Source organism: Eschrichtius robustus, chromosome 16 (assembly GCF_028021215.1).
Source record: "Eschrichtius robustus isolate mEscRob2 chromosome 16, mEscRob2.pri, whole genome shotgun sequence".
In the NCBI taxonomy this organism is placed as follows: Eukaryota; Metazoa; Chordata; class Mammalia; order Artiodactyla; family Eschrichtiidae; genus Eschrichtius; species Eschrichtius robustus.
The window spans coordinates 69,417,417-69,561,595 of NC_090839.1; the positions used below are offsets into that span (position 1 = coordinate 69,417,417).

General features: G+C 44.2%; 4 protein-coding genes and 1 pseudogene across 10 annotated transcripts; 2 read left to right on the plus strand and 3 right to left on the minus strand.

The window, feature by feature from the left end:
- Positions 1 to 2,087: 2,087 nt before the first annotated feature.
- On the minus strand, positions 2,088 to 8,886 carry ITPRIPL2 (ITPRIP like 2). The gene has a single exon (XM_068524203.1). The coding sequence runs from the start codon at positions 8,332 to 8,334 to the stop codon at positions 6,736 to 6,738; it is 1,599 nt and encodes a 532-aa protein (XP_068380304.1). The 5' UTR covers positions 8,335 to 8,886; the 3' UTR covers positions 2,088 to 6,735.
- A 16,596-nt stretch (positions 8,887 to 25,482) lies between these two features.
- Positions 25,483 to 46,536, minus strand: COQ7 (coenzyme Q7, hydroxylase). Of its 7 annotated transcripts, none has more exons than XR_011070246.1 (8): positions 46,419 to 46,536; positions 41,045 to 41,223; positions 39,757 to 39,871; positions 38,749 to 38,885; positions 38,004 to 38,072; positions 37,507 to 37,585; positions 33,289 to 33,373; positions 25,483 to 27,408 (listed from the first exon to the last, which is right to left on the minus strand). XR_011070246.1 is itself a non-coding variant. In XM_068523839.1 (7 exons), exons 1-6 carry the CDS (start codon positions 46,489 to 46,491, stop codon positions 37,508 to 37,510), a joined length of 651 nt encoding a protein of 216 aa, XP_068379940.1. In that variant the 5' UTR covers positions 46,492 to 46,536; the 3' UTR covers positions 33,184 to 33,373; position 37,507. The 7 variants fall into 7 exon arrangements, 5 of the variants coding, with proteins under 5 accessions (XP_068379940.1, XP_068379939.1, XP_068379943.1 ...); XR_011070245.1 differs by lacking the exon at positions 25,483 to 27,408 and adding an exon at positions 31,504 to 33,029; XM_068523839.1 differs by lacking the exon at positions 25,483 to 27,408 and having other exon boundaries at positions 33,184 to 33,373.
- A 5,253-nt stretch (positions 46,537 to 51,789) lies between these two features.
- On the minus strand, positions 51,790 to 105,468 carry TMC7 (transmembrane channel like 7). The gene is made up of 16 exons (XM_068524513.1): positions 105,319 to 105,468; positions 90,755 to 90,998; positions 89,732 to 89,880; positions 85,911 to 86,078; positions 82,229 to 82,311; positions 75,891 to 76,036; positions 72,091 to 72,238; positions 70,877 to 71,050; positions 69,474 to 69,631; positions 65,051 to 65,168; positions 64,649 to 64,746; positions 62,805 to 62,991; positions 60,665 to 60,795; positions 57,250 to 57,405; positions 54,627 to 54,705; positions 51,790 to 53,766 (listed from the first exon to the last, which is right to left on the minus strand). The coding sequence occupies exons 1-16, from the start codon at positions 105,383 to 105,385 to the stop codon at positions 53,692 to 53,694; spliced, it is 2,181 nt and encodes a 726-aa protein (XP_068380614.1). The 5' UTR covers positions 105,386 to 105,468; the 3' UTR covers positions 51,790 to 53,691.
- Positions 67,537 to 68,095, plus strand: LOC137749912 (mitochondrial fission factor pseudogene; annotated as a pseudogene).
- Positions 105,469 to 110,698: 5,230 nt separating the features above from the next.
- Positions 110,699 to 111,096, plus strand: LOC137749732 (translation machinery-associated protein 7). Its single transcript, XM_068523940.1, has one exon. The coding sequence runs from the start codon at positions 110,733 to 110,735 to the stop codon at positions 110,925 to 110,927; it is 195 nt and encodes a 64-aa protein (XP_068380041.1). The 5' UTR covers positions 110,699 to 110,732; the 3' UTR covers positions 110,928 to 111,096.
- Positions 111,097 to 144,179: the final 33,083 nt, after the last annotated feature.

The window sequence follows — 144,179 nt, forward strand, 5'->3', positions numbered from 1 at the left end:
GACTGCAAAGTCACTTCGCCAGGGGCAGAGGTATAGGAAGCTTTGGAGAACAGGGGCTACTTTTGTCATCAGGCTACATGGTACTCAGAGTGAGAGCTTTTCCTAGAGGGGAACACCATGGGCATCAAGGAGCAAGATAAACAAAATCTGGGTAGCAGAGAGATGGTTGGGTGGACAAAAGGGAAACGCACCCTGCAGAGGAGGAAGAATGAACCCAAAGGGAGCAGAGGAAGAGGTTGGAGACACTGACTAAATGAAAATTCCACCCCAATAATTGCTTCCACACTGACGCACACTGCGTGCCTAATGTGCGGGAAGTCCTTTGCAGGCACAATCAACTTAATCTCACTCACTCCTATGAGGGAGGTCCTATTACTAATCCCATTTTATAGATGAGGGAATTGAGGTCCAGACAGGATTGGGTAACTTGCAGAGAGACACACAGATGAGAAGAGCAGGAAGCAAGACTTGAAGACAGGCCTCTTGGTGTTAAAGTGCTGGCCCTACCATGACACTGGTCTGTCTTCAGAGTGACTTGTGTCTCTGTCCCCACTCCCCTGCCCGGGCCTGGACCGCTGCAGCATCTGATGACTTCCAGTCTGATTAAGTCCAGCCAACTTTTCCGTAAAAGGCCAGATAGTAATTCTTTTCAGTGTTGTGTTGCAATTACTCAACCCTGCTGATGGAGAGAGAAAGCAGCCAGAGCAGTATGTAAATGAATGTGTGTGGCTGTGTTCCCATAAAACTTTATTTACAAAAATAGATGAATTGCCACCCCCTGCTTAATCCATTCTCCACCTTGCAGCCAGAGTGGGCCAAACTCAAATGTGACCTTGTCACTCCTTCCTAAGGTAGACTGCCAGTATCTTGGGGACCAGTCCAGACTTTCAGTGTGGTTTACAAACATGTGATCAAAGAGCGGCCCCTGCATCAGTGGCATTGCCATCATCTATTAGGAAGGCAGGCTCTCAGGTCACATCCAGACCTGCGGAATCAGAACTTGCATTCGGACGAGACGCCCAAGCGGTTTGCACATTCCAGTTTGAGAGGCTCTGGCTTCCAGAACCCCTGTGCCCTGGTGCCTTCCTACCTCTCCCACCTCATCCTTTGCCCCCGGAGCCTCCCTGCTCCCGCCCACCCCCGCTTTCCAGCCAAACTGACTGCTCCTGTCACCTCTGTGCCCGACGCATTCCTCTCCAGCCCAGCTCCCTTCACTCAGCAAACTCCTATCTATCTCTGGATCTCAACTGCGACGTCCCTTCTTCCGAGCAGCCCACCCTGAAACCCCCGACTGCATGAGGTGCCCCTCTTCTGCGCTTCCAGACCCTTCCCCCCGCTAGCACCCACCACACTGCACAGAAATGACTTCTTTAACTGCCTGCCCTCTCACAGCAGTTTGTGAGCTCACGAGAGAGGCCGTATCTGTCTCGGTTGCCTCTGTGTGTCCTCAGCGCCTGGGGACAGCAGCCACTCAAGAACTAATTGTTGAAAACGAAACAAAACACAGCCCGCCACACCTTTCCCCTGGGAGAGTGTCCTCCACAAGCAGTTCAACCAGCCAGTGGCTGCAGGTTTCCCCAAACTTCCACCTGGCTCCAAGGCTTGAAGAGTCCTACGTGGCCTCCAAGATTCCATCTCTCAGGAAGCCTGGTGGGTTTTCGTATTAGCAAATGTTTACCATTTGGAGAGGACCTGGGGGCCTAAGAGATTTCTGGGCAAAATTCGTGAGCTATAAATTAGCCACAGGCCAAGACTTGAGTTGTGTTTGGGCTGGTGTGTGAGAGCCGAGGGTGGAGGGGGTGGAGATGGGTGACAGAGGAGGGGCAGGGCCAGAAGGTTCTCGGTCAGAAAAAGCCTTGAAGGCAGGCCCCCAGGATGCCTACAGAGCCATGAACTGGCATCCTTTCCCACCTGTGTACAGTGCCAATTCTGTACAATGGTCCCAGCTTCGCTGTGTGGAAAAAAGTCCCATACACCCACTCACTGAAAGCAGGTGGGCCTGTGTAAGGAATCACAAGCCAGTGTAGCCACAGGCTGCCCTCCAGGAAGACGACAACCCTCCCCAAATCTGATGTTCAGTCCACAGGTTTCTACAAGTTCCTTTATTAATAAAGCAAAGTATGAAAGAACAAGGTCCCCAAATGACCCATATGATTAAAAGTGCAAATTTACTCCAACCTGAAATAGAAAACAAATGGCCGGCCTCGACTATTTGGGCCATGGAAATCTGGTGTGATTAGAACGTCTTTTAATCACACAACTGTAGCAGCTGAACCATATTTGATCACCTCTTTGGTCTCTGTTATTGGAACAAAACATACGCTATGACCGTAGCCGATAGACTGCATCATAATACACGGTTTGGGGTCAAGATCCACACTAAAAATAACAGTAAAATAAGAGGAATGTTTTAAAGTCAAGTGACTGAATCAAGGCACTTTTTTTTTTTTTTTAAGCAAAGGGTGCTAAAAATGCTCCTGAATATCTGATACTTCAAAAACCAGATTACATATAATTTAGCTGCATGTTTTAGTCTGTTCTCTCTGTATGCATGATCACATACATCTTCGTCCTCTCCCAGCTTGTACTTGCTTCATCCCCACCAAATCACGTGCTATGTAGGTACAGAAAAAAATAAACAGTAGTGTCTAAGAAACAGACATGCAATTTTTTATAAAAACTAACAAATGCCACAATGATAACACTGAACTTTTTTCCCTCCCAAGGAATACTGGGAATGTTCACCAGGTTCATTTTTCCCACCACTGGGGAGGGAGGTAATAACCTTCCTCCACGTGGATACGATAAGTCATCGTCACGGTCAAAAGCCACATTTTACAGAAAAGGTGACTTACTTACTCCATGAGATTAAAGGAGACACTTTGGAAGGCTATTAGTTTCATTCCTTCAGAAGGCTAGGATGTCAGTTTTGGTGGGAGCCACGGAGTCAGAAAGGGATAGAAACATATGATCAGAACAGTGCTCTTGGCACTGGGGCTGGTAACAAGCCTAAGAAGCTTGGCTGGGAGACCCAGCACTGCTTTGCTGGTGTTCACGGCCACCAATCATCATTGCAAAGGCTAGGAACCTACTAAAAAAAAAATAATTAATTTAAAAATAAGAATAAAATACAAATAAAGAAGAAAACAAGTTATTCTGCAATCCTTCCTGATTACTCACCTGCAGACTCTGACAGAGCCAAGGAGTTTGGCCCCAACTCACCAGGAAGGAAATGCCAAGAGCTGACCCCTAGTGGTCTGATGTCCCATCTGACTCCTACGGGTCCAGGGTGGAGAATCCTTCCGGGAATTGTGAGTTAAGTGTTATCTGTGGCCGTGTTAATTTGGGGGGTTTGTTTCTACAATAAAGCTTAGCTCTGAGCGATAAAGACTTGAAATATCATGCCCCGCCCACCATGTATAACAACATCATATCCATAACAATAACCTTATACATACTTGAGGGGTTACCTTCTAAGGCAGGGGTCGCAAACTGGTGGCCCCCAGGCTCAACCAAATGTGTTTTTGGGCCCACTTGTGTTTTGGATATTTTTAAATTATGTTGTTTAAAAATCAGAAAGTTTCATTTTTTTTTTTTTTCTATTTCCAGCCCCACCCTACCCTTTTCCCAGCATGGAGCTGAGCAATGTGGCCCTTGAAGAGGGCAGAGCCCCCATCACCACCCACCCCTTCTCTTATTTACCTCCCTACCTTGCTTCTGCAGGCTGCTGAGTTTGCGACCCCTGGTTTGAAGTAGCACATATCTAGAAAATGTGTTTCCTAACCCAGACCTCTCTCGCACCCTCATAAGATTTCCACCCCATCTCCCCTTCTGCCCAGCTCTTCGTTTACACGTCCATCTTAAGTCCTCCTTCCTGAAGTCTTCGGATTTCTCTTGGTTTGCTCACATCGTCCCTTCTTTTAGCTTCAGTTTCATTTTGCAAAAAAACAGTCTCCTTCTCTCAGCCCACGAGCATTCCGGGATGACTCCCAAGACTGGTCAGTGGGAGTTGCTGAAGGGTGTCTTAAGGCAAAATGGCTGAGTCATCTCCCCAAAACACTTTCTTCGGACACTGGCTAGACAGTTAATCTTTTTTTAAAAGCACAAATAATTCTGAGCTTTCTTGTATGAGAATATTTGCATATATGAATCTCCAGTACCAAGTATACACCAAAAATGTATATATTTCAGATCAAGGACATGATGGAGCCCTAACAAAATACAGAATTGAGCTTAATTTAAGTGCCTTGGGCAACCATCACACCTGACTAATATGCCATATTATTTTATTTGTACACAGTACATGTTTTGGATTACTAAACATTGATCAAAATTGATCGAAATCTCTAAGTTTTTGGTTACCATGTACAGAGAACAATTGCTCAGCATGGCATTTAAATAAAACATTAATATTTTAAAAATTCACAAACACAATGCCCCATTAATTAAAAAAAATAAAATTTAAAAATCTTGAGGATGGATGAGGCTTTGGATAATTAACCTGAAAAAAAAAAAAAAACAAAACCCACAAAGAAACTACAAGAACTGTATGTTACCAGATTCAAACTTCAAAATGCTATTCAGATAAGAGGAACCTATCAACTCAGCTAGAAATATTTGGAAAATTCAGCTTTTAAAGCTTTATAATCCCTCTAATAGCCTCGCTTTCCCCCACTCCAACTACAGGGGAAATTGTAGCTGAGTATGGAAACATTATAAATATATATTTATATAAAGATCTACCTACTCTTGGAATTTATTTTAAAAATAATTTTAAAAAACACTGTGCAGTTTATATCTTTGCAGGAAGTTGGTAGACTGATTCCTGTGCTAAATGCAGTACCTTATGACCTAACACTGACCTCAAAAACTAGGAATGACTTTGTGGTATCAAGGGGAAATGTCCCCAAACAACCTCAAAGAGACAGCACAACATTTGCAACTGTTTCTCTTACAGCCCAGGGTTGCAAAGGACATAAGAAATCTCTGCAGCTCTGATGAGAAGGATTCCCTATAAATCATTTATTCACAACGATTTCCCCACAGTGGCCAAGTAGGTCCCCTAAAGAAAGAAAGTTTAAAGAGTTCCCTCAAAATAGCTCAGAAATTAAACAATGGCCCAATTCATGTGGCTACTTCTGTCTTCCAAGTTTTACCTTTAAGAGTCTCTGTTAAAAAAAAAAAATCCCAAAGTATATCACTGGGACTGGCTGCATTTTCTATTCAGCAGATGATGGACCATTCTAAACTTCAACTGAGTCTTAGGTCGACTGATGCAACTGAGAGCTGTTAGAAATTTGGGAGGACAGGGAGGGATTTCAGAATGCGCTAGCTGCAAAATACACCCAGCCTGGTGATATTTATGCCCAAAGAGAAGAAAGAACAGACAGCTGACAAAGGCTGTCTCCCTCCATCTCCCCCTAACTTGCCCTCTTCTGCTGTCTTTCTCCTCTGTCAGCTGATTGGGAAATAACTGATCTTCAAGCACAGAGCCCAAGATACAGAACTCTAAGTGAAATGCATTGCAAGACCTGTGCTGAATCAACCACTCCTCAAAGGTGGGCTTCGGGCCACTTAAAGGCTGCTTGGGCAATGAGAGCAAAACTTCCCAACCACGGAGGATCACTGAGCGTTGGCTGAAAGCAGGCATTGCCTCTTCATTATCTCATTAAACTCAGAAAGAAATCTCCATGCAAAGGAGTTTGCTAAAAAGACTTAAAACAAAAAAAAAAAGGTTTCTGTCTCCAGCCAGCAGCAAGCCCTGGCGAGACATCTTGCTAGGCAAAGAGTGAAATATCAATACATCTTTTTCGAGACCCAACATGTTTTATGCCCTCACCAGTGTTGTCTGAAGCACGTATCCTGTTGCCATTCTGCACCGTGCCTGGCTCACAGCAGGCGCTCAATGAAGCGCTGACTGGTGTACATCCCAGCGCGTGCCTGGAGGGCTGTTGAGCAAGCCTGTTCCTCAAGACTGCACATTTCTTAATAGTCAATGTAACTGGCCTCCCTTTCAGATGCCACACTTGGCACTAGCAATTACCACAAAATGAAAGAAATGATCAAAATACAGTGCTACATGCTCTGGAAGTTTCACTAACCAACTCTTGACTGCCTTTCAACGCCTGTGACTTAATTCTTCACAATCCTGTCAAACACCCGTGATGGGACCCTTTAAAAAATACATTAATATCAATTTGAACAGTGGAAACTATGTTCTTCAGAACATGAGCCTCTAGAACTACAATTCCAGTTGTAGATAAAGATTCAGATTTTTACAAAGACAATCAGGAACCCAGGACCTACCGAGTAGTTGTGTCAAAAAACATTAGCTTCTTTAAATTTGGGGGCCAGAGAGATCTGTCTAAACAACCGACAGAGGGAACTTTCCCTGCAGCTAGTTCTTGCTTCCTTTACTGAACCTCCCTAAAAGCTGGATCCGTCTACAGAATCATTCCACACAAACGGACATTTGGACCAACTCTTAGCTGCTGACGTTGAACGTCTTTCCGTAACTTGCCCAGGACACTCTGGTGGGTGTGAAAAAGATGCCACAGCTATCTGGATTGTGGAGCCAGGGGGTGATGCTGAAGCCACCAAATGTCATCCTCTGAACGTTCCAACACCTTCCGCAGGTCATCTTCCTTGCCTTAAACTGGCTTCACTGCCATCCCCACCCCCACCTGGTGGGTGAGGCTTCAGGAGCACCAGGCCAGGTCGGGGCTCTGGCAGGGTTTATGGTTCATCTTCAGGGAACACCTGGGGGCGCTGATTCCGGGGCGGGGGACACCTGGCAAGGTAGCGGGGACCCCCATAGGCCCGGAGGAGCTGGGGCAGCCTTCGCCACGTGGACAGCAGCCGCGCCGCCGCGAGTTCCCGGGCCTGCCTGTCGAAAGTGGCCAGGAGGTCAACCGGGGTGGCTTCACGCAGTACCTTGGGCAGTGGGCCCACCTCGGCGGCCGCCCCTCCAGGGCCCAGGACGCAGTGGAAGAGTGTACGGCGTCGCAGCAGGCAATCCCTGAGGAACTGTACTAGCTCTTCCAAGCGCTCGCCCAGGTGCGCCTCGTCCCAGCCTTGTGCGGGAGCCCCCTGGCGTAGCAGCGCCGCCAGCAGCACTGTCTTGAGCACGTATGAGGATAGGATGCGTCCCCACTGGGTGGCGGCCGTCGGGTCCAGCCCGCGGGCGCCCAGGTCTCGCAGAGCTTTAAGCAACTGCAGGCACTTGAGGTAGCAGGCACCTGGAGGGGCCCTTTCCTGCAGCCAGCTCAGCAGCTTCTGCTCCTGGCGCGCTGTGTTCACACCCCACAGTGCATCGGCGCGCAGGCCTCCCGGGAGCTCCGACAGGGGCCCGACGGGTGAGGGTGGCGGTGGTGGGGCCACCAGGAAGACGCTGTCACCCAAGTGGACAGCAGGGATGAGACGCACGGCCATGGAAAGGCGGCAGCAGCCGTAATCGGTGCGGCAGGGCAGGACGTGTAGGGTGGGGGGCTGCTCCAGGCCGCCTGGGGTCAGGCTGACCCGACAACGCCCCTCCAGGCTGTAGCGCACGGTGGCCAGGGAGCGCTGCAGGTGCGACTGAAACCAGCGCAGTACCAGCGGAGCCGAGAGATGGCGCCGCCCGCGCACATCCACGCAGAAGCCGTCGGCGAAGGCTTTGCAGTCCCGGAGCCAGTGGCCCCCGGAAGCCCCTGGCGGCGCCTTGAGCGCGCACACGAAGCAGCCGTGGAAGGCTGGGGCCAGCGCGGGCTCCGCGCCCAGGCTCCGCGGCTCCAGCGCCACCAGGGGAGGGAGGCGCAGCGGCACCAGCACGTCGAAGCCGTCGGGCCGGCGGATTTTATGCTGCTCGTAGGCGCTGCCTACCTGGATGAAATCTCCGCGGAAAGCCAAGGCCAGCGCTCCCCCGGGGATGGGGCCTGGGGACCCTCGGGCGCGGCCAGCCCGCACCAGCTCGCCCACGATCCGGCTCACGTGTGCTTTGCTGTGGCCCAGCACGTGCGGCGACAGGCGCACCTCGTGCTCGTAGTAACTCTCCAGCAAGATGTCGAGGCTGGGCTCTCGTAAGTGTCTAGGAGAGAAGGCGGAGTGGCCCCCCAGGCGGGGAGACCCCGGCAGGAAGCGCTGCCGGACAGCGTGGCGACAGCGCAGGAGGATGTAGCCGAGGAGCAGCAGGACGGCCACCTTGAGCAGCGGGAAGCCGCCGTCCGCGCCTTCGGGGGGCTCGGTCCGGGCGCCCCCGCTTCCCCGCAGGACATGGTAGAGGCACACGAGGGCGGTGCACAGGCCAGTCACCAGGGGCCAGAAGACGCGCAGATTCAGGGTGTAGTGCACCGACATGCCGGGCGCCCGGGGCAGTGGCGGCCGAGCAGCCCAGGGCGCGAGCCCCGGCGGCGTCCCAGGCCCAGCATGCGCGCAGCGCCCGGGCAGCCCCGCTGTCCCGGTTTCCTTCGCCTCCGCGGCGGCGACCCCGTCGCAGGGCCGGGGAAAGCAGCCCTCCAGCTCGGCCTCCTCTCCCAGCTCAAGCGCTCCTTCCAGCAGCGGCCCGCCCTGCACGCTCCGGCTCCCGGCCGCGCCCCGTGCCGACTGCGCGCTGCGTCCGGCCCGGCGGCCCTCCCCGCCCCGCTCCCCGGCGCGCCGCCTTCGGCCAGCTTCTGGTCCCGCTGCGCTCGCCTCCTACCCCGGGCCGCCCTCCCGGCGCCGTGGGTCCCCGGAGTCCCCCGCTGCTCCCCTCCGCTCTTGTTCCCGTTACTCGGCCACGGGAGTTTCCTCTTCCGAGGGGAGGCGAGGCCGCGCCAGCTAGCGGGGAGGAAATGCCGAAGTCTGGAGCCGCGAGGCGAGCGGGCGGGCGGGGTCGGCCCCCTCCCGGGCCTCCGCCTTAAAGCGACGCGAGGCGGCGGGAGGGACTTCAGGACGCGCTGGCAACTGGCCTCCCGCGGGCCACCCCTATCCTCCCTCCCCGAAGGCAGAACCAGGAAGGCTCTGATTGCGGGGCGGTAGCCGTGTCCAGGGAGCTTCTGCAGTTGTATTCACACAAAGTTACACTGGGAAATTGAAAGGAGGGGAAAAGAGCGCACGACGAAACCGTCCATCCCCCGCCCCCCCCAGCAAGTCGTGGTGGCGTGGTGGTGGTGGCGTGGCAGGCCCTGGAACGGAAGCTGCCCTTGCCAGTGTGCCGCTGTCCTTCATTCAAACCAGTATCTACTGAGCACCTACTATGTGCCAGGCAGGAGACCAGGGGCTGGCGAAATAGCAGTTGACAAAATAGACAAGGCTTCTGCCCTCCATAAAGCTTACGGCCTTTTGAAAACAGGAAACCGAAAGAGAAGGGATCCACAGCAGAAAATGCTCTGAAAGAAGCAAAACTGTGTGAGGGAGTGTGAAGGTAGGGTCTGCCCTGTGGAAGCCTGAGGCTCTCTGTGGGGTGACAGTTGGCCTGAGACCTGGATGAGGAGGATCCAGCCTTGAAGTAATAATCACAGCCTTTACAGAGGTCATACTGTGTGCCAGTACTGTGCTAATCACCTTACACATTCGCTCCTCAGTTCATCCTATGAAAGGGACACTATTATTTTCCCCATTTTTCAGATGAGGAAACTGAGGTGCAGGCAGGTTCACCCCTTGCCCAAAGTCACACAGCTTTTAGCAGAGCTGTGCCTTGAACACCTGTCTCCAGAGAAGCTGGGAGGCGGGATTCAGGGAAGGGGACCGGGGAGTCCCTTCCTCAACTGCTGAGAAGTGTCCTTTGTCAGGACCTACCCTGGGACCTCAGTCCAGGAAGCTTTGTTTTGTTTCATAACAGGGAGCACTCCCTGAAATGATTGGCATTTATTTAATTATCCGAATTTATTTAAACAATTAACTGTACTTATTTACACTTGTTGCACCTTCCTTGCTCCCGGAGAGCAAGGGTAAATAGATGAAAAATGTCAGAACCCACAGGCCATCTGGGAATCGGGACTCAGAGGATACTCCTGGCTTAAGCACCAAGCTAACTCCCAGGAAAGCCTCTCAGAGCTGAGCAGAAATGCGCTCAGATCCCCATCCCCACTACTATTAGCTGTGAGATCACAGTCTATTAGTCAGGATTCTTTGGGTTGCAGGTGACAGAAACACAGCTTAGAAAGCATTTTATTGTCATATTAACTGAGACGTCCATGGGGCTCCTGCTTCAGTATGGCTGGATCTAGGTACGCTCAATCCACTTCTTAGCTCTGCTTTCTTCTCAGTGAGCTGCACTCTCTGCGAGGCTCTATCCACAGGCCCCTGGCTGCTCTAGCCTCGTGTTTTCCTCAATGAAGAGGAAAAGAGAGCTTCGGTTGCCTGAGAATTGCAGCAAATGTGATGCCTAGGGATAACGTTGGGTCCTACTCTAAAAGTGACCAAGTAAGAGAATGCACTGATTAGCCTGGCCTAGGGTGGTGTATAGACTGAAATGTGTCCCCTCAAAATTCATATGTTGAAGCCCTTTTTTTCCCCAAATTAAGTTCATATTCACAGGTTTCAGGGGTTAGGATGTGGGCAAATCTTTTTGGGGAGCCACCCTCAGTAAATGATGTACTGTATTACCGTTGCTATCTTTTCTGCCTGTAATCAGTTTCCGTAGCTCATTTCCTCCAGAGAGTTCAAGGTACAGGCCTCAGAACTTTGCTCTTGGAAAAATCTACTGTATGTTTCAGAGCAAGTACAAATTCATTTATTCATAAATTTATTACCCAACATACCATGTGCCAGGCAAAGGGCGATGTGACGGAAAAGAGGGGGCTCCACACTTATGGACTAAAACGCCACACAGTGTGGGTGTAGTCAGAAAACTGCCACTGTTTCATTGACTTTTGATCATTATTTCATTAAAAATCTCCTTTAATGTTTAATATTTGACAAAGGCCACTCCTGGGTTTTTTTTAACAGCTCAGCAAATGTCTACACACACCCCTCCCAACATTTCTGATATCCCGGAGGTGTGTCCTGTGGAGGAAGAATGGCAACATTGATGAGGGGAAAAGGGAAAGAGGTGGTGACTTTCCCATGGGAGGCCCAGGGAAGGCTCCTGGGAGGGAACATCTGATCAGGATTTGAAGGATGGGATTTGCTGTAAAAGATAAAATAATGAAAACCAAAAGAGGGGCATTAAAAAGGACATAATGAAACATGAGAAATGAACAACAAAATTAAAAAAGACTTTATTGCAAAATACAAAAACATTGAGTACATTTAAAATGTGTGTCGATTTACGGCAATACTGCACAGATAATTGATTTTATTTTGTAAGTTGTACCTAAGCACTTGTCTTTCAAGTCTTTTGTTTATAGTATTTTAGAGATATTTTGCTTTTGACTCATCTCCCCATTCAGCTTTGCACTTTTTCTTTTTCTCTAAAATTTCTTCCATCCTTAAGTGGGGCATCAGCTTCCAAATACCAGGATGCATATTTGCACCTGAGCTTTGTATCGCGTTGGGAAAACTGTTTGTTTTTGGCAGGTTGTCACATGTCTACTGATTGATAGACGTTCCAAAGTTCTATGAAAGGTGTAGGTTCAACTCTGTGCCTTCAAATCACTGAAGGATTTGCAAACTGATATGTTATCATTTTCTGGTACAGTATGTGCTCTGGCATACTGTCTTACTTCACACTTCCAGTAACTTTTATCGCCATATTTTCTATCCAGTTCACATACGTAGTTGTTATCATTCTCTACTTTAAGACCGCCACGTCTACTCTTCACTGTACAAACCATCATGAGGGCTGAGATTGATGGAATATAAAAATGAGAGTCCTATGTCAGTGGAGAAATGAAACCAAACTGTCAACCAATTGAAAGCAAACTGTCAAACCAGACTGTCATCCAATTATTTTATCTTTTACAGCAAAATTGCCTCATGACCAATTAGGTACGCAGTGAAAATGCTTGTGGAAATGTTGTCTATGCAAAGATGCTTGAGGCGTGAGTCCCAGGAGCCCTTTGATAAATACCGTGTGCCTCCTGGACGCGGCTCTTCCCCTGTGGTGTCTCCTGAAATGCTCAGAACCAGCCCAGTGAGGGAGGTGCTGCTATCCATGCCATTCTACATACGGGCAAAGTGAGGCAGAGAGAGGGCAAGAAACTTACTCAGAGTCACACAGCTGGCAAGGCTGACGCCAGGGCTGGACTCTGAACCCCTCTGCTTCACTCCCTTTCACACTGTAAAGGGTTTTACAGGCGCATCTCGTTTTATGGCACTTCGCTTTACTGTGCTTCATGGATATTGCGTTTTTTAACAAACTGAAGGTTTGTGGTCACCCTGTGAGCAAGTCTGTCGGCACCATTTTTTCCAACAGCATTTGCTCACTTCGTGTCTCTGTCACATTTTGGTAATTATCACAATATTTCAAGTTTTTTAAAGTTTATTTATTTATTTATTTTTGGCTGCGTTGGGTCTTCATTGCTGCGCGCGGGCTTTCTCTAGTGGTGGTGAGCAGGGGCCACTCTTTGTTGCCGTGCACGGGCTTCTCATTGCGGTGGCTTCTCTTGTTGTGGAGCACGGGCTCTAGGCGCGCGGGCTTCAGTAGTTGTGGCTCGTGGGCTCAGCAATTGTGGCTCGTGGGCTCTAGAGCGCAGGCTCAGTAGTTGTGGCACACGGGCTTAGTTTCTCCGCAGCATGTGAGATCTTCCTGGACTAGGGCTTGAACCCATGTTCCCCTGCGTTGGCAGGCGGATTCTTAACCACTGCGCCACCAGGGAAGTCCCCAAACCTTTATTATTATTATATTTGTTATGGTGATCTGTGATCCACGATCTTTGATGTTACTACTTTGACTCACTGAAGGCTCAGATGATGATTAGCATTACTTAGCAATAAAATATTTTAAAATTAAGGTATGTACATTGTTTTTTTAGACATAATGCCATTGCATACTTAATAGACTACAGTATCGTGTAAACATAATGTCTATATGCACTGGGAAATCAAAAAAAAAAATTCGTGTAACTCACTTTATTGCGATATTCGCTTTATTGCAGTGGTCTGGAACTGAACCTGCGGTCTCTCCAGGGTGTGCCCGTATAGGACAGAAAGAGCGCATTCTGGGAAGGCAGGTTAATTTATGTTTGTCTCTAGCTCCCTAACCAAGTGATGAGATTCTTGGGGGCCGGGACATATTCATCTTGGTATCCCCATCAGCCAACATCATGCCTGCTACTTCATAGAGCTTTATGGGAGGAAGGAAGGAAGGGAGGGAGGGAGGGAGGAAGGGAGGAGATTTTGACCAGCAGAAATTCAGGGAGGCCTTTCCAGGTAATGGAAACACAATGTGCAAATGCTCGAGGAGCATGTGACAGCTGGGTGAACAGGACGTCAGTGTTGTTATGAAGTCTGGAGTTTGTGAATGGACACTGTGGCATTCACTGGCCAGCCATTCCAGCCTTCTTCCAACAAGCCTTCCACAGGCAGAAGTGGGGCCAGAGGCAGCAGCTCCCTTGGTGACCTGGTTCTGCTGTGTGGCTTAGGAATCTTTTCTGGAAGTTGGGCTCAGAGCCCTTTCCTGCAGCTTTCCCAGTGGTTCTCAAAGTATCTGTGATAAATGATCTGTTGCCGTTTTTTTAAACTTTCCTGTGTGTTCTACTGTGCTTGACTATTACACAGCTGATGTCATGCAACTCAGAATACCCACACGGGTCTATCCTCTCTTCAGAGAGATGTGTCCATCAATCACTTTGGTGAATGTCAAGGCAAGGCCAAGTTGATGCAGATGTGCCTGAACACTTACTATCAAGTGACTGGACCAGGGCGGCCAGTAACAAGGGGGCCTGACACCCAGCTTTGCCAACAGTGCCATCCAGTACTTGATGGTGACCAAGTGACTCAAACCTATCTTCTGTCTTGGAGAGTCTGAATGGGACACAGAAGCCGTGAGGAAGCAGAGTTCAGAATTAAGCTGAAGCCATATATAAGCAGAAGGATGGAATAGGCAGAGGCCTTGAGGAAACAGAAACCATTGCAGATCAGGGGAGGGTAGGAAGAAACCAGGAGACTAAGCAGCCGCCCTGAGAATGGTGAGTGTCAGAGTTGATACTGGGGCACTACAGCTGCCGGTGCCCAGAGAAAATTCCAGGCCCCCTCCTGTTTGATGAGCAGCTGCCTCAGTTCCTGTGCAGCCTGATAATAATCCCCACTGGGCTCTGAGATCATATGAATGTGTCTCTTCCCTGCAACCCAGACTCAGGGGTGGGGAGGATTTTTAGCCTGGTTCCCTGGAAAACAGAATCTAAGAGTACACCTTGCATATGAATGTGTTATTGGGGGTGCAAGCCCAAGGCAGCAAGAGTGAGGGCAGAGGGGGAGTGAAGCAGGGAAGGAAGGGGAACACATACAACATGTTGCATACAGAGCTGGCCACGCATTGCTGCAAACACAACTGGTTCCCCAGTCACCAAAGAGGCTGCACAGAGCCTCTTTATCTCTAAATAGTTAGGGAGGAAAAGGGCAGACAATTGAAGGGATGTCTCCTTCCCACCTCTTGTCCCTCATCTGTCAAAGTATGCCCATGGAGCACTAACTGACCACACCTCCCCACTGTGTCATGGGGCTGCTAGATCAGCCAGGGTCTCTGTGGGTCTAGCCCAGCCTGAGCACCTGCGGGCAGTGTCTCCTTCTCAGTCGGCACCATGCAAAGGAAGTCCTTGGTCAGTGGCTGTGACAGGAACCGGCTCTTTCCAACTGTGAGAATGGAGTGAGTCGTGGCTACGGCTGCTCTGGGCAAGAAGCAAGGCCGAGGCCCGCATATGCAGATGGGGCTGAATGGATCTGGGGAAACTGGGTCTGGTAAGAAGGTTCCCTGGGGGAAGTGTCTGCTAAGCTGATTTTGGAGGATGAATTGATTATTGCCTGATAAAGGGATTGAGAAAGCCGACTGTGCAGAAGTCCCTTCATGTATGGAATCCTGAAGAAATGAAAGCATGGTTTCGATTCCAGTAAGTCTGAAGTTTGGGGCTTAGGAGAAAAATGTTGAGAGATGAGACTGGGGAGCTGGTCACAGCCTCGTGTACCAGGCTGTCTGGTTAAAATGCTCTTGGTTATGGGTCACAGAAGACCCCCAGTTCAGCTGATTGAATTGACAAGGACATGTTACAACCTCACAAACTGAAAGGCTGGAGGTGGAGTGGCTCCAGGCTTGCTTAATTTAATGACTCAACCATGCCATCAGATTCCTTCCATCTTTCTGCTCTACCATGTACAGACTAGCTCTCCTCCTGGTTACAGAATGACTGCCACAGTTCCAAACATCACATTCAGACTCAGTAACATCCATCAGAAGATGGACCTAACACCCTGCCTGGTACTTTATAGAGGTGGTTATCTCCCTGGGATCTCTATTTTAGAACAAGGAAATATTTCACAGAAATTCCCCAGCAGAACTTTTGACAATTTTCATGGCCTAGAATTGCATCTTGTCCAGGCCCAAACCAGTCACTGGCAAGAGAAATGGATTGCCCTGATTGGTTTATACTAATGAGGATTTACCTCTGAGCTAGGGGTACAGTCACCTTTGTTAAGAGTTGATACTTGAATAAATCTGGGGTTCTTTTAATAAGGAAGAAGGAGACTAGGTGATGGGTAGATGTGTTAATTAGGATAGCAGTCCTGCTGTTGTTACAGAAACCTGAAATTACAGCGCCTGAAACAAAATAGCAGTTTGTGTCTCATGAAACAGTCACAGAGTCAGGAGCCCAGGCTCCCTCCAACTCGATCCACTACGCCTAGGTCGTGCCCTGACGTTGATACTGCAAGATGGTGCACCAGCCCCTGCATTCCAGCCCACGGGAAGGAGTAAAAGCACAAAGAAAGGGCGTTCTCTTCCTTTTAAGAGCATGACATAAAATTGCACATTCTGCTTCTGCACATTACATTGGCCAGGACTTAGTCACATGTGTGATATTTTGACTTATAATAAAAAAGATATATTTGGTCTTCATCCCTGTTCCTGGCACAGAGCTCCTAAAACCCTTGGAATTTCCGAAGTGATGAGAGCAGCAAAGGTGTCTTGTTTTGTTAGGGAGGTGACTTTTGGAAGCACCTGAGGGTGGGAGCTTGTTGCTAGAACCAACCTCATGATTAGAGGGTTGGAACTTTCAGTCCCACCCCCCCGACCTCCAGGGAGAGGAGACAGGCTGGGGATTGAGTTCAACCACCAATGGCCAATGATTTAATCAATCGTGTCTATGTAATGAGGTCTCTATAAAAACCCAAAATGATGGGGTTCGGAGAATTTCCAGTTGATGAACACATGAAGGTGCAGAGAGCGTGGAGCTCTTGGAGAGGGCATGGAAGCTCCGTGCTCTGTCCCACACGCATTGCCCTGTGCATCCCTTCCATCTGGCTGTCCCTGAGTTATAGCCTTTTATAGTAAACTGATTCTAGTGAGTAAAATGTTTCTCTGAGTTCTGTGAGTCGCTCTAGCAAATTAATTGAACCCAAGGTGGGGATGGGGGTTGTTGGAACCTCTGATCTATAGCTGGTTAGTCAGAAGCACAGGTGACAACCTGGACTTGCAATTGGCATCTGAATGGGGGGCGTGGTGAGGAAACTGAGTCCTTAACCTGTGGGATACCCGCACTATCTCCAGGCAGATAATGTCAGAATTGAGTTGAATTGTAGGACACCCAGCTGGTGCCTGAAAATTGCTTGGAGGTATGGGAAAAAAACGCTCCACACATTGAAATTGGTCCCAGCATTGTACATGGCCACATATAACAGCAAAGGAGGCTGGGAAATGTAGTCATTATCCTAGATAGCAAGCATCCTGCTAAAAATAAGTGTTTTATTACTATGGAAAAGAAAGAGAATAAATGTTAGGAGGCAGTCATCAGCCTTTGCCATAGCAGGCAAGCAACAGTATCTGCTCTATGGGCTCCACCCTAATTGTGATTCATTATTTGTGTGATTACTAATTACATGTTTGTATTTCTAAATATATCCTGAGTTTTTTTTTTTGTGAGCAGGTGCTACATCTGTCCAGCGCATGCTCAGTGCTAATTGTTAAATGACTGACTGAATAAAAAAACTGAATCTATTTCAGGAGTCCAGCATAGTAGTCCCATACTGATAAAGAGGGTTTCACTAGAAAATGTTCTTTCCTGATCTCCATTTTCAAAGCCACTGTTTATAAAAGAGCCATGAATAATGCAACCGGCATCCGTCAAAGGTAAGCTTCCGTCTGGCAGAGATGAAGGGCCAGGAGAGAGCTAACGAGTCTGTAATGCAATTTGGTGCCAATAAAATGGTGTGATATTAAATTCAAGGCCGTGGGATTTACATTATAAATCCAACACAATTAGAGAGTAAGAACCCAATCTCCCACCTGCTCAGTTCCTCTAGTTTGAGTCATTTTATGGACACAGACTTCCCACAGACATTGCCTGGTGACGTCATGGTGAGAATTCTGACAGTCATTACATTTCTGGCTGGAGGGCCAGCGGGGCCAAAGAGACTCAGAAGTGAGTGGAACGTAAAATCACCGGGTTAAGAAGGCACAAAGTTAATGTGCCCCTCATCCCTGCCTCCTGCTGTTAGAGCTGGTGATAAGGGTCAGCCTCTCCTGAGTGTTCAGCAGGCAATGTTCTAATCAGGCACTTTACATGACTTAACCCATTCAGCCCTCACCACACAGAACAACCTTATGAGGGAGGTCTATCTTTACCCATTGTGTAGCTGGGGAAACTGAGGCCTAGACGCAGGATACATACTTTGCATGAGGTCAGAGTGCCAGAAAGTGGCAGAGCTGGGATTCAAACCCACACTTCCCGTACTGATATTTTTTAACCACCCCACAAACTGCCTCTAGTCAGTTCTTTCCAAATGGGCATCTGGTGATGTTTTCCAGGGTCTGGGGCAACAGAGCAAAATAAGACATGTGAAAGGCATTTTTCATAAAGCTCAATTCACAGTGGGAGTCTCGTCTCGCAGGGTAGGGACATTTCAAAGTCAGCACATAGCAAAAAAAAATCTAATTTAGTTCAAATTACCCATGATAGATCGGCATAGGGGTTCAGATCACACATTTGTCAAAACTCATTGAGTGGTGCACTCCAAACTTAGGCATTTCACTGTATCTAAATTTTACCTCAAAAAAATCACAAACACATATTGGATTCTAATGAGTGATATGCATGCTGAAGTGTACGGCCTCAGCAATTGCCTTTGAAATGTATCAGAAAATAAGATGGACTGATTGATGGGTGGAGAGAGGGATGGATGAACAGACAGACAAGAGAGAAAGCAGTCAAGTTAAACATTAATGGTAGAATTTAAGAGGTGGGTATATCGATGTTCTCTGTACAATTCTTTCGATTTCTCTGTATATTTGAAAAACGTTTTTAATATAATATTGAGAGAAAAAAATACATTTGAAAATCTTTCAGGAAGTTGCTATTGTGGAAACTGATATTCTGTCTCCCATTGGCCATCACAGTCAAAGTTTTCTCCAGCATTGAAACCAAAGTTTCAGCAGTTGAGCCCCTGATGAAGGAGTTGGTTTGAGTTCATGGGCCAAATTGTAGGAATAATGCGTATCTTTAGCCACCCAGCTTGAAGTAAAGTGATGAACGAGATTGTCCGTGCTATTTAAAGAACTCTCTCCCACACCCCAAAGCATGTTTATGTAGCTGTGAACTAAAATTCATATTTTATGGCAAGACAAGAAAAATTTAAACATAAAAATTTTTCTCTGCCCTTCTGGCCTCCTCTCTCCCCTCTGCTGTGCGTTGTTTATCTGCGTTAGGCATCAACCAAACCTCCCCATTGGTAGAAATACCTGTTCAGCCATAAAGAGCAGCATTCTCCCAGCATCAACAAGCCAGTTCCTTAGGAGATAACATTCCTTCTTAATCGTGTAAGAGGTCATGATGACCCAAGACCCACTACTCTGCTACTGCTAAATTGTGAAACTGTCAATAATACGCCGTTTAATGTACAGCTCTCTGTCTCAAAAACTTATATAATTGTGCTTTGACCTCTAACCAAGGGAACAGTTCTCAGAGCTTTTTGAGAGGCTGTTCCCGGGTTATAATCCTCAATTTGGTTCAAATAAAATTTTCCGTTTCTTTCTTAGAACGACTGATTAAATTTTTTCATCAACAACTTAAACTTACATATGATATGGTTCTAATACAGTCATTCTAAGAGTTTGTCCTGTAAGAGTACGTCCTTCCACTCTGTTGCATGTTAAAGTAACCATTGTCTTCTAAGGAGAAATTGATAGTAATGATATTCATGGGAAGGTGGTTTCTTTCTTTCTTTTTTTTTTTTTTTATAAATTTATTTATTTTATTTATTTATTTTTGGGTCTTCGTTGCTGCACACGGGCTTTCTCTGGTTGCAGTTAGCGGGGGCTACTCTTTGTCGTGGTGCACGGACTTCTCACTGCAGTGGCTTCTTTTGTTGTGGAGCACGGGATTCAGTAGTTGTGGCATGCGGGCTCAGTAGTTGTGGCGCACGGGCTTAGTTGCTCCACGGCATGTGGGATCTTCCCGGACCAGGGCTCGAACCCGTGTCCCCTGCATTGGCAGGACGGATCCTTAACCACTGCGCCACCAGGGAAGCCCATGGTTTCTTTCTTTAAGTGCTAACAGAAAAATGAAAAGTTGGCAATCCTAGGCCGCTCGAATGTGGGCAGGGCTTTTATCTGCTTCATGCCCCATTATTTCCCCAATGCCTGGCACTAGAGTCACTCACTAAATAAATATTTGTTGAATTCATTTTACAGGCTTGTGACATCTGAAGGGTTGGGGAGAAGAAAAGCCTGCACCAAGATGCAAGTAGTCATTACTGAACCCATGGGCTGCTCTGTGGTCGGCCCCGTACAGACGTCCTGTGATCATCTGTCTGAGGACATAGTCATCAAGGCATTCCAACCGGCAAGAGCAGAATGGCAGCCTGGCCAGGATGCCCCAGTGTAACACACACTCCGTACATTTCACTTGGGATGTCTTTCCCACAAGGAGAGAAAGCATTGCTCTGTGACGCGCCTCAAAAGCCAAGAGGACCCTGTGTGTTTTGACACACAAAGGAGGGTCACTGGGGATTTGCATCTCTGTTAGATGAGGAGGAAAAGAGACTCCGAAAAGAAACACAGCAGAGAGGAGCCCGGGACGGCCAAGACGGCAGGGATTTTCAGAAAAGATGCTGAGTGTTGTAACATACTAACGTAATGATGAGCGGATCTGGTGGAAACATGTGACCTGGAAAAGGTGCCTGGTTTTGAACATTGGTCACTTTTTTGGCGATATCTTAATCTCTTCATGGGGATCCAAATCTCTACCATTGACAGTTTTCCTATGAGTCGAACAGAGAAGCCCCATCCCTAAACCGAACCCCACAATGTTTAAAATTTGGCCATTTGTACCTCTAAGGTGGTTCAAAAGAAAGTATTGGGTTGGCCCAAAAGTTTGTTCGGGTTTTTCTGTTGACGTCTTACGGAAAACCCCAAATGAACTTTTTTGGCCAGCCCAATCCTTAAAAACGAAGTTAGACTATATGGAAATGGATGGAACCTGTTAAGGTCTGGAATACAGTCGGAGCACTTTTAATTTATGTGACTTTTGCAGGGGACCCGCCCATCTACCCTTGAGTCTGGAGCACATGCCTCCTTCTCGGTGAGTGTTAAGACAGAAGCTGGAAATCTGCTGTCCCCTCACCCTATCCCATTCCCACCTGCTGGGGGCAACTTATATTTAAAGCTTGCTATTTCCCTTCGACCTGGTCCCAAGAAACAACTCCTTGCAGTGTTCAACCAGAGAAATACAGTGACGGGTTCCAGCCTTGGAAAAAATGAGCTAGGTGTATGGAGGCAGAACCATGCTGTATATTCCAGGAATTCAAGAAACGATTTCAAGGGTATCTTTGCCCATCCGTGCGTTTCACCGCCTCTGCTGGCGTTGGGCCCTCCCCCACTGCATCCCCGCGCTGTAGAGGACGGGGAGCCTGCTGCTGACTTTCTCTGAAACTGTAATAACTCTCAGCCTTTCGGGCATTCTGGTCAATTGCAACTTGGAATGCTCTCGCTCCAGGGTCTGACTCTCTTCATCTGACCCGTGTGAACCCATCGCAGATGTAGATGTGATTTCTCAGTCTCTGAGAGCCGCTATCGCCAATGCTCTCCGGAGCAGCCTGCTGAACCCATCGCAGATGTAGATGTGATTCCTGAGTCTCTGAGAGCCGCTATCGCCAATGATCTCCGGAGCAGCCTGCCCAAACCTCCTCCCCGGCTCAGCCTGACGGTGCTGGGGCTGGTGTGAAAGGATGCCCCCCCGCTGTCGGGCCCTTACCTGCCACACTGGGCTGCCCCGGGCCTGGGCAGCACCTGGCTTGTGGCAGGGCGCTCTGGCTGCCTGCTTCACAAAATGCTGAGTTGCTTTCACGCGCTTTCACAGAAGCAGAGGCCCTTCACTTTTCCTCCTTTGTTAAAGGCGCATCGTGAGGAAAGAAGGAGTGAATTCCGCTGTCTTCTTATAGCCTCGCCAAAGGTCAGGCTTTCTTCTGCAGCTGGAGGTGGCCCATGACACACTGCAGGCATGAGAGGGGTAGATTATCAGCTTGGCCTTCACGTCAGGGCTGTGCTCAGCACACAACCTGCCTCTCTTTTCTTCAGCAAAGCCACCCGGGGCTCAATTTGACATGTTTCATTTCTGTCCCCGCGTGAGGCACGCCACTAACACCCCCCCCACCCCGACCCATAGGAGGCCTTGAACAAAACTCATCTCCTTCCTCTGGGGCGCCCCATCTGGACCATACCAGGTGTGAAGCGGGTGCTTCGTTTGCATGAATGAAAGTCCCAAACTCAAACGAGGCCCAGCTTGTCACAAGCGCAGGGAGACAGAGGCATCTGTGCATGTCCAAAGTCATTTTACAGGACGGTCCTCGAGCCACCGTGTGGCGTTGGTTCACCTGCAAGTACCTGTGGGGATTACCGATGATTCACTCAACATCCATTGACCCAACACACACTTTTGGCCACCTACTAGGTGCCATACTCTGCTCTAGGTGCCTAGAATACACTCGGTGGACAAAACAAAGATCTCAGCCATCCCTGAGCTGACCTTATAGTGAAGAGTCTAGAACTTATTGAACAAATTCAGATATTCTTGAGAGGGAAAATGGTTCCCACGGATAAGTAAGCTGGACAACAGGTACTGACGAGGACCGCCCCGGCAAACCGCAGGGGACGTGTGCAGTGGTCCAAGATCCTGCTTGTAGTGGACACAGCCCGGAAGTCAGGCATCTCTATAGTGGGAAGAGCACGTGCTTTGGAGGTAAGCTGTGCTGGGTTTGAGTCTAAGCTCATCGACTTACTCACTGGGTCTCATCAACTATGCATCTCTTCTTTCTGGTCTTCAAGTTCCCTGGGTAGTAGGATTAAGTGAAGAAACACATGGAAGGGATCTATCCTACACTTGGTACATGGTCGCGCTTAACAACTATTGGTACCCCATCGCTCAATTCAATGCCGCCACCCTCTGCAAAACACACACGACACAACACACAGGCACACACGCACACAGGTTTATAAATCTAATAAGTTACTCTTGAATATCTAAAGCAGTTTACTCGGATTTGCATGAAACTTTGTTTCTTCTGGAGGAAAAGGAGAATAAGTGAGAAAATCATAAGAATTACTACATTTATTGAAGGTTTACGATAAATGCTAAGTCGTTTTTATGTTCATTGTGTTCCGTAATCCTTACAATCTCTATGAAGCAAGTCACGTTTTTGTTGGCCCATTTGAAAGATAAGGAGAGTTAGGCTTACACCAGGGGTCGGCAAATGTTTTCTGTAAAGGGCCAGAGAGTAAATATCTTAGGTTTTGCGGATCCAACTCTTCACTTTGCCGTGGTACCAAGAAAGCAGCCACAGACATGTAAGCAAAGGGTGTGGCTGTGTTCCAATAAAACTTTATTTATAAAAACAGCTGGATTTGGCTTCCGGGCCACAGTTTGTGAACCCCTGACCTAAAGATGTGAACTCCAGCACAAGTTCATGAGGCTGGTGAAGGGTGAGCTACACTTATACACACTGCTCTGCATCTTGGTTTTGCTCTACTACTGTGTTTCTTTGGAGGTGTTTCCATGTTACAACAAAGAGCCACCTCATTCTTCTTAATGGCAACAGAGCAATCCCTGGCAGCAAAATCGTGGTTTGTTTAACTGATCCCCTCCTGGCGGGTGCAGAGGTTGTTACAGTCTTTTGCTGTCACAGATATGCTGACACAAATCTCCTTCTACACAAGTCATTGTGCTCCTGGCGAACTGTATCTTCAGAATAGATTTCGAGGAGGGGAATTGGGGCGTCTAGCATCTAAGGCATGTTGCAGAAAACTAGACTCTTCTGAAGAGGCCGTGTGAAGATGGGTGAGCCAAGAACTGCAGAACCTTCCTTCATCCTGCGCTTAGCGTGCTGGCCACCCATGCAGGCAAGCACTGAACACCGTGGTTGGCCTCCAGATAAAGGTAACTCTTGGAGTTAATGAATGACTGAATTGCTGTATTGGGACAGGTGAACTTTTTTTTTTCACATCTTTATTGGAGTATAACTGCTTTACAATGTTGTGTTAGTTTCTGCTATACAACAAAGTGAATCAGCTATACATAAACATATATCCCCATATCCCCTCCCTCTTGCATCTCCCTCCCACCCTCCCTATCCCACCCCTCTAGGTGGTCACAAAGCACCAAGCTGATTTCCCTGTGCTATGTGGCTGCTTCCCATGAGCTATCTACTTTACATTTGGTAGTGTAAATATGTCCATGCCACTCTCTCACTTCGTCCCAGCTTCCCCTTCCCCGCCGTGTCCTCAAGTCTGTTCTCTACATCTGTGTCTTTATTCCTGCCCTGTCAGTAGGTTCATCAGTACCGTTTTTTTTTAGATTCCATATATGTGCGTTAGCATACGGTGTTTGTTTTTCTCTTTCTGACTTACTTCACTCTGTATGACAGACTCTAGGTCCATCCACCTCACTACAAATAACTCAATTTCATTTCTTTTTATGGCTGAGTAGTAGTCCATTGTATACATGTGCCACATCTTCTTTATCCATTCATCTGTCAATGGACATTTAGGTTGCTTCCATGTCCCGGCTATTGTAAATAGTGCTGCAGTGAACATTGTGGTACATGATTCTTTTGAATTATGGTTTCCTCAGGGTATGTGCCCAGTAGTGGGATTGCTGGGTCACATGGTAGTTCTATTTTTAGTTTTTTAAGGAACCTCCATACTGTTCTCCATAGTGACTGTATCAACTTACATTCCCACCAACAGTGCAGGAGGGTTCCCTTTTCTCCACACCCTCTCCAGCATTTATTATTTCTAGATTTTTTGATGGTGGCCATTCTGACTGGTGTGAAGTGATACCTCATTTGATTTGCATTTCTCTAATGATTAGTGATGTTGAGCATCTTTTCATGTGTTTGCCTTCTTGATCTTGGATTAATTTCTTCACATCTATCCCATTTAAAGCAGAAATCTAAACTGTGAACTTCCGGGGGGCAGAGATTGTCTTAGTCAACATTGATTGACTGATTCATTCATTCATTCACAGATATGTACCTAGCACCACAATGGATCATATGCTGTGCTAATGCTAGGACTACAGTAATAACAGGAGAGACAAGGCCCATTGTCTTGGGTAGGCTAAAGGGTGGTGGGGCTTGGAGACAAGCAAACAGGTAATTACTGTGCAATGTGTAAGGGCTTTGGTATAGGACACATGGGGCATACAAGAACCCATAGAAGGGAATTCAGATAGAGGTTGGGAGATCAGAGAAGGTCTCCTAGAGAAAATGGAGTCTGCCTAAGACTTGAAGCCATTCACTAAAAGCATCAATTAAGGTTGATACCTTTTGGCTGCTATTAAGATACACCAAAAATAACAATGGCTTAAACACGATAAGAGTTTCAGGTCAGAAGGTGGGCAGTCCAGAAATGGTGTGGCAGTATCATGGTCACCAGGGATCTGGAACTTTTCTATCTTTCTGGGTTGCCATCCTTAGCATAGGGCTTTCATCCTCAATAATGCCTCATGGTCCAGAACAGCTGCTGGAGTTCCAGCCATCACGTCCACATCCCAGGCGGGAAGCAAGAGTTAGGGACAGGCAAAAAGAGCCAGTTGCAGCTGTCTGCTCCATTCCTAAGGGGCTTTCCTGGAAGTCCACCTAAGAACTTCTTTTTATATTTCACTGACCTGAACATAGTCCCTTGGGCACATCCAGTTGCATTGTAGAGGGAGACAACATCCTCTGCATTGTGTCCAACATGGAGACGGTGGCATCAGGTAAGTGATGATGGTGGCCACTACTTGAGAGGTGGTGATGGCAATGCAGAGAAAATGGAATGGTTTTGAGTTTGTGAAAACCTGATAAAACTTCCAAATAATCTCCAGCTTTGCTCAAGGCTACTTAGAAATCAATACCAAACGCAGAGTCTCTTTTACAAAGTGATTTATTCCTTGCCTCATCTCTGTTCAGCCAGAACACAAAGAATGAAATGGGGAAGAGGAAGAAAAGTCTTCTTGCCATTGGGTGCTTGCCGTGGAGAACGGACAACCCCCCACCCCCTCACCCAAGATGACTTAACAGTCTGAGCGCCTCCCCTGGGCTTCCAGGGGTGGATTAGCATGATGCTGTACGGAACTCCAAGGAGGTGAGGGTGGTCCACACTGTCCCTTCTTCGTGTGGCTTTCTTTCTTTTTTTTTAAAAATAAATTTATTGTATTTATTTATTTTTGGCTGAGTTGGGTCTTCGTTGCTGCGCGTGGCCTTTCTCTAGTTGTGGCAAGCGGGGGCTACTCTTCGTTGCAACGCGTGGGCTTCTCATTGTGGTGGCTCCTTCTGTCGTGGAGCTCGGGCTCTAGGCGCGTGGGCTTCAGTAGTTGTGGCACACGGGCTTCAGTAGTTGTGGCTCGCGGGCTCTAGAACACAGGCTCAGTAGTTGTGGCGCACGGGCTTAGCTGCTCCGCAGCGTGTGGGATCTTCCCAGACCAGGGCTTGAACCCGTGTCCCCTTCGTTGGCAGGCGGATTCTTAACCACTGCGCCACCAGGGAAGCCCCTTTGTGTGGCTTTCTTAAGGTCGCCTTCCCTCAGATGGGAATAAAGTATGAGGTATGAAGTGACTCTCAGGAGAATGGACTCTCAGCCTTAGCTGCCACCCAGGACGGGTGTCTTTTTCTCCCTGTCTGAAGAGGTCCTCTCTCCCCCTCCCGTCTTTCCTATACTTTAGGCCGGTCTTTAATTAATGGCATTAAATTGAAAAATTGCAGATAATTTTCCTTTGGACAATATCTCGTCCCCCCAACAAACACTTAACACTGTTAGTAACATCCTTATCACCTTAAGTAGCTTGGAATTGCAAAATATGCTTTATGTCCCTTTACTTTGATCAATACCAATAACTTTCTATTTCTTAATTTCACATACGGTAACTCTTCAAATACCTCAAATATTTCCATGGTCCTCCTGAACCTTAAGTGAAATCATTACTAAATGTTGTGGCTCTTAAAGGGTGGGGGATGGTGATTTCACTGAGAGCCCTTTCTACCTGCCAAGGAAATGGAGTTGAGAGAAATTCGAGGAGATGAAATTATAGATCTTAAGAATTATTCCATGTTGAGGCTGAAGACAGAGGCAAGGATGGATTTGGCCTCTAGTTTAGGCAACTGGTGGATCTTTTAATCTCCCACAACTGGCACTTTATCTGGCACAGGGCAGATGTTAAATAAGTATTTGTGAAGGAAAAAGACTCCCCAAACCAGTCACTTCCTTGATTTGATTCCCTTATTTCTGTCCTACATTCTGATCGTTTTCCTAGTCATTCAGCCTGAAACTCACCATTGACTCATCTTTCTTTTAGGTTCTGTATTAGTCAGGGTTCTCCAGAGAAGCAGAACCAAGAGGAAGTGTAGAGAGAAAGGAAGGGACTCATGTGATGAGGGAGGCAGACAAGGGCCGGGATCTGCGGTCAGCAAGTCAGACACCTGCGAGAGCCGATGGTGTGGTTCCCGTGTAGAAGTTGGTGGCTTCAGACCCAAGAAGGTCCAGTGTTTCCATTCGAGTCCAAAGGCAGGAAAAGGTTGTCGTCCCAGCTCAGCAGCCAGGAAGGAGGAGTTTTCATTCAGGAGAGTTGGCCTTTCGCTCTATTCAGGCCTTCAGCTGATTGGATGAGGCTCACCCACCTTGGGGAGGGCACCTGCTTCGCTCAGTCCACGGATTCAAATGTTAATCTCAACAAAAAACACCCTCACAGAAACACCCAGAATCATGTTTGATCAAATGTCTGGGCATCCTGAGACCCAATCAAGTGGACACATAAAATTGACCAGCAGGAGTCCTTTCCGATTAGCCAACAAGTCCAGCTTTTCTGGAGAGGAGCTTTCTATGCAGTCAGTATCCTGGCAGGAGAGAGAAGGACATGCAGTAGAGGGTAACGGAAGGGAGGTGAATGATGGGATTATTCAGAACTCAAGATGGTGAAGCTCCAGGGACCTGGGAAAGTCAGAAGTGCCGGGCACTGCTCAAAGCACTTGACACATACTACCTGTAAAAACCTCCATGGTTTAATTCACATACCATAGAATTCACAGACATAAAGTGTACAATTCAATGGCTGTTGGTATATTCACAGTTGTGCAACTATCACCATGGTCAGTTTTAGAACATTTTCATTATCCCCCAACTCCTCCCAGCCCCAGGCAATCACTAATCTACCCTCTGTCTCTATAGATGTGCCTATTCTGGACATTTCACGTAAGTGGGTCATACGTTATGTGGACTTTGCGATTGGCTCCTTCCACCTGGCTTATTGTTTTAGGGTTCATCCATGACACCCCTGGTGCCATCTTTTTACAAGTGGGGAAATTAAGGCACAGAGAGGTTAGGTAACACCCGGTAAGTGGCAGAGCAAGAATTCAGACCCAGGTGGTGTAGACCATCTTGTTAGGCTGCCTGTTATCCCAGAGTCCCCACCCAGGTCGTCATCCAACATCAGGGGAGGCTACAGTAATGTCCCCCCTGGTCTCAGCCTTCCAGCCCATCTGGAACCCACTGCCCCACTTGCATCCACTCAAGTCTTGTCCCGTCACGACTTCCTGGGCTCAGGGGATATCAGGCCTTTTTATCTGCCCAGCATCTGCTCTCCCTTCTGGTAAGAGGACTCTGGCTTCCTTTGGGGGAACCACCTTACCCCACTCTTGACCCATGTGGCTTGGGTGGAGCTGTCCCCACTCCACCCACTTCAGGAGCAACCATGTAACCAGGCCTGGCCAATGAGATTAGTCTCAATCCTCCAGGCCAGGTTGAGGGCCAGGAATGTGATCTGATTGGAGGAAAATGAAGCTAGAGGTGGGGGAGGGCTGTATTTTGGATTCTGGGAAAACAAAATTTTCTCTTTCTTCTGCAGAAGCTAGAGGAAAAGACCCTCATCCTTCTTTTGGATGGAGGAATGTTAGGAGGTGATGTATGGAAATGCTGCATAACAATAATTATGTGGCCATACTTGAAGAGGGCCTTGGGGGCCACCATGAGCCTAATATCAACCCTGTGGAAAGCAAAGAGAGGAGAGAGAGAAGCCAAGTGTTTGGTTTGAGCTCCTGGATCAAACCATACCTGAAGAACACCCTATGGATTTTTCATTTAGCAGAACTAACAACTTCCTATTAAAGCAAAGGTGAGATGTTGTGTTGTGTCTCTTCTAAATAATATAAAAGAGGAGTGTGAATTTCATATCCTAAAATTCCTTTATTCCACAGTACTTAGAATAATATGCTACCTTAAAGCATCCAGATAACTGAGATAATTATTCTTTTTAATGCCCATGTTGTCTTATTTAAGGACACATACAGGAAGTAAGTGCAACAGGTGGCATCTCCATGCAATTATTTTTTTGTTTGTTTCAATAAAGCCAGTTGGAAGTTAGGCATGGAAAATACCGCACAAAGGCTGCTCGCCCAGCAGTACAGAGAGCACTGCTGTTCGACATTGTTCCCACCTGATGAAGACAACTTGGTCTGGAATATGTTTCCAGCTGTCATGGCACTGAATGGGCTGGAGAAAACTGGAACTACAAGTCACATCTTAGCAGAAGGCAGTGCAGGAGAAGTGGTACAGCGTGGAAATCTTAAATCAGCCCAGAAAAATAGGATGTAAAGCAGGGGAAAAGCGTCCATTTGGAGGCAGGTTTAAAATAAAGTCCTTGTGGAATTATACCGTTGATTCTTAACCACGGCTGCACATCAGAGCCCCTGTATGAGCTTTTAAATTATATTCATACCTTAGGCCTAGCCCAGAAGCTTCTGCTTCACTAGGACTGGGTGAAGCAGGAGAATCTGTAGATTTGTTTTTTAAATCTCAAGAGTTTATTCCGACGTGCATGCCCAGTTAAGAACTCCAGGATTAACAAGTAGGAAATTCTGTATAACCTTGGAAATGCTGAGGTTAACAACAACAACAACAACAAAACGGAAGAAAGCATCATGAAAAGAAATTCTCAAAAACCAAAACACAGCAGCAATGAATAAAAAGCATTTCAAAGGACAAGAGTAGAGACATGGTCATGTGTTACATGTTTGCCAGGCTTTGGGGTGCAGATGGACAAGAGGGCTGAAGGGCACTCACAAGGTTGACCCTCCCTCCCCACTTCATACTTACGTCCAGAAGTTTTTAGGTGTGTTCATATTGAGATCAGGAGGATCGTTTGTTACTACTTGTAATTACTTTTGTTCCATTCTCTGAGTGCACGTGATTTTTTAGCTTAGATTAGTTTATCAAACATCTGCTGAGGGCCTGCTAAGCTCCAGGTGTGGGGACAGCCCTTGACTTTGAGAAGCTCGATGCCAGCTTGGAGAGATGGTAGGAAAGCAGGTAATGACGGGATGCAATACAAATGCAAGAAGCTGAGGGATGGGGGATGGGAGATGCGGTGTGGGATGACTTCACCCATGAGCTGGGGGTTTAGAAGGGCAAATAGCCTTCATCAGGCAAAGCGCTGAGCACGTGGATGGGAGGAAGGCGCGTGTCCGGGGAGCAGCACGACCTAATGAATAAACATTCAGTGAGACCCCTTGGACACTGCTTGACGCTTGAAGCCGGTTTCATCGTGTGGTACCCCTAGAGGGAGACTAATCGACCTCCCCTGTGTTTTCCTCTCCCTTTTCTGAAAAAGAAATTGCATCCTCCCAGTTAAGGACGCTAAAGTCAGTGGGCCGGCGCAGACAGCAGTAGCCAGGTGAGCCCGCCGCATCTCGCAGTGTGTGAACGAGCCATTCCACTCCCGCCCTACAGCGGCGATCAGGAGACCGGATTATCAGCACTCCTAGCAATGACCTGGCCTCGCCCGCCGGGCGTGTCCCCGTGACGTCTGGCAGAGCCTGGAGGGTCGGCAGCCGGCCGCGGACTCGGAACGCCGGCGCGAGGATGCCCCCTGGTGATGGCGGCGGGCGGGCGCCGGGAAGCCCGAGACCTTCCTCGCCCTTGGCGCGCCCGAGGGCAGATCTACCTACACGATCCGGATCAGAGGCCCGTGGGATTCAGTCACAGCCTGCCGGGCTGCCATTTCGGGAGCGGGAGTGGGAGGAAGCACGTCCCCGAAGGCAAAAGGAGCCTTTTAAACCTTTGAAAACATATTCAGTAGAATAGTGCTTTGTGCTCCTGCAGAGCCAGAGAGAGCGATTTTGAGGGAAGGTTTCTTTTGTTCCTCGCGGTTGGGAAAGGTCACGTTTTCTTCTCTTCAAATCACCCGGATCAAGAGACCTTAAGGAGGCCCAGGGGTGACGGTCCAGAGCTTTTATTATATGGTCAAAGAAGTCTGGGATCTCCAGAAAGGTTAACGACCCCAAGGGGTCCCTCCTCTGGAAATTACATAGAGACTGTATTCAGAGGTGGTCCCTGAAGCATTAGAGGTCCCCCAATTCTGTGTTAATAACCCCAAATGCCCACCGCTGGGGGTCGAGAGTACATAAGAGGCGGAGGGGCTTCGTGGTTAAGTTAGAGCCTGTCCAGCACCTAGCGTTTCCTCCTCTGCGGCGCGGGGGTCGGGAGAGCAGTGCTGGGTGGGGCGGTGTGAGAGCCGCCGGGTGCAGCTGTAGGACAGTGCAGGTGGGCCTGTGGGTAGCGCTGGCGCAGGGCCGCGTGGTGGAGGTGGCCCTGCGGCAAGGCAGCAGCCAGCCGGCGGGGCGAGGTGGATCCGCAGGGACTGACTTGGAAAGGTGGCCAATATCGGTCACGAAGTGGACAACGCACGTGTCAGAGCAAGATGCCCAGTATTACTCCATTTGGGGAACAATACAAACCCCAAACTGTATACGTATGGATAGATTTTTTGAGTCTGGAAATGAACACAGTGACTATTAATAGTAGTTACTTTTAGGGAATAAGTTTGAAAGCGGTGCTTTTTTTTTTTTCCTTTTTCTTTTTAATGTACAGGCAGTTTATATTGTTGGGTTTTTGGGGTTTTGTTTGTTTTTTTAGTTTATATTGTTTTTGAGGCAAGCGTTAGTTTTGGAAGTGAGGGGGAAAAGGGAATGTGGCAGATTGCTAATACAGTTAATCACAAGGTAAGGCAAGTGGTCACAGTTTCCTGGTAATCAACAAACAGGGAGATTTGCTTGTCACTGTAAATACCCTTTAACTCTTGGAATATTTCACCATGTGCATACATCCACTATTTATTACAAAAAGAGTTTTAATTTTTTTAAAAACAGGGCAATTTAACCTTGTATTTAGCCCAACAAAAATTCACTGAGTGTCAGGCACTGTACTAAGCCCTGAAGATAAGGAAACGCCTAAGTGGTCTCCACCTTCCTGGAGTTCATGGTCTAGTTCAGTGCTTCTCAAACTGTAATGTGCTTCCAAATCACCTGGAAGTGTTGTGTATTGGTTATTTCTGTATAACAAATCACCTCAAAACCCAGCCGCTGAAAACAACGAACATTTATCATCTAACATAGTTGCTGAGAGTCAGGAGCTCAGGAGTGACTCAGCTGGGTGGGTCTGGCTCTGGGGCTCTCATGAGGTTGCAGGCTGGATGTTGGCTGCAGTTATGTCATCTGAAGCCTTGACCAAGGCTGAGGATTCACTTCCGAGATGTTGCGCAACATGATTGTTGGCAGGGGGCCTCAGTTCTTGGCCATGTGACCCTCTCCACAGATTAACTGCTTGAGTGTTCTCACCACATGGCAACGCTGGCTTCCCCAAGAGGGAGAGATCCTAGAGAGAAAGGCCTTTTATGACTTAGCAGCCTTGGAGGTCACACTCCACCATCTCTGCCACATGGTGTGTTGTAAACAGGTCACTAAGGACAGCCCACACTCAAGGGGAATTAGGCTCCACCAAACAGAGGAATATCAAGGAATCTGTGGACATACTTTAAAACCACCACATCTTGTTAAAATGCAGATTCTGATTAGGTAGGTCTGGGGAGGAGCCCCAAATTCTGCATTTCTAACATGCTCCCAGGTGATACCACTGCTATTGGTCTGTGGGCCACTTCTTTTTTTAAAATTTAATTTAATTTATTTTTGGCTGCGTTGGGCCTTCGTTGCTGCGCGTGGGCTTTCTCTAGTTGCGGCGAGCCGGGGCTACTCTTCGTTGCGGTGCGCGGGCTTCTCACTGCGGTAGATTCTCTTGTTGCGGAGCACAGGCTCTAGGCGCGTGGGCTTCCCTAGTTGTGGCTCACGGGCTTCAGTAGTTGTGGCTCACGGGCTTCAGTAGTTGTGGCTCCTGGGCTCTACAGCGCAGGCTCAGTAGCTGTGGCACACGGGCTTTGTTGCTCCACGGCACGTGGGATCTTCCTGAACCAGGGCTCGAACCCGTGTCCCCTGCATTGGCAGGTGGATTCTTAACCACTACACCACCAGGGAAGCCCTGTGGACCACTTCTGAGTAGAGAGGGAATCAAAAACATGCAAAGAACTATAGCTCAGATCCCATCTTTGGAATTGCACTGCTTGCATGAATAATATCCTTTGTCATCCTGGCATGATCTTTGGATGGTGCCCAATTTTAAAATCACATTTCCTCTGAAAGGTCAGAGCAGTAAAGTAAGAGAAAGACAAGATTACCTTGTTAATACACGAGGACAAGCTGTAATGGAATTAAAAACAATCAAAGGGGGATTCAGAAAATCTCTCTGGCCTTGTTCTAGAAGGTTTCAGAAGCATAAAATATCAGCCATCAATTCTGAAGGGGATGCCAAGCAAACAGCAGCAAATCTGGGCTTTTAATAAGGGTTGTACAAAGTCCCTTCATAGGACTAAGACTCCTGACTGCAATACTTACAAAATGAGCTTTGACACAGGAAGGCAAGAAACAGCACCAGCACCTCAGAAGGTCAAGGCTTCCACGTGCTCTGCTGGCTTGAAGGCTGTATGTTAAAGAAATTGTTTCCCATTCAACAGACTGGACTGAATTTCCTTTCAAATATAGCATAAAACTACAAATCCTGTATTTTTTTTTATTGCTGTGATTCATACCATTCATACCATAAAATTCACCATTTAAAAGCCTACGTTTCAGTGGTTTTTAGTATATTCACAGGTCCATCACCACCATCTAATTCTAGAACATTCATCACCCCAAAAAGAAACCCGATATCCGTTAGCAGTTCCTCCCCATTCCCCCCATCTCTTGCAGTCCTAGGCCACCACTAGTTTATTTTCTGTCTCTGGATTTGCCTGTTGTGGACATTTCATATAAATGGACTCATACAATATATGGCCTTTTGTGTCCAGATCCCTTCACTTAGCATGTTTTTAAAAAATTATTACTGTAAAATACACATAACATTTACCGTCTTACCATTTTCATGTGTAGAGTTCAGTGGCATTAAGCACACATTGTTGCATAACTATGGCCACCATGCATCTCCAAAACTATTTTCATCTTCCATACTTAAACTTTGTAACCAAACATCATGTTTTTAAGGTTCCTCAGTGTTACAGCACGTATCAGTACTTCCTTCCTTCTTATGGATGAATAATATTCCATTGTATGAATATACCACATTTAGTTTATTGATTCATCAGCTAATGGACATTTGGGTTGTTTCTACTTTCTGGCTATTATGAACAATGTTACTGTGAATATTCATGTACCATTACCTATTTGAACACGTTTTCATTTCTTTTGAGTTTATACCTAGGAGACGAGTTAACTGTACCATGGTAATTCTATATATAACTGTCTGAGGAAATGCCGAACTATTTTCCAAAGGGGCTGCACCATTTTACATTCCCATCAGCAGTGTATGAGAGCTCCAATTTGTCCACATCCTCACCAACACTTGTTACTTTCCATCTTTTTGACTGTAGCCATCCTAGTGGGTGTAAAGTGGTATCTCATTGTGGTTTTCTGTAATGATGTTGAGCATTTTTTTCAAAGGCTTATTGGCCATTTGTGTATCTTCTTTGGAGACATATCCATCTGCCTATTTTTAATTAGGCTATCTGTCTTATTGTTGACTTGCAAGAGTTCTTTATATATTCTAGATACAAATCCCTTATCAGATATATGATTTGCAAATATCTTCTCCTGTTCTGTTGGTGGTCTTCTCACTTTCATGATAGTGTTCTTCCAAAAACAAAAGTTTTTATTTTGATGAAGTCCAGTTTATTTTTTTCTTTCATTGCCTGTGCTTTTGGTGTCATATCTAGAGAACTGTTGCTTAATCCAAGGTCACAAAGATTTACCCTATGTTTTCTTCTAAGAGCTTTAGAGATTTAGTGGTCCATTTTGAGTTAATTTTTCTATATGCTGTGAAGTACAGCTCTAAATTCATCTTTTGCATATGGATTCACATGCAAAAATCCAGCCTCTAATTTTTAAATTAGCAGCAAGAAACGTAGAGAATGGCCTTCCTTTGGTTTCCTGGTAGCATTTCCCCCCAACGCCTGGCCCCACCACCTAGCTGAAAGATTTTGTTTTACAGCAAAACAATTTGTACAGACCAGGGGGCCAGGGGCCCAGCTCAGCATCTTCTCAATAAATCTCCACTGAATTTTGCTGACATGCACACAGGAGTAGTTCTGAATTACTAGTTATCTAAAAATGACTTCTAGTAAGGGAGAGCAATTTCTTCATTCAATCCCATCAACAACTAGTTATCGAGTGCCCGTTATGTGTCAGTGATTAAAACAGAGATTTCTGCCCTACAGAGCTTACATTCTTGCAGGGAGAAACAGACAAGAAACATAGCAAGTACATTATATAACATGCTAGAAGGCAGTAAGTGCTGTGACGGAAAAGTGCAGAGCAGAGCAGAGCAAGGGGGATGAGGCATGTGCGGGGTGGGGTTTGCAATTTTGAAAAAGGGGTCCTTTCAAAAGTGACATTTGAACAAAATCTTAGGAGTTGGTGAGGGATTTGACCATGCAGATATCTGGGGGAAAGGATTCCAGGCAGAGGGAACAGCCATTGCAAAGGCCACAAGGCAGAAGCATGCCTTGGCATTTCAAGGAATAGGAAGGGGGCCGGCGTGACTAGAGCAGACTGAGGAAGGGGAGGTGGTCAGAGAAGGCCAGATCACGTAGGTCTTGTAAACCACTTTAGGGACTGTGACTTTTGTTCTGTGGTAACTGGGGAAAGCCACGGGGAGGTTCTAAGCAGAGCCGTATTGTGATCTGACTTACGGTTCAAAGGGTCATTCTGGCTGCTGGGTTGAGAATGGACTGTGGGAGGACAAGGGTAAGGCAGGAAGAACAGTTTGAATGCTTCTAAAATAATCTAGGTAAGAGATGGAGTGGGGGGACCTGAGTGGCAGCAGCCGAGACAGTGAAGAGGATTTGGTAGAGCCTGAAGAATGTCCTGGTTGATGGGACTGTAATAGAGGCAGGTGTCAAAGGTGACTGTAGAGCTTTTGGCCTGAGGACCAGAAGGATGGAGTTGCCATTCCCTGTGATGGGGAGGCCACTGGGGAAGCAGGACTGGGGGAGGGGAGGCAGGGAGCTCAGCTTGGGGTGTGTGGAGCTTGGGACTCTCTTGACTTCCAAGTGGAGGGATCTTGTAGGCAGATGGATATTTGAAAATGAGAAACCTGGACTGGAGATACAACTGTGAAGGAGTCAGCCACAGGCAGGATGAGATACCAAGAGAAAGATGATGGACAGAACAGGGCCGCGGACCGCACTCTGGGAACCTCTGGCACTGACATCCAGAGGAGAAGAGGAACAGCCATGGAGGCCATTTTCCTACCAGTTTGGTAGCTACTTAAGTACGTTTTGTCCCTCCCTCCCCTTAAATGGGTACCTACTATGTACCAGGAACCGGAAAAGATGTTTAGCCCTCAATAAACTCATAGTCTTTATAGGAAAGACATAAAATGCACATTTATAAAATAATGGAGATATAGGCAATAACTGAGTAGGAAACTTGGCTTTTCAGTTGTTAACCAACTACACTAACTATACTACAGACATCTGTTTGTAACCTAGCACAAGAGTTGGGAATTCAGTTGTCTTCAACCCTTCTCTCCCATGTTTAATTATTATCAGAAGACTGATTCACTTGATCACATAAGATTAAATTCATGCTCGGTTTAGGAAAAAAGAGAGGCTGTAGAGGACTAATCCACGCTATCCCGGTGTCACAGTCCTTCAAAACAGGACCCACTGCGGCGAGTCGGCCCATCACGAGGTACTGATTAAACACAGGGCGTGGGGTGGGAGGCAAAGACCCAGTGGCGTGATTCTTCGCCACGAGAAGCTGACAATCTAGTCCAGGGGTCCCCAGCCCCGACCCACCCCAGAATCGCCTGGGAGCTTTCAAAACCATTCTGATCCTGGGCCCCACCCTAATTCAGTCAGAATTTTTTCTTCACAACCTGAAAAATTCTAAAATGCTCTTCAGGACATTCTAATGTGCAGCCAGAGAAAAGAATACCACTGACCTAGGTTTTTAAAATAAATTATTTAACAATTTGAAAATCATAAAAGATTTCAACAAAGTATGAAAATTATAGCCTGTTTTGGTCCATTCTTTTGGGAACAGACCTAAAGGAAATGATTATAATTCAACTTCACAAATAATCCACAATTTAGTATATTCTCTGATGGAAGTAACCTGCCCTAAACCCACAATTCACAATAAAAACAATGTCAGTCAGTCTTCCGCTTACCTGATGGGCTCAGCAGTCTTGCTTGGTCAAGCTTAAACATCACTGTGTTTTAAATTACTTTGTGTTACCAGTAAACTCACTTTTTTTCTCTTGAAGATTTCTGTTACTTTCTTAATGATTCATTCTTAATGCTTTAGGAAAAAATTAACTACAGACCAAACAAGGACCAGCTTCATTTGCTGTAATCTGAACACACCTGGTGAACTGTCAGCCTTATGGCCATAAAGCAGCACAGAGAAAAATCAACACTGGAGAATTTCATTAACAAAAAAACCTCTCGCAGTTTATTAACAAATTCACAGAACAGTAACTGTACGTTTCCTTTTCTGCCACTGTCACTTGTTAAATTACTATCATCGTTTATACACAAGGAAAAGTGGACATACTTTACAGTCTTTCTGATAAATATATTGCCACGCTGCATCCAGCCTGGATAACGCTCTTCAGAACTGCGTACGCTGGAGCCTGTTAAAAACAACAACAATAAGCAAACCAAAGAAACCTGTTCTACGTTCACCTTCAGTTGTAAGGTACAGGCCTGGCATGGCAGGGTTGGGACTTCTCTGGATAAGTAATAAGATCTAAGAAACAATTTATTTTAATTGGGGAAAAAAAAAAACCTATTCAAAAGATTGGAATGCCTCTGCTGCAGCCAAAACATTTGAAAGGGAGAAAGTGCTGGGTAAAAGGATAAGGAAGAGAAGCAAGAAATAAGATTCCCAGCTGGGAGCAAGGCATTTGCTGGCTTTCTGTCAAGCAATGTATTAGTTCTCTTTGTCTGACAGCCACTTTGTATCTTTCTGGGAACAGAAACCTTCCCATCCCTCATCCTTCCAAATAAGGTGCCACCACAAGCAAACAGTAAATAAACGGGGGTCCCCACCAGTTCTGCGTCGTGTTCGAGGCCTATGTCATGGTGCTCAAGCTCTTCATCCCGAAATTTCCTTATCACCTGATTAAGGAAAAAGAAATGGAAGCAAGTCAGCCTACCAGCTCCCTGATGTTCTGACTTATTTTGGAGGCTAAAGCCTCATATTATCATCTAAGACACAGGTAGGCAAACTTTTCCTACAAAGGGCCAGAGTCAGTACTTCAAGCTTTTTGGGCTGTAAGGTTCCTGTCACAACAACTCAACTCTTCCTTCCATCGTAGAGGGGACAGCAGCCATGGACATGTAGACAGATGGGTGCAGCTGTGTTCCAACAAAACTTTATTTACAGAAACAGGTGGTTGGCAACTGACTTAGCTTCAAAAAAAATTAAACAGTTCCCTTATTTGCTGTAGAAAATTTCTGAGGATATTTATTTATTTATTTATTATTCTGAGGATATTCATTTATTTAATCTGAAGGGTTTGTACTCATGGCGTTTGCTCAGAATCTATCAATGATCCGGAAACAGAGAGAATACAGGTCTGGGCTCAGGAAACACGGGTTTCAGTCCCAGCTCTGCCCAAGCACGTGACAGGGCACACGGCTTCAGCTGCCTCAGTTTGCTTGCTTTTAAAATGAGGTGCTGCCCTAGGTTTCTGAGGCATCGCTATTCCCTAACACTCTACTTTGTTCCTCTTACCAAACTGCATATCTGCCCTTCTCCCCCAGCAGCCCCTTCCAGAGCACAGTCAAATACCTGAAGAAGCTGTTCATATTTTTCAGGCTCCTCCATCAGCATCCGGATCTGGTTGTTGTAGTGGTGTGCTATGGACTCTTCCACAGCAACTGTGCAGGCCATTGCGCCCTCCTTCCCAAGCAGGGCAGTTCCCGCACCTGGAATTGTCAGATCCAGAAGGCAAAGGATGGGGCTGATACCACTGGGGATGGAGATCAGCTGCGGTCAGGGTTTGTCACCTTGGCGCCCTGGACTCTGGGGCTGGATAATTCCTTGTCGTGGGGGAATGTCCTGAACACTGTGGGCTGCTTAGCAGCATCCCTGGCCTTTACCCACTAGGTGCCAGTGGCATCCCCAGTTGTGACAACCAAAAATGTCTTTAGATGTTGCCAAGCATCCTCAGGAGCAATTTGCCACCCTTGAACACCATGGTTTTCGGTGGTACCAGATCACAGTGTTAAACCCTGAATCACATAGTAAGAATGTCCTTTTTTCAATGCTTTTTCTAACCTTCCAATTATGGCAGGACGAGTCTTCACTGAGGGTGAGTGTGTTTTGGGTTCCTCTATACCACATTCCCCCCGCCACCCTTCTCTTTTTGGCCATGCCTCGTGGCTTGTGGGATCTTAGTTCCCCGACCAGGGATTGAACCCAGGCTCTCGGCAGTGAAAGCACCAAGTCCTAACCACTGGACCCCCAGGGAATTCCCTGACTCCCTTTTTAGGAGTGAGCAGATCTCAGGTTTAGAACGTTCATCAGGGAACATCATCTGGCTACAACTGAATTGCTCTAGCTTTTTTCCTCTCTATTGTATTTATTTTCACTGTACCTTCTATTTATAAAAGTACTGATTTTAAGATTCTATCTTAAATAAGTGTAAGCAAAAAAAAGTCAATTTAACTTCAGAAAAATATTAAGTAAATTAAAAGGTTGTAAGAGGACACAGCAAGAATTGTAGAAGTGGTTATTTAATGATTCAATCATCCCAAATCCCTAAGCTCACATAGGCTCTTCTGGACAGACACATACCCAGTGCAAAGCCCACCACATTCCAAAAGGGCATCAGAATGGTTGGCCGCACCCTGAATGCAACCATCAACTCATTGAACTTTTTCAAGTGGTCCTTTTCTTGATCCCACATTTTCTGTAAGAAACATAAAAACAAAGACATGCAAGCATTCCACAGAGACCGCCTGCTATACACCAAGGAAACTAATGCCCTGCCCATGTGGGGTAAAGGAAGCAAAATGGGGAAAATGATGAGAACTGCTATTTCTCCCAGTCCCCCTGAATCATCGAAGAAAACCCCTAAACATCAGACTACGGAGAAGAGAGTGACAGCAAACCAAGAGAAGCATCTGTTATCTTAATTCCAGACAAGCGGATCCCGAACCATGGTGCCAGAAGAAGCTCCTCAGACCCACAATGCGCCTATTCAAGGACAAGAGTGCACACCCAAAAGAAATGAGATGTTTAGCCCATTTCAAAATTAGAAGGGCAGAATATTACCTTTTATATAAGTTCCTTTCAGACAGCCAGAAATGTAAGTATCATTTACATCAAAGAAAAAAGGGAGAATGATTATAAGAGCTAACACTTTAAGAGTATGTCCTACAGCCAAGCGCTGTCAAATAGCTTTACATACGTAATTAACTTAATCTGCACAACTGCTTTGTGAAGGACAAACTATTATTATCCTCATTTTACAGATGAAGAAAGTGAGGTACAGAGAGGTTAAGTAACTTGCCCAAGGGCTCAGAGCAGGCAATTTAACATGTGCTAAGTGTCTTATTACATGCCAGGCATGGTATCAGCCGCTCTACACCAGCTCATTTATTCTTCACCAAAACCTAATGAGGTGTTTGTTATCAGCTCATTTTGCAGATACGGAAATGGAGAGGTCACGTGACTTCCCCCAGGTCACACTGGGAGAGAGCTGGAATGTGAACCTTGGTCTGTGTGACTATAAAGCCCAGGCCCGTCCGTCTGCCTCTCAGTATAAAATATAAAATATCTCCACTGGCCGCCACTACGGGCGGGACCACAACGTCTCACAACTGGCGCTTTTACTTAACGCTATGACTCTCAGCCCTTTTTTATTGCCCGCACCGCCCCCCACAAGACATTTTAACACTACAGATATACTATACGTGTTTATGTACTAAATGTATGTGCTTGATAAAAAAAGAATAATATGCTTTTTACTCCTCCACCCCCACCCGCACAACCAATTCTTGCTTGCCTGGGGACAACAGTATCTCCCTTGAGAAGGCATGACCCAATGCGGTTCATTACTCAGAGATAAAGAGGCGCCCACCTGAATGACTGGCCCGACGCTCGTCCGACCCAGGACGGCCATCTGCCCTGCGTAGATGCGGTTCGCTCCATATTCACCTGCATGATCCACCCGGATTATTCGATCCACAGCTGCCCGACTGATACTGTCTAAGGTCATTCCCGAACTGCAAAATCTGACACTGATTCTTCTTCCATAAGCTGCAACGCAAGTGTTTATTCTCCATTACTCTCGGGTAAAACTGAGACGTTTCCTTCATAGACAGAAGAAAGAGGCACCTTAGAGCGAAGGTCACAAATAAGCTCCCCAGAGGTTGGGTACGCCCACAGGTGTATTCTGTTTAACCTGCAATGGTTTTTGTTTTTTAAAGTAAATTAGTTACCAACATTTAAAACATGGAAGATTTTAACTAAAGATCTGGACTCTGGCTTCAATCCAAGTGTATGATGATCTAGAAATACTGATCCTGTCTTCTCACCAGGCAGTTAACACGGTAGCCGCCTCTAGATGGGCACGGTTCTCCAGTTCACCCACACATCCCGGCTTGCTCCTTCCCAACCCTGGCTGCACAGACCCCCTAGGGAGCTCTCCAAAGCATGGACGCTCCTCCCCAGTTGATCTCTGGGAGGGGGCCACTGATGGTTTTGAAAACTTCTGTGCACAAATCCTCTCAGCAGCCAAGGTGACGGAACTGTAGATTTAATTTCTCTTAAAAATATCCGCACCCGTGGGCATCTGACTTTGAGAATTTAGCCTTAGAGCTTAGGTTTCATCTCATTACTGTACTTAATTCAACTGAACTCTTCTTGCTTTCAAAATGTAAATTCTTCAGGATAGGTTAGATTTTGTCTTTTAAAAAAACCTCCAAACAGTAACACCTTGACTGTAATCTCTGAGGCTTACATTAGGGCATTCCCAAAGTTCTCTCCCCTCAGAGAAGAGTTTTGTAACATGTTTAGATGTATAAGGTGTTATCAACCCATTTTGCAGATGTGGAAATACAGACTCAGAGAGACCATTTAGTTTGTAATGTGAACTTTGACCTGTATTGATATCATCTTGAGATGTGTTTCAAGGCTCTTATGTATGACTACTGTGTGTTTAATAGATACTTCTTTTCATTTAGGCTAACTTGAACACCCACACAATGTGCAGAAAGTTTCATTTTGGATACATCTATAGTTTTGGTTTTTTTTCCCATTAAAAAAGGCTTGAGTGCTTTGGACACAGTGATGGGGTAGGCCTGATGAAATTTGAGGGGGTTCTGCATTTGAACTTTTCAGGCAGGGGATTTTAAATGACTAACTCTAAACAAAGGAGCAGGGGATATTAGGGGTCCGAAGCATGGTGACCCAGCTTTAATCCAGTCTTCCATATAACCTGCTCCATCTCACCGAGCATATTTGACTCAAGAAACTGGATGGAGTCCAAGTTCTGCCAGGTGTAAGGTACCACTCAGATCTGTGCCATCAGACAGTGGGTCACTGTGGTCCGTGGCCACGTTCTTATGTGGAGAACAATTTGAGACATTTGACAAAGTCAAGGTAACTTGTCTCAAGTTTTTGCCTCCAAGTCCAAGGACTGGTGCTTCCATCGGTCTGGCCTCCTTATAGAAAGATGGGGCCCCAAAATTAAAATTGAAAACGATGAGATGACTCTATTTTTTAAAGTAATCTTGTTTGCTTGTTCTTTCATTTTGTTACTCCCACCCAGAAATGTGTTAATGGGAAAGAACTTTAAAGACTACTCAATACTCTTTTTTTTTTGGCCTCTCCCCATGGCTTGCGGGATCTTAGTTCCCCGACCAGGGATTGAACCCAGGCCCTCGGCAGTGAAAGCGCCAAGTCCTAACCATTGGACCACTGGGAAATCCCTCAATACTCATTTTTAAGAAACCATTTACTGAGAAATAGCAAGGGGCTGAGTGCATAGGATGAGCGTGAGTTCAAACGCACAGCTGACTTCTGATGGGTAGAATTATATTTCTATTAAAAACATACTTGAATTTTCCCTAGCACTGCAACACTCATCCAGATTCAGGCACCTAATCAATGCTTTTTGGGAGTATGTGTGGAGGGTGGGGTATTGTAATATTTGCTATTTCTATCTTTTCATAATCTCTGCAAGGTGTCTTTAAAAAGTATGGGATAGATACTCTTGGATTGGAAAAATTAATATTATTTAAATGGCCAAACTACCCAGAACAATCTACAGACTTAATGTGATCCCTATCAAATTACCCACGACAATTTTCACAGATCTAGAACGAATAATCCTAAAATTTATATGGAACCATAAACGACCCAGAATTGCCAAAGCAATCCTGAGGAAAAAGAACAAAGCTGGTGGCATAACCCTCCCAGACTTCAGACAATATTACAAGGCTACAGTAATCAAAACAGTGTTGTATTGGCACAAAAACAGACATATGGATCAATGGAATAGAATAGAGAGCCCAGAAATAAACCCACACATCTACGGCCAATTAATCTTTGCCAATTAATATACAATGGAGAAAAGACAGTCTCTTCAGCAAGTGGTGTTGGGAAAGCTGGACAGCCAAATGTATATCAATGCAGTTAGAACACACCCTCACACCATACACAAAAACCAACTCAAACTGGCTTAAAAACTTAAATATTAAGACATGACACCATAAAACTCCTAGAAGAGAACATAGGCAAAACATTCTCAGACATAAATCACACCAATGTTTTCGTAGGTCAGTCTCCCAAGGCAATAGAAATAAAAGCAAAAATAAACAATGGGACCTAATCAAACTTATAAGCTTTTGCACAGCAAAGGAAACCACAAACAAAGTGAAAAGACAACCTGCGGACTGGGAGAAAATATTTGCAAACGATGCAACCAACAAGGGCTTAATTTCCAAAATATACAAACAGCTCATACAACTCAGTAACAAAAAAACAAACAACCCAATCAAAAAATGGGCAGAAGACTTAAACAGACATTTCTCCAAAGAAGACAAACAGATGGCCAACAGACACATGAAAAGATGCTCAACATTGCTTATTAGAAAAATGCAAATCAAAACTACAATGAGGTACCACCTCACACCCGTCAGAATGGCCATTAAAAAGTCTACAAATAACAAATGCTGGAGAGGGTGTGGAGAAAAGGGAACCCTCCTACACTGTTGGTAGGAATGTAAACTGGTGTGGCCACTAGGGAGAACAATACGGAGGTTCCTCAAAAAACTAAAAACAGAGTTGCCATATGATCCAGCAATCCCACTCCTGGGCATATATCTGGACAAAACTCTAATTCGAAAAGATACATGCACCCCAATGGTCACAGAAGCACTATTTACAATTGCCAAGACATGGAAGCAACCTAAATGCCCATCGACAGATGAATGGATAAAGAAGATGTGGTCTACCTACCTACACACACACACACACACACACACACACACACACACACACAATGGAATACTCTTCAGCCATAAAAAAGAGTGAAATAATGCCATTTGTAGCAACATGGATGGACCTAGAGATTATCATACTAAGTGATGTAAGACAGAGAAAGACAAATACCATATGATATCACTTATATGTGGAATCTAAAATGTGAACTTATTAAGAAATTAACAAATGAACTTATTTAAGAAACAGACTCACAGACATAGAAAACAAACTTATGGTGACCAAAGGGGAAAGGGGGTGGTGGAGGGATAAATTAGGAGTTTTGGATTAGCATATACAAACTACTATATATAAAATAAACAACAAGGTCCTACTATATAGCACAAGGAACTATATTCAATATCCTGTAATAAACCATAATGGAAAAGGGAAAAAAAAGTACAGTATGGATCACAGATGGGGCACAGAGCTAGAGCCAGAAAATACGTACTCTGTCTCTAACAGAGACCTTAGACAATTCAGAATTGCCATTTCTTACATATAAAATTGGGAATGATCAGGTTATTTCCTTTTTAAGGGAAAACACGCAATAATAAAACCTTTCTTACTGAGTTATCATGAAGGTAAAATGAGATACAGGAAGCAAAGTAACTCTTTAAGTCTAAAAGAATGATTCTTATTCTGGTATTGGCTCAACTAAGGAGCATTAAAAATCATGTTCAACAGTCCTCTGAGTTTTGCCTGCATTGTCACACACTTTAAAATAAAATTGAGAAATAATAAAATTGAGGCCCAGTGTTAGAAGCTCTCAAATGCATCATTTTATATTCATGTTTTCCCAAAATGTGAAACACATACCTATGATGGTACCTAGGAGATTTCATGTGGTTTATGGGAAGACCTTAAGTGGCTATGAACATGCATTAAATAACACCCATGGGGTTTTTAGCAAGAGTTATTCTCTTCCAACTCTTTTGTCTTCATCAAGGAGATTGTCTCAGTTTACAGCTGACGCATCTTAAACATCTTCCTAACACTTGCTAACCTCCCTTTCTTACCAGAAAGAAAGACGATCTTGGGTTCAAGCCTTGGTAGGCAACAGTATCTAATACAATAACTTCTTGTTTTCAGCGTATTTACCTTTTATGATTACTTTTCTTGGGACAGGCGATACTGGTTTTCCGTTTACCATAAGGATCTAGTTTCCGTGAAATTACTTAATTTAAAAATGGGACACGGTTTAGGAAAAAAAGAAAACCTTTAGTAATCAAAATACAAGTGGTATTGCTATAAGGCAAAAGTCGTGAAGGTGGTACACGAATGATTTAACTTTGAGAAAATGACCTCACAATTTTCTGAGGCAGCTCGGATGAAATGAGGAAAGGAGGAGCCAGGATCCAAGCCCAAGTCTCCCTACTCCCAATTCGATGCTCCTTCCAATACCCTGGTGCCTCTCAAACTTGCAAATGCACACGAATCATTCGAAGGTCTTGTTAAAATACAGACGTAGCGATCCAGTAGGTCAGGGGAGGGACCTGAGAATCCGCGTTTCTAACAAGCTCCGGGGTGAGGGGTGGGTGTGTCGGGGGCAAGCGGACGCTGCTGGTCGTAGGACTACCTACGAGGCCCTGAGCAAAGGCTACAAGGAGGACACCCCCCCCACCCCCCCGAGACACTAAACTTTTAAGGTCGCCAACTGTCCTCAGTCCGGAACGCCGACCACACCTGCAGTGACGTCACATAACAGGTGCGCAATCAGGTCATCCCCAATGCGCCGACCCGGAACCGGCGCTCCAGACGGTTACTGCGGAAAACCACCCCACTTCCCGCCCGGCGGACCCGCGGCGCACTACTGGCCTAGCCCCGCTTTTCCAGCCGCTCAGTCGCGCTCCGTCGCAGCCCTGTGACGTAGTGAACGTCTCCCCCGTGACCTCTCCGACCCAAGCCTCAGGAGAAAATTCCCTGGCTCGCCGGCACGGGTCGGGGCCACGATCATGCTCCCCCTTTACCTGAGAGGGACCTCGGGGCGCCCGTGCGCAGCTGCCACAGGCAACAAGCCGCCGCCGCCCGGGCACAACTCATTGCTGCGCCAACAGGGGAACCACTCCCTGAACGGAGCAAACGTGCCCTTCGCGCAGACTGATGACGCACGGCCGACGTAAGGCAGATACGACATGCTCTTGCCTCGGTGGAAACGCCCTGGGCCACCTGCTTCCACTCGATTGGTTGGAAACGTCAAATGAAAAGATTCTATTGGATGCGATCACTATCAATCACTCAGGAGACCGACCGGGTAAAGGGTTGCCATGGAGATGAGAATGCTAAATTGTTCTTTCAAAGATCCCGACGGGGTAAAGATTACTCACCTCAGTTCCCGGGAAAGAGGACCATGAAGGAATTGTTTACTGGCATAGCCATTGTATTTTATGCTTTACCAATATAGGAGATTCTTCTCTATTTGTAACCACTTTAAAATAGTAGAAATTACATTCTGAAATTCACCACATGGTCATTAGTGTTATCTCTAGGTATTGGGGTTGACATACTAAATTTCTTCCTACTCCTTTTCTCTATTTTTAGGTTTTCTACAGAGAACATGGATTATTGCTATTATTATTTCCACTTTACTGTTAGTGAGAACGTACATTGGCGCAAATTGGTTTCTTAAGGGGAGGGTTGGGAAGGGAAGATTTAGCAACATGTTTCTTACGTTTAAGTCTATATCCAATCTGTCAATGTAGACTCATCAATTGTAACAAATGTATCACTCTGGTGGGGGAGTCGGTGCATGTGTGGAGGCAGGGGGTATATGGGAAATCTCTGTACCTTCCTCAATTTTGCTGTGAACCTAAAACTACTGTAAAAAAAATAAAGTCTTAAGAAAAAAAAATTTGGACACTTTAAAAAATGCATATCCACTGATACAACAATCCTACTTCTAGGGATCTATGGAACAGAAATAATTTTTCGAATGTGTAATGTATATGAGGGCAAAAAATCAAAGGTGCCTACCTGAAAGGATGTACAGTAAAACGTTTAATAATGGTAACTTCAAGGGGTTGGGATAGTGAGAAGGGGGCTTTCATTTTTTACTTTACACCCTTGGATTATACATCTTTTTTTAAATATATACACCTCTTTATTGCAGTATAATTGCTTCACAATGCTGTGTTAATTTCTGTTGTACAACAAAGTGAATCAGCCATATGCATACATATATCCCCATATCCCCTCCCTCCCACCCTCCCTATTCCACCCCTCTAGGTCGTCGCAAAGCACTGAGCTGATCTCCCTGTGCTATGCGGCTGCTTCCCACTAGCTATCTTACGTTTGGAAGTGTATATGTGTCGACGCTACTCTCACTTCACCCCAGCTTCCCCCTCCCCCAGCCCCCCGTCCTCAAGTCCATTCTCTATGTCTGTGTCTTTATTCCTGCCCTGCCACTAGGTTCATCACTACCATTTTTTTTTTAATTCCATACATATGCGTTAGCATACGGTATTTGTTTTTCTTTCTAACTTACTTCACTCTGTATGACAGACTCTAGGTCCATCTACCTCACTACAAATAACTCAATTTTGTTTCTTTTTATGGCTGAGTAATATATGTGCCACATCTTTATCCATTCATCTGTTGATGGACATTTAGATTACTTCCATGTCCTGGCTATTGTAAATAGTGCTGCAATGAACATTGTGGTACATGTCTCTTTTGGATTTATGGTTTTCTCAGGGTACATGCTCAATAGTGGGATTGCTGGGTCATATGGTAGTTCTATTTTTAGTTTTTTTAAGGAACCTCCATACTGTTCTCCATAGTGGTTGTATCAACTTACATCCCCACCAACAGTGCAGGAAGGTTCCCTTTTCACCACACCCTCTCTAGTATTTATTATTTCTAGATTTTTTGATAATGGCCATTCTGACTGGTGTGAGGTGATACCTCATTGTAGTTTTGATTTGCATTTCTCTAATGATTAGTGATGTTGAGCATCTTTTCATGTGCCTTTTGGCCATCTGTATGTCTTTTTTGGTGAAATGTCTTTTTAGGTCTTCTGCCCATTTTTTTTTTTAATTTTATTTATTTATTTTTGGCTGTGTTGGGTCTTCATTTCTGTGCGAGGGCTTTCTCTAGTTGCGGCAAGCGGGGGCCACTCTTCATCGCGGTGCGCGGGCCTTTCACTGTCGCGACCTCTCTTGTTGCGGGGCACAGGCTCCAGACGCACAGGCTCAGTAGTTGTAGCTCACGGGCCTAGTTGCTCCGTGGCATGTGGGATCTTCCCAGACCAGGGCTCGAACCCGTGTCCCCTGCATTGGCAGGCAGATTCTCAACCACTGCGCCACCAGGGAAGCCCTGCCCATTTTTTAATTGGATTGTTTGTTTTGATATTGAGCTCCATGAGCTGTTTGTATATTTTGGAGATTAATCCTTTGTCCGTTATTCCATTTGCAAATATTTTCTCCCATCCTGAGGGTTGTCTTTTCATCTTGTTTATGGTTTCCTTTGCTGTGCAAAAGCTTTTAAGTTTTATTAGGTCCCATTTGTTTATTTTTGTTTTTATTTTCATTACTCGAGGAGGTGGGTCAAAAAAGATCTTGCTGTGGTTTATGTAAAAGAGTGTTTTTCCTATGTTTTCCTCTCAGAGTTTTAGAGTGTCCTGTCTTACATTTAGGTCTTTAATCCATTTTGAGTTTATTTTTGTGTATGCTGTTAGGGAGTGTTCTAATTTCATTCTTTTACATGTAGCTGTCCTATTTTCCCAGCACCACTTACTGAAGACGCTATCTTTTCTCCATTGTATGTTCTTGCCTCCTTTGTCATAAATTAGGTGACCACATGTGTGTGGGTTTATCTCTGGGCTTTCTATCCTGTACCATTGATCTATATTTCTGTATTTGTGCCAGCACCATACTGTCTTGATTACTGTAGCTATGTAGTATAATTTGAAGTCAGGGAGCCTGATTCCTCCAGCTCCGTTTTTCTTTCTCAAGATTGCTTTGGCTATGGGCTTCCCTGGTGGTGCAGTGGTTAAGAATCCGCCTGCCAATGCAGGGGACACGGGTTCGAGCCCTGGTCTGGGAAGATCCCACATGCCGCGGAGCAACTAAGCCCATGCGCCACAACTACTGAGCCTGCGCCCTAGAGCCTGCGAGCCACAACTACTGAGCCCACGCGCTGCAACTACTGAAGCCCACACGCCTAGAGCCTGTGCTCCGCAACGAGAAGCCACCGCAATGAGAAGCCCGTGCACTGCAGCAAAGAGTAGCCCCCACTCACCACAACTAGAGAAAGCCTGCGCACAGCAATGAAGACCCAATTCAGCCAAAAAAAAAAAAAAAAAAAAGATTGCTTTGGCTATTTGGGGTCTTTTGTGTTTCATTTACCCGTTACTATAAAATATTTAAGATACACTGCTATTGTAAAATAATGTTGCTAATTGTTTTCAAATTAACACACTGCAATAATTTAAAATTATGATTGACTATTATATACCTTTTTAAATCCAAATAGTTGGTGAAAGTGAGGGTGTTGTAACATTCTCATGTAAAGCTCCTGAGTGTAAATCTAGCTCTCAAAAGCCTTAAAATCTTGGCTGTAATCCCATTTCCAGGTCTCTGTCTCAAAAAAAAAAAAAAAAAAAGGAAAAAATATTGACAAAGATTTGTGTGTCTCATTTATTATCAGGGACATTTGAAAACAAAATGTTAAGCAGCAAGGGAATGTTCAAAAAAATTGTGGGGACTTCCCCGGCGGTCCAGTGGTAAGACTCTGCCTTCCAATGCAGGAGGTGTGGGTTCGATCCCTGGTCGGGGAACTAAGATCCCACATGCCGTGGGGTGCAGCCAAAAACTTAAAAAAAAAAAAAAATTGTGAACCATCTGTATGATGTTATGTAACCTACTGAAATGCTTATAAAGAACTTCGGATAAAATGAGAAAACACTTACGAAAAAGAAATGAGAATACCAATTTTTTTTCTCTCTTCTTTTCATCCTCCCTCCCTCACTCTGTTCTTTGTACCTTAAAGGGAATTTGCCAAGATTAACAGTGGATGTCCACAAGTATTGCTCATATATGATTTTTACTTTTTTTCTCTGTAGCTTTCAATGTTCCCTTTATTTTCTACATTAAACAAGTATTTTTGTAATGAGAATACAAAATTTCATAAAGAAAAGGCTTATTATTCCCTAATTCAATCCTCAAAAATAGAAGTGAATGTCTGTATTATTTTTGCATTTTAAAGATCAGGGATCTTTATCTCACAGTGGTAAAGACACCTGTACAAAATTACACAATTAAGCAAGTACAAAGCCATTCTATGTCCCAGGCACATCCCATGCATTGGAAAGACAATACACCAAATGGAATTTACTAATAAAGCAACACCCTATATAAAGAAGACACATTCAGAAGTTCTATCTTCCTAGGGATCAGACCTAGCAGTGCCATGCCAGGAAATTAATTCCTTTCTTCTCCAGTACTTACTCAAGTGGGTGTCTACAATCAGATATGTAGCTGCAGGAATTTACTTTGCTAACTTAAGAGTTAATGCAAACTAAAGACTTGCCAAACTGGATTCTTCCCTTTGCTGTAACTAGAATATTTTGTGATTGCAAGAAAGTGCAAGGCCATCTTGATAAAGAACAAGAACCTGAAGCCAATGGGGTAGAACAGAGAAAAGAGAAATGTTTGCATGGACTTTCAAAATTCCAGCTCCCAGTACTTGTAATGAGGTGTGTGTGGGGTCCGGGGCAGGGGGATGGGAAGGGGGAGTGACTGAAAACTAAGTATCCAGCATTGGTGAATGATTATGAAAGTATAAACTGACACAGTGGAAGAATACCATGTAGTCATTAAAAAGAATGAGTAACTATTCTCCATATAAAGATCTTCAAGATGTTATTAAGGAGAAAAAATGGAAAAGCTCATAAATAAATAAATATCACACATACAACTACAGATACATATCTGTTTGAATATATAATTTTCTGGGAGAATAAAATAAGCATCATTAGCAGTGTTTCCCTCTGGGAGGTGGGATGGGGAGTCTTGAAATAACTTTATGTCTTTTAAGTTTAAAACACACACACACACACACATCCCTCCTTGGCTTAAAAGCAAATCTTAAAAGCACTCATTTGATGATTTTCTATAGTTAAACACTTCTTTCTTCTCTCTGATTCTAGGAAAAGGTAAAGAGCAACTTTACAAACTGTTACAGCTTTCATGATCACTTGACTGCTAACAAGACGCCTCCAAGAATTCAAACACACACAATCACATTTTAAAACCTTCAAGACATAGTTTAATCAGTAGTTGTAATGCACATTTGTTAGCGAGAGCTGCACTTTAACAATTATACAGACATCACCTGCAGTTATTAAAGTTATCAAAATATATAAAAACATTCAAGTAAGAAGTATGCAAATTAGCAGCATTTAACTAAAATGAATATATTAGCATATTTCAGTATAATAATAAGGAAAGAAAACAGAGCTTCCATCACACACACACACACACACACACCCCACAGAAAACTTGACTGTTCTCAGAAGCATGGTGAAGGCAAGAATGTTATACATATAAATTCTCTAGGCAAAAATGCCAACAATTTATAATTTTTTAAAAGTGAGGATGGAATGAACTTTTGTTTGTTCAAAATTCCATGATGCTAGTTATTAGACTTAAAAATTCATAAACCTTAACAAGATAAGAAAAGCTTGAAAAGCTCATCGGTTTTATAGGTATAAAAATATCCTGTGTTAATACTACCTGTAGAAGAGCAGAAAAAAAAAATTGTTTGGCAAAGGGACAAGTATACAGAAATATGTTAACTATGGTGAGCTTCTCAGAGCAAGGAGTCAATCATTTTTGAGTAATGGGGGGAGGGGGTGAGGGTGGGAAATATTCTTCACAGCAGCAGCTTTCTAAAACCTGCACCCACCTTTAAATTCCAGGCTACCCCCAGGAAAGGTTTAGAGGCAGTGAAAGGAAGGAAAACAATAGAAGGAGGGCACAAACGGTCCGTTACAAAACTACAGTACTTTGAAAAAGATTCTGAAGGTATTAGAATGAAAACTGCTTACATTAAACCATAATCTAGGCTTATATTGAAAGGTTTAAAGCTATCAATTTCAGGTAAGCTTATGATGAGGTATTTATTGCATACGGTTTTTATGGTAACGGAAATTTGAGGAGATACTCTGCATGTTTTGTAAAATAAAATTTTTAAGCACAAGAGAAACAACAGCCCTTAAAAATATGAATATGTATATTTAAGACGCCAGCATTCAGTCGAGTTCGGTACACCGGCATAGGTTGGCCTGATGCTGCAACCCACATGCCAAACACTCAAAGACTCAACGGTCCTTTCCAGCCTGGCTCCCAATCGTGAAGTGTCATTCAGAGACCTCAGTGCAGGAAGGGAAACGGCCTTTGGAAGACTGAGAGACAAACTTTGCCTCTTAATCTTGATGGCACTCTGCCAAGTCCCCAAACCCAGGACTAGAGGGACGGAAGGTTTGTGGATATCCAGGCCCTTAAAGGCAGTTTGCTCTGAGTAACAAAGCTGTAGCAAAATGCCCAGGAAGCTACGAAATCCAGGCTGCCATCCTGCCGCTGTTCCCCTCCTCATAGGGCTCAATCCAGGGCACTCAGGGCCTTGCTTATTCACACAGCAGGAAGGGCTTTTCTCTCCTATAATATTATTCTCATATTACATATTATCATGTAGCTGAAATTACATAACCATCCTCTTCATGCTCCCACCACCTGTTCCAAACACCACCATTCAAGGGTTTCTCCATTTAAAAAAAATCGAGTCTCCATTTTAAGTCTACAGAACCATCCTAGAGAGTCACTACTTCTTAAGGAACATTTCTCAGCCTAAACCCCCAGAACCTGGCTCAAAAGAACTAACCCAGGCTCATGGATAGATGACCTCTACGGTTACCTTTAAAAGACAATACAAATAGGCTTGTGAAACTGTAAATGGTCTCGCCTCAATTTTTGTTGACAAGCTTCAACGGCTTCAGTGTTTTTTGGTTGAGCCTGAGCTGCTGGGCCTCAGGCAAATCTACTTTTCTAAGTCCCTAAAGCATTAGACAGGGGCTGGGTTATGGAAACACAGGCACTGGGGCTGCGCGAATGGAGCCCCACTTTCAGGAAAGGCCCAAACTCCAGAAAAATATATTTAAAAATTTCTGCTAAGGTCTCAGGTGGATGGTGTCGGCTGGCAGGTCACCAGGCCAGCCTGCAAACCCCATGCTGCAGCATCTCCCGGTCAGTCTAGCCGGTTCCTCATATCCCTCTGGGCTTCTGCTAGTTTCCGGATTAGATAACGCTTGTCACGACTTTCCTAAAAACAAAGACAGGTTCAAGAGCACATTCAGTATATTTGGAAACAAATATCATTATTTCGACCTAAGAAATTACCTATCAGACTTGGTAGGTGATAACCACTGGCCCATGGCAATGGCCTCCAAATTCCCTCTTCCACTCTTCCTCCCTCCCCAAGCCCTGGTCCACAAAGCGGCCTTGTGAAAATGTTCGTTTAAAAATGAACATCAGACTTTTACTTACCGCCCTCCAATGGCTTGCCATCACACTCAGAATTAAACCCAAACTTCCCACCAGAGCCCTCAGGTGATGCTGGGACCCCAGCTACGCTGTGACTCTGCCATCGCCTTGCCTCTCCCCATCGTCCTGCACCCTCCGGCCACACCGCCCTTCCCCCTGGGCCCGGGAGTGCCCGGCTCACTCCTCGACGTACCCTCTGCCTGTTACTCTCATGCCCAAGACCTCCCATAATTGGCTCCTTCTCATCATTCGGGTCTCAGCTCCACCGTCGCTGCCTCCAAAGAGGCCTTCCGTGGCCACCATCTCAGCAGCAGACGGTCCACCCGCCACTCTAACTACCTCTCTGTATCATCTTCATACCAGTTATCACAATTGGAATTTATTTTTTTTCTTTAACTACTCAGCAGCCTTGTCTCTCTTCTTCACCTGTGTATCCCAGCACAGTATGAGGATACAAATGTTGAGGGAATGGATGAGTCAGGGAATGAGTGCAGCTGGAGGGGGCCGAGCCTGAAGGCAGGGTTCTGGGGGACTGGTGATGGGAACATCCCACCCTCTCCCTGGGAAAAGCTCCCCATTCCTTTCAGTGTCCTGGGTAAACGTCCCACAGCCTTGCCCCTGGGACTGGTGCTTCCTTACCAGGGACAGCTGCTCTCGGAGCTGGACGACCACCCGCTGGTGCGCTCCTGCTAGGGCGATGAAGTAGAACATAACGAGACTGCAACGAAAGGCAAGAGGTCACTAGGGAGTCTGTACCAACTGAAGGCCACTGGAAAACAAACCCGACACACTTTGCCTGGAACAGTTTTACTTTTGTTAGAAAAAAAGAAAGAAAACCCTCATGTCTCCCAAGCGGAGGGCATCAGAAACAACCAGAGGTATACACCTGAAACTAACACAACATTGTAAATCAACTATACTCCAATAAAAAGAAAAGAAAAAAAAAAAAAAAAGAAACAGCCAGAGGGGTTTTATTTGGCAGTGGCAGCAGAGACTGATCGCTGCCTTGCTTTCTAGAGTTAATATGAAAAGCTGCTGATGCTCCCCTGGCACACACACGAGAGGGGAGAGAGGAGGAGACGGGCCAGAAGGTCAGCTCAGCACAGAGAGAACTGGCTGTGGATGATCATTGTGGAACCTCCCTGGCCTCAGTTTCCTCATCTGTAAAATGGGGATAATAGAGGAAAATCCAGTGATAACAAGCCTAAGGTAATACAACTTGGAATAAAAGCAACTGGCAATTGGTTCCTGTTTTCTGTGCAGGGGAGGTGGTTGCCTGTCCAGTCTCCCCAGAGAGGGCTGAGGGCCACTGGAATCGGTGATGTCAGTCTTCTCTTCTGGAAGTCCTCATGGCCAAGGACAAGAATGACCCCCAAAGATGTGGAAGCCAGATCAGGTAACCACCACCAGATGGTGCCAGCCAAACCACAGCTGGGGTGAATCGATTAGGATGGAACCGCTGGACTCTGGGATCCTTGCAATTCCAGGCTAACTGGCTGCAACCCCACATCATTTTATTAATATCAAAGGTATCCTGCCTTTAACAAATGAATTTTTCAACCCCTTTCTTGCATTATGGTGGGGTTTTCCTCTAATAATATCTATATCGTAGGATAATTGTGATGACTGCATGAGTTAATACATGTAAGCTACAATCAATTCCAGTGATTTGTGGTAGTTCTCTTCTGTTCTATAGTCTCCAGGAACACTGAACCAGTGCCCTGAGGGGAAATACAGAATAGGTTCCTTTATGCCCCTGATCACAACGTTTTTGTCAACTGATCAATACTATGTTTTATGTTTCTTGAGAGAGAAGGTTATTAATACATAACCCTGTTTCTGTTTCAAGACACCTTATTTAATATCACTGAACTCACAGCCAAGAGCACCATGACATGTGCCTGAATGAAGCTTATCTAACACACATATTTTCTTCATAAAACCCATCCCAGCCTTCTTGCACTGAGGAACCCTGGACGGCACTTCAGCTCTACGCGTGAACAGTGAAATCACCAACCAAAAGCACAAAATGCAAGAAACATCGCACTAAATGGATCACAAAAAGGACACTTAAGTTACAGTCTGAGCTATGGTTTGAATATTTGTGTCCCCCTAAAATTCATATCTTGCAAAATCCTAATCCCAAGGTGATGGTATTAGAAGGTGGGGCCTTTGGGAGGTGATTAGGTCATGAAGAGCCCTCACAAATGGGATTAGTGCCCTTAAAAAAGGGACTCCAGAGAGCACCCTAGTCCCTTCTGCCATATGAGAATACAAGAAGTCTGTAAGCCGGAAGAGGATCTTCACCCGACAATGCTGGCACTTTGATCTTGGACTTCCAGCCTCCAGAACCGTAAGAAATAAATTTCTGTTGTTTAGCCACCCAGTCTATGATATTTCACTATAGCAGCCCAAATGCACTGAGACATTGTGCATCAGGCAACTCAAATTTTTTGCTACTCTACGCATGTCTACAAATAATCACCAAAAAAACCACCATTAGTACTGATTTTTGGGTTACAAAAATATTTTAGCTAGTAAGCACATTTGCAATACAGAAGAAAAATATGCAATTTATGAATAATGAGAATGGGCTATAATTAGAACAATGCCTAGAACAAAGTAAGCCCTCAACAGATACTTGTGATTAGAATTACACTCAAAATGAATCACTGCACAAAAACCCTCGTCGCCCCTGCACCCAACACGTGTCATTTACCGAGCCTTCATTAAAGGCCAGGTCCTCTGCTAAGCACTTCACCATGTGTCCTTCTTCTCACAGCCCTACAAGGTATGTGCCATTCTTATTCCCATTTTCCAGGTGAGGAAATCGAGGCTCAGAGAGGGTATGTGATGACCTGAGGCCACACAGCTTGTAAGTGGTAGAGCCAGGGTTCAAGTGCATGCTTCTAGTCTGGTGCTCTTCTCTCAGCCTAGTTATCAGTTCCTTTTCCAAAGAGCAACTAATTTTGTGAATAATCAGTAATATAATAATAGGCAACATTTATTGGGTTATATTTTATAAGTCAGGCTTCTGGCTAAGTACAGATCCCCATTACAAGTGGGATCTCCCTGAACCTGCTCAGTGACCCTCTGAAAGAATTACTATTGGTATTATTTTGACATCTTAGAGATGGGAAAGTGCGGCTCAGAGAGGTTTGGTACCATATCAAGAGTCGCGGGTGAGCTCCATTTTCCAGCGGAGAGGAGCCCACCAGCCACAGTGGAAAATACCCGCAGAATCCAGGTGGTTCTCACTCACCAGATGATCATGAAGAAAGGCACTGCGAAGGCTTCCGACGTGATGCCATGGACCAGAGACTGCAGCGAGCTGGGGAAGGTGCTCACCATCTTGGGGACCACCTCCCAGGTGGTGTTGAAGTTGGTGAAGGGCCCACAGGCTTTGGAGGAAGGGATGCTACCAGGACACAGAGCACGGGGCTCAGGGCCAGGCCTGCAGCACAGGCTGAGCGTCCCTCCTCTGCGTACCCACAAAGCTTTGTTAACAGTGGCCCACAAGGATCCGCCTGACCTCATGGGCCTTCTGGAATATTCCGGTCAAAAACGCTTACCCTGAAATCTCATCAAGTCTCTAGACCTGACTTCCAATTTATAGGAAATTCAGGACAGAAGGTCAAGTTTAAAAATAAGAGTTACCACATGATCCTGCAATCTCACTCCTGGGCATATACCTGGAGAAAACTCTAATTCAAAAAGATACATGCACACCCATGTTCACAGCAGTACTATTTACAGTAGCCAGGACATGGAAGCAATCTAAGTATACATCAACAGATGAATGGATAGGAAGATACGTGCGTGCGCGCGCGCGCACACACACACACACACACACACACACACACACACACACACACACACACACACACACACACACTGGAATATTACTCAGCCATAAAAAAGAATGAAATAATGCCATTTGCAGCAACATGGATGGACCTAGAGATTATCATACTAAGTGAAGTAAGCCAGACAGAGAAAGACATATATCACATGATATTGCTTATATGTGGAATCTAAAAAAAAGATACAAATGAACTTATTTATAAAACAGAAATAGACCCACAGACATAGAAAACTAACTTATGGTTACCAAAGGGGAAGGCCGGGGGATAGGGATAAATTAGGAGTTTGGGATACACACTATTAGATGTAAAACAGGTAACCAACAAGGACCTACTGTATAGCACAGGGAACTATACTCAATATTTTGTAATAACCTAAAAGGGAAAAGAATGTGAAAAAGAAAAAGCCATATATATACGGCTGAATCACTTTGCTGTACACCTGAAACTAACACAACATTGTAAATCAACTATATTTCAAAAAGAAAAAAGAACCTGTTACTTGAAGATAGCTACTCTGGTGATATTTTAGAACAACAATAAATTGAGCACCAGAAATTAAAAAAAGAAGAAGGTCAAGTTAAATGACACTGTGAGAAAGCAATCAGACAACTCCAGAATGTGGGGACTCTGCCCTTCAGTCTCTTAATTTAGTGGTGAGGAAACTGTTTGAAGAATCAAAGACTAAGGGGACATCACAACCGAAAGTAATGAGTAAAACTTGAAAGATCTTCATTTAAAAAAATAAAGCTATAAAAGACTATCTTGGGACTGGAGAAATTTGAAAATGGCAGGAATATGATATTGGCATTAATTTTCTTAGGTGTGATAATGTTACTGCAGATATACAGAAGGGAGAATGTCCTTATTTTTAGGAACTGCACGTTCAAGTATTTAGGAATGAAATGTCATGATGCCTACAACTTAATTTCAAATGGTTCATCATTACGCACACAAAAAAACGTATGTATAGAGAGAAAACAAACGTAGCAGAATGTTAAGAGTTGGGACAGCCAGGTAAAGGGTATATAAGTTTTCGTTGTTGCTTTTTTCAACTTTTCTATAGATTTAAAATTTTTCAAAATAAAAAGTAGGGAAAAATAAAATTACAATGGAAAAAACTAAATTAAGGCTTACATGAATTGCCTACCTTCTTATCATAAAGTTCTGTGTAGGAAATTTTCCACTGCAGCTCTATTTTAGGGATAAAAATAGATTCTTGGAAACAACCTAAATGTTGTTTAAGGAAATGGATGAACAATTTATGATCCATTCATACAACAGAATAAAGAACCACTGGGAGAGAGACAAACACATATAGATATGACTGTCTTAGACAGAAACTAAGTAGTTAGGAAATAGAATTGGAGAATGAACTTCCACCATATACTCTTTTATACTTTTTGAGTTCTGTTCCATGTGAATGTATTTCTTATTAAAAAAATCAAAGCTAAAAATTACTTTAAAAGAATGAGAGCTCTCTATGTGCTGGCCTGGAAAAGGGCACAGTATAAAGTGAAAAAAAAAAAATTAAGCTGCCAAACAGTATTATTCCATATGCATTAAAAATACATTTTTCCTAATAAATTTCTGGAAGGGTTCATAAATGTTAACAGTGGTTACCTCTTAGAGTAGGACTAAGAGCTGAGAACGAGGAGCAATATTTTCTCTTTAATTTATACCCTTTTCTGTACTGCTTGAATTTTTCAGTATATGTAACATATACTACTATTACAATAAAAATATATAGACTCAATTTAGTTTAAAAAATAATAAAACCTGAGAGAGGAATTCAAAGTTCTAGACTTTTCATTTAAAGGTTAAGAAATGGAAAAAAATAATATAAAATAAAATAAAGATGAAGAAATGGAATTCCATGAGACTGTAAGTCCAGGGTTGGCAAACTATATAGCCCACAGGCCAAATCTGGCCCACAGCCTTTTTTTTTTTTTTTTTAATATTCATTTAGTGGCACCCCGTCTTTGTTGCCACACGTGGGCTCCTTAGCTGAGGCATGCATGTGGGATCTAGTTCCCTGACCGGGGATTGCACCTGGGCCCCCTGCATTGGGAGCGCAGAGTCTTATCCACTGCGCCACCAGGGAAGTCCCGAGCCTAATTTTTATAAATGAAGTTTTACTGGAACACAGTCATGCCTGTTAGTTTGTATATCATCTATGGCTGCAACATAGATGATATATAAACAGTTGAGTTGAATAGTTGCTATAGAAACCATATGGCCCACAAAACCTAAATCATTTACTCTCTTTCCAGCCTCTGGTATAAATGGTTAGAACACTAGGGAGTGGCATCGCTGGGATTTGAACCCTCAACTTCCCGTCCTCAGGACTGAGCATTTCTGCTCTCTCCAAATTCCACACTAGACACTACATTCCTTGTGCCATGTCTGAATTGTCTTTATACCCCTAGCAGCTAGCACAGTGCTTGGCAATAGAAGACACTCCAAGTCTTCTCAATGACCATGTCTTATCTTCATAATCAGAAACAAAGAAACAATCCCAAAGGGGACTAGAAGAGAGATACTAGGAAAAGGGATCTGGGTAGAATAGAGCCAACCGACACTCTCAAACACAGTGAGAACCCTGCAAACCCAAGTTCAGAAGTGACCCAAGATATTCCAGCATCCAGAGGGAGATTCCAAAACAAAGGTGGGCCTGGCGGAGCCAGGAGTGACTTACTGACCTCTGCGGGTGGAGCACTGTGAGGAAAGCCAATAAAGAATGCAAAGAAGCCTTGAACATAAAAGACAGACATGTCAAGGTGGGAATGTTCTAGAAGACAAAGTCATATTTACCGTGTCATGCTGATTGTCAGAGGTATTATTGCCAAGCACAGCCCAATCAGCAACACCAACAGGAAGAAGAAATTAGAATTAGATGCTCTGAACTGCCTTGGAGAGGGTCTGCAGGTGTAAAGAAGACTTATCTAAGGGGAGAGGAAGAAAGAGGAAAAATTAAGAGCACAGCTTCCTTGAGGATAAATGAGCACAGTCATGTATGACAGAATGTAAATCGGTATAATCTTTCTAGAGTAGTCAGCAGTATAGACCAAAATTTTAAAAATGGGTCAAAAAATAAGTATATGGATATTTACTGCTACAGTTGTTAATAACAGGGAATAACTGAAAGCAACCTAAGTAGCTACCTAAGGGGTTCCTTAAAGGTTAAAGTGCATCGACACAATGGAAAACCACATAGCCCTTAGAAAAGCTTTATATCCTACACGGCACTGTGAAATTTTGAAAAGGGTAGATTCCAAAACTCTGTACTGTATGATCTTGTTTAAGTTTTGTTTTTAGTATTTTTTAAACATTTTACTGTAAATTTCTTTCTTTTTTTAGCTTTATTGAGGTATAATTGACAAATAAAATGGTAAGATACTTAAGAGCGTACAATGTGATGATCTGGAAGAATTCGAAAAGTATTTATTCTCTACAGGGGCTTAAATATGTACTAAATATATACACACCAAAACAGGAGATATTTGCTTGAATTTTACAAGCATATGTATTTTTCCTATATATTAAAAATAAATATTTCCATTGAGGGAAAAAAGACTTGAAGGAGAAATCAGGTGGGGACGGGGAGAGGGGTACAGTAACAGCACCCAATTCCTCCTTAATATTCTAGAAAGCTACAGCCTCGGGAAGGGGCATCAAGCTCCTGTGACTGCAGCAGCTGGAACATCTTGTGAGCCGAGGGCACTGAGCACCAGGGACACTTGGTGTCCTGTTAGGGTGTCTGGGGGAGGGGGCCAGTCAGACTGGGGTGTCAGAACTCAGTCCAGTGCCTGTGACCCAGTCCATTACCCCTACGCTGTCTTTACTGGGCTACACACTAGGAAACCACTGCCTAACATATTTTCTGGAAGAAGAACAAGTTCCTCTGAGTTTTCTCACATCCATGTCTCCTTTGGTGACTTCAGCCAATTTAAGTTTCCAAATGAAAGCATCAGAACATTCTTCAAAGGCCAGAACACCCAGGTAGAAAGTATGACCCAATTCAAGGCCCTGCCTACTGGATTAAGAGCTTAGGCTCTGGAGTGAGGTAAACCTGGGTTCAAATCCCAGGAGTCGTTTATAAGCTGTGTGAGCTTGGACCAGTTACTTAACCTCTCTAAACTTCAGCTTCCTAATTTATAAAATATGGTTACTAGCAGTGCCTACTTCAAAGGGTGTGTGTAAGCGTTACATGATAATCTATGTAAAGTGTTCAGCAGAGCGGAGATACACAGTATTGTTATCATCTGTTATTATCGTTGTCGTTATTATTACTACTATTATAACTTCCATTTATGAATCCTCAGGGCTTGGCATAATAGGTGATCAATAATGTCGGGGGTTATTAACAGAGGCTACCTCTGGAAGAAGGGATGGAATACATATCTGTATTGTTTAAATGTTTAACAGTGAGCATATATTGCCTCTACAATAAAGAAAAAGTTTGGTTAACAAGCCCAGATAAGTTAGTCCTCTATAGAGCTACTTCACCCATTAAGCACTTAGTTCAGGTACAATGCCTGGGGCCTGTGAGCTGTTTGAGCAGCTACACAAATAATTGAGAACTGAAAATAAATGCACCAGCTCCAAAATCCAAACAGGAAACTACAAAACTTTAGTTAATAAACCTTTTGTTAAACATCACCAAAATGAACCACTGTCAACTGACAGATCAATTGCAATGCAACTCTTAGTTACATACAAAAAACATTTAAATCACAGGAGCAAAACCATTCTTAACAAAACTCTCAAAATGATAAAGATGTGAAAATCCATTCAAAGTCTTTTTTCCAGAATAAAAATATGTATGAAATAAGGGATGCAATTTTGATACATCTGATGGGATGTGGGTGGGCTCCAAGCATATGTGTGCCGAATGTCTTGCAAGGTCAAGGATGGTTTTGGTTACTGACCCCTCAACCCCACCTCTCCTTACCTCCTTCACGTAAAAGATGATAATGAACTTCAACGTTGCAACTGCAGGAAGAAGGGGTGAGAAGAAGGCTCCCATCCAGCAAATGGTTTGCCCATAAACGATCCCTAGAACATTATCAGGGATAGCAAACTCCTGCTGTCCCCAGCACCGAAACAGCTTCCAAGAGGAACAGTAGGTCACCAGGAACCTGGAAACAAACAGGACCATTTACCACCAGGACTACAGTGTCTGCCAAGGCCACAGAACCACATCCACAAAATTAGGGCTGTTTCCACACATAACTTCTCATGGAAACTGGTTAGTCATATGTCTAGAAGATGCAGAATATAGTGAACTCTGGAATCATTAACACCAGGGTCCAAGTCTCAGATCTACACTTTATCAGCCAAATCACGTTAGATAAGGCTCATTTTTCTCATCTGGAATGTGAGGGGATTATAGTACAGCCTACCTCACTGCGTTGTAGTTGACAGTAAATGACACGGGCAGTCTCTGTGCTCTAGTTTGCCACTCAATCCAAAAAGTATTGAGCTATTGTGCATCCACACACAAAATGGCTTATGAGGACCCTACCACCTTGCATGCTACTCCCTGGAATCCTAGAAGCTTTCTACAAAAACCCTAGGACCAGGGGCCTGAGATAAACACACATAGTTGTTCACTGTAGCACTACCACATATTAGCAAAAATACTGGAAACAACCAAATGCCCATCAGTAGGGGCTGCATCGACAAATCAGAAGCCATGGGTACAGTGGAATAGCATACAGTCCTTAAAACGAGAGAGGAAAATCCACGTGCCTTGACAGGGAAAGTTGTTCATGGTAGTTTGTTCGTATGGGGGAGAAAAAGCAAGCTGCGGACCCATGTGGATGTACCATGATCCCACTTGCGGGGTAAAAAAGAACACTTCAAGCAAGACTGTGAGTTTACTTACACATGTATTTATGCAAATGTGTGTTTTTATTGTTAAGAACTGCTGGATCTACCCCAAAGTGTTAACAATGGTCACCTCCATGGAGTGGGGTGGGATTGGGAAGTAGGGGTAAGGTAACAAAAGACAACTCTCACTATTCTCCGGATTTCTGTATTTATTTAAGTTTAAATATTAAAAAACTTTAATACGCACATATTCACATCATATTTGTGTAATTTTTTAAAAGGACAGTTTCTTTTTTAATGTTTACTTTTAAGGGCTTACTGGACTTCTGGCATGTACCAGGAGAATTTGTACATGTGGGTAAAAAAGTGATTAAGTGAACAGGGTTTCACTTAAGGCTCAAGGAGATGCTGAGAATAATTTTTTTTTTTTAATGACAGCAAAGTAATGATAATCCTGATGGTGACAGTTAATGTTTTGTTGAGTTCTGTGGCATGGAGTGTTCTTAGTACTTTTATCTGCATTTTGTCATTTAATCCTCACAACAGTGCTATGAGGTGGGCACTGCTACTATTCCCATTTCACAGGTAGGAAAACAGGCACAGAGCTTAAATAACTTGCCCTCAGTCACATGACTAGGAAGCGGCAGTGCTGGGTCTTGAACCCAGACTAGGAAATGTGGTATCCACTGCAGCCCAGAGGGGCTGGCAAGATGTCACCCCACGGCAGCCCCGCGGAAAGCAGCACCATTTCTGCTTCGTGCTGCCTTTCAGTGGGGCACACCATGGACCAGGGGGAGGTGATGGCCTGGAGCTTTTTCAAAGTCACCAATGGCTGTCAGTGGTTCCCAGGATGCGGAATCATCCAGCACTTTGTGAAGAGCAGCTGTGATGGGAACCTGTGGTGGGGATGAGGGAAAGGGTGAGGGGGTAGGGGGAGATAAGAGGGGTACCCCACACACTTACTTTCTAGGAAAATCCACAAAGAGTGTCACAGCCAAGATGATGATGAGGTCAAAGATCATCAGCTTGTACATTTCCTGCCCAACTTGGGTCTCCCAGCACTGAAACCCAGAGAGAAATGAGCCTGACTTGGAGCAGAAAAAGCCAGGTTCTCCCAATGCCATTTCCAGCCCCCAATCCTGCTGCCTCTGGAAGGCATCAGCCGATGCTCCTCTGAGCTCCAGCACAGACTGTGGTTTTCAAGCCCTTAGAATCAGAAGTGCCTGGTGTGCCAGACTCTGCTACACAGCAAGAATGAGGATCAACTGGGATTCAAACCCTTGGCTTCACGGGCTGTTCTCTCGACCCCAATGCTACTACCCCCAAGAGACCCGCCGAGCAGGATGCCCATCCCCGCAGCCTCACCGGGTAGAGTTTCTGGTTGTAGCCGCAGAGCTCACACGAGTAGTTATCGCAGGACGTAATCTCGGAGCCCAGAGTGAACACCAACACACAGATGGTGGCCAGCCACACAAAGACACACCTGCAGGGAAGAGGGTAGGAGGGAGGATGGGTAGAGGAGGGCTCAGGGCAGGCGGGCCCCTTGGAACAGGGCTGGGGTGCAGAGAAGCTGCCTTTCTTAACAGCAAACCCACAAATGGGCACAGAGTTTCTGTTTGGGATGATGAGCAAGTTCCGGAACCAAACAGTGGCAATGGTGGCACAACACGGAGCACGTACTTAACGCCAATGAATTGTACACTTAAAAGTGACTAAGATGGTAGATTTCATGTTATATGTATTTTACCACAATATTTTTTAAATGGCAGAGGAAAAAAAAACAGATCAGAAAGCTGGGAACTCCTGACTCCATGATGACGTAGCCACGCTGAGAACAATTCCTGGAAAGAACTAATTGAATCTTCTAAGTATCAGCTTTGAGAGATGGCTGATATATTGAGAAGTGAAAAAAATACACTGCAGAGTTTCACGTAGATACAATCCTATTTTTAAAAGAAAACAAAACATGTAAAGTTTGGCAGGAACAACAGGAACCGTGCAGATGAGGGCTGCTGGGGGAAAATGGATTCAAGAGAGGAGTGCAGAGGGCTCATGTTTTTTTTAACTGATGAGGATGATTATAATTTTTGTGACTTTCTGTTTGAATTAAAAAAAAAAAATTCCACAAGGACTCAGAGGCAAAGAATATACAAATCAATTTTCACTGCAAAGTAAAGGAGCTGTTACAGTGGAGGATTACTGGACTGAATGTCAATATTATGACATAGTATGAGTGTGTTTCGTGTTTGGTAATTGCAATCATTGTTGCTTTTGTTGTGGTCATCCATTTACAATGCTTGGTGTCAGTCTATTTCTCTCTTGTGAAAATAAAATACAGTGTGTGTGTGTGAAAAAAAAAACAAAGAACAAAAAAAAACTTCATGGCCCCTGGGGATAATTTAACAGAGAACGGAAGGAGCCTAAATCCTGAGACAGTGGGATTCCAGTACCAGCTCTGTAATGACTACTTCTGAACATCTCTTAAGAATGATTAAAAATAACCAACTTTGTTTAAAAAAAAAAAAGATGCTTCATCTATTGTTTGGTTTGTAATAAAAAAAATAAATGATATAGAAACATTAAAAAGTGTGTGGGTAGGGGAGCAAACCCACACCATCCACCTGACATGCTGTGCCTCCCTCGGGGCGGACGTGAGTACCTAGCACCACCGAAGAGGTTTCCATAACTAAAAACTGAAACGGAATCTAATAAAAAGTCTGAATCTACATTTGCGGAGGGATACAGGAAAACAAAAGACACCATGAGGAAACAATGGACTAAATCCAAAGTAGAGAACATTCTATAGGACAAACACCTCAGCTTCTCCCACAAATCAATAGCATAATACAATGGGGGAATTCTTGAAAGAATAAAGGGGACTTAAGAGGCATAACAACCCAACACAGCATGCGGCCTTTCTTTGGATCTTGGTTTGAATAAACCAACCATAGAAAGCCCTCTGCAACTCCATCAGGGGACTGACTTAATTCTGTGAGGTGTGATGACGATTTTGTTTAAAAAGAAAAGTTCTTGTCACTTAGAGATATACTGAGCTGTTTACAGGTGAAATGACATGTTGCCTGAGATGTGCTGAAAATAATCCAGCAGAGTTGGGGGGACCGCGTGAAACAAGACTAGCGAAACGTTGGTAAATAGTTGAAACTAAGTGATGGGCACACATGGGGGTTCATTATAGTGTCCTGTTTGAAAATTTCCAAAATAAAAAGATTTGTTTAAGCAAAGATGCAAATGCCATCTGAGGCTTTTGAGATGCAGACAGAAAACATTCCAGGGTCACAAAGTCCCCACCTGGTCCTCCTTAACTCATGTGTGTTAACTCCCTGGGCCCAGCTTTACACCTGCCATTTCTTTATTTTTTATTTTATTTTTTTAGGAAACTGAATATTTGTTTAGTATGAGAAGAGACATTACAACAAATTATAAAGAGTCAGTGGTAGCCCGCTGCGGGCCTCTCAGGCCGGTGATTTGCCCGCGCGCCTCCATGAGCTTGGCCCATGGCCTCTGACGGCGCCCACCCGAGCGCCCCGGGGGCCGGCGGGCAGCGGTCCTTGCCGGGGACCCTCCAGCGGGCCCAGGGGGGCAAACGTGGCTCTAAATCCAGCACGTGCATATTGAAGCAAGTGAAAGGGTTTAATACGAAGCACAGAAGCAGGTAATGCCAAAAAGCAAGCAGTAGTCGGTACACATTTAGTGAGTGGGGTAGCATTTCCTTCTCCCACTGCTGCTGAGACGGCGGAAATCAGTCGAGCTCAGTATGAAATGGAACACACCGAAGGTATTATTAGTCAGAGAATGAGGGTCTCGGAAAAATTAAAGGTAGCGCCACCAAATGCTGACCTGGAACAAGGATTCCAAGAAGGAGTTTCAAATGTTAGTGTGATTATGCAGGTTCCAGAGAGAATTGTTGTAGCAGGAAATAATGAAGACATTCCATTTTCAAGTCCAGCAGATCTTGACCTTATACAGTCAACTCCCTTCAAACCTCTGGCACTAAAAACACCACCTCGTGTGCTTACGCTAAGTCAAAGACCACTAGATTTTCTGGATTTAGAAAGACCTCCTCCAACCCTTCAAAATGAAGAAATCCATGCAGTTGGCAGGCTAAAATGAGAGCGCTCTATGAGTGAAAATGCTGTTTGCCAAAATGGACAGCTGGTCAGGACTGACTCCATGTATGGAATTTCAAATACAGATACAACGATTGAAGGAACCTCAGATGACATGACGGTTGTAGATGCAGCTTCATTAAGATGAAAGATAATCAAACTAAATAGACGTCTACAACTTCTGGAAGAGGCGAACAAAGAACGTGCTAAAAGAGAAATGGTCACGTATTCAATTTCTGTAGCATTCTGGCTGCCTAACAGCTGGCTCTGGTTTCGCCGCTAGAGGTAACCTCAACTCTCAAAAATACTGTCTCAACAGCTGGAAATATAAAGAATTTGCAAACGTCTTTGTTTCTGTCTTTGCGTTGTATGCCGTTTTACAGTCCATGCCCTGAAAATGTATTTCTCCCAGAAAGGAGGTGGGGAAAGGCTTATATTTGCAGAAGTAAAGGTATATTCTGTCACTTGACTGTATATAGTTTTAACCAGTTTTGCCATAACACCTACTTAAAATTCTCCCTTTGCATGTTTTGTAAATAGGATCTAGTTTGTTTTGGTTTTTTTTTTAAGGAAATTTTTTGCCTCATCAATCTGCACAGCTAATTCTATGAACGGGAGAGAAAAAAGTCTACAGAAAATGGATTTAGAGAAGTGTCTGTAAAGGAAAAATAATACTTTATTTTGTCTGTTTCTCAAACACTGTTAGATTAAACCGTTTAGTTAATAGACATTTTTGCATCCACATTTCAACATTAACACTACAGAAGTCATGGTCTGGTGTCAGATTTAATAAACTCAAGCCACCTCATGTTTCATGATCACCTTCAATAAAATAATGCCTAACATTTTCAGCAGTTTGTCTAAGATGTGGGCAAAATGTGCATTTTTATTTTTATTTTAGTTTTGCAGATGGTTTTCTATAAAGTACATTTTTACTAAGTCCATGTGTGAATGATTTAAAAAACTACAGGATAAGGTACAAATGTAGTGTATTTAATAAACTGTCAACCAAAAAAAAAAAGAGTCAATGGTAGCACACACAGTCGGTGACTGGGCCACATTTTTCTCAGCACTCACTCCAGCAACAGTCTCAGGTTCCTACTGCAAGTTCCTACTGTAACTCTCCTCCCAAGGCCATACATGGGCCTAGTGGGGTAGAAGTGTGAGGGAGTTAATGCCCCTGGGAGCCAGCCACCCTTAGGCAGGGGAGGACAAATACTTGTTGGAGGACAAACACTCCTGCATAGGAAAAGTCTAAGATATTTTCCACGCAAACTCCCAGAGTTGTCCCATAGGACTGAGCCCCAGTTGCAACTTGCCAAATAACATACCCTTTATAAGGTGCCTTCCCTTCTCTCTCTCACTTCCTCACTCTCCTGCTTGTATACACTTGTCTTCCTAACATCTTCAGAGCAACATTTCTTCCAAGGGCCCCACCCTATGCCCTCAGCTGTCGATGTGCTAATACATGAAAAAAATATAGACACTCAAGTCAAAAAGATTTCCCTGCATGTGCAAACTCTGATTCATTCATGGGGGCTGTCTGAAGGCTGAAGAGGATTCTTGGCTCAGCAGGGAAAAGTACCACAATGGATTAGCGATGTCTGCCGTGGGCAGGGGAGGGGACAAGTGGTGACTTGCTTGGCACGTCTAGGCATTACCTAAGGATTGTCAGCCGGATCTCAAAGCCTGGGGAATAATCCTCATAGTGGATGATCTTGGCAAAGATTATTGGGGTGATAAAATTGGCCAGCGTGATCACAATAGAAGGCAGGTACAATATCAAGAGGTTCTCTCCAAAAACCATCTTGTCAATTTCCTATGAAGATAACAAAACTGGTCAGGAGTAGAATAATTTGCATCACAAATGAACTGACCTTAAAAGAACTCAACTATATGTATGTCAAGTCATATGCTGAACACCTTAAACTTATACAGTGTTGTATGTCAATTATATTTCATTAAAACTGTAAGGGAGAAAAAAACCCAAACATGTTTAGCAAACAAAACAAAACATTTGTTTCGTTCAACATGGCACCTAAAACTAAGCCATCTCCTTCCTTGGGTGTTCAAACAGAGGAACCATGATCTAGTACCATACTAGAAGAAAACTGAGCTCTACTGGATTTATTAAGGTGAAATATAAAAAATCCATGTATTCTGTATCAATGGGCAATTTAAAGCATTTTCAAGGCTGAACTAATTGACTTGGAACAGCCATTCTCTCCTTCTTTCATAATAATAGACTATTTAGTCACATATATGGCTATCTGAGATAAAACTAAATTTCCTAGGTAATTTGACTGTCTTCCTAGGTAAATGGCTCTCTGACTAAATTCTGGCCAAAGGATATAAGAGGAAGTGTTAAGTGCAACCTCCAGGTCCTGCCCTTGAAGGGAAGGGGTATGCTCTCCTCATCTCCTTCACTTCCTTCCCATTGGCTAGAATGTGAATGTGGTGAGCTACCCGGTGCCATACAGAAGAAGACCACATTCTAAGGATGGCAGAGCTACAAGATGGAAGGAACTTGGGCCCCTGATGATTGATTTCATGAAGCAGAGCCACTAGACCAACCTGGATTTTTCTTTCTTTCTTTTTTTTTTAATTTGTCTTGGCTGTGCTGTGGGATGCGGGATCTTAATTCCCCAACCAGGGATTGAATCCGTGCCCTCTGCAATGGAAGCATGGAATCTCAACCACTGGACTGCCAGGGAAGTCCCCAACTTGGATTTTTAAAACCACTGTTATTTTAGGTAAACTGAGGCCCCTGCTAGTAAGCTGTGCAGTTGGGGATTAAATCCAGGCAGCAAAGCCTGGATTTGAACATTGTAAACTCCAGGAGGAGGAGGTACCCCAAACACTCTATTTTGGATGCTTTTTTTTTTTCTATTGAAAGTGGAAACTAGTCACTCTGATTTTAGGTTCTCTGTAATATCAGCCAAACTTATATCCCCATATGTAAAACAGAATGATGATAGTATCTACCTGAGAGGTTTGCAATACACTTAGCATACATAACGTCCAATGGGACTAAAAGTTAAATTGACTTTCACGGAGCACTTACTTTTTTCATGTGTTCTTGAGAGAATATAGTCGCTCTATAGATTGCATAAAAGCATGCCGCTAAAACGGCCAGCACGATACAGTTCAAAAACAGTCTCAAAGAGTAAATCCGTATCGTTTCTTCTGAGGTCCTTTCTGCTATTTTCTGCCGTATTCTTTCTTCCTCCAGATCTGCCTGAGAACAAAAGAAAGCTCATTTGTGAGCGTTGGGATGAAGGGATATTTAGGGGTGGAAACAGTGACTCACCGTCATACTCTCCCTCTCGATCTTTAAAGTTTCCTAAATATTCATCTCCCCCAGGATACCCTCCTGGACCAAGCCCAACCAGTTTCCATGTTTCCTAAAGGCCTAAATGAAGGCAGACCTTCTATTTAAGATTGAAATTAGACTCCACAATAAATGTGAAAACAGAATTATAACCTATTCAGGACATTACCTATATGTTACTATTACCTATATGCTATTTCTTTAAACAAATAATACACTTCATTTGATTCCTTCCATCTCACTTCATTAAGCTTTTGATATCATTGTCTCCTCCTCCTTTTTTGGGTAGGTTTGATCAAGATGCTATTTGTTACTCCTTTTCTCCTGATTAATTTGGAAATTCCACTTTTTCATATTCTCTCCACTCCACCTTATTATCATAGCATTCTTAGTCCTATTCCTCCTGGTTTAAGAGACGTTTATGACAGGTTCTCATCAAGCAGAAAAATAACAGTACAAACCAACAAGGACCTACTGTATAGGACAGGGAACTCTACTCAATATTCTGTGATAACCTGTATGAGAAAAGAATCTAAAAATGAATGAATATATGTATATGTATAACTGAATCACTTTGCCACACACCTGAAACTAACACAATATGGTAAATCAACTATACTCCAGTAAAATTAAAAAAAAAAAAAAAGAATAACAGTCTTCTTCAACTAGGATTAAAATAAGTTTTCTAAATTAAAACAAAAACAAAAACAAAAATTAGTACAAGGTGATGGGGGAGACGTGAAGATACCACCTCTTGTCCCAGCCCCAGTTCACCAGCTTCATGCTTGGGGCTAAGGTGATCAACCCCAGGAAGTGGTTCTCTGCAAAAAGCTCTTGAAAACTACATAGGGCTACACAACTAAGCACTGGGGACAGCCTGGCCCCCACCAGCTCCTTTGCAAGCTGTAACCCTGCCTCCCGCCAAGAGAAAACTGAGTGGCACTCACTCGGAGCTCGTAGCGCAGGCTGCTGTGCCTCAGGTCCGCCATGCTACGGTTGGTGATGCAGAAGTCCCAGCCCGCAAAGATCTTGTTGCAGTAACTCTGGAAGTGCTCCTCGCTCTGGATCAGATTACTTTTGAACCCTTCCACCGACCTGACCCCAAAACACGTTTATCGTTCTTATAAGAACAACAAAATACAGGCCCATGGATATGCTTTGTCTAAAATTTAAAAGTTACACATAGCTGCATCTTCCACCCATTTTGACATGCTTGGTCAAGTTTCGGATCGTTCTAAATATGTGGCAGCTAACCAGGCATCTCATTGTTGAAAATCACTTCCTTTCATCCATTCAATGGCTTCTTTCGCAGCTAGAATAAAATCCAAACTCTTTTAATACACCCTAGAGGTCCTACATGACCCTGCATGGCGCCATCTTTCCTCCCATAGGGCCACTCTGCTGTAATGACAAAGGCTTTTTTCCTATCCATAAACACACAAACCTTTCCTCCAGCCTCAGGGCCTTTGCACTTGCAGTTCCCTCTGCCCTCTCCTCTTCCCATGGCTGCCCCCTTCTTATCCCTCAGGTTTCGCTCAAATATCCCCTCCACAGATTCCCCACCATCCCATCTAAAGTTGTGACTCCTACTTCAAGTCAGTCTCTTTAATTTCCTTCACAGCAATAACCTAACCGCCAATCATCTCATTTATGTGTTTACTGCTTGTAGCCCCTTACCCTGACTAAATTTTAAACTCCTTGAGGTCAGGTACCCTGGCTGTCTTCCCACCTTTATATCCGGAATGCCTGGATATAAATATGGCCACTATCCAACTGATGGATAAATGCATGAATAAATGACTTAAATAGTAAAATAACCAAATAATTAGCGAGCACCTGTTTTGGTCAGATGCAACTCTGTTGCACAAGTTCATAATCATTACTCATTCAAATGCTTTCCTGGAAAAAAATACACTCTGGCACTTGACATAAAAACGTCAAATGCCACACACTCTGTAGACAAACCAGGGTATTTTTAGGATTTGCTACTGAGTTGTGAAGACAATAGAAATGAAAGGAATTATAGCAATCAGTTGTTCTGCCAAAGGTTCACAGCAAAGAATTTATGTCAGAACCAGCTGGGGTGCTTTTCCAAAATGCAGACTCCCGGGTGATTTCATATCCTGAGATTTTTAATTCAGTAGGTCTCATGGGGGGGTGATCCAGAAATATGCTATTTATAAAGCTCCATGGTGATTCTGAGGTCCCACCCCAATTGAATGGTCTGATTTAGACCAAACCTCCATTTTACAGGTGGGAAAGCTAAGATCTAGAGAAGGGAAAAAGTATTTCCCTAGATCCAAGGAGCTAGTGGCAGAACTGGGGCTAGTACGATGATGACGACGACGATGATTTTAATTTAATAAACGTCTAAGTGCCAGGCCCAGTACTAAGTTCTTCACCTGCCTTGTTTCAGTTAATCCTCCCAACAACCCTTCTAGGTGTGTGCATTTCACAGACAAAGAAAATGAGGTTCAGCGAGGTGAAGCCACATTTGAACCTTGGTCTCTTGACCCCTAAGTCCACCCTCTTTGCCACCCTGTAGCACTTCTTCCTCCCTGGGTAGGCCGCTCCCCATTACTTCACAGCCACCCTCCCTGCAGGCTTCCCCACGAAGCAGTCAAGGCCCGGAGGCGCAGGAGCTCGAGCAAGACCCGGAGGTGGCTTCACTGTTCAGCTGATAAAGCTTCTTCTTCAGGGCCCCTTCCAAGGCCCCAGGAGCGCCTCTAGCAACGTGTTCATACGGTCTTGTTTTGATTTTTTATCATTTACAAGAGATACTTTCATGTTCTTTGTCTTACAGAGGGCCCCTCCATACCGTCTACATTGCCGGTCCATAAAACTTGGATCTACCCTTGCCATGAGCACACAACAGCAAAGCCAGAACCCCAATCAACCAACATTTCTTTACCAAGCATCTCTCGGCCCTCAAAATGAGCCACTGCTCCTCTTGTCAGTATGCTGCCCGTTTCTGTGGGGGATGGACACACACCAGTTCATTTTCATCTCAAAGATTCTGACTCAGGATACGAGTGCCCAGCCGGGCTCTGGGGTTTTCTCTGTGGTGGTGAACCCTGGTCTCCACGGAGGACAAACTCAGACGCCAAAACCCTGGTCTCTTCTACACCTGTGATAAGGAGCTTCACAGCCCCATGGCTTATAGCACTGCCCGGCTCTCACAGGCACAATGAAGTGGGGAAGAGAGGTGCCCATCCAAGCATTCCCCTTGGGGCAGAGACAGTAAGCCGTCCATCAGGAATGGGTGGTTCTCCTTTCATAGTGTAGCGCTAGTGCTGGGAAGTGGCTGCCAGCCAAGGACAACATTTCCCAGCCTCCCTTTCGGTGAGCCGTGGACATGTGACTAAACTATAGCTGATGGAATGCAAGTGACGTTCATCACTCTCAGGCGGAGCCCAGAAACACTTACCACGTGATACTCCTCCAAGGTCGTTTTCCCTTCCGGCCCTTAAGAGGAACATCTTAAAGCCACATGCTGATGATGGCTGAGCTTCAGTCAACTTGAGTCCCAGCAGGACTGAGAAGGAGTCTTCTACACTAACCTGTGGCCCACTAAGAACTTCATGGGAGAAAGATATACAACTTCTATCGTGTTGGGCCATTTTTCTTTTGGGGATAGTTGTTTGTTAAAGTAATTAAAAGTAATTAATATTCCTCACTTTTCTTGGGAATTGGCACCTCCCACTAAAATGCCTGTCTACCACGTGAAATGTCACGTTCGCATATGACCCTAATCCACTGGCCACAACTGAAGGGTCAGGATTGGGTACCTGAATGAAGCAGAGCCAGCAAGTCTTCAAAGGACTTCTGAGCCTGTGACCCTGGGAGTACACATAAGGAAGCTGCCACCAGAAGAATCAGAGATGCAGGAGCCCTTGCTTTGGGTTGTTTTGAATCCATTCCTATATCTTTGTCCTTCCTGTAATTTGGAGTTTCCTCCCTTCCTTGGTTCTCTCAGCCACTCGATTCCCCTTTAGCCCAGTTAGTCAGAGTTGGGTTTCCGCCACTTGCAACCCAGTAGAGACCTGGTTAGCATATATACCGGATCAAAGATAAGGTTGGTGGGACTTCCCTGGTGGCGCAGTGGTTAAGAATTCGCCTGCCAATGCAGGGGACACAGGTTCGAGCCCTGGTCCGGGAAGATCCCACATGCCACGGAGCAGCTGGGCCCGTGTGTCACAACTACTGAGCCTGTGCTCTAGAGTCCGCGAGCCACAACTACTGAAGCCCATGTGCCACAACTACTGAAGCCTGCACGCCTAGAGTCTGTGCTCCGCAACAGGAGAAGCCACCGCAATGGGAAGCCCGTGCACCACAACGAAGAGTAGCCCCTGCTCGCCACAACTAGAGAAAGCCCGCACAGCAACAAAGACCCAGCGCAGCCAAATATAAATAAATAAATAAATAATAATAAATTAAAAAAAAAAAAAGGACTTAGGCTTGATAGGCTTTTTTAAAAAAAACAAAGATAAGGTCGGCAGAATGGTACTGGCAAATGTGTTCACTGATGATTGACTGAAGACTCTGGGCTGCTACTCCAGCTCCCAGATGCTGCCTCCATCCTCCAGGTGTCCACAGTCTCCAACACACTCACAAACCTTTTTCCACAAAGCTCAGCCCTGCACTCTGCTCATCCTCTGGGCAATGGCTCTCAGAGTCCACAGACCTCCACGAGACTCCAGCCATTAAGAATAATTCAAAGAGAACACAATGACAAGATAAACTTTACCTTTTCACTATCCAAAGAAGGCTCAGGGCCAGGTAGGCAACTGTGCTTAACACATAAGCCAGAGGCAGATCATAGATGAAGTTCTGAAATTTCACCCCGTCAATGGTGTAATGTCCATAAAAGAGGCAGGTATCCTCCAGGAAACCCTGAAACAAAGCCAAGGGCATGAGGTCAGATTGGTGAGTTGACTGCAGGGAACCAGGAAACCAGTCTCTGCCTCAAGGAACTCACATTCCAGTGTCACTGTTCATCCCTGAATTCCCCAGAGACTGGAAAAATTCCAGATTTGCAGCAACATGGATACAACTAGAGATTATCACGCTAAGTGAAGTCAGACAGAGAAAGATAAACACCATATGATATCACATACGTGACATCTAAAATATGACACAAATGAACCTATTTATGAAACAGAAACGGAATCGTGGACATAGAGAACAGACTGGTGGTTGCCAAGGAGGAGGAGGTTGGGGGGAGGGATGGAGTGGAAGGCTGGGTTAGCAGATGCAAGCTATTATATATAGAATAGATAAACAACAAGGTCCTACTGTATAGCACAGAGAACTATATTCAATATCCTATGAAAAACCATAATGGAAAAGAATATTAAAAAAAAAGTACGTATATATGTGTGTGTGTGTGTATATATGTGTATATATATCTGAATCACTTTGCTCTACAGCAGTAATTAACACAACACTGTAAGTCAACTATACTTCAATTTAAAAACATTAATTAATTTAAAAAATAATTTAGACCAATTAAAAAAAAATCTAGAGATATATGGGGTGCTCAACTAGAGTTTGGGGAATAAAGCACAGATAAAGCCTGAGCATTAAAAATACACAGGGGTACAATCCAAAAATGAAATTAAGGAAAGAATTCCATGTGCAATAACAGCAAAAATAATAACATAATTAGGAACAGATTTAACAAATGAAGTATAAGTATATAAATCTTATATTCTTAAAACTATAAAACATGTTTAAAAAATTAAAGAAGATCTAAATAAATGGAAAAACATCCCCTGTTCATGGATCAGGAGATCCATGGCAACACTCCCCCAAACTGACCCACAGAATCAACACATCCCTATCAGAATCCCGACTGGCTTCTTTGTAGAAAATGGTAAGATAATCCTAAAATTCATATGGAATTGCAAGGGTCTCAGAATAGCCGAAATAATCTTGAAGAAAAAAAACAAAGGTGTAGGACTCACACATCCCAATTTCAAAACTTACTACAAAACAACAGTAATCAAGACAGTGTGGCACTAGCATAAAAATAGACATATAGATCTATGGAATAGAATTCAGTCCAAAAATGAACACATACATCTATGGTCAACTGATTTTTGATAAGGGGAAAAAAGAGTCTTTTCAAGAAATGGTGCTGAGACAACTGGATAGCCACATGCAAAAAATAAAATAAAATAAAGTTGAGCCCCTACCTTACACCTTTTAAAAATTTTAACTTAAAATGGATCAAGGGCCTAAATGTAAGAGCTAAAACTATAAAACTCTTAGAAGAGGAAAGAGAGTTAAATCTGCACGACTTTGGATTTGGCAATAGATTCTTAGATATGACACCAAAAGCACAAGCAATAAAAGAAAAAATAAATTGGACTTCATAAAAATTAAAAACTTCTGTGCTTCAAAGGACACTATCAAGAAAGTAAAAAGACAATCCAGAAAATGGGAGAAAATACTTGTAAATCATATACGTTATAAAGTACTTGTATCTAGAATATTAAAAAAAAACCCTCATAACTCAACAATAAAAAGATAGATAGGGCTTCCCTGGTGGTACAGTGGTTAAGAATCCGCCTGCCAATGCAGGGGACACGGGTTCGAGCCTTGGTCCGGGAAGATCTCACATACTGCAGAGCAACTAAGCCCGTGCGCCACAACTACTGAGCCTGCGCTCTACAGCCCAAGAGCCACAACTACTGAAGCCCGCACACCTAGAGCCCATGCTCCGCAACAAGAGAAGCCACCGCAATGAGAAGCCCACGCACCACAATGAAGAGTAGCCCTCGCTGGCCGCAACTAGAGAAAGCCTGCACACAGCAACGAAGACCCAACACAGCCAAAAATTAAAAAAATAAATTAAATAAATTTAAAAAAAAAGACTGATAATCCAATTAAAAATGTAAAGAGGATCCAAACAGACATTTATTCAAAGAAGATATACAAAAGGCCAATAAGCGCATGAAAAGATGATCAACATCATTAGTCATTAGAGAAATGCAAATGACAAAACCACAAAGAAATTCCACTGCACACAAACTAGGGTGGCTATAATAAAAAAGTCAGGTAATTGCAAGTGCTGACAAGGATGTGGAGACATCGGAAACCTTATGCACTGCTGGTGAGAATGTGAAGTGGTACAGCCATTTTGGAAAAGTCTGGCAGTTCTTCAAAAAGTTAAACATCCGGTTACCATCTGACCCAGTGATTTCCGCTCCCCAAAGAATTGAAAAGATATATCCACACAAAATCTCGAACATGAATGTTCTTAGCAGCATTATTCATAACAGCCAAAAGGTGAAAACAACCCAAATGTCCATGATGAATGTATAAACAAAATGCAGTCTATCCACACAATGTAATCTTATTTGGCCACACAGGGAATCAAAGGTGGATAGATGCTCCAACATGGATGAACTTTAAAAAACATGCCAATGGGCTTCCCTGGTGGCACAGTGGTTGAGAATCTGCCTGCCAATGCAGGGGACACGGGTTCGAGCCCTGGTCTGGGAAGATCCCACATGCCGCGGAGCAACTGGGCCCGTGAGCCACAACTACTGAGCCTGCGCGTCTGGAGCCTGTGCTCCACGACAAGAGAGGCCGCGATAGTGAGAGGCCCGCGCACTGCGATGAAGAGTGGCCCCCACTCGCCGCAACTAGAGAAAGCCCTCGCACAGAAACAAAGACCCAACACAGCCAAAAATAAATAAATAAATAAATTTATTAAAAAAAACATGCCAAGTGAAAGAAGCTACAGACAAAAGATCATGGATTAAATGATCCCACTTATACGAAAATGTCATGAATAAGCATTCATGAGACAGAAAGTAAATTAATGGTTGCTTAGCACTGATTAGGGGAATTGGTAGGTGATAAAGGGTACAGGGTTTCTTTTTGAGGTGATGAAAATGTTCTAAAATTGATTGTGGTAATGGCTGTATAACTTTGTGAAAATACTAAAAACCACTGAATTGTACACTTTAAATGGATGAATTGTATGATATGTGAATTGTACCTCAATAAAGCTATTACCAGACAAAAAACAAAACAAAACAAAAAACCCCTAAAACCCAAAGGTGTCCTATGTGAAAATACAGCAGAGAAAAGCCCGTGACTTCTTATGGTGGGAATAACTGAACACCTCAAACTCTTCCTTGAATAGCAAGGATAGAACATTCTAGGAGAGTGAGGAAGAAAATATACACAGAGAACAGAAATAGTATAAGTAGTACCTAGATGTTCACTACAGTATTGTTTAGAAAGGGGAAAATGGAAGCAATATGAATGTCCATCAATAGGGGACTGGTTAGATCATGAAAAATCCATACTATAAAATATTAAGAAGTCCATATAAGTGCACAAGAAAGGTTGAGAAAGATATTAACCATGGCGTTAAAGGATTGGCGGTCTCTGGGAAGAGGTAATTTTATTTTTTACTCTATAAGTCTTACATTTTTATGATAACCATGTATTGTTATACTGAGTAGTTAAGTAAATTTTTAATAGAAAAAAAAAAAGATGTAGAAACAGAAGACTCCATCTTTTCTTTAACTCTCCTGAAGCTGGGGCACACAGGCCATAAAACTTGCCCAACTGTACAAAACCTGTTTTTATTGCCCCAGATTGGTGTCAGGGCTGTCATCAATCTCTCCTACAAAATAAAGTTACATTACAGGACAAAGGTCCACTGGGCCTGGAAAATAATTTCTCTGATACGATCATGAGCTTGCCTCAATTGTTTTCAGCAAAGACAAGCCACTGCTTAATCTCTCTGGCCAGCTCCCTATTGGGCCTATAATTAAAATTTGTATGTGACAAGATAAAGGTTATTAGCTAAAACTACTGTAGTAATCATATTACAATATATAAAGTATCAAACCAACATGTACATTCTCAAAAGTATACAGTGTTATATGTCAATCATATCTCAATTTAAAAAAAAAAACACATGTAAAAGATGTAAGAATGCTACTTATTTGCTATGTTGAGAACTGTTTTTCAGTGAATAAATGTGATAGGCATACTATAATGCATTAGTGAAGATTTTAAAAACAGGAAAAATGATGGTTGTAAAAGTGCTACTTGCTCAGTATGTTCAGAATACTTTTATTTTAGTCAATGCATGGGATGTCGATTCTGTAATGTGTGTAGAAAAGTTCTTAAAATTCAGTGTGAGAGAGAAGTTTGTAAGACTGCTACAGACTTGCAACCCACATGGAGAACAGAACACTGCTATTTCTTTTTTTTTTTTTTTTTTTGCTGCTATTTCCATGAATGGATGTGACAGTCATTTTGTAATACATATAGAAATGTTTAAAAACACTTGTAAGAAATATGTTGAAGTGGTATTTGCTTGCTATATAGAAAATCCTGTTCTGCGAGTGGCTGGTCTGTTCATTCTATAAACATGAACAGAAGTGTTTAAAAACACATGAAAAATATGTGTAAGGCTGCTACTTGCTTGCATCGCTGAGAACAGTGATATTACAGGGAATGTACATGATGCCCATTCTGTAATGCATGTAGAATGGTTTTAAAGACACATATTGAAAACAAATAAATTGAAATTAACAACAATAAAATTAAATTAAAATTCAGTTTCTTGGTCACATTAGCCACATTTCAAGTGCTTAAGAGTTAGTGGCTGTCGAATTTCACAGCACAGATCCAGAACGTTTTTATCACTGTAGAAAATTCATTCTTTGGGGCAGGGCTGTGTTTTATCATGCATAGTTTATTGAACATTTATGATCAAGTGCATCTAAGTCTCCTGTGAAATCTTTCCTGTAACGAAGAAGATCATGGTGTGTGGTGATCTACAACGAGGAACTTCTCTCATGGGATGTGACCTAAAGAAATGGGGCTAACAGCAGTTCTGGGATTTGATCTCACTAGCATGTGACCTTGGGTGAGTCACTGACTTTCCTTTCTCCTTGCGTAGTTTGCAAGCTTCCGTTTTCTCATTTGCATAGTGGACATTTTAACACCCACCTGACGATTCCTCTCAGTTGTTCTGAGGAAAACATGAGATCAGAGATGTAAAATCCACTTTTTCAAAACCAAATGCAGTGGACAAATTTGAAGCTTTCTATTTATCGATTCAGAAATGTTCAATGGCATGGCATTTTAATACCAGTAACTTTCAGAAAGATATTTTTATATACTTGTATTTTTTCAAAACATCTAAAGGAGGGGTTCTCAACCTGGGATAACTTTGTCCCCCAGGAAACATCTGGCATGTCTGGAGACACGTTTGCTTGTCACAGCAGTGGGGCTGCTACTGGCATCTAGTGGATGGAGACCAGGGATGCTGTAAACACCCTCCAGGGCACAGGACAGGCCCACAGCAAAGGAGTGTTTGGTCCAAGGTTGAGAAACCCTAGTCTAGAAGGCAGAGACAGCCACTTTTCATAGCTGCAATCTTATCTGCTGAAAAAAAGTGGGATTAAAAAAATAAAAGCACACACACAAAAACATTTTTTAGAATAAAGAAGAATTAAAAACTTTTGGAACTACTATAGGAAGGATGAGATTAATTCTACTTTAGAGCAGCAGGGTTAACCTGGGATTAATAGACTTTTAAGGGATTTCAGGGACTGCACTATGTGTGTGCACAAGTGCGCTGTGTCCATGTGCACATGTAAGGGCATGTATGCACGTGTGTACCATGCACAACTGCGTGTGTAATTGCTGGGAAGAGGAGTCACAGCTTTCATCCAGGTGGTCTAGGATCACAATACGTTAAGGTCTTTCAATGTCAGAGAAGTTAAATAAGTTCTATCTGGGTTTATTTTCACTGAAACTTCTTTCTACAGGGGAACTCAGATCTTGTTGCAGGTCAATACGAAGGTGGCAGGAATCAGGAAAAGGCCAAGGGCTGAAAGTGACAAAACACATTTCCTGTATATCTTAGCAGGGGTGGACGAACATTATCCTTGCCGATAAGGTCACTGCAAATCCTGTTTCTTTCACTGGTACTTGTGTCAACACTCGTTTTTGATTCTCACTGCAGACATTCAGGAACCTGGTCTTTAAATTAACCTATTTCAGTATTGAGGGTCCAAATCCAGAGTTATGTTAAATACTTACAGTGCCAGAAAGCAAGTCTATGATATAACTGTAAAAGTAAATGAGTCCAGAACTACTTATTGGATACACTGTGCATTGAATATCTGTAAAAAACAAAAACAAGAACATCAGTGGAAATAGCTTCAGTCTCTATAACTTGTCTATCATAATTTGTGTATATATGCATGTATATGTATATACATTTAGATGTCATATACAATTATATATGGATATGTTTGTGAATCTGTGATTTTCTATTTGCAGTCTAAACGCCAGTGCACCAAGTACACTTCCATTTTCCCCTTTCACTATTCTCTAAATACCTGGGGATATGTGTTTTTTCCATACGTTTCGTATATGGGTCTACTAACAGCACAGGCTTTCTGATTGTATTGGTATTTTACGTTTTGGGGTTCATGTTTGCACATGTTTTGGAAGATGTGGCCAATATAATTATTATTCCATTTTAAGCACATTCAGTTTTAAAAGATCTCTACATGTGTGTAAATTAACAAGCAGTTTCACTTAAAAAAAAACATGTTTACCTACATATAATTGACCAAGAAATTTTTTGAACAGCAATTTTAGTGACGCTACATTATGCTTGAACAACTAATTCACTTCCTCTGTATCAGTCAGCTATTGCTGTGTAACAAACTTAAAGTCGCAAATGATTTAACCTCCATTTATTTTCTCCTTCATGGATCTACAGTTTGAGTTCACTCAGCTGATTCAGGCTAAGCCAGGACGGACACCAGGCTCCCAGTTGGGCTGAGGTCTGCTCTACATGATTTCACTCTGGGGCCAGACTGGAGAGGCAGTGGCTACCTGGGGGGGGGGGGGCGCGGTTCTCTCCTCATGGCTCTTCTCATAAGGCAGGCCAACCACATAAAGCCATTTCAAACTAATATTCCACTAGACAAAAGAAGTCACATGGCCAAGAGCAATATCAATGGGGGCAGAAAGTATTCTCTGCTCACAGTGGGAAGCTTTGCAAAGTTACAATTACAGGGGAGTGACAAACTGGGGAAAATAATCCAATATACTACCCCTTCTCTGGACCTTAGTTTCCCCTTTGTTAAAATAAGAGAGTTGAACCAGTTCTTCCAAGGCCAATTCCAGCTCTGCCATTTTATAATTCTAACATGTGTGCTCACTTATTCATTCAACAAACACTTCTTAATTACTATGCACCAGGTACATGCTGGAGATAAAATGATGAGTAAGAAATAGTTTCTGCCTTTGAAAAGCTCACCATCAAGTGGCAGAAAAGATAAGTAGGAGTTAGGTGTATATAAGGTGCTCAAATGGTTGTATGAACACAGTATTAGAGGCAAAGAGGAGGGAGACAGTCATTATCTGGAGCACAGTCAGGAAGATGGAAAGAGACAGCTGCCACTCTGCTCCTCACTCACTGTCCTCAAGCCTAGAGGTCGGCAAACTACGGCCCTTGTGCCAAATCTGGCCAGCTGCCTTTTTTTGTTAATACCGTGTTATCGGAACACAGCTATGCCCATTTGGGACGTTCCTCCGTGGTCACTTTTGTGCCACAACGGCAGTACTGAATAGTTGCAACAGAGACCATATGGCCTGCCAAGCCTAAAATATTGACTATCTGGCCCTTTCCAGGAAGTGTGCCCACCAGCCACACCTGGCTTTTCATTTCTCTAATACGCTGAGTTATTCCCAGCTCTGAACCTTTGCAGATGTTGTTCCTCTGCACGAAGAAGCTTCCCCGAGCTCTCCAACAGCTGCCTTCTCCTTGTCCTCCTGGGCTCGCCTTACATATCCCTGCCTTCACAGAGGGCTTGGGGGATCCCGCAGCCTCCAGTGTCCTGCTGTCTGACCTCTCAGCACCTTATCCTTTCCCCTCCCCCAGAGGCAAATTCATAGCTTATATACCTCTTCGTGTGGTCCCTTCCTAACGCCCATCCTCTGCTATAGTGCAGTACCCTGTGGCGGACCCTGCTGTAGCCCCAGGGCCTGGCTCAGGGCCCAGCACACAGCAGGTGCTCAATAAACACTTGTTGAAGGAATGGAGAAGGGAAGTGAGAAGAGGAAGAAAGGGACTTCTGACCCTTACCTTAAGGGACAAAGTTTACTAGGTAAGTCAAAATAAAAAAAGCATGTGCAGGAGGAGGATGCAGTCAGAGGAAATAATGAGGAAAACGAAGAGATGCGTGGTGTCCACGCTCAGAGTGCAGCTTCATTTCCTCCAAGAGCGTGGCCTCCCTCCGCCCAAGGCCCTGCTCACGGCTAAAGGGAGAACTGAACAGACAGTGGCGTCTAGTGAGACAGAATAGCATTCAGTTCTTCTAGAAAGAAATAATACTAAAAAAAAAAAAAAAAAAAAAAAAAAAAGCCGCATTTATTGAGCACTTTCCATGGGCAAAGCACTGTATTATCTTATTTAATATTCATTTAAAAATTATGAGTATTGCTTAATCATTACTTATACCTAAGTTTTCTGTATTAAATAATATAGAATTTATATTATTGTTTTCAACTATTTATACTTTAAATAATAAGTATTTATTATCTTTTAATGAGCTAAGTATTAAATAGTGTAGTACAACATTATTTGAATAATGAAACAACTGTCTCACTAGTTAAATCATCACCTTCATTCTACGGATAAGGAAAATGAGGCTCACAAAATCTAATCAACTAACAGAGCTGGGCCTTGAAACTGAACCCAGGGTTTTCACACAGCAGCGGGAGATATTTATCTGTGAAATGGACATATTAGAAAATGAGAATGCAGCATCGGGCATGCAGTAGGCACTCAAAGTCAGCGTTTCCACGTTACTCTTATTTCATTTTTAAGTGTAACAGAATTAAAACAAAAACAAATATGATGAGGAGGAATGTTTAGGGCCACAGAAGTGACTGCGGGGTTGTGGGGCGGGGGGGTTCTTCTGGGGAAAGGAGTCATGTGATAGAAGCAGGAGGTTTCCACTTCCAGCTCCTAGCACAGAGCCTGGTACTAGAGGGTGGTAAATAAACATCTCTGGAATGACAGAAATTATCCCCATTTGAAAAAACAGGATGCCCAGACCTGACTTACACTGAGAATTCGGTAAGAAAACACAGGTCCATTACCTGCCATAGCATCCGGCAGACGACTGATGTTCAATAAACAGCAGCCTGAGCATCACTATTATCGGAGATAAAAGCCTTGAAATAAAAGCTTGAAATAAAGTCACCAGAGTCGACTGTATTATGTTTACTAAATAGTCCACTTCCCCACCCTCCATTGCTTCTCCCAAACGCCTTGCTGAACCCAGGAGTGGCGAGTGACTTGCACTGGCTAGTAAGATGTGGCAAAAAGGATGTGTGTCATCTCCAGGCAGAAGCATTAGAAGCCAGCACATGTTTGCCATGGCTCTTTTTCCTTTGGACATCGTGACTGTCAATGGTGCAGAGAGAGGCTGCTCCCTCAGCTTGGGCTCCAGAGTGAAGACAACATGGAACAAAGCCACCACCAAACAGTGATGGACATACAGTGCGAGCAAGAACGAAACCTTTGTGGTTACTGGGCGCTGAGCTATGGGGTCATTTGTTTCTGCAGCATAACCTAGCCTGTCCTGACTAATACAGTCATCCAAGACTTAGATTATAAAGATCGCTAGAGAAAGAAGCATTGTAGCTAGGTACACAATGAAAAGAACACTCCTCATGGCAAACCAGGCCTTATACTCACCCGCGCCTTTGGATGGAATGAGCACAAAGCTGCTGTTGGTGATCTTGTATCTGGTGAGCAAGACTGGGAGCAAAACCAGCATAAAGATGATCAGAAATATCACCAAATTCAGCAATACCAGAAACCGTAAGAAGGAGAAGTAGGACTGAATTCCAGTGCCAAATTTCCCTGGAAAAAAGAAATCCAGACATCACTGACCAGGAGTATTGATCCAGTACCCACTGTAGGTTCAATCAGCCACTGAACTGAAATTGGAGGATCTTAGTGGGGGAGGAAGGAAAAATAATTTCAAGGCTCTACTTGAAATTATTAAGTTTAAACTTTCACATGTAAATCTACAATCACTCTTAAACCAGTAATTTGAGATGGTGTGAGAGAGGGCTCAATATTTTCTCATAGGAATATCTAATTGACTCAGCACCACTTATTGTAAAGGCTATCCTTTCCCTAGTTAATTGCAGTAGTGCTTTTGTAATTGACTATATATTTATGGACCTGTTTCTGAATTCTCTCTTCTGTTCTATGGGTCTATTTGTCTATCTTTGCACCAATACCAGAACTGTCTCATTATTGCAGATATAATAATACTTGATATATGGTGCTCTAAGTCTTTAGGCGTTCTTCTTCCTCGGGCATCCTTGGTCCTCTGCATCTCTATATAAATTTTAGAATCAGCATATTCATTTTCACACATACACACATGCACGCGTGTGCAAAATGTGCTGAGATTCTGACTGGGATTACATGGACTATATAGGTCAGTTTGAGAACAAGTGACATCTTTACAATATTGAGTCTCTGATCCATGAACATGGTATATTTAGGTTAATTTCTCTCAACAATATTTTATAGTTTTCTGTGCAGAATTATTTCACATAGTTCCATAGATGTATTCCTAGGTGCAATGATACTACTGTATAACTTATTTTTTAAATGTTTGTTGCTGGTATATAGAAATACAGTTGGTTTTATATATAGATCTTATATCTAGCAACCTTGCCAAATTTACATCAATTCTAATAGTTTGTCTTTTTTGTTTTCTACAAATAAATCATGTCATCTGCAAAAAAAAAGAGACAACTTATTTCTTCCTTTCTGGTCATTGACCCTTTTTTCCCCATCATTGTACCTTGGCTAGGACTTCCAGGACAGTCCTGAATAGAATCTGTGATAATTAGAAGCCTTTTCCTCATTCTCAATCTTAGAAGAAAAGCTTTCAATATTTCACCATTAAGTATGATGTGTGCTACAGAATGTTTATAGATATTTTTTGCCAGATTAACAAAGTTCCTGGGACTTCCCTGGCAGTCCAGTGGTTAGGACTTAGCTCTTTCACATTGTGGTGACCTGGGTTCAATCCCTGGTTGGGGAACTAAGATCCCACAAGCCACACAGTGCAGCCAAAAAAAAAAAAAAAAAGAAGGCTCCCATCTATTTCTTATTTGCTGAGAATGAGAACTGAATTTTATCAATGCTTTTTCTGCATCTGTTGGGTTAATCATATAATTTTTTTCCTTTATTCTGTTAAGGTAGTGAATTACATTCATTGATTTTTCAAATAGAAAACAAACCTTCCACCAAATAATGATTAAATTACTAAGGACAGACAGAAAGCTCTCAAAGAATAAGGATGTCTGCTTGTTCTTGGTGCAGGCAAAGAACTTATATTCTGAGACTGAAGATGTGACACCCACAATCTCTTCTTCTCTCCTTGAGAGAGGTAAGGAGCTTAACTATCAATCCTTCACTTCCTGCCAGATGAGAACCTTGTCAGCCAAGAAATCACAGGACTGGAGTCACTGAAGAGAAAATCAAGGGCCCAGTTCCATGGGGAGAAACTACCTTCCAACACATAAGCCACTTTATGAATGAAAATCTCCTTAAAAGCCACCACTTAACAAGATAGGAATCTGGGCATGGTGGCTAAAACCTTGGGTTCTGAAGCTTGACTGCCTGGGTTCAAATTCTGGGTCTGCCTTGTCCTAGCCAATGAACTTGGGCTAGTATTTTAATCTCTCTGAACCATGCAAATGATAAATGCCTATATGAAAAATGGGTTCTTGTGAGGATCAACTGAGATCATATGAGTAAAATGTTGAACACAACGCCCAGTTCACAGTGAAGGCTCAAAAGAGGTTAGCTTTTATTATTTTTTGCTCCAAAGGTGATGTTCAGTTAAACTTCTAAAGTGGATGGTTGAAGTTCTAAGTTTCTAATGAACCACCCCCCGGAAATAAGTTTACACTCTCCCAATAAAACAACTAAAAAAGTTCATTGAATAGATTACCACTGGTATTTTATAGGCTTTAAAATAGTAATAATGGGGGCAATAAATTTTTTCACATATCCTGCCATGTTCCTTACAAACTTCACAAAATTTCCATTTCAGCAGTTTTGAGGAGAAGCTTGTAAATTGTTTTGCTTTCCAGTAGAAACCAGGTAATTCTAAAAGGTATTTTCCCCCTGGCTCAGTTTTATCACCCAAATGTTTAATTTTTTTTTCTAACTTTACATTTTGCCATAACTTCCAATTTTTGTATACTTGCTATGGACTGAATTGTATTGTTTCCCCCCACCCCCTGCCAAATTCATATGTTGGAACTCTAACCCTCAGTGTGATGGTATCTGGAAACAGGCCTTGGGGAGGTAACGCGGTTAAGGTAAGGTCAGGAAAGTGGGGCCCTCATGATGGGTTAGTCCCCTTAGAAGAAAAAGCAACAAAGCGTGCTCTCTCTCCCTAAGCACACACAAAGAGGAGGTCATTTGAGGACAGAGTGACAAGGTGGCCGGATCTCAAACTTCCAGTCTCCAGAACTGTAAGAAAATAAATTTCTATCCTTTAAGTCACCCAGTCTATGGATTTTGTTATGACAGGCTTACCTCCTCTTATTGTGCTTTGCTTTACTGCGCTTTACAGATATCTTGTTTTTCATACATTGAAGGTTGGTGGCAACCCCGCATCAAGCGAGTCTATCAGCACCATTTTTCCAGAGCATTTGCTCACTTCCTGTCTCTGTGTCACATTTTGGTCATTCTCGCAATACTTCAAACCCTCCACCAGCAAAAAGATTACAACTCACTGAAGGCTCAGATGATGGTTAGCCATTTTTTAGCAATAAAGTACTTTTTAATTAAGGTATGTACACTATTTTTTTAGATATAATGCTATTGCACACTTAATAGACTACAGTATCGTGCAAACACAACTTTTATACGCACTGGGAAACCAAAAAATTCATGTGACTCGCTTTATTATTATATCTGCTTTATTGCGGTAGCCTGGAACCAAACCCTCAATATCTCCTAGCTCTGCCTGTACTTCATCCCAATTCTCACCATTATGGGAAAGTAGGATTCTTAATATTTTCAGGGCTATGGGTGTCTTTGGCAGTCTGATGAGGCTTATCGAGCCCCATCTTGGAATAACATTTTTAAACGCACAAAATACAAATGGTCGTATGATGATCACAACATTACTGTATAAACTAAACTTGTGACAGATTAATACATGAGCATTTTCATTAACATATTAAATAACAAGATCTAGTGGCAGATCTAAATCACTGCTCTAATTTCAAAGTCGTGATGAGCGCAGATGCTATTCCTAGACAACTACAACAACTGGAAGGGACAGGAAGACATCTGAGATGTTCCTGGTGACGAAGACACAGGCTCTATTAATCCTAACTGTGGCTAGTTGCTCGCATTCATCACGGAAGGAAATGCTACGTTTCAGCTGGGTGTGAGTGAAAACAAAGCTGTACTTTCCTCAGGCGCAGGAGACTTCTACGGAGGAGCACGTGCAGTGTGGGGTGTGGTACCTTCTATGCTGCGAATGTCCTCCCGCCACAGCTCCAGGTGGGTTGTCATCTCGCGAGCCTTCTCTATGAACCTCTCCCAAGACTTGCTGCTATACCGTTTCCACTGGTCCCACTCAGATAAGTACTTCATTTGGGTCTCCTGAATGTCCCTGCATTAAAAAACAAGCAGGACAATGACAATGCAGTGCCATAAACCTCAGCACCAAATAAAACCCCGGCCGAGAGGATGTGGAAAACCTGGAGCCCTCATACACTCCTGGTGGGAATGTAAAATGGTGTGGCCACTGGGAAAAAGTTCAGCAGTTCCTCAGAAAGTTAAACGCAGAATTACTATATGACCCGGCAATTCCACTCCTAGGCAGATACTCCAAAAGAATTGAAAACAGGGTCTCAAACAAAAACTTGTACACAAATGTTCAACACAGCATTAATCACAATAGCCAAAATGTGTCAACAACCCAAATCTCCATCAAAGGATAAATGGATAAACAAACTGTGCTATATCCACACAGTAGAATATTATTCAGCCATAAAAAGGAAGGAAGTACTGATACATTCTACAGCTTACATGAACCTTGAAAACATGATGTTAAGTGAAAGAAGTCAGACACAAAAGGTCACATGTCATATGATTCCATGTATATGAAATGTCCAGAATGGCAAATCTATAGAGATGGAGAGTAGATTAATGGTTGGCAGGTGCCGGGGGGAAGGGGAACAGAGTGACTACAGACAATGATGAGGCTTTGGGGGTTGCAGAGCCACAAGATGGAAGGAGCCTGGATCCCTGAGTGACTGCAAAGTCCCCCGTTGACCTCAACCCAGGACTTTTATGTGAGCAAGAAATAAACTTCTAATACACTGAGATTTTACCTGTGTGGGTATCTTTGTCACAGCAGCTTAGCTTATCCTAAGTAATAAACTTTTAATTATGTGAACTCTTCAGGAAATGCAATCCATGCATAAAAAGCACCTCTTCCCAAAACATACATCATATGCCTTCCAGATGGCTACTGGACAAACCTTAGTCTCCGCTTCTCAGAGATGTTCAGTGCGTATTTCCGAATGGATTGGTTGTCAAGGTTTTCAGTGATTTCTCCCTCCAACTGGGAGCTGTAAGAGTCTGTTGGCTTCAGTAAAGTGCCACTTTGCTTGTCCCGGGACAGGATGGTTGTCCTCTTACGAGCAATAGACCGGTAGCTTGGCAATTCTTGAAGGAAATTCACAGGTGGAGAAGAAAAGCAACTGGAGTCCAAAGAGAGGCTCTCTGGGTAAGAAAGAAGAAAACCACCATTCACCCCAGTGAACTTGGGAACCAAAAACCAAAATTTATGTAGGAGACTTGGATCTCAGAGACCCTAACTAAACCTCACAGTCAGGAGCCTGGGCCACTGACAAAAGTATTTTATCTTAATTATTTTATTTACCAGGATGGTGCTCAGGACAATGAAATCATCTGCAAAAGGGTTCACTTTCAGCAGACGTGTTTTAAGTTACATGATACCTGCATTCTAGTGTTTGGCTGCAGCCACTTGCTAAGCATGTGGCTTTGAGTAATCTAACCTCTGTTTTTCACTTGGCAAATGGGCTAGTGACATTTGCCCCAACTATCCTCACACAGTGTAGGGTATCCCCTGTATGGGATAAAGCTCTGAAAAGCATAAACTGCTTTGCAAATGCATAGCGATAACAACATCATCAACAACAACAATAATAATGGCATTTACAGAGCACTTCCTTTGCACCAGGCACTATGTTAAGAGCTTCATGACCACTCATGGGATGTGGGCTGGCCTTATGATCTGCTTGGACCAACAGAATGCAACAGAAGTGATGCTGTGCCAGTTCTAAGCCTAGCCTCAGGAGGCCTTGCCAGCTTCTGCTGTTCGTTGGACGCCAGCTGCTGCCTTGTGAACAAGCCCGAGCTAACCTGCTGGAGGATGAGATCAGGTACAGCAGGGATGATCACCCCAACCGAGACCATCCCAGGCCAGCCTACAGCCAGCTGTTGCCCAGCTGACCACAGATGCTCACACATACTGAGGTAGGTACTATTATCATCCCCATTTTACAGATGAGAAAATAAAGTCATTCATGGGTTCTCCAACCCCTTGCCCAAGCCCTCAAAGCCCTGCAAGATCTGACTCCTGCCCGCCTCTCCAGCTCCTCAGGCTCTCTGACCTCCAACCTACATTTCTTAGGATCCTTCCTATACTAAAATGGGCCTGCGTTCCCTCCTCCTCAGAGCCTTTGTGTATGCTGTTCCCTCTGCCTGGAGTGAACTTCTTAGCTCCTACTTGAATGCCACTTCCTCAAGGAAACCAACCCTGCCTCACTGCACTACTGTAGGTGTCTTGTTACACATTTTCCCACACACAGTAAGTCCTTCACAGCACTTATCACAATCTATAACCTTATATTTTTTTGTGTGACCATGTGAGTATGTCTGTCTTACCCAGTGGACTGTAAGTTCTCTGAGGGCAGCGACTGTGAAGATTTCCTCACCATTGCAACCCAGGACCTAGCAGCATCCCTGCCTCATCTAGAGTAGTTCAATAAATACTTGTTGGATAGATGGATGAGTGGATGACATTCATAATTTGCCAGTGCTTAGAGAGCCTGGGGGTGGGGGCATTGGAAACAGAGCCAGGCCTGCCTACTCAAGAATCTCTATCAACTATACTTCAATAAAAATAAAAATTAAAATTAAAAAAAAGAATATTCACTCTGCTACATCAGACCACAGCTGGAGGCCAAGTTTTGCTGTGCCTTGTGCAGCGGTCCAAGGAGGGAGAGCTTTCTGTTGAAGGTGAGGAACGAATGCCACTTTCAAGATGGATTTTATACCTGATCCGATTTTAGTTTGGGAAGACCATCCTGAGTGGAGACAGGACATGGAAGGAGGAGGTAGGAGGCAGCTGTGATAACCTAAGCAATTACCCCTCCAGGCAGCAAAGCTTGCTTGGGTTTGAATCTGGGGTCTGTTGACTACTAGCTGTGTGTCTTTGGGGAAACTACTGAACCTCTCTGAGCTTCAGTTTCCTCATCTCAAAAACTCATTCATTCACCAAATATACCTATCATGTGTCAGATCTGGAGCTAGGGATACTACAGTGAACAAAGTAAACACCCTACTCACATGGCACTGAGGCTAAATAGAGGGGGTGTGTGAGCCCTGTGGATATTTGGGGAAGGGCATCCTGGGAGACGGAAACAGCAAGTGCAAAGGCCCTGAGGCAGGGGCATGCACAGCATGCTTGAAGAAGAGCACGGAGGCCTAGGTGGGTGGGGAAGAGTGAATGAACGGGAGCCTCGAAGGCTCTTTTGCAGGTGGCCCCCAAAGAGCCACACCAGCCCTCTGTGGTCTCCTCCCCTTGAATCCGGGCTGGACCCATGACTTGTTTTTAACCAAAGGTCGCGAGAGAAGTTACACTCTGCCAGTTCCAGATCCAAGCCTTAAAAGGGTCAGGAAGCTTCTACTTTGCGCTGTTGGGAGGCTGGGGCTGCTGTGTTAGAAGTCCAGCGATGCTGCTGACACAACCACGTGGAGAGAAAGAGGCCCCAAGGCTCCAAGGAGGACGACCAAGGAACTGGCTGACAGTAAGAATCAAGGTCCCGGCTTATGACCCCAGCGGGCCATTGCAGCCGGTCCCCAGCCACCTTGGTCATCCTCGCCAGGCCCCACCATGGGCATGAAAAGGCCACTGGATGCTCAGACCCAGCAGACAGGACACAGAGCTGAGCAAACTGTCTCCTCTGTAGCCTGCTCATTTCCTGATGCACAGAATCAGCAGAAACAATAAAATGGCTTAAGCCATCACATTTGGAGCAATCTATTAAGCAACAATAGGGAGCTGGGACGGAAGAATGGAAAGCAGGGATCAGAGAGGTGGCCAGGCCAAACCAGGTCAGACTCTGTGGGCTGCGCTATGACCCTTCAATGTGGCAGACGGGCAGCCATCCGGGGCTCTGGGCCAAAGCATGTTGTGATCTGACCACGTTTCAAAGGATCACTCTGTAGGCTTCAGGGCTAAGGACGAGATCCATCACAGGAGTGCCACCTTGTGAGAATCAGAGGCGATCATGCAGGCAGAAACACTGAGCGCAGCCCTGCACGCAGTGGGCTCTGTAAATGTACTTATAGCTAACAGCGAGGGAGCACTGGGGGGAGGGGACCAGCCAAGGCCTTGATCCGAGTTGGAGTCTGACGATGCAGAGCTGTAATCCTTGCCTCTCTGATGGGCAAGTTCACACAGCAGAAGAGCTGTCCCAATGCTGATGACACGGACGCACGTCTGGAGCCCTGCCAGTCACCAAGTGCAAGCCTGCGAATCCGGCTCAACCTTTACGCCTGGCCCCAGCACCCCCTGAGGGCATGACACACTTCCATTAGTAACATGGCTCCCTAAGCAAACATGGGTGTCCGGGGTTGGGGTGGAGGCTGAAGGCTAGAGGGTCAAAGCCCGGCCGCTCCTCCCTCTGGCCAGCAACAAAGGGCTGTTATTAACCAGAACAAAGGCCTTTGAATATGAAGCAGCACTGGCCCACTGAATATTCAGCAACTGCGGGGTCAGGGACCCAGGGCTGGAGCTGGAGACGGGTTGGCTTGTCACCCACTAGCCAGGCCACCCCAGGAGAAACAAAGACTGTCTCTGAGTCACATGTTTCTCATCTCAGGAACAGCGGATATAATACCATGACCTCAGCAGCGTGATCATGAGGACAAATTTACCAACAACATAAATAATACTGGCTGGGAATCTGTGAGCACGTACCTTGTGCCAGGCTATTTGAAGTACACGATACGCATCACCACACTCAATTCTCTGAGCTACTCATTGAACAGAATTATCCCATTTTACAGATGAAGAAAGTGAGGCTCGGAGAGGTTAGGTGCTTTGCCCACTCACACAGCTAGGAAGTGCTGGAACTAGGAACCTATCACAGGTCTGTCAAATGCCAAAGCTGTCGTCTTTACTATGAGACCACTCAGTGGGCCATGGATTTGCAAGTCCTTTGTAAACAATAAAATGTCACACAAGCTAATCATCTGATTGTTCTTGCAGCCACACCACAGGAAGGATACATCCTATTTACATTTCCCAGCAACAGTCTCTGATGGAAAACTCTATTTTCAAAATGGCCATCACTGAAGAGGAACGCTTTTTCCTTTTCAGACATCCTTGGGAAGTTCTCCATCTTCAAGTTAAAAAAAAAATCACAACTATACCCTTGAACACAAGCATCATTATTTTTATAGCTGGTACACCTCCAACCCTTTGCATATAGGACCACACACTTTTCAAAGCATGACATCACCGAATTTCTCACGCCAACCTGCAGGGAAGGCTTTGCTGCCCTGGCTTTTCAACAGGGAACCTGAGGCCTGGAGAGATGGCAGTTTGCCCAAGGCTTTGATGTCAAGACAGACTCCTAGTTCTACCGATTCTTAGAAAGGCAGGTGGCATCACCTCTCCTAGCCTTGGTTTTCTCATCCTGAGAGGATAAGAATGGCTCACTAGAGTTACTGTCGGACGTTCTCCTGAGTTGATCATTTAAGCCTGTGGTGTGTGGGCTGCTTGATGACCATTTGGGAGGCTGGAGCATGTCTCAGATACAGGGCTGCCTCCATCTGGGAAGGCCTAGAATCTGTTGGCCACTGGAGTCAGATTTCAGCAAGCAGGAGGTCACTTAGGTGGGAGGATGACTGGGGAATTATTACAGGAGATGTGGGGACAGGGGCAAGGGTAACTACTTTTTCTGGTATCTGCTGTTCTTCCAGGTTAAGGACAAAGTTAGTCTCTCTGAGGCTCAGAGCAGTGTCTTGCTCACAGAAACCTCTCCATCTGGAGAATGAATGAATGGATGAATGAATGGGCAGAGGCAAGCACATCTGGAGAGCATCCTTAGGTCCCAACTTTCTTGGCAGCTCTTTCCACAGGACACCAAATCCTACCAACGAGCACAAACATTCTCAGAATGTGGGCACAGGCCAACTGTGACCTAAATGGTACCAAAACCACCACCAGCCTCCCTCAAGAGCTTGCCAAGAACCTAGCCTGACCGTATTTGGTGCTGGCTTCACTTCAGGGTTTTTCTTCCCACTCACAGAATCATGGAAACTCTGGGGAAGAAGGGACCTTCTGGGTCATCTGGTCCAGGCAACCGGCCAGCTGCTGTGGGAATTAGTTCTGTTTGATACCTTGCATGGAGTCCCTCTCTGTGTGGGACTCTGGGCGGGGAGCGGGGGCTCTGGAGACGATGAAGGTTTGCAGACTTGCTTCCTGCCTCGAAGAGTTTTCCCTCCCCTCCTCCAACCAGCACTTATCTCCCAAGTGCCCAGCCCCCGGCGTCCTTGTCATTATCCCATCCTCTTCCTTATGTGTTTACCTGCGTATTGTCTCCGACCGTCTCCCTCCCCCATTAGCCTGTGACCTCCATGAGGAAAGGGACCCCATCTCTCTCCTTCACCACTGAGTCCTCAGGCTGTAAGACAGAGCCTGACACATGGTAGATGCTTAATAAAAACCTGTTAAATGAATGAATGCATGCATGAATGAATTGTGAATAAATGAATTTGGTGCTGAGGATACAGGTAACATTGGGTCACCCACCAGGTAGACCAAAGTACATGTTTAGCACACCAGCAAAAGAGGGGCACCAAAAAAATGAGAAGAAGATGTAAGGAATTTAAGCATTTAATATTATTCTTTTCTTTAGGGGTGACTTTTTATTTCACAATTGAAAAAGCTGGCAAAAAAATATTGATTGGGATGTTGACTGTATATTACAGCCTTTCTATTTCAGGTACTTTACACAAGTCAGCCCTATTAGACACTGCACGTACACCCAGTTTGATGTTAACAATAAGACAATGTAGACATCGATTTCAGAGCTTCTTAGACTTCTTTCCCCTCATGTCTATGTGCGTGACATTGCTTTGATTTCGGATGCTAACTGGAGCTGGGGCACCTGAATAATTTGTGCTCACAGCTGCCAAAGGGTCTTAACCAAGGAGCTCACGGTGCTGGGGATCTGGTTAAAGCTTCTATGACATTTCTACCAAGTGCTCAAAAAACCTCTGAGGCCAGGGACTCATCAAGGCCCTGCTCCTGGTAGGACCACCCACCCACCCATCCATTCATTCACTCATTCACTTGAAAAGATTTACTGAGCAACTGCTACGTGCCATGCACTGTTCTAGGACTGGGACGCAGCCTTGAATACGACACACAAACTCCCCCTGCCTCTGGAGGAGACAGAAAATAGACAAGTAAGAACAATATATTTCAAATGGTGATAGATGCCTGGAGAAAAATAAAGCAGGGGTGTATTTGAGCAAAGCCTGAAGGGAGGGAGGGAAAGAGCCACATGGTTACCTGGAGGAAGAGCATCCAACAGAAGATAGAGGTGAGCAAGGTAGAGACAGAGAAGAGCAAGTGCAAAGGCCCTGAGGCAGGACTGTGCCTAGTCAGTTCGAGGAACAAGAAGGCCAGTGTGGGTGAAGGAGAGTCAGCAGGGAAGAGAGTAATGGGGTAGGAGGTCGGGGAAAAACAGGCCAGGCCACATGGGGCCTGTGGGCCATGTTGTTACCTTACTTGGGTAAGGTGGGAACCAAGGGGGGTTCTCAGCAGAGAACGATCTGACTCAGATTTAACAGGATCTCTCTGGACAGCCCTGTGGCAATTTCTGTCCTTGAGCTACACAGGTCAGCACGGCTACAGCCCACGGCAGGGCATCATGTGTCAAGTGGCACCATCCTGCAGTGATGGAAATGTTCTATAATTGTACTATTTAACATGGTGACCACTAGCCATTTGTGGCTACTGGGTAACTGAAATGTGGCTGGTAAGACTAAGGAAATGGATTTTTAATTTTATCAGACTTTATTCAATTTACATCTTACAGCCACGTGTGGCTAGTGGCTACTGTCCTGGACAGCACAGAGGGGTCTTTTTCACAGGAACCCAGAACCTAGTCTGAGAGGGGAGGAGTCAGGACCTTGGGCGCCTCCTCCATCTGCCAGACTTCAGAACTGCAGGGCTGGGGGGACCTGCATGAGTCACACCACCTGGCACCTGGGTGGGGCCTGGGGAATGACTGGGTCCCAAGGCTTTATGACCAGACAAGCAAACAGCCATCAGGAGCAGTGACTAACTGAGCAATCAGATCCGTGCTGACCCCAGAACCCAGGTCTCCTGGTTTCTAAGCCAGTAGAGCATCCGGTGGACTGTCCATGGAGCTGTTACAGTGATTCTGTCTGTCTGAGGAGGTGACATGACACGTGGTTAAGAGCACTGGCTCCAAAGCCCGCTGCCTGGATCCTAACCCCGGCTCCACTTGCTACCCGTGTGACCTGGCAAGTTTCTTGACCATTCTGTGCCTCAGTTTTCCCACCTGTAAAGTAGGGGTACTAGTTCCCACCTCGCACAGCCATCCTAAGGCTATTAGATGGCTACTGTATGTCAAGTGCTTAGAAAAGAGGGCAGCAAACCTTTTCTGTAAAGAGCCAGATGGTAAATACTATTTACCACACGGTCTCTGTCACAACTATTCAACCTGCCATTGCAGTAGGAAAGCAGCCATATGGCATGACTGTTTTCTAATGAAACTTTGTATAAATACGTGGTGGCCCAGATTTAGCCCATGGGCTGTAGTTTGCAGACCCCTGGCTTAGAGCAGTGCCTGGCACATTGTGCTACCTACTTGAAGCCAGGACTCTGGTTACTTATTGATGAACTTAATGTACATGAAGGTTTAAATCTGCAGTGGTGAGGGGGAGGAGGGGGTGTCTTCTTGCTAAGGACCAAGCTACTCCCTATGTGGGGTGTTTATCTTCCTTGGCTAGGACCTCTCCAAAAAAGATTTCCAACATTCCTGGAAGTGACAATAACCAAAAATTCGCCTTTACTGAGCGTTTACCATGTGCCACGATGATGTCACATCCTTTACCTAGCTATCTCCTGTGATCCTCAGGATGGGCCCTTCTTATGTATTACCCTTATTTTGCAATATGGAAAGTTCAGAGAAGACAGGACCTTTGTCCAAGGTCAAGTTAAGGTCTGAACCATGAGGGCAATGACCTCAGCATGTCTTACTCACTCTTACACCCCCAGTGATTAGCATGGGGCTGGCACATAACAGGGACTCAAAAAACATGTCAAATTAATACACGGACACGGTAGCTCTATTCACAACATTAACATCCTTCTGTTTCAGTAGCTTGTCAAGTAACATCTCAGGGCCTCAGTTTCCAGGGGGATAAAATGGGCAAATAACACCTACTACATTGAGTTGCTCTGAGGAATTAAAGAAAGTTACCCACCTGAGTCCCAAATCAAATTGCTGACGGAACCTACTGACCCTCAGGAACTGGCTCCTGCTGGCTGACCTCGTCCCATCTCCTCTCCACGCCCCAGCTCAAGGCCTCCTCAGATACATGGAGGCCATTCCCACCTCGGCCCTTTGCTCTTCCTGTAGCCCCTCCGAACACTCTTCCCACCGGGGCTTCCCATTCACCTGCGCTGGCTCCTCTACATCCTTCGGCCTCAGCTCAGCGGTCCCCTCCCGGGAGAGCTGTCCAGGCGGGCCGCTCCCCCTCTCTATCTCATCACCTGCTTATTTCCTTCTCAGCACCTATGCTTAGCTGTCTCTGACCCATTTCCCTCCACCTGTTTAGGGTCTCCCCTGCTGGACTAGAAACTTCGTGAAGGCACGTCCCTTGCCTGCCTCTTTCATCCCTAGGCCCCTCGCCTGGTGCATGCTTTTGGCTCAGGATCAGTTCCCCATCTTCTCCTGGTGGGAGTGGGAAAACACAGAAGGGCTGGGTGGTCCCACAGACAAACAATGTTCCTTTAAAAAGCAGCCAGATTGCAACAAAGTTAACAACACTGAAAAGTCATTTCCCCCTTTTATCCCTTAAATTCTTCACTTCCTGAAAAAAAAAAAAAAAAAAAAAAAAAAGCCAGAGGGCCTCTGGCCTTTGGGCCTAATCCGGGCCTGAATTGCTGGGCAGACAGAGCTTGGCCTCTTCCAGACAGAGGGGAAAAAAATAACTCAGGTCAGAAGGCTGGCTCACTGTGGCCTGTGTCCAGGCCTGCACAAGAGTCCTCCCGCCCAGGACACCTTTGATGAGTAACCTGGATGAGTGGACTTAGCAGATAAAGTAAAAAACAAAAAACACTGCAGGTCAAACGGTTACTTGTCTTCAAATTTCGTACAATAGCCCACGGAATAGTTGTTTAACTACATAGGAATCTAACAGATACCTCCAGAGCGCACCGGCACAGAGCACACGCAGTCATCAAACCTGATAATACCGGGGCTAGAAAAGGCCCTAATAATCATAATCATAATAATACCAAGAGCTACCATTCAAGTGCACAGCGCCTGCCCACAAGGTGCTAGATTCTTGACATGCTTATCTCATTAAATCCTTTCAGTGACCCTAGCAGATGGGGGGTGTATGAAAATATTTTGGAACCAGATAGAGGTGATGGTTGTACCATATTGTGAATGTACTAAATGCTGTACACTTTAAAATGGTTGATTTTGTTATGTGAATTATGTCTCGATCCCCGCCCAAAAAAAGTCACTGCGTGCACGCTAGCCCAAGGACTCCTGACTGGAATGAGCATGTAGTTACACTACACATACTGTACACATACATTTACTGACTGGTATGAAGTACTGACAGACCGGAATATGGTAAATACTTGACAAAGGGAAAAAACCATGCAGGGTCACTCCATTCAATAAACACAGAACATGCCAGGTACAATGGGGCTGAGGGGCAAAAAGCCCTGGGAGAGGGCAAAATGTCTCATGGTCAGGGGGTGGGGAGGCGTTGCCTCTTGGGAGGAGGTGACATTCCAGCGGAGAGCAGAATTGTGAGGAGCCGGCCATGGGCAGAGCAGGGGGAAGGGTGGGCCGGCTGGAGGGAACAGAGGCCGCAAAGACCCGGAGGGAAGCACTGGGGCCTGGGAGGGGTGGGAGCAGCAGGAGTTGAGGTGGGAGGTAGGCCTCTCTAGAGGCCCTGGAACAAGGTGGTCCTCCGGCTTTCACTCCCATCAGAATCTCCACTTTATAGATGGGGAAACGGAAGCTCAGAAAAGGCAGTAACTTGCTCAAGACTACACAGCTTATAAGAGGCCAAGTCGGTGTCTGAACCTGGGTCTGCTTAATTCCAAAATCCCTGCTCTTAAAAATGACACAACTCAGGGGCTTCCCTGGTGGCGCAGTGGTTAAGAATCCGCCTGCCAATGCAGGGACATGGGTTCGAGCCCTGGTCTGGGAAGATCCCACATGCCACGGAGCAACTGGGCCCGTGAGCCACAATTACTGAGCCTGCGCGTCTGGAGCCTGTGCTCCGCAACAAGAGAGGCCGCGATAGTGAGAGGCCTGCGCATCTGCGATGAAGAGTGGCCCCCACTTGCCGCAACTAGAGAAAGCCCTCGCACAGAAACGAAGACCCAACACAGCCATAAAAAAAAAAAAAAAAAAATGATACAACTCAAGAGAAGTGAGAATACAGTTCAAGGGATATTTTGACAGGGCGAGGCTAGCAGGCTCTGTGGGTGCAGAGAAGGGACACGGTCTAGAAGGGACACAGGATGGGAGGTAGTCAGGGAAGGCTTCCAGGAGGAAGTGACACCAGATTGAAAGATGAGAAAAATAGTATGCCTTAAAAGGAAGTAGGGCTTCCCTGGTGGCGCAGTGGTTGAGAATCTGCCTGCCAATGCAGGGGACACGGGTTCGAGCCCTGGTCTGGGAAGATCCCACATGCCACGGAGCAACTAGGCCCGTGAGCCACAATTACTGAGCCTGCGCGTCTGGAGCCTGTGCTCCGCAACAAGAGAGGCCGCGATGGTGAGAGGCCCGCGCACCGCGATGAAGAGTGGCCCCCGCTTGCCGCAACTGGAGAAAGCCCTCGCACAGAAACGAAGACCCAATGCAGCCATAAATAAATAAATAAATAAATAAATAAATAAATAAATAAATAAATAAAATTAAAGTTGCAAGAAGGCTGGGACTACTCTAAAAAAAAAAAAAGGAAGTAAAGTAATAGCCTCATGGTAGAGGGAACAGCAGGAGCTTCTCAGGCTCAAAAAGTAACATGGGAACCGTCAGGCGGGGGTGGGGGTGTGTGTGGAGATGGGAGCTAAGATGGGGACCAAATCACTAAGGGCATCCTTTCAACTAGTGTTTACTGAAGACCTCCTATACACCAAGCACTGGGCTAAGCAGGGGGATGCCACGGTGAGCCAAACAGGCCCAGGCCCTGCCCTGCTGGAGCTTACCACCTAGTAGGAGAGCAGAGACATCATAACAACAGTTAACGCTTACATAGGCCGTGGCAGCCAGTCCCCAGGATGGCCCCCTGTGATCCTCCCCTCCTAATATTCACGCCTCTATACAGGCCCCATCCACACTGAACAGGGCTGACCCACGTGAACAATTAAAAACAACACAGTGTGATTTCTAAGACCAGCTCATAAAAGACACTACAGCTTCTGCCTTGCTCTCTCTTGGATCATCTGCTCTGAGAGAAGCCAGCCACCATGTCTCGAGGACACTTAAGCAGCCCTCTGGGAGGTCCACATGGAGAGGACCTGAGGCTTCCTGTCAACAGCCAGTGTCAACTCACCATCCATGTGAGCGAGTCATCTTGGACAGGATCCTCCAGCTCCAGGCAAGCCTTTGGATGACTGCATGGCTGGCTGACACCATGACTGCAATTTTGTAAGACAGACTGAGCCAGAAAAGCCTAGATAGGTCACTCCCCAGTTCCTGACCCACAGAAACCGTGAGGTAAGTGGGTTCTAAGCCTCTAAATTTTGGGATAATTTGTTCCAAGACATAGATAACTAATTTAAGCACTTACTAAGTTATTTACATAAATTAATTATCTGAATCCTCATAATGACCTCCTGAAGTAGGTACTTTCGTTATTTAATACATAAGGAAACTGAGGCACCAGGCACTTAACTGCCTTTCCCAAAGACAAAACCAGTGAATGGGAAAAAGAGGATTTGCATCTGAGAATCCGGAGTCTAGAGTTGAAACCACTACACTATAGCTGCCAGCATGGCTGTGGGTATACTCCATCATTCATTCATTCATCACAGGTTTAGTACCTACCACGTGCCAGACACTGTTCTAGGTCCTAGGGGAACAAGAAAAAGCTCCTGATTTTCATAGCACCCACATTCTAGAAGGAGAGATAGCTAATAAACCAGGAAATGATCAAGCGACATGACTTCAGATGGTGCTAAGTGCTTTGAAGGAATAAGCAAGGTCAGGGTAGGAGATATGGGGGCACTTCTCCAGACAAGATGACTCCAGAGGTCTGCCTCTCTGAAGTGACATTTGAGCAGAGACCTGACAGGAGCAGCAAGAGGCTGCCATATGAATAGCAAAGAGAAATGCACTCCAGGCAAAGAGAACAGCAGATGCAAAGGCCCTGAGGCAGAAATGACCTTGATATGTTGGGAGGAACGAGAAGGCAGTCAGTGTAGCTGGAGCAGCATGGGCTAAGATAAGGCTGTAGGTGATGAGAGGCTGCAGAGGTGGGCTAGGGTCCTTGCTGGCCTTGTTGGAGGCCTGGAGTTTGTTCTCAGAGCAGTGGGAAGCCACTGAAAAGTTTTAATTAAGAAGGCAAGTATTGTCTACTCAACCATAAAAACGAATGAAATAGTGCCATTTGCAGCAACATGTATGGACCTTGAGATTATCATACTAAGTGAAGTAAGTCAGAAAGAGAAAGACAAATACCATACGATGTCACTTACCTGTGGGATCTAAAATATGACACAAGTGAACTTATCTGTGAAACAGAAACAGATTCACAGATACAGAGAACAGACTTGTGGTTGCCAAGGGGAAGGGGGGTTGGGGGAGGGATGGATTGGGAGTTTGGGATTAGCAGATGCAAACCATTATACATAGAATGAATAAGCAACAAGGTCCTACTGTATAGCACAGGGAACTATATTCAATATCCTGTAATAAACCATCATGGAAAAGAAAAAAAAAAAAAAAAGAAGGCAAATGTTGTGATCTGTTTTATCATTAAGAAAGATACACATTTCCCATTTCTGTAAACTAGACGCCCTTTGTCTCCTGACCCCCTCCAACTGTCCTCCCAAGATGCTCATACAGTGTGTCATGGTTTACAAACTGCTGCAAAGTTATAAACACAGTCCCTTCTGAGCCTCCCACTCATGCTAGTGGGTACACGGTCATAAAATATCATCTGTCCAAGGGACAGGGAGAACCTTTTGATTAGAGGCGCTAGTTACAATACTCATAAAAAGATGCTTAGAGAGCCCCCTGAACACCCAGCAAAGATGCAAGGAAGAGGAATCTCCTTGCCTTCTGTATGGGAAACCAGGGGTGGCATCTTAAATGTGATGAACTGTGATACAATAAGAGAAAGATAAATAAAAAATCATGTGGAAAATACTTGAATAGCTATTACTGAAAGGCTGAAATTGAGCTGATGCCAGCACTATTAATACTGCATTAGAAAATAATTAGCATCAAAACCTAGTCTTTTTTCTGATTCCCGAGCAAGTTCCCAGAGTTTGGGTCTCTCTAGATGTTTTTCTCTTTTTCTTCTTCTAGATGTTGAGATCAATCCAATCAGAGGGGCCCAATGCCCAAATCTACACTCATGCTTCACTGTAGATTCTTGTAACAAAATCTCTATTCTCAAATTGAAATAGAAAAAACGCTGCAGATAAAACTCACAGTGGGGAAGTTGAAGCCAAGGTACTAGGTATTGGAAGCGTTGTCCACACACACACACACACACACACACACACACACAAAAACCTCACAGTGGGGTCTTGTGTTTTGTTAAGGGCAAATATAAGATATGAATGCTGCAAGGAAGCCTGCCCGGGTGCTGGCAACTTTTCTATCTTGACTGAGTAGCAGTTGTACGCATTTATGTAAAAATTCACAGAGCTGTACACTTCACTCTTAAGTTTTACCCAACAAAAAAAGGGAAAAGCATATACTTGGCTGGCTACCACTGATAGTGCCTTTCCTGTATCAAGCACTCTGCTAGGCACTTCACACATTTTTCTCTCAACTAATCCCACCAACATCTTATTCCCATTTTACTGCTGAAGAATCTAAGGTTCAGAGAGGGCAAGTCACTTACCAAAGATCACACAGCAATAAATAGCCGAGGCAGAATTCAGTTCTAAGCCCATCTAATTGTAAAGCCTCATATGTTTGGGAGGCACGCACCTGGTATCAGAATGTTAGGGCTGACAGGGATCTCACAATCTTTTCATTCAACATCTAAGATTATTTTGAGACTAGCCCGGGATCCCTCGACCAGCTTTGGGAAGGCAAACTCACCACTGTCGAGACTCCCATTCTAGTGCTCCTTTTGGTAGAGCATGCGCTCTCTGAATTGGGTGAGGACGGGTTGGAGGAGGGAGACCAGCAATAAAAAAGATCCGTTTTCCCCCAAGCCGGGAGGTGGAGAGGGGGCCGGCCCCGCGCCGAGCTCCCAGCACCTCGCGGCCGCTTGCACCCGCCGGCCGCCTGGAGCCGGGTCCGCGCCGCCCTACCTTGGTGGATGAAGGCCTGCCTGCCGGGCCTGCCGGGCGGGAGCGCACTGGCACTGGACTCGCTCATGGCTGCGCCCCGCGCCCCTGATATGCCGCCGGAGACCCGCTCCGGCCGCCGCCGCCAACGCCGCCGCCGTCTCCCGGCCTTCCCTCCCGGAGCCGGGATTCCAGATTCCGGGGCCGACGTCACAGAGGCGGGGGCGGGGGCGGGGGCGGGGCGCCCGGCGGCCCTTCCCACGCCCGCCCCCGCTGGACCACCCGAGCCGCCCTGCGCTGGGAGGCGAGGTGAGGGCAGGGCGCCGTGGAAGGGTGCGGCTCCGCCGCGTCGGGGACCTGGGATGGGAGACGCGGCTGGAGAGCCGGAGAGACCCGGGACAGCTCCGTCCAGCGGCCGCGAGGAGGGGAGACCTCCCAGATTTTAAAAAGTGTAATAAAAATAACCAAGATGCCGAACAAGTGTATCTAGTAAGTTACCATTTGGGTACAAAAAGGAAAAAAAAAAGAGGGGGGGGGGAATGTATTTGTACATGTTTGTAAATGCATAAGATATCTTTCGAGTGGGGAGCTGGGAGGCCTGGATGAGAAAGGTATGAGGGAGGGTTTTTCACTACGTGCCGTGTTTGTCTTTTAAAATTTGCACCTTATCCACGTTTCATCTCTGCCTCTAGCCAGGTACAGCTTAAAAGATAGAATGAAAAGGAATTAGCAAATATAAATAAGTGCCTAATAATTAAAGAAATGTAATTGTATATACATTTGTATACAAGTAACTTCCAAATTAAGTAAATGGGAAGTGTAGATAAATCGCCTATGCAGAATAATTCTAGATAATTTATACAGCTCCTTAAAGGAGGTGGAGCAATGACTCCGCAGTCGTTAAGTGTGGACTGCACACAGTGACTTCCCTCCGAAGAGGACAGTATGAAAAGGGAGGGCGGGGCACGGCAAGTAACTACCTGAATAATACCTGACAAACACTTTCTCAGACAGATGATCAAGTTGAACATCAACAGTGATGTCATGTTGATGGTATGCACCCTTGATATGATGGGATGGGAATGACACTCTACCTGTGTGGGTCTTTCTCCCCCAAACCCATAACTTCAGCCAAATCATAAGAAAAACATCAGATAAACTCCAGTCAAGGGACGTCCTACAGAATACCTGAACAGCTACACAAGACGGTCAAGGTCACCAGAAACAGGGAAAGTCAGAAACTGTCACAGCGAAGAGGAGCCTAAGGGGACATGACCGCTCAAATGACCACTTAAGTGTAATATGGTCATCAGGATGGGAATGTGGAACAGGAAAAGTAACAACTAAGCAAATCTGAATAAAGTATGGGCTTTAGATAATAATACTGTCAATATTGGCTCATCTACTACTGATGTAAGATAGTAATAATCACAGAAACTGAGTCTAAGGTGTATGGAAATTCTCTGTGATATTCTCAAATTTTTCTGTAACTCTAAAACTATTCCAAGACAGAAAGTGAATTTTTTTAAATAAGTAATTGCCTGGATCAAAATAAATGCTATTTTTATTGTAGCTAAGGGTTGGGTCACTGAGTTTCCATTTGGAAACTGGTTTCTAATTATTCCCTGAGTGAGCTTGGCCATGTGACTCAGCCTCTCTGAGCCTCTGTTTTCTCACCTGTAGAAAGGGTCGTAGTGAGAATAATCCCCTAAAGTGCCTGGCAGAGCATCCGGGGGAAAAAAAACCCAAACAAACCTAATCTGATGCCAACCTCACACAAAAGAAAATCCAAAGATATAAATGTAAAAAATAGGGGCTTCCCTGGTGGCGCAGTGGTTGAGAATCTGCCTGCCAATGCAGAGGACACGGTTCGAGCCCTGGGCTGGGAAGATCCCACATGCCACGGAGCAACTGGGCCCGTGAGCCACAATTACTGAGCCTGCGCGTCTGGAGCCTGTGCTCCGCAACAAGAGAGGCCGCGATAGTGAGAGGCCCGCGCACCGCGATGAAGAGTGGCCCCCGCTTGCCGCAACTGGAGAAAGCCCTCGCACAGAAACGAAGACCCAACACACCCAATAAATAAAGAAAGAAAGAAATTTATAAAAAAAAAAAAAAAGTAAAAAATAAAACCATGAAAGTGCTTTTTAAAAAAGTGTTTTTGTTTTGTTTTGGGTTTGGTTTTGTTCATTTATTCAAACTACATAAAATTTTAAAATTCTGCAACACAAGCAATGACATTTCTATGAGGCTGTTCCTTGCAATGTTGTTTATACTAGCAAAAGAAAGAAGCGGGCTAAATCAATATAGATACGAGGCTGGTTAAATACATTTTGACACATACATCCAGCGATCAAATAGCTGTATATGTAGACATATAGAAAGTTCTATGTGTGGAAATATACAATTAAGTGAAAAAAGCAAGGTGCAGAAGAAGTGTATTAGGTAAGCTACCATTTGGGTAAAGAAAATACAAGAATATGTATGTGCTTGGAAATGCATAGTAAATTTCAGGACAAGTTGGGGGTATTTACTGATTATCCTTTTTTCTGTATTGCACAGATATATTACCTATATATGCTTGAAGTTTTAAAAAATTACCTCTAAAGTCTGTGGCACAAAGCAGTGTCGACAAATGATGCTTATTTCTGTCGTGAGGCAGTGCCTCCCTGTTCCCTTCCTCACCAGAGGCCACCTCCCAGCCCCTGATCCCAGCCCACAGATCTGGAAGGAGATGGATGGAGCCTGCCAATTCCAGGTGTTCATCTCCCTCCTACTGGTCTCACCCGGCACCTGGCACCTGGCCCTGGCTTGGTCTGCATCCCCAGCCAGGAGAGGCCTCGGGTTCTCTCTGGGGCAGGGGAATGAGCCCAGTATCCTGAAGGAAACTCCTTCCTCCCAGGAGATGACTGATTTTACAGGAATAGAAATAGGGTAGTTCTTTGGGAAAAGGTCTCAGAAATCTCCTGTTGGAAGGAAATAGAAGGGGGACAAGGCTGGTAGCCGGACAAACAGAAATTTAGACAGAAGGATGGCAAGTAGGACAGAAAGCAGAATCAAACATGGAATTCTTGATTCCATTTACGTATTGCTTTATTTCAAGGGGAGGCGTATGTCTTCCCACAGCGCCCCCTATCAGCTTTATCTGTCCTAGCACTTTATTTTTACTACTTGATTTGTCTGTTTCCCACACTAGAATTCAGTATGAGGAAAGCTATGGCGGGGTCTCTCTTTTATTATTAGGATAATAATAATAATAACTGCCACTTATTGAGGACTTACTCTGTACCAAATCCATATCATGCATTACCTCGTTTAACTTTCGTCATCCCTAAGAAGACAGTAGGAACCTTCAATCCCCATTTTAGAGAAAAAAGAACCAGGGTGCAGAGGGGCAGGGTGGAATCAGCCCTCTGCTTTCCTTCGCCACCAGCGATCACCTAACCCAAAGCACCACCACCTCTTCCAAGGCGAGGACTGCCTCCTGACTGTCTCCCTGCCTTGTCCAGACCTTGTCCACCAGCAGAGCCAACTTCTCAGAAAGGAAATTGATCTCGTAATTTTCCTGCTAAACATCCCCTCCTTCTCTGGTTTCCTCTTGCCACTTAGAGTACGCCCTCGCTCTCCTTATCATGCGTGGAGCAGGCTTTGGGGGATCTGTCCAGCCCCATCTCCTACCATCACCACTGTGGCTGGCTTCCTTTCTCCTCCTATCTGAACACACCTATCTGTTCCTGCCTACGAGTTCATGTTTGCTGTTTCCCTCTTCCCAGAGCCTGCACCTCACACTTGCCCCTGATTTTGTCGGCTTCTCCCTTCACATGGCAAAATATGGCCACATTGCAGCCCCAAGTTGATATAAACTCTGAAAAGACTGATTAGAGGTCTCTGCGTCACAATTCCCAAATCCTGGGAGGGATAGTCTGATGTGTTGTATTTGACTTCAGTGACGAGTAAAGGACTTCCCTGGTGGTGCAGCGGTTAAAAATCTGCCTGCCAGTGCAGGGAACACGGGTTTGATGCCTGGTCAGGGAAGATCCCACATGCCACGGAGCAACAAACCCATGTGCCACAACTACTGAGCCTGCGCTCTAGAGCCCACGAGCCACAACTACTGAAGCCCGCATGCCTAGAGCCCATGCTCCACAACAAGAGAAGTCACTGCAGTGAGAAACCCCCACACTGCAGCGAAGAGTAGGCCCTGCTCACCGCAACTAGAGAAAGCCCACGCACAGCAACGAAGACCCAACTCAGCCAAAAATAAATAAATAAATAAATAAATAAATTTATTATTTTTAAAAAAGAGTATTTTTTATTTAAAAAGAGTATTTAAAAATAAATTTATTTAAAATAAATAAATTTATTTTAAAAAAGTAAATTTTTAAATTTTATTTTTAAAAAAAGACTTGAGTTTTGTTTTCTCTTTCTGCTGGGAAAACAAAGTTTTCTTGAAATATTGAGCTGCTTTTGATAATAGATTGTGTGAGTTTCTTTGCATTTCAGTGATTTATTACAACCTTTGAGATCTTTCATTTTCACTTTGGTTAAGTGAATGGGTTAGGGTGATTTCACAGTGACCTATGATCCTATTTGACCAGGTGTTTTGAACTTTTGATATTTTTGACAAACTTCCCAAAGATCAAATTCGAAATGAAGTTCAACTCTGAGGTTTTCTGAAGGGTCCCTGGAACACCTTGTCAATGAAAATTCAATTAACTATCAAGTTAAGAAGGAAAAAAGTGAATTTTATTCGAGCCAAACTGAGGATTATAACCAGGGAAGCAGGTGCTCAGAAAGCTCTGAGAACTGTTCTGCCTGTCAGAAGTGAAAGGCACAGTCATATACATTTTTGAGACAAAGGATTGTACATCAAAATGACATACTGATATTTTACATAAAGTTCACCTAGGATACACAGTCCAGGTACGCACGTACAAAGCAAGCGGCAAGTCACCATGACCCCTTTCAGAGCTGGGAAAGAATGCTATTTTTTAAGAAGTTAGGACTTCCCTGGTGGCGCAGTGGTTAAGAATCCGCCTACCAATGCAGGGGACACGGGTTGGAGTCCTGGTCCAGGAAGATCCCATATGCCACGGAGCAACTAAGCCCGTGCGCCACAACTACTGAGCCTGCGCTCTAGAGCCCTTGAGCCACAACTACTGAGCCCACGTGCCACAACTACTGAAGCCCACATGCCTACAGCTTGTGCTCCACAACAAGAGAAGCCACCGCAATGAGAATCCTGCGCACCGCAACGAAAAGTAGCCCCCGCTCTCCACAACTGGAGAAAGCCCGTGCGCAGCAACAAAGACCCAACACAGCCAAAAATAAATAAATAAGTTAATTAATTAATTAATTAAAAAAAAAGAAGTTACATTGCTTGTGTCAGAAGAAAGAAAAGGCATCCGGTGGCAGGGTCTGGGGAAGGGGCGGCAGGCGCCATGTCGGGCCGCGAAGGTGGCAAGAAGAAGCCCCTGAAGCAGCCCAAGAAGCAAGCCAAGGAGATGGACGAGGAAGATAAGGCATTCAAGCAGAAACAGAAGGAGGAGCAAAAGAAACTCGAGGAGCTAAAAGCGAAGGCCGCGGGGAAAGGCCCCCTGGCCACAGGTGGAATTAAGAAATCTGGCAAAAAGTAAGCTGTCCCTTGTGCCTGAGGCAATGATGATCCTTAGTTCCATTCCTGTTTAAACATCTGGATTAAACATCTGGATTCCCTGCCATAACATCTGTTGCCACCTATAGCTAGAATGAAGTGTTGTCTTGGAACCTATTGTACATTTAAGAATAAACTTTTGTAAAAAAATAAAAAAATAAAAAAAAAAGAAGAAAGAAAAAAAAATTGATCTTTACAGTTGAGCAGGCATTCCCATCTTTGAGAAGGTGTGGTCAATGTGTAATGCAGATGCATGCTGCACACTAGTGGGGGAGGGAAAGGCCCAAACAAACACACAGAATTTTATGTTTAACTTTTTCTTGTCCTGCCTTAAAAAATAAATTTTGTTTCATCAACCTCAAAATAGTTGTTTTCTCTCCATCTCAGAGAGAGGAATATTAAACTAATTAGACTTATTTGGTATGTTAAATTATGTGGGAAGCATTGTCAAATGAATGGTGATAAACGTTCTTAGTTTACATTTGTACGGGTAAATTTTTATTAACATAGGTATTCTAGAAATTATATGGAACTCCTAAAAAATGGGATGTCCTAGGAAATGTTATCAGTGATAATTCTAGTAATTATCTTAAATCGTTGTATGTCACAGCAGTAACCAAGTTTAATTGTCAGCTGCATTGTAATCAGGTCTTTAACCATTTTTTAAGTCCTGTCATTTATAGACAGTTATTGTACTCTGATGATTTTGTAAAAAAATACTTCATCTTCCAGAAGATTCATAGAAAGGACTTTCTGACAAGTGCAGGTTTCTGATAACTTTCAGATCATATACCACTCACCTGCGTAAGAAATTAAAGAATTCCAGTGGAAAACCTGATGGCTTCATAAAACTGTTAACAGAAGATTAAGATCAAGGATTACTCACATAGGATTGAGCAAACTGATGAGTATGGTTGTAATTTGGGGGTTTTGTCTGAAATATTATTGTTTTTTAATCAGTGTTTTCCAGATATTAAAGAAACCTTTCCCCTCAAGCTAATTATGACTCATAGCAATTTGGTAAATTGTACTTTTGTAATGTATAGCAATTTGGTAAATTGTACTTTTGTAATGTAAGCAGCTCTTTGCCGGAAACTGCCCTCAGCAGGAAGCCCCTTTTCTTGTCACTTTAGCAAAGCTATATTGTAACTAACTTTTAAACCAGACACCCACATGCTTTATTCCTCTCTGGCCCAAGCACACCTTTCAAATCTTTTAATCACACAATACCTTGCCTAAATTGTCGGTTCTTTCCGTAGATCAAAGAAGTAGACATGAAGAATAAGTAATTAACAGATGACCAGAGCTTTTCCGTAGCATCCCCTGCAGTAATCTCCCAAACAAACTGTGACCAAACTGTGTAAACAAGATAACATCTAGAGGAAGATGGAAGGAGTCCACAAGCCTGCACACAGTGGGGGATGGTACTGACTCTGACCTCCATCTCAGTGATTAACTGAGATGACTTCTGTTTCCCTTTCAAGACTTTCACGGCCCAGCAGAATCTTCAGAGGTGGTTTCTGGGGCATGCTGAGTCCACCCGTCTCTGCAGATTGCCGGCATTCTGATTAAAGGCACCTGTCCTTTCTACAATTTGTTAGTATTGATTTTGTAAGTGGTGAGCAGTGGAGTCCGATTCATTCGTTGACAGTAAGTAGAACTGAAACATTTATCATTTCTCTCAATCTGATCCCTCCAGAATTTGGGAACTCTTAGGTTCCCAGCAGCTTTATCAGGTAAATAAGGAAGGCCAGCTCCTAACAGGTGCAGGAATATCAAGGTATTTTGGGGACCTTGAAAAGAGAGAAAAATGCTATAGAATCTGTGACATGCCCTTGGTGGGGCTTTTCTGGCCTTGAGAGGTTTTTAAAAAGTTCAGTCTGAGATTCCTTATGATAGGTTCCAGCACAGCCAATTTAAAAGAGCCTATGTGATCAATTAACCAGACTTATTTTGCAAACAAATTAGCTTTAATTTGGCTATATTTGGTAGAAGTGAGAGAAATTTTAGAGAGAGACAAAGATTATGTTTCAGTGGATATTAAATTCTAGTTTTGTTAACTGAGGTCTGTATTTACAGCCGAAGACTCACTTCCCAGATTAACTGCTGAAGACTCACTTCCCAGGTAGCTCCTTGTTATCTTATTGTAAAGTTTAATTATTAAAAAGGACACTCTAAGTTTGTTTCTGAAGCTTATCACAGTAGTCTAACTTTGCATGAAGCTCAGATGCACCTCGACTTGCAACCAGGAAATGATGCATTCTGGAAAGGCACAGCCACGTTAGAAGGGACTGTATCAGGCCTCCTCTCCCGCAACTTTTGCACCTGACTTTGACTAAGACCAGCACTACCAAACTGGGATGAGAGGATGACATCTGAAGTAAACAGCTGACTGAGGGTGCCAGATGAGGCCTGTATGCCGGTTACTGTGACAGTTGCTCACACTTTTCCCATATGAACCAAATGTATTTCTTTCTTGGGTTTAATCATATGCAAGTTTCAAAAAAAAAAAAAAAAATCGATCCAGTTGCTGGGTTTTTGGCCAATTACCTATGTCCAGTACTCCCAGGTTGCCTTGGTGGATTTCTCTTCTCCAAGGCTATAATTGGATGGCAGAAATTTTATTTTAAAAGAAAGAAGTTCTAGCACCGTGCAAGCTAATATTGCTGCCATTGTCACTAAGTGAGACCGTCTTACACAGCCAACTAATGATGCATGTTATTTCATCAACTAACACAAATATTTAACGAAAAAATTTAGTGTATTTAATAAACATTTATACACCATTTACTATGGGTCAAGCATCGTTCTAAGCGCTTTACAAAGATGACCTCATATATCCTCTCAACATTCTTAAGAGCTGGGCTGGGACCGGGGTGGAGGGGAGCGGAGAGAAGGGGAGAGACACTTACTCTCAGGTGCCAATCCAGCACTTGGAAAGCCCTGAGTGTCTCCTTATATGCTGTGCCCAGGCGCTGTGCCTGCCTTACTCTAGGCCCAGCCCTGAACTGGAGGTAGATACTATTATTAGAATTGATGAAATAAAATTCATATTTTATGGGAAGACAAAATTTAAACATAAAAATTTTCTTTGCCCGTTTGGGCCTCCTCCCTCCCCTTTAGTGTGTATTATGCATCTGCATTAACCAGACCTCCTTAGGAGATAACATTCCTTCTTAATCTTGTAAAGGGTCATGATGACCCACTACTTGATAACTCCTTGGGAGATAACCTTCCTCCTTAATCTTGTAAGGGGTCACTATGCCCCACTACTCACTTTGCATGTGCAGATCTGGATTGTGTAAACTGTCAGTACGTCATTTGATGTATAACACTTTATCCCCAAAACATATATAAGTGCTTTGACATCTAACAGGTGGAACAGTCCTCAGAGCTTTCTGTTATAATCCTCAGGTTGGCTCAAATAAAATTTTCCATTCTTTTTAATTTTTATTTTATATTGGAGTAGAGTTGATTTACAATGTTGTATTAGTTTCAGTTGTACAGCAAAGTGATTTAGTTATACATATACATACATCTATTCTTTTTCAGATTCTTTTCCCATATAGGTTATTACAGAGTATAGAGTAGAGTTCCCTGTGCTATACAGTAGGTCCTTGTTGGTTATCTGTATTATATATAATAGTGTGTATATGTTAATCCCAACCTCCTAATTTATCCCTGCCGCCCACATTTCCCCTTTGGTAACCGTAAGTTTTTTTTCTAAGTCTGTGAGTCTCTTTCTATTTTGTAAGTAAGTTCATTTGTATCATTTTTTAGATTCCACATATAAGTGATATCATATGATATTTGTCTTTGACTTGCTTCACTTAGTATGATAATCTCTAGATCCATCCATGTTGCTGTAAATGGCATTATTTCATTCTTTTTTATGGCTGAGTAATATTCCATTGTATATATGTAAAAATTTTCCATTTCTTTCTTAGATCAACTACTGATTTTTTTTCACTGACATAGAAAATGGTAATATTTTTCTTATTTTCATGTAATTTTCCCCAGTGTTGGCCATGTAAAAGACAAACAAACAAAAAACAAGTGACCCTGATTTGGTTCCCAAAGTTTGTTGGAGGAACTTTATTGCTTTGTATACATCCTACTGCATCACACCAAGAGGCACGTGATGTCAGATTGTCGCGTAATTGGTGATGTTAAGTTTGTATGCTTTGTTGAGGTGGCTAGTTTGGGAACGTTAAAGCACCAGGTTTGAAACATTTTGACTTACTGACATCCTAGTTATATCTGTAAGTAAATTTGATTCCTTTTGTCAACATTAATAATCTGTCTTTTGGGTTCTTTCTCAGGGTCAAGATTTGGGCTGATCAAATCTTTGCAATTTCAGAAAAAGTAAAATACCAGAGTGACCTGTGATCATCAGCATGAAAGAAACAATACGGGCACAGCAGAGAAACTTGTGGGCATCTGATTAAAGAAGAGATCCAGGGCAACAGCACCAAAGGGATAAGCCATCTCGTGTGACACCATCTCACCTGGTATCTGAATCCCTTTAAGAAGAAAGAGTCAAATCCAGATTGTGGGGCATTCCTGCACGGCAGCTGGCCTGGACGTTTCAAAAATGCCAGTGTCTTGAATGAACACACACCCCCAAATCGGACAAATTAAAGATTAAAGGATTAAAGGATAATAAAGAGCCATGAAAATAAATGCAGTTCCTCCCCAGGTGGGCCTCTCTACAGGGCTGCTTGAGTGTCCTTACGACATGCTAGCTGGCTGCTCCCAGAGCGGGTGATACAATAGAGAATAAAAGGTCTCTTATGACTTTGCCATTGAGGTAACATACTGTCATTTCCACAACCTTCTACTGGTTTCATAAATCGGCCCTGTTCAGAGCTGGAGGAGAACACACAGGGACGTGAGCATCACAGGAGGAGGATCACGGACGGCCATCGTGGAGGCTGGCTATCACAGCACCTACCTCGCAGGGTTGTCGTGGGAATCAAACGCATTACCATACGGAAGGGATTCCAGACCCACGCTCTGTATACTGTAAGGGCTCATAAACGTTACCTTTTGTTATTATTGGCCCAGAGGGAAGCGGTTTCACTTTCTTCAGCTACTTCACTGTTATTGTAACCGAAAGTGGGTCCAGCTGCTCACCACTCAAAAACCAATAAAGAGGCAAGGTTGGTGGAAAGGAAAGTTTGCTTTATTTTGGATGCCGGCAACCGGGGGTTTGGGGGAGAAGGTGGACTCCTGTCCAAAGGCTGACTCCCCCTCACTGACAATCAGTGGGCAAGAGCTTTTATAGGTGGAGGGAGGGGGCTCCATGCAGAAACAGCACAGCCAGCTCTGACAGTCATGTTGAAATTGGTCCTGCGGTGGTCTGACCAGCATCATCTTGATTGTTCTAAGTCCAGGTAATCTTCTTCAGTTCCAGGGTCGGTTTGTTCCCATTTCTTTGAGGCCAATTCTCGGAATCGTGGCAGCTTATGTCATGGCTACAGTCTGGTCATCACGGACTGGTCAAGTTAACTTCTTCTACCTGGTGGAGGTTTCAGTATCTACAAGACAGCTCACAGGGTAAGGCTCAGAATATTATCTATAGCCCTTGCGAAGGAACTAAAGGTCCATGACTTTGCTTACTGACTAAACTATTATTGTTTTGTCCTGTATGATTGCTTTTCTTTGCTTCTGCATTTTCTCACTTCCCTGATTAAGCTTATTCTTTGGCTAAAGTTTTTCCACAGACAAAAGGCAGGCTGGGGACATGGGGGGCAAGGACCATAGGGTCCTGCTATGTTTCATTACCATTTTAAAAAATTTTTTTTAATTTTAAATTTTAAAAAAATATTTATTTATTTATTTAGGCTGCGCTGGGTCTTAGTTGCGGCATGCCTGCGGGATCTAGTTCCCCGACCAGGGATCCAACCTGGGCCCCCTGCATTGGGAGCGCAGAGTCTTACCCACTGGACCACCAGGGAAGTTCCCTCATTACCATTTTTGAGATAATAATCTTTTGATCTTCAATCTAGGATACCCCTCAGAATCACATGGATTTTCAGCTTAATATTGCCTTTTAAAATAATTTTAATTGTCTTTTGAATTTATGAAAATAATAATGCTTGTTCAACTTTTCAGAAATATGTATAAATATGCTTGTTTCCAATGGCACAGAAACAAGAATAAAAACTAACATCCCTCTTAATACTCTGTCCTGTTTCCCTCTCCAGCAGTAACCACTTTTAAGCTTATGTTCTTCTGACCACTTTACCTTAACTTACAGACATGTTATGCTGATATTTAATAAATGCGATTCTAGCGTATGTGTAAGTCAGTGGTTTAGAAACTGGTGGAACAGTTTATCTTGGGAATCATGCCTGCTATGTCAGTGCATTTAGAAGTCAGTCAGCCTCCAGTACCATCCTACTCCCCGGTGCCTGATCATTGGGGGATTTTTTTCCAGGTGTTGAGGGGATGTTTTCGTAATTTGTGATTCCATATGGGATGGAATAATGGTATTGTGACAAAGTTTGATCCCCAAATAAGTCAGTTGGCTTGACTCCATTTCAAGGCTACAGTGCAAAATTGGGGAAAGTCTGCAAGCTCCAAGGAGTCGAACGCTGGCTCTGATGTTTGCTGGTGGTGTGTCTTTGGGCAAGTTTCGTTTTTCTTTGTTTGTATTACTTTCTATCCCTCAGTCTCCATATTTGTAAAGCTACCTCATGGAGACGTTAAATGAGGTCATACATGACGTCAAGTGCCGGGTGGGCTCCCAGCCCGAGGTACTTAGTATAGGTTGGTTCCCTCTCCGGACGCAGCACCTTCTGGACAGACTTCAGGAACTGCCCACAAGGGGGCGCAGGTGAGTGGGTGTGAGCGGATCGCAGCCTTTGGGCTGAGCGCAGTCCCTGCTTCTGGAGGCGCCGGGGCTGCGTTTGTATTCATTTGCAAGCATCCTTGCAGTGTGTAAACACCATCCTCTCAGGAGATGGCAGAATAAAATCATGTCTTGGATATAATGAGTGCTCCAGGGGGTGGCAACGGCTCTGCTTTGCCCCTGGGGAGCCTGCCTTCTGGTTCCTATGGAAGTTTCACAGCTACTCTTCCCAAAGCATTGAGTCAAATCCCTTTTGTGACCGGGAGCCTTAGTTTCACCACCTTTAAAATGGATGGTGTCATACTTTCCAGTCCCTCCCCATCAGGTTAGCTGAAGAAATCTGGGCACAGTTGGGGGCAACTCAAAAAAGTACTTGAATGGACACAAAGTAACATGCTTACATTTAAAAAAACTGGCTAATGGTAACATTCCAGATCTCATCTCAGTTCAACCCTCAGAACAACCCTGTGAGGTAGGTACTATTATTAGCACGTTTGACGATTGAGAAAATGGAGGCACAGAGAGGGTTAGCGACTTTCCCAATGTCATACAGCTAGGGAGTGGTGGAGGCAAGTTTCAAAGTCTTTCTTATCCAAACTGCACAGCTTGCATGTCTAACCACTGCACACACAGCCTTTCTGTTTGAGATAAAGACACCTTTGTCAGAGTCAGAAGATGTAGTTGAATTATAGTTCTTTTACCACAGTAAATTGGTCCTGGGCAAATCCCCTGGTTTTATTTATTTTTCCATCAGAAATTGGGGTCTGGACAATTCCACTCCTGGGTATATATCTCAAAAGCAAAAACGCTAATTTGAGAAGATACATGCACGCTAGTGTTCATAGCAGCATTATTTATAATTGCCAAGATATAGAAGCAACCTAAGTGTCCATCAACAGATGAATAGATAAAGATGTGAGATATATATATACACATACACCCAATGGAATACTACTCAGCCATAAAAAAGAATGAAATTTTGCCATTGGCGGCAACGTGGATAGACTTGGAGGGCATTATGCTAAGTGAAGTAAGTCAGACAGAGAAAGACAAATACTGTATGATATCACTTATATGTGGAACCTAAAAAATACAACAAGCTAGTGAATATAATACAAAAGAAGCAGACTCACAGACATAGAGAACAAACTAGTGGTTACCAGTGGGGAGAAGGAAGTGGGGAGAGGGAAGTGGGGAGGGGAAAGATAGGGGTAGGGGAGCAAGAGGTACAAACTATTAGGTATAAAATAAGCTTTAAGGCTCTACTGTACAACATGGGGAATATAGCCAATATTTTATAATAAGTATAAATGAAGTATAACCTTTAAAAATTGTGAATCACTGTATTGTACTTCTGTAACTTATATAATATTGTACAGCAAATATACATCAATTAAAAATAAAGAAAAAAAAGAAATTGGGGCCTGGGGGTAGTGTGACTCTTCAGTCCCCTAATATCCCTCTCATGGGGTTGTGTAGGTATCAAGTGTGATAAAGGGTGTGAAAGCACTTTGCAAACTGTAAAGCGATGTACACACATGTAAGGGGCATGCTGACAAAGTTGAAGATGATGACGATGAGGAAACAGTCATGGGCTGCAGGGTCCTCATTGAATTTGTGGGCTGGTTTATTTCCTTCTCCTGTCTTCCTCTCAGCCCCAGTGACTGTATTCATTCAGTGAATACCAAGTGCCTACGACATGCCAGGCTCTGTCCTGGGTACTGGGGATTCATCAGAGAACAGAGCAGATGAAAGCTCCTGCCCTCAAGAAGCTTACATTCTAGTGGAGGGAAGCAGACAAGATACACACATCCCTATAATGTGCCAGGAGGAGACGAGTGCTTTGGGAAAAAATAAGCAGGGAAAAGATAAGGTGGTAGGTCCTGTTATTGTCCCTGTTTTACAGATGAGGAAACTGAGGCACAGAGATTAAGTAACTTGCCCAAGGTTATGACGCTAGTAAGGATACAGCAGAGCTGGAATTTAAACCCAAGTAGTCTGGTTCAGAATCCCTGCACTTAACATTTACTTTAATTAAGTGATTAACTAAGTGAATTAATTTTCAGTACATGTTGGCTGTTATTGTTTTCATTATCATTGATTCCTTCACCAAGCAAGAAAATTCGACAGAACTGCACTATATAAAATAAATTCAGACTCATCATGTGACCTGTTGCCTGGGGTCTTTACATGGGCTGCTCCCTCTGCACGTGCTCCCCTGCTCCCCTGTTTAACTCTGACTCCAAGTTAACTAACTGAACCATCACTTTCTTATGGAAGTCTTCCCTGACACCCAGTAAACCCCTCCAATTATAAATTCTTACAGCACCCTCCTTGCTTGCAATAATCACAGTTGCATTTACATCATCATATAGTTTTTTAGATTGTGGTAAAACACAACATTAAATTTGCCATCTTAACCATTTTAAAGTGTATAGTTCAGTAATGTTAAGTATATTCACATTGTTTTGCAACAGATTTCTGGAACTTTTTCATCTTGTGAAATTGAAAGTCTATACCCGCCAAACGCTGATTCCCCCTCTCCCCTCCCCCCTCCTCCCAGCCCTTTCTACTTTGTTTCTATGATTTTGACTACTTCAGATACTTCGTGTGAGTGGAATGATACACTATTCGCCCTTTTGTAACTGGTTTATTTCACTCAGCATAATGTCCTCCAGGTTCATCTATGTTGTAGCATGTATGATATTGAATATAGTTCCCTCCTTTTTTAAGGTTGCATAATATTCCATTGTGTGTATATACCACATTTTTTTTATCCATTCATCTGTTGGTAGACATTTGGGTTGCTTCTACCTCTTGGCTATTGTGAATAATGCTGCAGTGAACATGGATATGCAAATACCTCTTTGACATCCTGCCTTGAATTCTTTTAGATGTATACCCAGACGTGAGATTGCTGGATCATATGGTAGTTGTACTTTTAATTTTTTAAGGAACTTCCATACTGGTTTCCATAATGGCTGCTTGGCTGCACCATTTAACATTCTCACTAACAGTGCACAAGGGTTTTTTGATTTCTCTACATCCTCACCAACACTTGTTATTTTCTTTTTCTTCTTCTCCTTCTTGTTCTTCTTGTTCTTCTTGTTCTTGTTCTTCTTCTTTCTTCTTCTTTTTTTCTTTTGATAGTGGCCATCCTAATGGATATGAGGTGATATCTCATGGTGGTTTTGATGTGCATTTCTTAATGATTAGCGATGTTGAGCATCTTTTCGTGTGATCGTTGGCCACTTGTATATCTTCTTCAAAGAAATGTCTGTTCAATCCTTTGCCCATTTTAAATCTGGTTGTTTGTTTTTTGCTGTGGTGGTGATGGTTGAGTTGTAGGAGTTCTTTATATGTTCTGGATATTAACTCTTTATCACAGATATGATTTGCAGATACTTCCCCCACTTCCTTAGGTTACCTTTTCTAGTCAATGTGCATTTTGTTTAACAGACCTCTCTCACCTGGCCTGACAGTCAGCTCTATGAGGCCACTGGCAGCATCTGTCTTGCTCCCTACTCTATTCCCCCCGTGTCTGGTTGCTGGAGGAGGTCATGGAAAGGACATGACCACTAGATGACCAGACAGCTGGACCCAGCAATTGGAGCCTTCTCACCCCCCACCTCCCTGACCACCCCTGCCGCCGTCCTGGGAATGTACATTCTGCCCACCCTTCCCACAGTGGGAGCTGGTTTCCAGAAGGCAACCTTGACAGAGTAAGGTGCTGTTGAGACCATCTGGACAGTGCACCTGACTGAACCCCTTTAAGGCTTCTCTGTATGTTAAGATTCTGGCGGGTGCCGGCAGAGATCTTGCAGCACCCAAGACAAGCCTTGTAGGTAGGTTCTCTTGCTTGTTAGACTTGCCACCTACCAATCTGGAGTGACCTGCCTGTTTCTCTGGCCTCTTCTTGCCCTCTGTGTACTAAGACCAATTTCAGATTTCACCCCGGAAGCTCCCGAGTTTGTGAACCAACACAAGCTTCATGCTTGGTACATAGTAGGTTTTCCCCAAATGTTTCCCAGAGGAAATAAGAAAGGGCTGAATAAATTCTAGAACGGAGAACTGGGAGAGGTTATTTGGGAACACCCTATGGGTTCCTGCCCAAGATCAGCACTATCCAATAGAAATATAATAGGAGACACATCATTTTAAATGTTCTAGTAGCTGTGTTTTAGAAAAGGAGAAACAGGTGAGATTAATAATAATTTCATTTAAAAAACTATATCCAAAATATTATCATTTTAACATTCAGTTTAACACTTGTTAATGAGTTTTTTAAAAACTCTTTTTGGTCCTAATTCTTAAACACATCTCAGTCTTTGGAGCCACAATTTCAAGTGCTCAATAACCACATGTGGCTAGTGGCCAACGTTCTGGAGAGCGCAGCCCTAGTCCGCGCGCCCTCCGGGTCCCCTGGGTGCTCGCAGCACCCAAGCCGTTGTGCAGCATCTGGTGGGCGCTCTGTAAGGTTTGATCAGTGGAAGCAAAGAATGAATGCAGACTCGAGGTTAATGAATAGAGGTCTCGGACGCCAACAGGTGTGCTAACCCAGCACTCGCAAGAACCTGGCTCGATTCCACGAAAAAAGCAATCGGCCCTGCAGGCAGGAAGTCCGGCGCGGGTACAGGGACGCGCCTTCTACCGGCTGCCAGGCCCAGTGTCGCCGACGCTCCTCGCGGGTGAGCCAACCGGGCGGCGGCCGGAGCGCCAGGCGCAGGGGACGCGAACTTCGGTGGGAGGTGAGGCGGCCTCGCCAGGACGCGGGGCGGGCGCTGGGGCTGCCTTGCCAGGTATCCGCCGAGTTGGGCGACGTGGAGGAGCCCCCTGCCTGACTCCGAGAGGGGGTCGATGGGCAGAACAAGGCGCCCCAGCGGGGCGTGTCCCCAACGCGGGTCTGCAGCGGGGTGGCCCCGGGTGGCAGCCTTGCCGGGGAGCCGGGAGCGAGCTGGGGTGGGGTACGAGAAATGGGGGGAGAACCATTCGGGGGCGGGAATCGGGGGGTGGGGGGATCGAGACAGTGGCTCCAGCTCCAGGCAGCCGCGCGCGGACCTCCGCCGTAGGAAAGTTTCCCAGGTGTGCGCGCCAGCTGCCGCCTCGGGCAGCCCTCCCCCGCGGCTGAAGGAAGGAAAGGATAATCGCATCCAGTTATCTGGCGCTCACTCAACCTTGCCGGACCGGAGAGCTTCTCTCCGCGCCGCGATGGGGGTCAGAGAGCGGGCTACGGAATCACACCGTTTAAGCGCTGTGCGCCTTTAGTTAAATTACTTACCCTCTCTGAGCGCCAGTTTCTACCTCTGTAAAAAAAGAGGTTAAAAATAGGACGTCCCTCCTAGGGTTTCTGTGAGCCTTTTGTGTGCTGGGAACCCAAGAAGTGCTTCCTAAATGTTAGACTTGGTTATTTCCCCTTGGGATAATCTCGTGAGATAGGGTCTCCTGGTCCCATTTTCCCATGAGGAGATTCGGGCTCAGACAGATTCAGTAACTTGCCCACAGCAATTAGATGGAAATAGCTGGATTTGAAACCAGGAAGTCGAACTCCAGAGACTGGATTTTAACGTCTAATCCAGGTTCGCTACTTCCTAGATGGATGAAGAGAGGGTGAGGATAAACTGCTTCTGAGACCCCTTCTCCCTATCTGGGAAATGGGTATAATATTGATAGTACCTAACCTATGGGGTTATTGTGAGGATTAACTGAGCTAACATGTAAGTGCCTCCCTGCTAAAGTGTGCATGCCACAAGTGTAGGATTTTTTTCCCCCTGTTTTTTTTTTAAAGGATTTTTATCATCCTTATTTTGCTTTTCTAAAGTCTAAGTTTGTTTTTTTTAATTTTTATTCATTTATTTACTTATTTATTTATTTTTGGCTGTGTTGGGTCTTCGTTTCTGTGCGAGGGCTTTCTCTAGATGTGGCGAGCGGGGGCCACTCTTCATCGCGGAGCGCGGGCCTCTCACTGTCGCGGCCTCTCTTGTTGCGGAGCACAGGCTCCAGACGCGCAGGCTCAGTTGGTGTGGCTCACGGGCCCAGTTGCTCCGCGGCATGTGGGATCTTCCCAGACCAGGGCTCAAACCAGTGTCCCTTGCATTGGCAGGCAGACTCTCAACCACTGCGCCACCAGGGAAGCCCCATTTCCCCCCCCCCGTTTTGTTTGCAGATACATCCCTAGTGCCTGGCACATAGTAGATGCTAAATAAATATTTGTCAAATGAGTAAGGAACACGTATTACTTTTTATCCTTTACAACAATCCTTGCTACTCCCATACTACTGATGAGGGGACTGAGCTTCAGAGAGGTTAGGTAACTTTGGGGGATGTCACACCGGGGGCTGGTAGAGGAGTCAATATTTGAACCCAGGTCTGTTTGATCATAAGGTCTGTGTAGTTCTGATGCCCGATCCAGGTTCCATCACTTTCCAATACGGGGAGTGTGGCAAGTTATTTAACTCTTCTGTGTCTCAGTTTCCTTATTCATAAAATAGGGACAATGACAGTACCTACCCCATATAGCTTTTGTCTGGATTAAATAAAGATAAAGCTCTCAGAGCAGTGCCTGACACTTCGCAGCTACTCAATAAACCTCGGCTACAGTAAATGCTATGTCTGCCCACTAGAGAGTGGAGGGGATGGCACAGCAGGCGTGTCTGATTAGGGAGAGGGAAAGTGGGGGAAGGAGGGAGGAGGTGACCAAGGAGCTCTCCTGCCTTCTGTGCAGTCCACAGAACCAGGCCCCTGTTTGCCCTCTGGAATATTCCTGAGAAGCCCCCATGCTCAGTGCAGAGGGAGGGTTGTCACTTGACATCCTGCTCTCCATCTAGTGTACAAGGAGGCTGTCTTGAGGACCTGCTACCTTTTTGTTATACAGAGGAGGCCCTGAGTCCTCTCTGCTTCAGTTGATTCCCCATTGCAGCAGATGGGCTTTTGGGAGGAGGATTTCAGGAAGCAAGAACAGTTATGTGGTGGCTATTCTAATTAGACCTGCATTCAGATATCATCTCGAAAGTAATACCCAGCTCTGGGACTTTGGCAAATCGCATTGTGAGCCTCAGTTCCCTCATCTGTGGAATGGGCACAATAATAGGGCCTCATAAGTGTTGTTAGAAGGATAACCTGAACTGTCTCGAAAGCATTTGGCACAGTGTCTGGCACATGATGAATGGCAGCCCTTGTTCATATTATGGATGTGTGATGCTCTTTTCTCTTCCTGGCCTTAGGATCTGTTGATGTGCAGGTAAAACTCTCCAAGGAGGATTAAGTAAAGTGTCCTTTCCTCAAACCCCTTCTCATGTAGAGAGTCTCATTCTGGGATCTCCACCTGTCAAATCCTTGAAGAGTTTTTGTATTCTGATAGGGCAAGTGCTACCCGTAAGTGTTCCAGGGCAGTTTCTGGGGACAGTAAAGCTGGCATATGATGGGAAGAGCACCGTGCTCTCTGCTTGGGGAACTCCATCCTTTGATGTGTGCACCTGGTGGGGGTAGGGATCCTAGCCTTTTGGTATAATGAGTCGTTAACATTTGTCCTGCTTGTTCTGTGCCAGGCATTGTGGTAAGCCCCAGCTCTGGTCATCTATGGAACCTGGGCTCCAAAGCCAGATTGCCTGGGTTCCAGTCCTACCTCTGCCACTTCCTAGCTCTGCGAACTTGGGCCAAGTTACTTGACCTCTCTGTACTTCAAATGATTCATCTGTAAAATGGGATGATTGTAATATACATAACTCACAGGGCTGCCATGAGGATTAAATACAATCAACACATATATGATGATAAGAACAATATAATAATAAACATTAGTTACTTATATAGTTATAATTATCTCCATTTTATAGCCAAGGAAACTGAGGGAGATTAATAAACAGCCCGATGACACAGAGCTATCCTTTCTTCTCAAAACTGTCCATTTATTTCCATTTCCACTGCCATCATCTTAATTCATGCCTCCCTCTTGCCATGTCCAATTCCCTCATCTGCCCCTTTCTGGAATCCCTGCTTCCTGTGGCTGGGGTCCCAGTATCTGCTCCTTCCAGAAGGTTCTCCCTCTCTCTAGGTGTTTCCTAGAGGCTTTGGAAATAGTTCTTTTTCTTTTACTCTTCCTGTCATTTTATCTGATAACAAATGTAATACGTAACAAAAAATACATAATTTTTAAAATTTGTGCCTCCTAAAAATATTTGCATAGGAGGTGAGAAACTCTCTGTGATTTCATCCCCTAGTGATAATCACTGTTTAGAGTTTCATGTATGTTTCTTTAGGTTTCTCTCCCTCCCACTGCATATGCTAAATTCATATAGGTCACTTTTACTGGTCTTAAAAAAAAATGGGATCGTACCTTACAAACTGTGTGCAATTCACAGCAGAAAATTTGCAAATTTTAATATATTTTTTGAGTGTTGTACTTCCACATGGTAGAAAATCCAAAAGACATCGAAGCAAATATTGAAAAATCTCTCCCTCCATATCTATCCCCAGCCACCCAGTTCCTCACTCCAGAAGCAACCACGAGTGCCAATTTACAGTCTGCTTGCAGACAAAGCAGGAAACATATAATTACATTTTATAGGGCAGAATATATGTGTTATAAACCGCAAGACGTAAAAATATGGTAGAGTTTCTAGAAGTGGGGAAACTGAGGAGGAGAAGAGTTTATTAGGGGAAGATGATGAGGCACTCCTCTGCTTGTCTCATGCAGAGGGGAATTGGGAGATGCCACCCCCTGTCCATGCGGCATCACAGCCTTCACAGCAGCGTCTCTCAACCAGGGCAAGTTTTGCCTCCCGGGGACATTTACTCATTCTCAGCTTGCGGGGGTAGTGATGAGGAGTGTCCTACTGGCATTCACTGAACAGAAGTCAGGGAAGCTGCTAAACATCCCACAATACCCAGGAAAGACGCCACGACAGAGAATGATCTGACCCAAATGTCCATAGTGCTGGGACTGAGACACCCTGACTTATACTTACAAAAGAATTACTCATCTGTCCTTTTGCCTCGGACTCCAATTTGGCTCAGCTCCCTACTGCCTGGCAGGCAGGACCCCTGAGTCACATGCTGCCAGGTACTGTCATCTCGCCCCAGGAGTGACATCTTCCTGGGGATCAGCAACCACCTATCTCCTCTCTTTTTCCTTGATCAGACAATTTGTAAAGCAAGTCTCTGTCTAAACAGGAGAAAAGGGACTTCCCTGGTGGCACAGTGGTTAAGGATCCGCCTGCCAATGCAGGGGACACGGATTCGATCCCTGCTCCGGGAAGATCCCACATGCCGCGGAGCAACTAAGCCCGTGCGCCACAACTACTGAGCCTGCGCTCTAGAGCCCTCGCGCCGCAACCACTGAGCCCACGTGCTGCAACTACTGAAGCCCGCAGGCCTAGAGCTCGTGCTCCGCGACAAAGAGTAGGCCCTGCTCACCACAACTAGAGAAAGCCCGTGTGCAGCAACAAAGACCCAACGCAGCCAAAAATTTTAAAAAAATAAAATAAACAGGAGAATATTTTCCTTGCCTTTGGAGAGCCACTATTTTGTATTTACTGGGGGGCCGTTAATAACACATCAAATGTTGGGACCAGTAACTATGGTCCCCCAATTCTTCTTGTGAATTATAGAATAGGACTTTTTTTTCTTTTAAATGCTATCCACCCAGAGTCAGATGCCATAGGAAACTTGTTTGTTTTGGCATTTGTAAAAATTCCAGCCCTGGATCATCTACTTCTGTCTTTCTTTCCATATGAATACTCTCGCTCCTAGACATGACCGTCTCCTGGAGGATTAGCATTCCTGTGGCTAGGGTTTCTCTCTGGGAACTTCTGGGAACCTTAGGTAGCTGTTAATAACCTGACCATTAAAATGGTCCAAGCTTTCTCAGAGGTTAACCCATTTAGGTCTAACCAGCACTTTTCAGGAGGTTGAGTATATTGTCCCCATTTTGCAGGTAAGACGGGGGAAATTGAGGTTCAGAGGGATAGACTTGGTTCAGGGGTGTAGAGTCATAAAGTGCTGGAGTCAGGATTTGATTCAAGTCAGCCTTGAGTGTGGGCTGGTTCCACACTATCCTTTGTCCCTGCAAGACAGGCCATCATAATTATGAAGTTAAACCTGTAAAGTCTGAATATTGCCCCAGGGGCTGAATCTGCAGGACAAAGTGGCCAGTGCCTGAGGGCGTCTAGTGGAGCATTCCATTCCAGAATGGCTTTGTTGTAAAAATGAAAAGCTAAGCTTTCTTGGGTGGGGGAAAAACCCAACCTTACTAACTTCCTTATGGTGTCCAAGAAGTAAAATAACCTTTAGTAAGAACTTTGATCTTTTTATTACACTAATGCTGAAAGAACATTGATGAGAGGGTGGGGCTGAGGTTCAGGAAGAAATAAATACACAATGTGGGCCCTGAGTTAGGGCTTTTTTTCCCCCTCAGACCCAGCACACAGAGGCCATGGTGCAGCCATGAAGTTGTGCGTCAAGGACTGATCTGCATTTAATGGGTGAGACCCAGTTATTCATTGGCCGACAAGGGGAGAGATGATAACCAGGGTGGCATAAAACTGCCACTGAGCTGGTAAACGTCCCCTCCCTGGGAGCCCAGAGGCGTGACCAAGAGAGCAAGCAGGGCTGTGTTTAAGGCAGAAAAAGATGGGCCTTCTGGCTTAGTAAGAAAAGAGGACCCACTGTCTCTGCAGAGTGGAGAGGAAGTGCCGGCATATTCCTACAGGATGGGGAGCAGGTAAGAGAGGACGCTTTGAAGGAGGGTTGGGGGGGGTCACACAAATGATGGGGAACCCTTGGGAATGAGTCATGGGAGGAGGCCAAAACGGGGGCTGTCCTGTTGCTTAGCACCAGATGCTATGTACAGAATAAATGCACAATAAATATTTGTTAGAGGAAAGAATGACTATGGGGAAGTGGGAGGCAAATGAGTGTGTTGGCTATAAGAGAAGGCTCTAGAGCTTTCTGCCTGAGCTGGAATCTGGGCTTCCCAGGTCCTCACCGTGAGACTCTGGGTGAGTTGGACCTTTCTGGCTTCAGATTGCTTGTCTGTAGAATGAGTAGTGTGCTAAGAGCTCCCACACCCACGAGAGGTTATCAGGGGTAATCAGAAAATATGGTGCACTGTCAGTACTCAATAAATGTTACCTCTTTCTCCTCTTCCTTCTCATCCTTCTCTTCTTCCTCTGATAGCAATGATGGTGATGATGATGATGATGATGATGATGATTAAAGTTCAGGCAGGGAGGGAAGAGTTTGAATTCCATTCTGTCTGTTCAACTGTGTGACCTTGGGAAAATTACTTAACCTCTCTGGGCCTCAATGTAATCATCATAAAGTAGGGATAATAATACGTCTCCATAAATTTGCTTGAGGATTCAATTCCTAATGCATGTGAAGGGTATAGCAGTGGTGCCTGGTGCTCAGTTAAGCTCTCAACAAATGGTGCTGTCTTTATGCTTATCATTAGCTACTGTTGTTGTTTGACTAGATTCCTTCCGCACTGAAGAGGGGAAAAGGAACTCCAGTGGAGCTGGATGTCAAGCAGTGGGGTTTAGAGTCCTATTTTGCCAGGAAGAGTCCTCTCCTCAGAGGCTGGGTGAGGTAATCACATGATGTATCACGTTTGACAAGAGCTCCTGGAATTCAGTAAGGGGAGATTGGACTATATTACTGCTTAGGTTATTTCCAGCAGCCTAAGGTTCAATGTTGCCAGAGATAAACCCATGCTGACGAAATGCTAATCATTAGGCAGGGTCATTTCTAGGAAAGACACTCTATTCGTAGGGAAAGGAATAAGAGACTGGGTAAGATTTCTGGATTTTTACAAGCCCAAACAAGTTCCGCTTTCTATGGCATTTGAATCTGGGGGAGTGGCATTTAATAAAAAAGAAGAAAGTCCTATTTCTATAATTCATAGGAAGAACTGGGGACCATAGTTACTGCTACCAACATTTCCTGTATTTGCATCCCCAATAAATGCAAAAGAGTGGCTTTCCAAAGGACAGGCAGAATTTTCTCCTATGGTAGAGACTTGACTTATAAATTGTCTGATCAGAGGAAAGGCCTTAAAATGAGAGGAGAGGGACTTCCCTGGTGACGCAGTGGTTGGTAATCCGCCTGCCAATGCAGGGGCCACGGGTTCGATTCCTGGTCCGGGAGGATCCCACATACCGCAGCACAACTAAGCCCCTTGCCACAACTACTGAGCCTGTGCTCTAGAGCCTATGAGCCACAACTACTGAAGCCCACGCGTCTAGAGCCCGTGCTCCGCAACAAGAAAAGCCACCGCAATGAGAAGCTCGTGCACCGCAACGAAGAGTAGCCCCCGGCGCTGCAACTAGAGAAAAACCCGCGCACAGCAAAGAAAAACCCAACGCAGTCAAAAATAAATAAAAATAAATAAATTTATATTTAAAAAAAATGAGAGGAGAGAGGCGGTGATCTCCTGGAAGATGGCTTTCTTTGCCCCCAGAACTGTCACTCCTGGGGTGAGATGATGGTACCTGGCAGCATGTGACTCAGGGAACACCTAGATTTTGGGGTCCTGCCTGCCAGGCAGTATGGAGCTGAGCCAAACTGGAGCTAGAGGACAAGTTAGTAATCCCGACCTGTCTTTATTGAAAATGCTGATATTTGGTTCATCATGGATTTTTGCATTTTTACTTTAAAAAATATTGCATTAAAATATTATTGATCTTGGGACTTCCCTGGTGGCACAGTGGTTAAGAATCCGCCTGCCAATGCAGGGGACACGGGTTGGAGCCCTGGTCCGGGAAGATCCCACCTGCCGCGGAACAACTAAGCCTGTGTGCCACAACTACTGAGCCTGCGCTCTAGAGCCCGCGAGCCCAAACGACTGAGCCCGTGTGCCACAACCACTGAAACCCACTTACCTAGAGCCCGTGCTCCACAACAAGAGAAGCCACCGCAATGAGAAGCCCGCACACCACAACGAAGAGTAGCCCCCGCTCACCGCAACTAGAGAAAGCCCGCGCACAGCAACGAAGACCCAATGCAGCCAAAAATTTAAAAAAATAAATGTATATAAAAAAAAAATTATTGATCTTGATTACTAGGATTTTTGGCACCCCTGAAGTTTGCCTTCCGGGCCAGGACCCTACTCTTGGCCCTGCTGCAAATAGCACCGAATCTAGACACTTAATTTCGTACTTACCCACATGGGCAAAAAGATGACTGTATTCAAGATGTGAATGTTGGACAAGCAAGCTGAAAAAGAGAGAATTCTCTTCCCTGAGAGGAAGGGGCATTTATGATACTGTACTCCACTCCTTATTGGCTGTGTTTCCTGGCCAAGTTACTCAGCCTCTCTGTGCTTTCATGTCCTTCTCTGTAGAATAAGGATAATAATAACACCTATTACTAAGGCTATGATAGGGATTTAATAGGTTAACACCTGTCAAGTTCTCATAACAGCGTCTGGCATATATATATTTGTTGTTTTGTTACCATTGGTTTCAGTTTCTCTTTTCCTGTCTGCAAATCTGGAATAATAATACTTGGATTGTGTTATATAATGTTTGTTTGAATAGGCATTGTAATAGGACTGTTATATTATAAGGCTCTGAATTAGTCTGATGAAGAACTAAGCTTCTAGTCCCAAAGGTCGATCCAGAAAGGGGGTTGTTTTTCTTCTAAACAAGGGAGGCTTGACACAGACCCAGAATCACAGAATGTGGATAAAGCTCAACCTGGCTTTACTGGCCCCTCCTGCCTTTCTGAGACCCAGTGGTAAAGAAAGGGGAGGATCCCCAGCCCCGGGGGGAGTGGGGGGCTCTAAGGTTTATCATTTTTCCCTGCTTTGGGCAGGATTCTGAGCACATTGACAGTGGGGAAGGGAAAGAGGAGGGATCTCCAGGAAGTGGGGTCCTTCCTTGGGTATCAGAGTCACCCACTCCTCCCAGCAGGTCTCAGCAGGTACAGGAGCTGTGATGTGCGCTTCGTGTTGGGTCCGGTTCTCCCAGAAAGGGGTCCTTGTTCTTCTGGGATGGGCTGGGGTGGTCCAGCCGGGCAGGAAGGCACAGAGCCACCAAGGCACAAGCAACCCTCACCCCTCCTCTCACCTCTCTGCCTGCTCCTTGCTGATCTGTTCCCTGGCTGATCCACAGTGATTCTCAAACCTTGGTGCACAGAAGAATCACCTGAGAAACCCGATAAAAAGGCAGATTCCCAGGTCCCACACCAGACGCACTGAATCACAACTTCTGGGGTTGGGACCTGAGTTAGGGTGGTTTTCCTGGGACTGGCAGGTTCCCAGGACATGGAACTTCCAGTGCTAAAGCTGAGAACATTCTGGGCAAACTGGGACAAGTTGGTCACCTGACAATCCACGGGTCCCCCATCTCCCTTAAGCTCCTGGGTAACTCTCCTGGACACCCAGCTTGATGCTCCCCGATACACACAGATCAGCGATGCTTTAAACGTTGGAGTTCCTTTACGCTCTATGCTTCACTCTCTTTTCCTTCCCTAGACTTGCACTGGTAGCCCTATAGCCACTTATGGTGATTTACATTAAAGTTAATGAAAACCAAATAAAATTAAAAATTCAGTTCTTCAGTTGCACTAGCCACATTTTAAGTGCTCGATAGATACATGTGGCTAGTGGTGGCTATATTTGACAGTATAGTATAGAACAATTCCATCATCATAAAAAGTTCTACCTCATTTTAATGTGCTTCGCACATACTGCGTTTCTTACGAATTGAAGGTTTATGGCAACCCTGTGTCGAGCAAGTCTGTTGGTGCCATTTTTCCACTAGCGTTTGCTCACTTTGTGTCTCTGTGTCATATTTTGGTGATTCTTGCAATATTTAAAACTTTTTCATTGTTATTTTGTTATGGTGATCTGTGATCAGTGATCTTTGATGTTACTATTGCAAAAAGATTGAGACTTGCTGGAGGCTCAGATAATGGTTAGCATTTTTAGCAATAAAGTATTTTTAAATTAAGGTATGTACATTTTTTTTTTTTAGACATAGTACTATTGCACACTTAATAGACTACAGTATTGTAAACATAACTTTTATATGCACTGGGAAACCAAAAAAGTCACATGACTTACTTTATTGTGATATTCACTTGACTTACTTTATTGTGATATTCACTTGGTTGCAGTGGTCTGGAACCAAACTCACAGTATCGCCAATGTCTGCCTGTATTGGACGGCATTGCCCTAGATGATCTCCTCAAGGTCAGGGTTTCTCAACCTGGAAGCTCCTGACATTTTGCGTCAGATAATTCTCTGTTGTGAGGGGCTATCCTGTACACTGTAGGATTTTTTTTTTTATTGGAGTATAATTGCTTTACAAAGTTGTGTTAGTTTCTGCTGTACAGTGAAGTGAATCAGCTATATGTATACATTTATCCCCTCCCTACTGGACCTCCCTCCCCCCCATCCCACCCCTCTAGGTCGTCACAGAGCACCGAGCTGAGCTCCCTGTGCTATACAGCAGGTTCCCACTAGCTATCTATTTTACACTTGGTAGTGTATTTATGTCAAACCTATTCTCCCAGTTCATCCCACCCTCCTCTCCCCCCACTGTGTCCACACGTCCGTTCTCTGCATCTGCCTTTCTATTCCTGTCCTGCAAATAGGTTCATCTGTACCATTTTTCTAGATCCCACATATGCGTTAATATACGATAGTTGTTTTTCTCTTTCTGACTTACTTCACTCTGTATGACAGTCTCTAGGTCCATACAAGTCTCTACAAATGACCTGATTTCATTCCTTTTTATGGCTGAGTAGTATTCCATTGTATGTATGTACCACATCTTCTTTATCCATTTGTCTGTCAGTGGACAGTTAAGTTGTTTTCATGTCCTGGCTATTGTAAATAGTACTGCAATGAACATTGAGGTACATGTGTCTTTTTGAATTATGGTTTTCTCAGGGTATATGCCCAGTAGTGGGATTGCTGGGTCATATGGTAGTTCTATTTCTAGTTTTTTAAGGAACCTCCATACTGTTCTCCACAGTGGCTGTATCAATTTACATTCCCACCAACAGTGCAAGAGGGTTCCCTTTTCTCTGCACCCTCTCCAGCATTTATTGTCTGTAGATTTTTTGATGATGGCCATCCTGACTGGTGTGAGGTGATACCTCATTGCAGTTTTGATTCGCATTTCTCTAATAATTAGTGATGTTGAGCAGCTTTTCATGTGCCTCTGGGCCATCTGTATGCACTACAGGATGTTTACCAGCATCTCTGGCCTGTACCTAATAGATGCCAATATCGCACCCCTCGCCCCAAGTTTGACAACCAAAAATGCCTCCAGACTTCGTGAAATGTGCTATGGGAGGGCAAAATTGCTGTGACTGACGATTCCTGCCCTAGACTCTGGCTTCCACCAATCTCTTTCTAAGTAGAATAAAAGGCACTCACACCCTACACTTCAAACAGAACATTGTCACCTGAATGCAGATGCTATCTGGCAATTCAGTTGCATCAGCCAGCTTCACATCTAAGGCCTGTGGGTGTCATCTATTTTGGGGGCAATCTTATATACAAGAAAGTCTTGATATAAAGTGTCATTCGTGTGAGGAGGGGTTAGGGTTATGGTAAAGGTGAAACTGTTGCGAAGGGTTTAGTCCAGAGAATTCCCGCCAAGAAAGGAGAGAAGTAAAAGAGGAGGTATCAGCTAGTGTAATGAGATTCGAAGGGCTTCAAAACATCCATATAGGGACTTCCCTGGTGGCGCAGTGGTTGAGAATCTGCCTGCCAATGTAGGGGACACGGGTTCGAGCCCTGGTCCGGGAAGATTCCACATGCCGCGGAACAACTAAGCCCGTGCGCCACAACTACAGAGCCTGCACTCTAGAGCCCATGTGCCACAATTACTGAAGCCCGCGCACCTAGAGTCTGTGCTCTGCAACAAGAGAAGCCACTGCAGTGAGAAGCCCACGCACCGCAACAAAGAGTAGCCCCCGCTCACTGCAACTAGAGAAAGCCCGCGCGCAGCAACAAAGCCCCAATGCAGCCAAAAATAAACAAATAAATAAATTTATGAAAAGAAAATATATAAAATCATCCCACTCTTTTTCTTGAAATTTCCTCATGGAGATTAATTGGTGACATTTGCCAAATCTATCAACCCAAGTTTCCCAAGTCTTATTTTAAAAATATATTAGAACTCATCTTCATTTGGTGTTATAAAGAGGCATCGGCTACCTCATTGCTAAATGCAGCCCATTAGACCATTCTTTGGATGGATTTTTGCCGTGTCAAGGTGATGCCCTTCGTAAGGTTAAAATTCAAGTTTATTTTCTAGTATTTGACACTTTCTCATGTGCTTAACAAGCTAAAAATCTTATATTCTTTTGGCATTCATAAAATATAATGATCGTTCCTCGGGAATTAAGTGTCTTGAAAATTTAGTAAATTCCTTGTTGAAGGGAAAACATGAAAAAAGACAAAATGTACCCGTTTTGTTATATTTATATTTCCTCTTCTATTCATAGCAAACCAGACCTATTTTCTGAGGGATCCAATGTGTGGCATTGAATGTGCCTGAGTCAAAGGCAGAAACGGTCTCTGAGAAGCCTCATGGGACACATGTTAACAAATATTTAGTTCTGGGAAGATGTTGTTAAATGGGTGATTGAAGGTTTTGCCCTCACATGCTTTAAAGAGACTGATTTCCTTGTCTTTATTTCCTTGTCCTGAGCTTTCCCCAGAAAAAGGATTCTAAAGCATTTGTTTACAGCGGTTTCGATGATGACAGCCAAAGTAATCGTTAAGCTAACGTGACCAGCCCAGAAAGAACAACAAGGCAATTGTGAGCAAAGAAAATCTGCGTCTCTGCTGAAACGTGGATGTGTGTGAGTGCATGGCCTGCTGCCTGGGCAACGGCTCCCAGACGTGTGGTGGCCTTCGTTCTTTGTGTGGGAATTGCCTTTCCAAGATCAGGTGCCTGAAAGGAATCAAAGCTTATAGCACTGCAATTATGAGGGCTTGGCTCAAATGAGATGCCTGGGAATGAGCGCTGTCTTCTTTCTAAATTCCTTTTCCTTCCCTTTTAGGAATTCTTAGAATTACAACTGGTATTTCGTGCGTGTGTTGGGGGGACGGAGAGAGTATGTAATTACATTATTGTATAATGTCCACTGTTTCCCCAAATTTAGTCATTTGCATTCCACCTTCATAATTGTTGCCCCTTTTCTTACCGTGAATACTATTATTTATCTGTTCTTTTTAACCTAATAGATTTATTTTAAAAGGAAACATTATTGTAAATGAAAAACTTCTATCACTTCCTTATAGATATAGGTGACTATATATTTATAGACATATATACATACAGGGAAAACCAAACCATGTTATTAAATTCTAACTAGATTATGAAAGAAGCCAGTCTCAAAGGGCTACTACATTCTGTGTGATTCCATTTATATGACATTTGGAAAAAGGCAAAACTAAAGGGATGGAGAACAGATCCTTGTTGGCCTAAGGATGGGAGGAGGGGGTGATTACAGGGAGTGGCACAAGGGAGTTTTGGGGGTGATGGAACTGTCTGTATCCTGATTGCGGTGGTGGTTATGCAAGTGTTCAAATTCATAGAACTATGTACTCCAAATATTTTACTGTATGTTAATTTCAAAATGAAACTGTGAAATTCTGGTCATAAGTTGGGGCCTCGTGAAGGTTCTGAGCTTGGAGCGTTGCTCTCTCCTGGTTGAAAAAGAGACTGTGGCCAATTCAGAGAGGTGTTGAAGAACTATTAGCGCTAATTGAGATGAGATGGTTGTTAACTTGAATTACTGAACAGGAAATAAAAAGGAAGGAACTATCGCTGGGAGATTTCTTGTTATTTTCCACGAGGGAATTTATCTTTTCAAGAATCCCTGCGCTGGGACTTCCTTGGCGGTCCAGTGGTTAAGACTCCTCGCTTCCACTGCAGGGGGTGCTGGTTCCATCCCTGATCGGGGAACTAAGATCCCACGTGCTGTGCAACACAGGCACCGCCCCTCCCCCCCCAAAAAATGCCTGCGCAGATCTGAAACCGTCAATTTCTAAATGGGATGTGTTTGTGCCCAAAATGATGGAGCTAGGCATAAGAAGTGCTGCTCCGAGTGAAAGCTCCCCCACTCCCCACTCCCCCGCAGGGTGGCCCAGCGGATCACAGTTAGATTTGTTTCCCCTCCCACTGGCTGAGGGTAGCTGCCACCAAGATGGGCTCCAGGCAACGCGTGAGATGAACAAGAACTTTGTGAGACAACATTCATTCATTCAGTCAACAAATATTGAGTATCTCCTGTGTGCCAGGCACGGTACTAGATCCTGGGGATATAGTGAGCAAAACAGAACAACTCCTGCCCTCACAGAACTTTCAGTCTAGTGGAAGACACATTTTGAACAATAAGTGCATAAAATTAATATATAATTACAAATCGGTAAGTCCTGTGGGAAAAGGGGCAGGATGCTATGAGAGAGACTCAAGGAGAACTATATGGATGGGGTGAAATAAAGGGGGCCTCTCTGTGAAAGCGGCATTTAAGCTGACACCTTAAGAATGAGGAGTTAGCCAGGCCAAGAGTGGAGGGAAAAGCATTCTAGGCAGAGGGAACAGCATGTACAAAGGTCATGACCCAGGATAGGCCAGCATGTTTAGTACAGGGCTAGGCAAACTTCGCTCCGCAGTTCAAATGCAACTCCTCCAACTGAGAATGGTTTTTATAGTTTTAAATTATAGAAAAAAATCAAAAGAAGAATAATAGTTCATGGCACATGAAACAATTCAGATTTTGGTGTCCATAAATTGGAACAACAATTTTGTGTTGTCTTGGGCTACTTTTGTGCCACAGTGGCAGAGCTGAGTAGTTGCTACAGAGACCATACGGCCTGCAAAGCTTAAAAAATTTACCATCTGGTTCTTCACAGAAGAAGGGTCAACCGGATTCAGAGAATGATGGACAAGGGGAGAGGCAGGCAGGGGCCAGTTCATGGAATACTTTTCAGACGGTTGGGGTGGAGGTGGGGGAATTATTGAGTCTCTTTTTTAAACTGTGCCCTGTGGTCTAGTTTTTCTGGAGCCCCTGGGAGGTGCATTCCTCTGGATAAACGAGGGAATCATCTTCGATTTCTTTTACCCCGCTAGGTTTTGCTTCTCCTTTGCTCCTTGGCACCCTGGTAGAGGAGGTAGGTTGAAAGTATCACATTTGTCATTGCTCTTTGTCAAGTGCAGGTATGATTGGAAGTGCATTTAGGGCTGTCAGTTTTTCAATTTCCTTTTATTGCTTTGATGAATATTATGTTGAACGTTTAATGATTTTATTGTGCTAGTTTTGAGGCTTTAAGTAAGTGGCACAGTTCCAAAATTCAATACACTTTTATTGTAGCTAATTTTGATTTGTTTTACAGCTTCTGTAGCTTACTTGGGGATTAGGAAGAAGAACATTCACACAGTCAGCTTATTCCAGCTTTTACTCTTCCCCTTGTCCCCAGACACAGTGCTTTAGTGTTTTACTCTTTTTAAAACCTGGTTTTCATTTTGAAATGACTGTGATTTGGAAAAATTCTGTCTCCTTTCTTTGTTTGTTTTTGTATTTACAATTCTTTTAAAAAATTGTGGTAAAATACATGACATTAAATTTACCATCTTAACCATTTTTAAGTGCACAGTTCAGTAGTATAAGTACATTCACGTTGTTATACAACCAGTCCTAGAACTTTTTCATCTTGCAAAACTGAAACTCTATACCCATTAAGCAACAACTAACAAATCCCCGTTTCCGTCTCCCCTCGGCCCTTGGCAACCACCATTCTGCTTTCTGTTTGGCTACTCTAGATGCCTCATATAACTGGAATCAATCATACAACATTTGTCTTTTTGTGACTCGCCTATTTCACTTGGCATAATATTCTATTTTTTTTTCAAAGCATTCAGTAGCTTTGTTTTTTTTTTTTAATTATTTATTTATTTTTTAAATTTTTTATGGCTGTGTTGGGTCTTCGTCTCTGTGTGAGGGCCTTCTCCAGTTGCAGCAAGTGGGACCCACTCTTCATCGTGGTGTGCGGGCCTCTCACTATCGCGGCCTCTTGTTGCGGAGCACAGGCTCCAGACGCGCAGGCTCAGTAATTGTGGCTCACGGGCCCAGTTGCTCCGCGGCATGTGGGATCTTCCCAGACCAGGGCTCGAACCCGTGTCCTCTGCATTGGCAGGCAGATTCTCAACCACTGCGCCGCCAGGGAAGCCCTTGGCATAATATTCTTAAGGTTCATCCATGTTGTAGCAGGTGTCAGAATTTCTCTCCTTTTTAAGGCCGAATAATATTCCATTGTGTGGCTGTACCCCATTTTGTTTATCCATTCATCTATTTTTTTAAAAATTTATTTTATTTATTTTTGGCTGCGTTGGGTCTTCATTGCTGCGCGCGGGCTTTCTCTAGTTGCGGCGAGCAGGGGCCACCCTTCGAGCGGTGTGTGGCCTTTTCATTGCGGTGGCTTCTTTTGTTGCGGAGCACGGGCTCTAGGCGCGCGGGCTTCAGTAGCTGTGGCATGTGGGCTCAGTAGTTGTGGCTCGCAGGCTCTAGAGCGCAGGCTTAGTAGTTGTGGTACACGGGCTTAGCTGCTCCGCGGCGTGTGGTATCTTCCCAGACCAGGGCTCAAACCTGTGTCCCCTGCATTGGCAGGCGGATTCTTAGCCGCTGCGCCACCAGGGAAGTCCTATCCATTCATCTATTGATGGACACGGGTTGCTCCCACTTTTGGCTCTTGTGCATAATGCTGCTATGAATATGGGTGTACATATATCTCTTTGAGACCCTGCTTTAATTCTTTTGGGGATATACTCAGAAGTGGGACTGCTGAATCACATGGTAGTTCTATTTTTAATTTTTTGAGGAGCTGCCATACTGTTTTCCATGGCAGGTGCTCCATTTTACATTCCTACCAACAATGTACAGGGTTGCAGTTTCTCCACATCTTTACCAACACATGCTATTTTCTGCTTTTTTCGGAGAGTGGCCATCCTAATGGATATGAGGTGATATCTCATTGTGGTTTTGTATGATTAATGATGTTGAGCATCTCTTCATCTATTTGTTGGGTATCTATATCTCCTGGAGAAATGACTATGCAAGTCCTTTACCTATTTTTAAATCTGGTTATTTGTATTTCTGTGTGTGTGTGTGTTGTTGAGTTGTAGTTCTTCATATATTCTGGATATTAATTCCTAATCAGATATATGATTTGCAGTTATTTTCTCCCATTCCACAGGTTGTCTCTTCACTCTTCCGATTCTCCTTTGATGCACAGAAGTTTTAAATTTTGATGTAGTCCAATTTGTCTATTTTTACTTTGGTTGCCTGTACTTTTGGTGTCAAATCAAGAAATCATTGCCAATCCAAGGTCATGAATCTTTCCCCCTGTTTTCTTCTAAGAGCTTTATAGTTTTAGGTCTTAGCTTTGGGTCTTTTTGATCCATTTTGAGTTACTTTTTGTATATGGTATAAGGTAGGAGTCCAGCTTCATTCTCTGGCATGTAGATATCCAGTTTTCCCAACACCATTTGTTGAAAAGGCTGTCCTCTCCTTGTAGAATGGTTTTGGCTTCCTTGTTGAAAATCATTTGACCCTATATGCAAGGGTTAATTTCTGGACTCTCTACTCTGTTCCGTTGGTCTGTTTGTCTGTCTTTATACCAATTCTTGCCTCCTTTTATCCAGCTTGTTTATTGTTTTTCTTTCTGCAAAGAAGGCTTCTTTTTACATGAATCAGAATTGTGTTGTTTTTATTTTCTATCTTAAGTAAGGGAAAAACCTCTGCCCTTATTTCCCTTTCTGCTTGAGCAATCTTCATTGATTGTTCAAGATATGTCAGTGGTTAAATAAGTAAATTAAAAAGTGAGGGAGTCAGTCTAGGTGGGAGACGGTCAAGCGTAGTCGTTAAGAAACTTATATGCAAATTCCTGTCCCTGCATACTGTCCGTGAGAACTCAGAGAAGTTACTGACTCCTGAGCCTCAACTTGCTTATCTGTAAAATGGGAGCATGAAGAGTCCCCACGCCAAAACGAGTGGAGATTGAGCAAGTGTATGCACGTCTTGCTCACGCTGCCTGATTCCGAGTAGGCAAGTGTTATTACGTCTCAGAAGTACATCCATTTCACTTCCTAACTTAGATTTCACTTTCATCCAAGATGTCCACTTCTTTCTCTTTAATGAAAAGGTCTCACCTCTTTTCTCTTTCTTTTTCTTTTTCTTTTTTTTCCCGTAAATTTTTCTTTATATCGTGGACTTGGAGAGTTGGAAAACCCCTTTTAGATCTCCTGTGTTAATCTCAGTTTAACTCAGCCATTCTCAAATGCAGGGGTGGGGTTGGGGGAGGGCTGATTTTGTTCTCAGTGGACTTCGGCGATGCAGGCCGAAGGTACCACACACTGGATGGCTTAACAGAAATTTATCGTCTCACAGTCCTGCAGGCTGGAAGTCTGAAATCAAGGTGTCGGCAGGGTAATGGTCCCTCTGATGCCTGTAGGGGAAGGGTCCTCACTTGCCTCTTCCAACTTCTGGTGATCCTTGGCCTGTGGCAGGATAACTCTGATCTTCTCATGGCATCTTCCCAATGTCTCTTCACATACTCCTCGCGTGTGCATGTCTGCCTCCAAAGTTCTGCTGCTAATAAGGACAACAGTCACATTGGACTAGGGCTGCCTTAATGACCTCATTCTAACTTGATTACCTGTTTAAAGATCCTATATCCTAATGAGGTCATATTCTGAGATACCAGAGGTTAAGAACTTCAATGTTTCTTTTACCAGGGACATAATTCAACCCCTAACAGTGGTCAAAGTATAAACAATATGAAATGGAAAGTCACCCACCAAGTTCATGATAGTGCTGGTTTCCAGACAGAGAAGGGGCGGGGCGGAGGTGGGAAACTGGGCTGGGGGGAGGCTTGAGAGCTTCTGCTCTACCAGTCATGTATTGTTTCCTTGAGAAAATAAACACAAATCTCGAATTAATATGAAAAAGATTAGTATTTGGTAATGTTTGTTCTTTTATTCTCCATACTTTACTGTCATCCATTTTAAAAAAGTCATTAAAAAGTCATTCAGTTTCATATATATATATATATATATACACATACATATATATACACATATGTATGTATATATACACATATATTTTCAGATTCTTTTCCACTATGGTTTATTACAAGATATTAATATAGTTCCCTGTGCTACACAGTAGGACCTTGTCATTTATCTATCTTATATATAGTAGTTTGTCTCTGCTAATACCAAACTCCTAATTTATCCCTCCCCCCACCTTTCCCCTTTGGTAACCATAAGTTTGTTTATATGTCTGTGAGTCTGTTTCTCTTTTGCAAGTAAGTTCATTTGTATCATTTTTTTTAGATTCCATATATAAGTGACATCATATTTGTCTTTCTCTTTCTGACTTACTTCACTTAGTATGATAATCTCTAAGTCCATCCATGTTGCTGCAAATGCAATGCCTGACTTTTATTGTCCACCAACCCTTATCTCTTGTGGAAGCTGCCAAGTTTACGTTATACATAAATTGAAATAGTGGTAAATAATAGTTTCTGTTCAGTGAACGCTTCCTTGGTGACAGCTATTAATGTGCCTCATATTTTTCACTCCTTACAACTCTATGAGGCATTATTAGTGTTGGATGGATGAGGAAACAGACTCAGAGAGGTTAAGTGGTTTGCCTGAGTCCACACAGCCAGCAGATGGAAACTAAACCCAGTTATACCCAATGCCAAGGGCTGGATTCCTAACCATTTCATTTTACAGCTTCACATAGACAGACGATTCAATTCAGATAATGTGTCGTGTTCTCACCTAGTTTTTGCTTTCATCCACTCAGATTTTCTGTGATATACATGTGAGAAAGTTGGCAATGTTTGTCTGCCAGAACCATTCATTTTTTTTCAACTGGTATAACAGAAAGAAATAGAATGGAAAATAGAAGGTTTCCTGTTATGGCTTCTGGTTTAGGTCTTTTTCATTTTCTTTTTCTTTTTAAAGGTAAGAAGTTATATATTTATAGAGAGGTGCATAGTTCTTAAGTGTACTTGATGAATTTTCACATACACCTGCACACACACACATGCCACCATGTAACCACCACCCCGATCAAGATGAGAACATTTCCAGAACCCCAGAGGCTCGCTCCTGTTTTTTCCCATCTCCTCCCTTCCCCAAGGTAATCGCTGTTCTGACTTCTAGCACCATTAATTAGCTTGCCTGTTCTTGAACTTTGTATAAATGTTATACAATCTGTACTCTTTTGTATCTGACTTTCAGTCATCACTGCCTCTGTGAGATGCATTCATGTCATTGCATGTCACAGAAGTTCAGTCTTTGTTACTGCTGTGTAGTATTTCATTGTATGAATATGCCACAATTTACTTACTCTTCTGTTGGGTTGTTTCCAATTTCTGGCACTTATATAAGAAAAGCAGCTATGAGCACTCTCATTGCCTTTTGGTGGACATACTTATTTCTTTTAGGCTGGTATTGTACCAGGTTTCATTTTCTTGCATTTAGTAGGCATCATTTAGCTTGTTAGATGTAATAGCTAAGGTTTTAGTAGGCTATGGAAATCCTAGACCATAAATATATATATATTTCTAGTCTTACAATATAAGTAAATGAACAGGTTCATTTTCCATGTTATGAAAAATAAGTTGCAATAAAGCCCAGCATTTAGTCTTTATAGCACTCAGTTTGTGCAGATGTTTCTTTTTGTAAAACTCAGCGTATTAGCTGAAATTCTCTTTCTCTTTCATTTGCGTATGACAGAAAACCAACTCAAACCAACTTAAGTCAAAAAGGGAATGTAATGACTCAAGTATCCAGTGGCTGGCTGCCTTCAGGCATGGCTGGATTCAGGTGCTTAAACAGTGTCATAACATTTGATCCTTCTTTCTGTTTATCTCTTGGTTCTGTTCTGTTCCCTGTTGCTACCACTCTCAGGCAGGCCTTCTCGCCTGGTGACCTCTGGCAGCTTCAGGCTTATAACTTCCTAACTCCAAATCCGGTCAAAAGAGAGAACTTCTCTCTTTCAACATTTCTGACAAAACTCCCAGAATTGAGTCTCACTGGCTCCGACCCAATCACTGTGGCCAAGAAGCAAATAATTCTGATTGGGTCACACGTCTACACCTGGCTGACATGGATTGAGAGGAAAATGTTGCCACAAAAGAGAGAAGTGGTTGTTGGGCAGGGAGAAGATAATGAAAAACTGACTTCTGCTATACTGAGAAATATGGAATTGAGTTGGCAAATAAACATTCTAAGGCTATAGGTCACGGCAGAAGGTTAATTCTTTAGCTCCGATTACTCAACAAAAAGTCTAACCCTTTTTGTTCACATAGAGATAAACCTGTAAACACTGGCTGAACTTGAA

Coding starts and splice junctions, on each gene's coding strand:
- ITPRIPL2 (XM_068524203.1), bottom strand. CDS start 8,334: ATGTCGGTGCACTACACCCTGAATCTGCGCGTCTTCTGGCCCCTGGTG.
- COQ7 (XM_068523839.1), bottom strand. CDS start 46,491: ATGAGTTGTGCCCGGGCGGCGGCGGCTTGTTGCCTGTGGCAGCTGCGC. Junction 41,224..46,418: donor CGCCCCGAGGTCCCTCTCAG/GTAAAGGGGGAG, acceptor CTTGCGTTGCAG/CTTATGGAAGAAGAATCAGT. Junction 39,872..41,044: donor GCGTCGGGCCAGTCATTCAG/GTGGGCGCCTCT, acceptor TGTTTCTTACAG/AAAATGTGGGATCAAGAAAA.
- TMC7 (XM_068524513.1), bottom strand. CDS start 105,385: ATGAGCGAGTCCAGTGCCAGTGCGCTCCCGCCCGGCAGGCCCGGCAGG. Junction 90,999..105,318: donor GCAGGCCTTCATCCACCAAG/GTAGGGCGGCGC, acceptor TTTCTTACCCAG/AGAGCCTCTCTTTGGACTCC. Junction 89,881..90,754: donor TCTGAGAAGCGGAGACTAAG/GTTTGTCCAGTA, acceptor TTTTTAATGCAG/GGACATTCAGGAGACCCAAA.
- LOC137749732 (XM_068523940.1), top strand. CDS start 110,733: ATGTCGGGCCGCGAAGGTGGCAAGAAGAAGCCCCTGAAGCAGCCCAAG.